The 144,179-nt window shown below is 46.6% G+C and overlaps 6 protein-coding genes and 1 long non-coding RNA gene across 11 annotated transcripts in view; 3 read left to right on the forward strand and 4 right to left on the reverse strand.

Moving 5' to 3' along the window:
* Positions 1-9,278: 9,278 nt before the first annotated feature.
* Positions 9,279-50,484, reverse strand: LOC142250855 (uncharacterized). 4 transcript variants are annotated; one of them, XM_075323125.1, is made up of 9 exons: positions 50,361-50,484; positions 41,534-41,667; positions 40,938-41,030; positions 38,631-38,747; positions 36,678-36,785; positions 19,106-19,204; positions 18,191-18,406; positions 14,084-14,246; positions 9,279-10,188 (listed from the first exon to the last, which is right to left on the reverse strand). In XM_075323125.1, exons 2-9 carry the CDS (start codon positions 41,565-41,567, stop codon positions 9,519-9,521), a joined length of 1,500 nt encoding a protein of 499 aa, XP_075179240.1. In that variant the 5' UTR covers positions 41,568-41,667; positions 50,361-50,484; the 3' UTR covers positions 9,279-9,518. The 4 variants fall into 4 exon arrangements, with proteins under 4 accessions (XP_075179240.1, XP_075179239.1, XP_075179238.1 ...); XM_075323124.1 differs by lacking the exons at positions 9,279-10,188; positions 14,084-14,246; positions 18,191-18,406; positions 19,106-19,204 and adding exons at positions 32,523-34,151; positions 34,253-34,409; positions 35,680-35,931 and having other exon boundaries at positions 38,631-38,744; XM_075323123.1 differs by lacking the exons at positions 9,279-10,188; positions 14,084-14,246; positions 18,191-18,406; positions 19,106-19,204 and adding exons at positions 32,523-34,151; positions 34,253-34,409; positions 35,680-35,931.
* A 244-nt stretch (positions 50,485-50,728) lies between these two features.
* Positions 50,729-71,409, forward strand: LOC142250285 (uncharacterized). The gene is made up of 3 exons (XR_012725167.1): positions 50,729-50,857; positions 69,878-69,936; positions 71,113-71,409. It is a non-coding gene; the product is annotated as an uncharacterized LOC142250285 (long non-coding RNA).
* An 8,198-nt stretch (positions 71,410-79,607) lies between these two features.
* Positions 79,608-81,540, reverse strand: LOC142251716 (uncharacterized). The gene is made up of 5 exons (XM_075324773.1): positions 81,484-81,540; positions 81,326-81,403; positions 81,011-81,224; positions 80,774-80,930; positions 79,608-80,643 (listed from the first exon to the last, which is right to left on the reverse strand). The coding sequence occupies exons 1-5, from the start codon at positions 81,538-81,540 to the stop codon at positions 79,608-79,610; spliced, it is 1,542 nt and encodes a 513-aa protein (XP_075180888.1).
* A 14,377-nt stretch (positions 81,541-95,917) lies between these two features.
* On the forward strand, positions 95,918-96,674 carry LOC142250284 (olfactory receptor 6C1-like). Its single transcript, XM_075322423.1, has one exon. The coding sequence runs from the start codon at positions 95,918-95,920 to the stop codon at positions 96,596-96,598; it is 681 nt and encodes a 226-aa protein (XP_075178538.1). The 3' UTR covers positions 96,599-96,674.
* Positions 96,675-108,199: 11,525 nt separating this feature from the next.
* On the forward strand, positions 108,200-109,138 carry LOC142251717 (olfactory receptor 5V1-like). Its single transcript, XM_075324774.1, has one exon. The coding sequence runs from the start codon at positions 108,200-108,202 to the stop codon at positions 109,136-109,138; it is 939 nt and encodes a 312-aa protein (XP_075180889.1).
* A 3,736-nt stretch (positions 109,139-112,874) lies between these two features.
* On the reverse strand, positions 112,875-115,139 carry LOC142250287 (uncharacterized). Its single transcript, XM_075322425.1, has 6 exons — positions 115,037-115,139; positions 114,884-114,961; positions 114,726-114,803; positions 114,414-114,627; positions 114,177-114,333; positions 112,875-114,047 (listed from the first exon to the last, which is right to left on the reverse strand). The coding sequence occupies exons 1-6, from the start codon at positions 115,076-115,078 to the stop codon at positions 112,922-112,924; spliced, it is 1,695 nt and encodes a 564-aa protein (XP_075178540.1). The 5' UTR covers positions 115,079-115,139; the 3' UTR covers positions 112,875-112,921.
* Positions 115,140-120,143: 5,004 nt separating this feature from the next.
* Positions 120,144-144,179, reverse strand: part of LOC142250857 (class I histocompatibility antigen, F10 alpha chain-like) — a 27,465-nt gene continuing 3,429 nt past the window's right edge. The window contains exons 2-7 of one of the 2 annotated variants that reach the window (XM_075323127.1): positions 135,718-135,981; positions 135,069-135,347; positions 132,543-132,815; positions 124,621-124,716; positions 122,338-122,364; positions 120,144-121,281 (exon numbers count right to left, since the gene is read on the reverse strand). In XM_075323127.1, the coding sequence (XP_075179242.1) occupies positions 121,235-121,281; positions 122,338-122,364; positions 124,621-124,716; positions 132,543-132,815; positions 135,069-135,347; positions 135,718-135,981 (986 nt within the window). In that variant the 3' untranslated portion in view covers positions 120,144-121,234. The remainder of the gene's footprint in view (positions 121,282-122,337; positions 122,365-124,620; positions 124,717-132,542; positions 132,816-135,068; positions 135,348-135,717; positions 135,982-144,179) is intronic. The other variant, XM_075323128.1, reaches the window with a different exon arrangement.

Here is a 144,179-nt window from a genome sequence, read left to right on the forward strand (position 1 = left end):
ACCCCCACCGCGCCACATCAGCCACGTGTCACCTGATACTACCGCAACATCCACCGATCCGGCACCGCAGCCCTAAGGCTACTTTCCCACATCCGGTTTTTGCTCTGCGGCACAATACGGCGTTCTGCAGAAAAATCGCAACCGTTTTTTTTGCCGCCGGTTGCGTTTTTTTTTTGCATAGACTTACATTAGTGCCGTATTGTGCCGCATGGGCTTGCGTTCGGTCCGGTTTTTGCCGCATGCGGCAGATTTAGCCGTTGCCGTGGCTGGATGGAACGTTCCCTGGCACGTTTTTTACACCGGCAAAAAACCCGCATCGCGCCGCATCCGGCCGCTGCGGCGCATTTTTCAATGCATGCCTATGGACACTGGATGCGGCGCGATGCGGAAAAAAAAACGCATCCGGCTGCCGCATGCGGTTTCTTCCACTGCGCATGCTCAGTAGCGTGCCGCAACCGGAAAAAAACGGACGGGCCGCATGTAAAAACGTATGCAAAGGATGCGGTGTTTTCGCCGCATCCGTTGCATAGGTTTCACAGCCGGATTGAGCCGCAGGGCTCAAACCGGATGTGTGAAAGCAGCCTAACCCGATCATCAAATGTTTCTATACACACAGCTCTGCCAAAAATGAACAGACCGCTGCAAAACTGTCAGTTTTTCTGATTTTCTCTTTATATTTTTTATTAAAATGTAAATTGTTCTTTTATTCTATAAATTAATGCCGACGTCTCCAAATTTCCAAGCAATAAGTGTTATATTTATTTTCAGAAAATGAGAAATGGTCAAAATAAACAGAACAATGCACAGAATGCACATACCGCACAGACTGCAAAGAATGCACAGAATGCACAGACTGCAAAGAATGCACGGACTGCACAGACTGCACAGAATGCAAAGAATGCACAGACCGCACAGACTGCAAAGAATGCAAAGAATGCACAGACTGCAAAGAATGCACGGACTGCACAGAATGCAAAGAATGCACAGACCGCACAGACTGCAAAGAATGCACAGACTGCACAGACTGCACAGAATGCACAGACTGCAAAGAATGCACAGACCGCACAGACTGCAAAGAATGCACGGACTGCACAGACTGCAAAGAATGCACAGACTGCAAAGAATGCACAGACTGCACAGAATGCACGGACTGCACAGAATGCACAGACTGCACAGAATGCACGGACTGCACATAATGCACAGACTGCACAGAATGCACAGACTGCACAGAATGCACGGACTGCACATAATGCACAGACTGCACAGAATGCACAGACTGCACAGAATGCACGGACTGCACATAATGCACAGACTGCACAGAATGCACAGACTGCACAGAATGCACGGACTGCACATAATGCACAGACTGCACAGAATGCACAGACTGCACAGAATGCACAGACTGCCCCGAATGCACAGTCTCCACAGACTGCACAGACTACACAGACTGCACAGAATGCACAGACTGCACAGACTGCACAGAATGCACAGACTGCACAGAATGCACGGACTGCACAGAATGCACGGACTGCACAGAATGCACGGACTGCACAGAATGCACGGACTGCACAGAATGCACATAATGCACAGACTGCACAGAATGCACGGACTGCACAGAATGCCCCGAATGCACAGTCTCCACAGACTGCACAGACTACACAGACTCCACAGAATGCACCGAATGCACAGACTGCACCAAATGCACAGACTGCACAGAATGCCCCGAATGCACAGAATGCACAGAATGCACGGACTGCACAGAATGCACAGACTGCACAGAATGCCCCGAATGCACAGTCTCCACAGACTGCACAGACTACACAGACTCCACAGAATGCACCGAATGCACAGACTGCACCAAATGCACAGACTGCACAGAATGCCCCGAATGCACAGAATGCACAGAATGCACGGACTGCACAGAATGCACAGACTGCACAGAATGCCCCGAATGCACAGTCTGCACAGAATGCACAGACTGCACAGAATGCACCGAATGCACAGACTGCACAGAATGCAGACTGCACAGAATGCACAGACTGCACCAAATGCACGGACTGCACCGAATGCACAGTGCTTTCCCACCTCAAATAATGCAAAGAAAACAAGTTCATAATCATGTAGAGACAACAATACTAATAATGTTTTACCTCAGGAAGATTCAGAAATCAATATTTTGTGGAATAACCATGATGTTTAATCCCGGCTTTCATGCGTCTTGGCCGCTTTCCTCCAGTCTTCACACGGCTTTTGGGTGACCTTATGCCACTCCTGGTGCAGAAATGTAAGCAGTTCTTCTTTGTTTGATGGCTTGTGACTACCCATCTTCTTCTTGATTACATTCCAGAGGTTTTCAATGAGGTTCAGGTCTGGAGACTGAGCTGGCCATGACAGGGTTTTGATGTGGTGGTCCTTCATCCACACATTGATTGACCTAGCTGTGTGGCATGGTGCATTGTCCTGCTGGAAAAACCAGTCTTCAGAGTTGGGGAACATTGCCTGAGCAGAAGGAAGCAGCTGTTTTTCCAGTATAACCTTGTATGCAGCTTGATTCATTCGTCCTTCTCAAAGACGTTTGTTGAATTTTCTTTACTTAATTTTCAGCTTTGCTCATCACCTGGTCGTCTAATGGTTAGACGGAGACCTGGAGAGGCGTACAAGCCACAGTGTCCTGCACCCACAGTGAAATGTGGTGGAGGATCGGTAATGATCTGGGGATGCTTCAGCAAGGCTGGAATTGGGGAGGTTAATCTTTGCGAAGGACGTATGAATCAAGCCGCATACAAGGTTATCCTGGAAAAACAGTTGCTTCCTTCTGCTCAGGCAATGTTCCCCAACTCTGAGGACTGGTTTTTCCAGCAGGACAATGCACCATGCCACACAGCTAGGTCAATCAATGTGTGGATGAAGGACCACCACATCAAAACTCTGCCATAGCCAGCCCAATCTCCAGACCTGAACCCCATTGAAAACCTCTGGAATGTAATCATGGGAAGATGGATAGTCACAAGCCACCAAACAAAGAACTGCTTACATTTTTGCACAAGGAGTGGCATAAGGTCACCCAAAAGCCGTGTGTAGACTGGTGGAAAGCGGCCAAGACGCATGAAAGCTGGAATTAATAATCATGGTTATTCCACAAAATATTGATTTCTGAATCTTCCTGAGGTAAAACATTATTAGTGTTGTTGTGTCTAAATGATTATGAACTTGTTTTCTTTGCTGTGCAGTCTGTGCATTCTGTGCATTCTGGGTATTCTGTGCATTCTGTGCAGTCTGTGCATTCTGTGCATTCTGTGCATTCTGTGTATTCTGTGCATTCTGTGCATTCTGTGCATTCTGTGCAGTCTGTGTATTCTGTGTATTCTGTGCAGTCTGTGTATTCTGTGCATTCTGTGCATTCTGTGCATTGTTCTGTTATTTTGACCATTTCATATTTTTCTAAAAATAAACGACAACATTTATTGCTTGGAAATTCAGAGACGTTATCAGTAGTTTATAGAATAAAAGAACAATTTACATTTTACTCAAAAATATAAAGAGAAAAATCAGAAAAACTGAAAACTTCAGAGTGGTCTCTTAATTTTTGCCAGAGCTGTATGTACAGTTAGGTCCAGAAATATTTGGACAGTGACACAAGTTTTGTTATTTTAGCTGTTTACAAAAACATGTTCAGAAATACAATTCTATATATAATATGGGCTGAAAGTGCACACTCCCAGCTGCAATATGAGAGTTTTCACATCCAAATCGGAGAAAGGGTTTAGGAATCATAGCTCTGTAATGCATAGCCTCCTCTTTTTCAAGGGACCAAAAGTAATTGGACAAGGGACTCTAAGGGCTGCAATTAACTCTGAAGGCATCTCCCTCGTTAACCTGTAATCAATGAAGTAGTTAAAAGGTGTGGGGTTGATTACAGGTGTGTGGTTTTGCATTTGGAAGCTGTTGCTGTGACCAGACAACATGCGGTCTAAGGAACTCTCAATTGAGGTGAAGCAGAACATCCTGAGGCTGAAAAAAAAGAAAAAATCCATCAGAGAGATAGCAGACATGCTTGGAGTAGCAAAATCAACAGTCGGGTACATTCTGAGAAAAAAGGAATTGCCTGGTGAGCTTGGGAACTCAAAAAGGCCTGGGCGTCCACGGATGACAACAGTGGTGGATGATCGCCGCATACTTTCTTTGGTGAAGAAGAACCCGTTCACAACATCAACTGAAGTCCAGAACACTCTCAGTGAAGTAGGTGTATCTGTCTCTAAGTCAACAGTAAAGAGAAGACTCAATGAAAGTAAATACAAAGGGTTCACATCTAGATGCAAACCATTCATCAATTCCAAAAATAGACAGGCCACAGTTAAATTTGCTGAAAAACACCTCATGAAGCCAGCTCAGTTCTGGAAAAGTATTCTATGGACAGATGAGACAAAGATCAACCTGTACCAGAATGATGGGAAGAAAAAAGTTTGGAGAAGAAAGAGAACGGCACATGATCCAAGGCACACCACACCCTCTGTAAAACATGGTGGAGGCAACGTGATGGCATGGGCATGCATGGCTTTCAATGGCACTGGGTCATTTGTGTTTATTGATGACATAACAGCAGACAAGAGTAGCCGGATGAATTCTGAAGTGTACCGGGATATACTTTCAGCCCAGATTCAGCCAAATGCCGCAAAGTTGATCGGACGGCGCTTCATAGTACAGATGGACAATGACCCCAAGCATACAGCCAAAGCTACCCAGGAGTTCATGAGTGCAAAAAAGTGGAACATTCTGCAATGGCCAAGTCAATCACCAGATCTTAACCCAATTGAGCATGCATTTCACTTGCTCAAATCCAGACTTAAGACGGAAAGACCCACAAACAAGCAAGACCTGAAGGCTGCGGCTGTAAAGGCCTGGCAAAGCATTAAGAAGGAGGAAACCCAGCGTTTGGTGATGTCCATGGGTTCCAGACTTAAGGCAGTGATTGCCTCCAAAGGATTCGCAACAAAATATTGAAAATAAAAATATTTTGTTTGGGTTTGGTTTATTTGTCCAATTACTTTTGACCTCCTAAAATGTGGAGTGTTTGTAAAGAAATGTGACAATTCCTACAATTTCTATCAGATATTTTTGTTCAAACCTTCAAATTAAACGTTACAATCTGCACTTGAATTCTGTTGTAGAGGTTTCATTTCAAATCCAATGTGGTGGCATGCAGAGCCCAACTCGCCAAAATTGTGTCACTGTCCAAATATTTCTGGACCTAACTGTATGTAGTAATTATGGCTGTCCATGTGCAGTACTGTGTTGAGAAGAACAGCAGTGTAAAGTATGGAGGACAGAGCAGCAGTCTGAGCCTTTAATAAGACTAGTGATGGATTTTAGACTACAGCCGGAGCAGAGGACACCCGGCTCACACTGGGAGCAGAGGACACCCGGCTCACACTGGGAGCAGAGGACACCCGGCTCACACTGGGAGCAGAGGACACCCGGCTCACACTGGGAGCAGAGGACACCCGGCTCACACTGGGAGCAGAGGACACCCTGCTCACACTGGGAGCAGAGGACACCCGGGCTCAGCTCGGAGCAGAGGATACCCAACTCAGCTCGGAGCAGAAGACACCCGGCTCAGCTCGGAGCAGAAGACACGCGGCTCAGCTCGGAGTAGAGGACACCCGGCTCAGCTCGGAGCAGAAGACACGCGGCTCAGCTCGGAGCAGAGGACACCCGGCTCAGCTCGGAGCAGAAGACACCCGGCTCAGCTCCGAGCAGAGGATACCCGACTCAGCTCGGAGCAGAGGACACCCGACTCAGCTCGGAGCAGAGGACACCCGGCTCAGCTCGAAGCAGAAGACACCTGGTTAAGCTCGGAGCAGAAGATAACCCGTCTCAGCTCAGAGCAGAAGACACCCAGCTCAGCTCGGAGCAGAAGACACCCGGGTCAGCTCGAAGCAGAAGACACCCGGCTCAGCTCAGAGCAGAAGACACCCAGCTCAGCTCGGAGCAGAAGACACCCGGGTCAGCTCGGAGCAGAAGATAACCCGGCTCAGCTCGGAGCAGAAGACACCCGGGCTCAGCTTGGAGCAGAGGATACCCGACTCAGCTCGGAGCAGAAAATAACCCGGCTCAGCTCGGAGCAGAAGACACCCGGCTCAGCTCGGAGCAGAAGACACCCGGCTCAGCTCGGAGCAGAAGACACCCGGCTCAGCTCGGAGCAGAAGATGACCCGGCTCAGTTCGGAGCAGAAGACACCCGGCTCAGCTCGGAGCAGAAAATAACCCGGCTCAGCTCGGAGCAGAAGACACCCGGCTCAGCTCGGAGCAGAGGATACCCGACTTAGCTCGGAGCAGAGGGCACCCGGCTCAGCTCGGAGCAGAGGACACCCGGCTCACGCTGGGAGCAGAAGACACCCGGCTCAGCTCGGAGCAGAGGATACCCAACTCAGCTCGAAGCAGAGGGCATCCGACTCAGATTGGAGCAGAGGACACCCGGCTCACACTGGGAGCAGAGGACACCCGGCTCAGCTTGGAGCAGAGGACACTGACTCACGCTCACAGATCCTGAGTCAAGTGTCATAAGCTTATCAGCCTTATTTTCAATGTTTGTCCAACTCATACTGACCCTAGGTGACTACACAATCTCGGGTGTGTCCAATCATGATGTATGGCCTTCTAGTAAGTGTTTTATCTCACCTCAGTGGTAAATTTACAACTTCACTGCATAGTATTGCTATATAAGTTTCTCAATGCTGCATTTTACTATGTGTTTTTTCTCACCACAGCTGGAATCACAGATACTCCAGGGGTATGTGCACATGAGTATTTGGTTGCAGGCAAGAGGGTGAAAGAATTTACATTCTGCAAATTATTTTTTACACCAAATCTGCCAGGAGAAAATACTTGTGAGCACCAAACTTCAGGATTCTCATAGACTTTGCTGGCATCAAGATCTGTGACAAATCTGCACTCAAAACCGCATGAAAAAAGAACAATAAAAATGCACTGTGTGCACACAGCTAGTACTGCGGTATAATGTCCTCCATGCTGCTGCATTTTAGTACAGTCATATGAAAAAGTTTGGGCACCCCTATTAATGTTAACCTTTTTTCTTTATAACAATTTGGGTTTTTGCTATTTCAGTTTCATATATCTAATAACTGATGGACTGAGTAATATTTCTGGATTGAAATGAGGTTTATTGTACTTACAGAAAATGTGCAATCCGCATTTAAACAAAATTTGATCGGTGCAAAAGTATGGGCACCCTTATCAATTTCTTGATTTGAACACTCCTAACTACTTTTTACTGACTTACTAAAGCCCTAAATTGGTTTTGTAACCTCATTGAGCTTTGAACTTCATAGGCAGGTGTATCCAATCATGAGAAAAGGTATTTAAGGTGGCCACTTGCAAGTTGTTCTCCTATTTGAATCTCCTATGAAGAGTGGCATCATGGGCTCCTCAAAACAACTCTCAAATGATCTGAAAACAAAGATTATTCAACATAGTTGTTCAGGGGAAGGTACAAAAAGTTGTCTCAGAGATTTACACTGTCAGTTTCCACTGTGAGGAACATAGTAAGGAAATGGAAGAACACAGGTACAGTTCTTGTTAAGCCCAGAAGTGGCAGGCCAAGAAAAATATCAGAAAGGCAGAGAAGCAGAATGGTGAGAACAGTCAAGGACAATCCACAGACCACCTCCAAAGACCTGCAGCATCATCTTGCTGCAGATGGTGTCAATGTGCATCGGTCAACAATACAGCGCACGTTGCACAAGGAGAAGCTGTATGGGAGAGTGATGCGAAAGAAGCCGTTTCTGCAAGCACGCCACAAACAGAGTCGCCTGAGGTATGCAAAAGCACATTTGGACAAGCCAGTTACATTTTGGACGAAGGTCCTGTGGACTGATGAAACAAAGATTGAGTTGTTTGGTCATACAAAAAGGCGTTATGCATGGAGGCAAAAAAACACGGCATTCCAAGAAAAGCACTTGCTACCCACAGTAACATTGGGTGGAGGTTCCATCATGCTTTGGGGCTGTGTGGCCAATGCCGGCACCGGGAATCTTGTTAAAGTTGAGGGTCGCATGGATTCAACTCAGTATCAGCAGATTCTTGACAATAATGTGCAAGAATCAGTGACGAAGTTGAAGTTACTCAGGGGATGGATATTTCAGCAAGACAATGATCCAAAACACCGCTCCAAATCTACTCAGGCATTCATGCAGAGGAACAATTACAATGTTCTGGAATGGCCATCCCAGTCCCCAGACCTGAATATCATTGAACATCTGTGGGATGATGTGAAGCGGCTGTCCATGCTCGGCGACCATCAAACTTACCTGAACTGGAATTGTTTTGTAAACAGGAATGATCAAATCCACCTTCATCCAGGAACTCATTAACAGCTACAGGAAGCCACTAGAGGCTGTGATTTCTGCAAAAGGAGGATCTACAAAACATTAATGTCACTTTTATGTTGAGGTGCCCATAATTATGCACCTGTCAAATTTAGTTTAAATGCGGATTGCACATTTTCTGTTAGTACAATAAACCTCATTTCAATCCAGAAATATTACTCAGTCCATCAGTTATTACATATATGAAACTGAAATAGCAAAAACCCAAATTGTTATAAAGAAAAAAGGGTAACATTAATAGGGGTGCACAAACTTTTTCATATGACTGTAAATGTATCGTCTTACAACAGTGCTGGAATCACAGATACCCTGCTTAGAACGCCTATATATTCTATATTCTCCTCCATGCTGGTGCATTCTATTATGTGATTTATCTCCCCACAGTACTTTATTCACAGCTACACTGCTCGGTACTGCTGTATAATGTCCTCCATGCTGCTGTATAATGTCCTCCATGCTACTGTTGCTTTCTAGTATGTGTATTATCTCACCACAGTGCTGGAATGACAGCTACCCTGCTTTGTACTGTTGTTAACTGTTTTCCATGTTGCTGATTTGTAGTTTCTCATCCCCGTGCTGGATTCACAGCTCCTCTGCTCAGCACTGCTATAGAACGTCCTCCATTAGTATGTGTAGTATATCACCATGGTGCTGATATCACAGATACCCTGCTGCGTGCTGTTGTATAATGCTACACCTCTGCTATCTAGAGACAGGAGTGCCGGGAGCTCCATAGCTGCATGTTCTGTATAGGAGACATCATGGCGGCTCTTCTCCACCCACCAGCTCAGAGACAACTAAAAATTAACACTAGAGGCTGCAGAAAGTAAACATCAGACAATGGCTTGTCATATTGGGCAGACGTGGTGTGGTTCTTGGTGTACACACGACAGCTTGTTCTGAACAGACAGGTCCCCTGTGTCCCCCCCGGCCGGTCTGATACAATTAAGGAGGCTGAGCAGGAATTCTTTATGGAGGTTCTTTTACTCCCCCCAATTTGCTGTAATTCGGGGGTCCTGCGGACATCGGGAGAAGTGAAGTTTAGCTGGAAGAAACGCTGGTGATATAAATAACATAAAAATAAAAACTATAAAAAATATACTCCGCAGAGCGGCTACAAGTCAAAGTAGTACGGAGAGTCCCTCTGACTTTGGGGCGACGGGTTGATCGAGGAGGAGGATGACGATGGTGAAGAACTTGGCTCCGGACCGTGGATGAAGTCCGGCTCCTGAGATCTATGGGGGGCCGCTGGGTGAGTCTGAAGGACCACAGGCTTATGTGATGGGTCAAGTGCTGGTGTTGAGGGGTGGGGGGACGTGGGGCGCTGGTGTCTCCGGGTGGGCTTTAATGCGGGTTGTGGTGGGATCTGATGACAGTTGTTACTGTGGCGATGTGTTCGGGGCGGCGCCGGCGGCTCCATGAACCGTTTCACCACGTGCATCATGCTCAGCTGCATGTCGATCTTCCTCTCCTCGGGAACTTTTTTGACAAAAGGCAGAAGACTCCTGAGGAAGATGTCGTCAGCGTCGCTCTGCTCCTCGCTCTTCTCTTTCAGGGCGTTCATCACGTCGAGCAGGTGCGTCTCCCACTCGCTTTCTGACGTGTTTGCCGCTTTTTTCCGAATTCTTTTTGGTGGCGGGGGCGTAGGTGCCGGCGGTGGCGGCAGCGGTGGTGGTGGAGGGGGGGGAGGAGTCGCTGGTCCTTCTATGTCTATAGGCTGCAGAATTTCAACAGGATCCCGGTTATTGCAGGTGGACGTGGGCGCAGCGCTGCCAGCGACGGGGCTGCGGAGGGAAGCAAAAACACAATCATACACAGAGAATATACGGACCCTCGTATTTTACAGGTTTAATCTTTCCTCTTTAATCTATTGTATCCATTATTGAGGGCTTCAGTTGTAAGAGGACATAATGGTCCTGACTCCTAATGTAAAGGCCCCGTCACACTAAGCAACATCGCTAGCAACATCGCTGGTAACGAACAACTTTTGTGACGTTGCTAGCGATGTTGCTGTGTGTGACATCCAGCAACAACCTGGCCCCTGCTGTGAGGTCGTTGGTTGTTGCTGAATGTCCTGGGCCATTTTTTAGTTGTTGCTGTCCCGCTGTGAAGCACAGATCGCTGTGTGTGACAGCGAGACAGCAACAACTAATGTGCAGTGAGCAGGGAGCCAGCTTCTGCTGAGGCTGGTAACCAATGTAAACATCGGGTAACCAAGAAGCCCTGTCCTTGGTTACCCGATATTTACCTTTGATACCAGCCTCCGCTGCTCTCACTGCCTGTGCTGCTCCAGCTCTGTGCACATGTAGCTGCAGCACACATCAGGTAATTAACCCGATGTGTGCTGTAACTAGGAGAGCAGGGAGCCAGCACTAAGCATTGTGCGCTGCTCCCTGCTCTGTGCACATTTAGCTGCAGCACACATCAGGCAATTAACCCGATGTGTGCTGTAACTAGGAGAGCAAGGAGCCAGCGCTAAGCATTGTGCGCTGCTCCCTGCTCTGTGCACATTTAGCTGCAGCACACATCGGGTTAATTAACCTGATGTGTGCTGTAACTAGGAGACTGGGGGCTGGTCACTGGTTGCTGGTGAGCTCACCAGCAACTTGTGTAGCCACGCTCCAGCGATCCCTGCCAGGTCAGGTTGCTGGTGGGATCGCTGGAGCGTCACAGTGTGACAGCTCACCAGCAACCTCCTAGCAACTTACCAGCGATCCCTATCGTTGTTGGGATCGCTGGTAAGTTGCTTAGTGTGACTGGACCTTAACAACCAAGCTCAAAGGCACCTCTGATCCCAGCTTCAATACCAATTAATATCTTACATGCTGCTGCTTTCAAGTAAGTGTTTTATCTCACCCCAGATCTGGATGCACATCTACACTGTACTCAATGCTGCTGCTTGTTAGTGTTTATCTCATCCCAGACCTGGATGCACAATTACACTGCTCAGTACTGCTATACACTGTCCTCTATACTGCTGCCTATTAGTGTTTTATCTCACCCCAGACCTGGATCCACATCTACACTGTCCTCAATGCTGCTGCTTATTAGTAAGTGTTTTATCTCACCCCAGACCTGAATGCACCGCTACACTGCTCAGTACTGCTATACACTGTTCTCAATGCTGCAGCTTATTAGTAATGGTGGCGTCACATGAGACGATCTATCGTGTGAGATGTCGTCGGGGTCGCGGTTTTCGTGACGCACATCCGGCATCGTTTGCGACGTCGTTTCGTGTGACACCCACGAGCATCTCAGAACGATCGCAAATCGGTTACAAATCATGTATCATTTACACGTCGTTTATTTTTAAAAAATCGTTTATTTTTCTTTACGCCGGTTGTTCATCGTATCCGGGGTAGCACACATCGCTCCGTGTGACACCCCGGGAACGATGAACTGCAGCTTACCTGCCGCTGCCGGCAATGCGGAAGGAAGGAGGTGGGCGGGATGTTTCTCCCCCCACGCCCCTCCGCTTCTATTGGCCGGCCGCTGTGTGACGTCGCTGTGACGCCGAACGTCCCTCCCCCTTCAGGAAGTGGATGTTCGCCACCCACAGCGACGTCACTCAGCAGGTAAGTGCGTGTGACAGGGGGTTTAACGACTTTGTGCGACACGGGCAGCGATTTGCCCGTGATGCACAAACGACGGGGGCGGATATGATCGCTCGTGCGATCGCACGATAGATCGTATCGTGTGACGCCCGCATAAGTGTTTTATATCACCCCAGACCTGGATGCATAGCTACACTGCCCTGAGTACTGCTGCTTATTAGTGTTCTATCTCACCCCAGACCTGGATCCACACCTACACTGTCCTCAATGCTGCTGCTTATCAGTAAGTGTTTTATATCACCACAGACCTGGATGCACATCTACACTGTCCTGAATGCTGCTGCTTGTTAGTAAGTGTTTTATATCACCACAGACCTGGATGCATAGCTACACTCTTCAGTACTGCTGTACACTGACCTGAATACTGCAGCTTATTAGTAAGTGTTTTATCTCACCCCAGACCTGGATCCACATCTACACTGTCCTCAATACTGCAGCTTATTATTAAGTATGTTATCTCACCCAAGACTTGGATGCACAGCTACACTGCTCAGTGCTGCTGTATACTACCCTCAATGCTACAGTTTATTAGTGTTTTATCTCACCCCAGACATGGATGCACAGCTACACTGCTCAGTGCTGCTGTATACTGCCCTCAATGCTACAGTTTATAAGTGTTTTATCTCACCCCAGACATGGATGCACAGCTACACTGCTCAGTGCTGCTGTATACTGCCCTCAATGCTACAGTTTATTAGTGTTTTATCTCACCCCAGACATGGATGCACAGCTACACTGCTCAGTGCTGCTGTATACTGCCCTCAATGCTACAGTTTATTAGTGTTTTATCTCACCCCAGACATGGCTGCACAGCTACACTGCTCAGTGCTGCTGTATACTACCCTCAATGCTACAGTTTATTAGTGTTTTATCTCACCCCAGACATGGATGCACAGCTACACTGCTCAGTGCTGCTGTATACTGCCCTCAATGCTACAGTTTATTAGTGTTTTATCTCACCCCAGACATGGATGCACAGCTACACTGCTCAGTGCTGCTGTATACTGCCCTCAATGCTACAGTTTATTAGTGTTTTATCTCACCCCAGACATGGATGCACAGCTACACTGCTCAGTGCTGCTGTATACTGCCCTCAATGCTACAGTTTATTAGTGTTTTATCTCACCCCAGACATGGCTGCACAGCTACACTGCTCAGTGCTGCTGTATACTACCCTCAATGCTACAGTTTATTAGTGTTTTATCTCACCCCAGACATGGATGCACAGCTACACTGCTCAGTGCTGCTGTATACTGCCCTCAATGCTACAGTTTATTAGTGTTTTATCTCACCCCAGACATGGATGCACAGCTACACTGCTCAGTGCTGCTGTATACTGCCCTCAATGCTACAGTTTATTAGTGTTTTATCTCACCCCAGACATGGATGCACAGCTACACTGCTCAGTGCTGCTGTATACTGCCCTCAATGCTACAGTTTATTAGTGTTTTATCTCACCCCAGACATGGATGCACAGCTACACTGCTCAGTGCTGCTGTATACTACCCTCAATGCTACAGTTTATTAGTGTTTTATCTCACCCCAGACATGGATGCACAACTGCAATGCTGAGTACTGCTGTAAAATAGCTTAAATTCTTCTGCTCATAAGTGTTGTATTTCACCTCAAATTTCAGGGTGTCAAACGGCTGTTTCTGACTCCAGGATATATTCTTAAGCATCCATTGTATTCTGGTGTCATGTGCTGCCCCATCGCCCACCCAAGGCCTCAACCAGACACGTCACGGCAGCCATATTCCTTGGGGTTCTGTTACGAGGCGCGAGCCTTCATTTCCCCTCCTGCCAAGCTTTTCCTGTGATGATACTGTTGGGTTCAAAGTTCCTCCAGAGCGTGAGCTGCCCTAATAGGACAATCCCTTTAAGTTGAGTAGTAACATTACCAGCTCCATTTCTCCAGTTTCTTATTACAGACGTCCTTCAGGAGGAGAGCAATTAGCAGAGGTATTTTCCCACAGAGCACAGCCTGGCTTGTAGGACTCACTAAACCAGAAGGTCGCCTCCACAACAAGAAATGGCCCCCCGATATCTGAGCTGGTAGCACTCACTCTCTCAGCCTCATGGTGGGCTCCAGGAACAGCAGACCCTCGTAGTGAACGTATTTCCTCCTCCGATGTGTCGGGAGCCCACTGCTCTCCAGCTTCTTCTGCAGGGTAAGCTCCCGCCTGAAGCAATCCTTCAGGGATCTCCACCGGGTCTGGATTTCTTTGGCTGTGGACATCATGTAATAAAGATGAAAAAATTAATAATGGAGGGCCTAGAGTTACACTTTGGCTAACACTGTCTATAGGTGCACTTTCTTCCTGGCATTGTGTAAGGAGACACTTTGGCTAACACTGTCTATAGGTGCACTTTCTTCCTGGCATTGTGTATGGAGACACTTTCGCCAACGCTGTTTATAGTTGCACTTTCTTCCTGGCATTGTGTATGGAGACACTTTGGCTAACACTGTTTATAGGAACACTTTCTTCCTGGCACTGTGTATGGAGACACTATGGCTAACATTGTTTATAGGCACACTTTCTTCTGGCACTGTGTATGGAGACACTATGGCTAACATTGTTTATAGGTGCACTTTCTTCCTGGCATTGTGTATGGAGACACTTTGGCTAACACTGTTTATAGGCACACTTTCTTCTGGCACTGTGTATGGAGACACTATGGCTAACATTGTTTATAGGCACACTTTCTTCTGGCACTGTGTATGGAGACACTTTGGCTAACACTATTTATAGGCACACTTTCTTCCTGGCACTGTGTATGGAGACACTATGGCTAACATTGTTTATAGTTGCACTTTCTTCCTGGCATTGTGTATGGAGACACTTTCGCCAACGCTGTTTATAGTTGCACTTTCTTCCTGGCACAATATGGAGACACTTTGGCTAACACTGTTTATAGGCACACTTTCTTCCTGGCACTGTGTATGGAGACACTATGGCTAACACTATTTATAGGCACACTTTCTTCTGGCACTGTGTATGGAGACACTATGGCTAACACTATTTATAGGCACACTTTCTTCTGGCACTGTGTATGGAGACACTATGGCTAACATTGTTTATAGGAGCTCTTTCTTCTGACACTGTGTATGGAGACACTTTGGCTAACACTATTTATAGGCACACTTTCTTCTGGCACTGTGTATGGAAACACTATGGCTAACATTGTTTATAGGTGCACTTTCTTCTGGCACTGTGTATGGAGACACTTTGGCTAACACTGTTTATAGGAACACTTTCTTCTGGCACTGTGTATGGAGACACTATGGCTAACACTGTTTATAGGTGCACTTTCTTCTGGCACTGTGTATGGAGACACTATGGCTAACACTGTTTATAGGTGCACTTTCTTCTGGCACTGTGTATGGAGACACTATGGCTAACACTGTTTATAGGAGCTCTTTCTTCTGGCACTGTGTATGGAGACACTTTGGCTAACACTGTTTATAGGTGCACTTTCTTCTGGCACTGTGTATGGAGACACTATGGCTAACACTGTTTATAGGTGCACTTTCTTCTGGCACTGTGTATGGAGACACTTTGGCTAACACTGTTTATAGAAACACTTTCTTCTGGCACTGTGTATGGAGACACTATGGCTAACACTGTTTATAGGTGCACTTTCTTCTGGCACTGTGTATGGAGACACTTTGGCTAACACTGTTTATAGGAACACTTTCTTCTGGCACTGTGTATGGAGACACTATGGCTAACACTGTTTATAGGAACACTTTCTTCTGGAACTGTGTGTGGAGACACTTTGGCTAACACTGTTTACAGGAACACTTTCTTCTGGCACTGTGTATGGAGACACTTTGGCTAACACTGTTTATAGGAACACTTTCTTCTGGCACTGTGTATGGAGACACTATGGCTAACACTGTTTATAGGTGCACTTTCTTCTGGCACTGTGTATGGAGACACTATGGCTAACACTGTTTATAGGAACACTTTCTTCTGGCACTGTGTATGGAGACACTATGGCTAACACTGTTTATAGGTGCACTTTCTTCCTGGCATTGTGTATGGAGACACTTTGGCTAACACTGTTTATAGGTGCACTTTCTTCTGGCACTGTGTATGGAGACACTATGGCTAACATTGTTTATAGGTGCACTTTCTTCTGGCACTGTGTATGGAGACACTTTGGCTAACACTGTTTATAGGTGCACTTTCTTCTGGCACTGTGTAAGGAGACACTTTGGCTAACACTGGGTATAGATGCACTCTCTGTCTAAGCCTATGTGCGCACTTTGCAGTTCAATTCTGCAGCGAAAAAGTCACTGCGTGTGCGTCTCAGAACGCAGCTGAAAAAGCTGCGTTCTGAGACGCATTCTGCTGAACGCAAAGTGCGGACATTCCTGGAGAGATTTCATGCGTTCTGGATGCTTTCTCTGCCATAGACAGAATGGGAAAAGCATCCAGAACGCACGTTTTTTCACAGTACACACCCACCCGGCTCTGCAGCATCCCCATAGACTTGCAGCAGAGCCGAGTGGGACCGCACTGTCACTGTCATGGCTGGCTGCGGGACAGTGCCACGCGATCAGAATGAACTCGGATGAACTTCACCCGACTTCATTGTGATCGCGCGTGATCAGCTGTGCTTTCACTCAGGTTACCCGCGGTCACAGCTGCAGTCCTCCACGTGAGAGCGGTGGCCGCGGGTAACCTTAGTGACAGCACAGCTGATCGCGCGACTCACTTCAGTTGCTGCATGGAGCTCACAGGAGCAGCGGTGTTCTAGTGCCGCTCCTGTCAGCTTCCGATGTAGCAGAGCTGGAAGCGTCGTGGGACCTTGCGTGGATTACGTCGGACATGGAGGTGTTTTTGAGGGATTAATAAAGTGGTGAAAGAGGGTGTTTTTTTGTCTTTCATTCCAAATAAAGAATTTTTTGGATGTGTGTGTTTATTTACTTTAACTTACAGGTTCATCATGGAAGGTATCTCGGGGAGACGCCTGCCATGATTAACCTAGGACTTAGTGGCAGCTATGGGCTGCTGCCATTAACTCCTTATTACCCCGTTTGCCACCGCACCAGGGCAAGTCGGGATGAGCCGGTAAAGTCCCGGGACTTTCGCATCTAATGGATGCGGGAATTCCGGGCGGCTGCTGTCTAATATTGTTAGGCTGGTGAGCTCCCCATAACGTGGAGCTCCCCATCCTGAAAATACCAGCCTCCAGCTGTATGGCTTTAACCTGGCTGGTATCCAAATGGGGGGGAACCGCACATCGTTTTTTTCCCATTTATTTATTTATTTTTTAACGGCTTGATATAGACACGCCCACCAGCAGAAGTGATTGGTTGTAGTGAGACAGCTGTCACTCAGCGTGGGGGCGTGTCTGACTGCAACCAATCATAAGCGCCGGTGGGCGGGGAAAGCAGGGAATACGTAATGGATTAATGAGCGGCCGGCTTTTTCAAAAGAGAAGAAGCCGCCACAATGTGAACGCCGTGCAGCGCCGCGCCGGTGATCGTGGATCAGTGAGTATGAGAGAGGGGGGGGAGGGATAGACCGACATGGACAGAGAGAGAGATAGAGACATAGAGAGAGAGACCGACATACCGACCGACAGAGAGAGAGAGACTGAAAGACCTGCCTTTGTTATGTTAAAAAAAACATGTGGATCGCAATAATAATGCAACGCAAGCGCACTGCTTCACATTTTGACAGCGATTTGCTACAACTCATTGATTTCAATGGGTGTACAACGCAGCCAAAATGGCAAACACAATTGACCTCCTGCTCCTTCTTTGAACGCATGTTTTTTGCCACAAAATATGCAATTTAAACGCTGCGTTTGGAAACGCAAAGTGCGGACTAGAAATCCACATTTTCCATAGACTTTGCTGGAAAATCAAAACGCATGCATTTTGGCATGAAAACGCTGCAGTTCAAAACGGACCTGAAAAGCAGCTGAAACGCAGGTGGAAACGGATTGTGCGCACATAGCCTAACACTGTTTACGGGTGTATTCTCTGACACTCTCTGTGGGGATAAATGGGCTGGGACTTTGAACAGAATAAAAATCATATTTCACTTTGAAAATCAAAAACTTCTTCTGCTACTAAAGCAATACTCCTCTGTATTCTTATTATCTTGTTCTCAAGTGTCCAAAATTTCCAAAAATCTCATTAAACCAGGAATCACCTTTGAGGTTTTTCTCTCTTTCGCTGCATAGATCCCAGTCTGGGACGACGATGGCGCAGATCTCATCCCACGCTTTCTTCTTCTTGTAGCGATCTGCGTAGGAAGGCACTTTGGGGTCGTAAAGCTCAGGACGATCGTGCACCATCTGAATCAGCAGATCAATGTCGATCACCATTTTGGAAGACATCCGGGGGCCCCTGCGGGGTTTTTCTCTTCCTGAATTGTCGTACACAGAGTGAGGAGAAAGCTTGTTAGGTAAATGTTACCAAATCATATTTCCAATCAGCAAAAAAAAAAAAAAAAGAAAAGGAGAGATAGTGCTGTATCCCTGTCTCTTCCTGTAGATGATGTAGGCACAGACAGTACCACCCTTCTTGTCTCTTCCTTCGAATGATACAGGCACAGATATTGGTGCCTCCCTGTCTCTACAAATAAATGATGTAGGCTCAGATAGTATCGCCTACTCTCTTCTTATAAATACACACAGGTAGTACTTTATTCCTGCCTCTAAATTATGTTGGTAGAGTATAGCCTGTCTTTATATACCTGTGGTTACACATAGTACCCGCTTCTGCAATCTGTATAAATGATATAAGTACAGATAGTACTGCCGTCTTGCCCCTTCCTACACATTGTGTCGGCACAAACAAAGTTGCCTCCCTGTCACCCCCAATAAATGATGGAGGCTTAGATAGTATCGCCTCCGCTCTTCTTGGAAATAGGCTAAGGTAGCACTTTATCCTTCCCTCTAAATGGTGTTGGTACAGAGTCTTGTTTCTCATTATGTGGGTACAGATAGTGCCCGCTTCCACTATCTGTATAACTGATATAGGCACAGCTAGTACTGCTTTCCCATCTCTCCAGGTAAATGTAGATAGACGGCACTACTCTCTGTAAATAAGATGTGGCACCCACCTGTATTGGTCAGGGGGTGACTGCCTCTGCCCATGGCGGGCTGATAATCCATCCCATAAGGTTCCTCCTCTTCCTCTTTAATCTTCACTACAATATAATCTAATAAAAAGAAGAAATGATGGAATTATCCAGAAGCGCAAAGTCAGAGGTCATCACCATCACCCAGACCCCGCCTCACAAATAGGGGAGCCCCAATATGTCTCCTAAGTGCAGCACAATGTATCATCACACTGAGCCCAAGGATCCCACCCAGTGCTGCGGTCATAAAGATAGTCAGCGCCTCATCTCCTGGTAGGTGTCAGCACTATATATATATATATATATATATACCGTGTATATATATATATATATATATATATATATATATATATATATATATATATATATATATATATATATATACATAGGGTGGTCCAAAAGTAGGTGGACAGAAAATGGTTTGGAGGCTTGAGTACCAAATGTTGCAACCCAATTTGCTCTAACAGTTTCAGCGTTTTGAGATTTCCAATACTCTTTTAAAGAAGGGAATTTTGTTACTTACCGTAAATTCCTTTTCTTCTAGCTCTTATTGGGAGACCCAGACGATTGGGTGTATAGCACTGCCTCCGGAGGCCACACAAAGCAATTACACTAAAAAGTGTAAGGCCCCTCCCCTTCTGGCTATACACCCCCAGTGGGATCACTGGCTCACCAGTTTTAGTGCAAAAGCAAGAAGGAGGAAAGCCAATAACTGGTTTAAACAAATTCTCTCCGAGTAACATCGGAGAACTGAAAACCGTTCAACATGAACAACATGTGTACCCGCAAACAAACCAACAATCCCGAAGGACAACAGGGCGGGTGCTGGGTCTCCCAATAAGAGCTAGAAGAAAAGGAATTTACGGTAAGTAACAAAATTCCCTTCTTCTTCGGCGCTCTATTGGGAGACCCAGACGATTGGGACGTCCAAAAGCTGTCCCTGGGTGGGTAAAGAAATACCTCATGTTAGAGCTGCAAGACAGCCCTCCCCTACGGGGAGGCAACTGCCGCCTGCAGGACTCTTCTACCTAGGCTGGCGTCCGCCGAAGCATAGGTATGCACCTGATAATGTTTGGTGAAAGTGTGCAGACTCGACCAGGTAGCTGCCTGGCACACCTGTTGAGCCGTAGCCTGGTGTCGTAATGCCCAGGACGCACCCACGGCTCTGGTAGAATGGGCCTTCAGCCCTGATGGAACCGGAAGCCCAGCAGAACGGTAGGCTTCAAGAATTGGTTCTTTGATCCATCAAGCCAGGGTGGCCTTAGAAGCCTGCGACCCTTTGCGCTTACCAGCGACAAGGACAAAGAGTGCATCCGAACGGCGCAAGGGCGCCGTGCGGGAAATGTAGATTCTGAGTGCTCTCACCAGATCTAACAAATGTAAATCCTGCTCATACCGATGAACTGCATGAGGACAAAACGAAGGCAAAGAGATATCCTGATTAAGATGAAAAGAGGATACCACCTTCGGGAGAAACTCCTGAATGGGGCGCAGCACTACCTTGTCCTGGTGGAAGACCAGGAAAGGAGCCTTGGATGACAGCGCTGCTAGCTCAGACACTCTCCGAAGAGATGTGATCGCTACCAGAAAAGCCACTTTCTGTGATAGTCTAGAAAGTGAAACCTCCCTCAGAGGCTCGAAGGGCGGCTTCTGGAGGGCAACTAGTACCCTGTTCAGATCCCATGGATCTAACGGCCGCTTGTACGGGGGTACAATATGACAAACCCCCTGCAGGAACGTGCGCACCTTAGGAAGTCGTGCTAGACGCTTTTGAAAAAAAGACGGATAGCGCCGAGACTTGCCCTTTAAGGGAGCCGAGCGACAAACCTTTTTCTAACCCAGATTGCAGGAAAGAAAGAAGGGTAGGCAATGCAAAAGGCCAGGGAGACACTCCCTGAGCAGAGCACCAGGATAAGAATATCCTCCACGTTCTGTGGTAGATCTTAGCGGACGTGGGCTTCCTAGCCTGTCTCATGGTGGCAACGACCCCTTGGGATAATCCTGAAGACCCTAGGATCCAGGACTCAATGGCCACACAGTCAGGTTCAGGGCCGCAGAATTCCGATGGAAAAACGGCCCTTGGGACAGTAAGTCTGGTCGGTCTGGTAGTGCCGACGGTTGGCCGACCGTGAGATGCCACAGATCCGGATACCACGCCCTCCTTGGCCAGTCTGGGGCGACGAGTATGACGCGGCTGCAGTCGGATCTGATCTTGCGTAGCACTCTGGGCAAGAGTGCCAGAGGTGGAAACACATAAGGGAGCCGGAACTGTGACCAATCTTGCACTAAGGCGTCTGCCGCCAGAGTTCTGTGATCGCGAGACCGTGCTATGAAGGTTGGGACCTTGTTGTTGTGCCTGGACGCCATTAGGTCGACGTCCGGCCTTCCCCAGCGGCTACAGATTTCCTGAAACACGTCCGGGCGAAGGGACCATTCCCCTGCGTCCATGCCCTGGCGGCTGAGGAAGTCTGCTTCCCAGTTTTCTACGCCGGGGATGTGAACCGCGGATATGGTGGAGGCTGTGGCTTCCACCCACATCAGAATCCTCCGGACTTCCTGGAAGGCTTGCCGACTGCGTGTCCCCCCTTGGTGGTTGATGTATGCCACCGCCGTGGAGTTGTCCGACTGAATTCGGATCTGCCTTCCTTCCAGCCACTGCTGGAAGGCTAGTAGGGCAAGATACACTGCTCTGATTTCCAGAACATTGATCTGAAGGGTGGACTCCTGCTGAGACCACGTACCCTGAGCCCTGTGGTGGAGAAAGACTGCTCCCCACCCTGACAGACTCGCATCTGTCGTGACCACCGCCCAAGACGGTGGTAGGAAGGATCTTCCCTGTGATAATGAGGTGGGAAGAAGCCACCACTGCAGAGAGTCTTTGGCCGTCTGGGAAAGGGAGACCTTCCTGTCCAGGGATGTTGACTTCCCGTCCCATTGGCGGAGAATGTCCCATTGAAGTGGACGCAGATGAAACTGCGCAAACGGAACCGCCTCTATTGCCGCCACCATCTTCCCGAGGAAGTGCATGAGGCGTCTTAAGGAGTGCGGCTGACTTTGAAGGAGAGCCTGCACCCCTGTCTGTAGTGACCACTGCTTGGCCAGTGGAAGCTTCACTATCGCTGAGAGAGTATGAAACTCCATGCCAAGATACGTTAGTGATTGGGTCGGTGACAGATTCGACTTTGGGAAGTTGATGATCCACCCGAACGCCTGGAGAGTCTCCAGTGCAAAATTCAGGCTGAGTCGGCATGCCTCCTGAGAGGGTGCCTTGACAAGTAGATCGTCCAAGTAAGGGATCACAGAGTGTCCCTGAGAGTGCAAGACTGCTACCACTGCCGCCATGATCTTGGTGAACACCCGAGGGGCTGTCGCCAGACCAAATGGCAGAGCTACGAACTGAAGATGGTCGTCTCCTATCACGAAGCGTAGAAAGCATTGGTGCTCTGTAGCAATCGGCACGTGGAGATAAGCATCTTTGATGTCTATTGATGCTAGGAAATCTCCTTGAGACATAGAGGCAATGACTGAGCGGAGGGATTCCATCCGGAACCGCCTGGCGTTCACATGCTTGTTGAGCAGTTTTAGGTCCAGAACAGGACGGAAGGAGCCGTCCTTTTTTGGAACCACAAAGAGATTGGAGTAAAATCCTCGCCCCCGTTCGAGAGGGGGGACAGGGATCACGACTCCTTCTGCTCTTAGAGAGTCCACCGCCTGCAGCAGGGCATCTGCTCGGTTGGGGTGTGGGGAGGTTCTGAAGAACCGAAGTGGAGGCCGAGAACTGAACTCGATTCTGTACCCGCGAGACAGAATGTCTGTTACCCACCGGTCTTTGACCTGTGACAGCCAAATGTCGCAAAAGCGGGAGAGCCTGCCACCGACCGAGGATGCGGAGGGAGGAGGCCGAAAGTCATGAGGTAGCCGCTTTGGAAGCGGTTCCTCCATTTGCTTTCCTGGGGCGTGAGTGAGCCCGCCAGGAATCTGAGTTCCCTTGTTCTTTCTGAGTCCTTTTGGATGAGGAGAATTGGGCCTTGCCCGAGCCTCGAAAGGACCGAAACCTCGACTGCCACTTTTTCTGTTGAGGTTTACTTGCTCTGGGCTGTGGTAAGGAAGAGTCCTTACCCTTGGACTGTTTTATGATTTCAGCCAATGGCTCACCAAACAGTCTGTCTCTAGATAATGGCAAGCTGGTTAAGCATTTTTTGGAACCAGCATCTGCTTTCCAGTCCTTTAACCACAAGGCTCTGCGCAAAACCACAGAATTGGCGGACGCCATAGCGGTACGGCTCGTAGATTCTAGGACAGCATTGATAGCATAGGTCGCAAACGCAGACATTTGCAAAGTTAGGGACGCCACTTGCGGCACTTGTGGATGTATGAAAGCATCCACCTGTGCTAAACCAGCTGAGATAGCTTGGAGTGCCCACACGGCCGCGAATGCTGGAGCAAACGACGCGCCGATAGATTCATAGACAGATTTCAACCAAAGGTCCATCTGTCTGTCGTTGGCATCCTTAAGTGAAGCGCCATCCTCTACTGCGACAATGGATCTAGCCGCAAGCTTGGAAATTGGGGGATCCACCTTTGGACACTGGGTCCAGCGTTTGGCCACCTCAGAGGGAAAAGGATAACGGGTATCCTTAGAACGTTTAGAGAAACGCTTGTCTGGATGAGCGTCGTGTTTCTGGATCGATTCTCTGAAATCAGAGTGGTCCAAAAAAGCACTTAATTTACGCTTGGGATATAGGAAATGAAACTTCTCCTGCTGTGCAGCTGCCTCCTCTGCAGAAGGGGCTGGGGGAGAAATATCCAACAGCCTATTAATTGCCGATATAAGGTCATTAACCATGGCGTCACCATCAGGGGCATCCAGATTGAGAGGGGCCTCAGGATTAGAATCCTGGTCACCGTCCTCAGTCTCATCACAGAGAGACTCTTGTCGCTGAGACCCTGAACAGTGTGAAGACGTGGAGGGTCTTTCCCAGCGAGCTCGCTTAGGCTGCCTGGGACTGTCATCTGAGTCAGAGACTTCAGCCTGTGATGCATGAGACCCCCCTGAAGTACGGATTAGTTCCAACTGAGGGGGACCGGAGAGCATAGACACAGCAGTGTCCATGGCCTGAGCAACTGGCCTGGACTGCAAGGTCTCCAGGATTTTTGCCATAGTCACAGACATTTTATCAGCAAAAACTGCAAAGTCTGTCCCCGTCACCGGGGCAGGGTTCACAGGCGTCTCAGCCTGGGCTACCACCACATTAGCTCTGGCTGACGAAGTGCCACTGGAAGTGAACATTGCATACAATGTGAGTCTTTGGAGCCTGCCGGTAGATCAGCCCCACATGCAGTACAAGCAGTGTACACAGCCTGTGCCTTGGCACCCTTGCGTTTTGCGGATGACATGTTGCTGCCTCCTCAGAGCAGTACAGGGTGTCCAGCCAAGAAGCGACCTTACAGTGCAAATATATATATATATGGTACCAGAAAAAAGTACACTAATATATCACTGAGGCACAAGTGGGGCCAGCACTAAAGTGCAGCTTACCGCCCGCTTAGGAGCGGGTTCGAAATCCCTGTAGTCTGGGTCTCCCAGAGCCTGCTGCCTTTCCCCAGCCAGACCGCATGTGTAATGGCTGCCGGCGTCCTGTGGAGAGGGGGGGCGGGCCCTGGGCTTATACAGACGAAAAGCGGGAAGCCTGCTTCCCACTGTGCCTAGTGAGAGGGCTGGAGCATGTAAATAAAGCTCCAGCCCTCGGCGCTGCCTATTGAGCAGTGTCTCTCCCCTACCCTGATTGACAGGGTGGGGGCGGGAACGAAGCGGCGCTAGGCCGCAGAAGCCGGGGGCTAAAGTTAGAAGCGCCGCCGCCGTAAAAGCGCGGTCGGCGCAAAGTCCCCGGCGCACCACAAGTCGCAGCTGCGCCGCCGCTCCAGTAGCGGTCGGCGCAGTAGTTCCCAACATGTAACGTCACTCAGCAAAGCTGCAGTGACCTAACCCCAGTGCACAGCGCTACTGTCCCCGGCGCACTATAACGCTCAGCAAGCCTTGAGAGTGTCCGTGCCTGCCGGGGACACAGAGTACCTGAAAGTTGCAGGGCCTTGTCCCTGAACGGCACTCCCGCTCCAAATCCAGCAGGTTCTCTGGGTCTGTGGATGGAGCCCGGCCCCAGGGCTTGGGGGCCGGCAAGATCCCACTTCCACAGAGCCCTCCAGGGGATGTGGAAGGAAAACAGCATGTGGGCTCCAGCCTCTGTACCAGCAATAGGTACCTCAACCTTACAAGCACCACCGCGGGTGAGAAGGGAGCATGCTGGGGGCCCCATATGGGCCCTCTTTTCTTCCATCCGATATAGCCAGCAGCTACTGCTGACTACAAACAGTGGAGCTATGCGTGGATGTCTGACCTCCTTCGCACAAAGCAGAAAACTGGTGAGCCAGTGATCCCACTGGGGGTGTATAGCCAGAAGGGGAGGGGCCTTACACTTTTTAGTGTAATTGCTTTGTGTGGCCTCCGGAGGCAGTGCTATACACCCAATCGTCTGGGTCTCCCAATAGAGCGCCGAAGAAATCCATTTTCTTTGATCTGTATTTAAATTATTTGCCATTATGGGTTATCTGAATTATCTGACAAGAAAACAGATTTGGGGGAGATTTATCTGTGAAAACTGGATCTGAGAAACTGACTCAGTCGCCCTTAGCAACCAATCAGATTCCACCTTTCATTTTCCAAAGAGTCTGTGAAGAATGAAAAGTGGAATCTGATTGGTTGCTAAGGGCAACTGAGTCAGTTTCACTTTACACCATGTTTAATAAATCTCCCCCTTCATAACCCTATTACACATACTGTCCGCCGTGTGTGTGTGTATATATATATATATATATATATATATATATATACACACACACACACACATACAGTACAGACCAAAAGTTTGGACACACCTTCTCACCTCTAGAACATCTGCTAAGAGGAGACTTTGTGCAGCAGCCTTCATGGTAAAATAGCTGCTAGGAAACCACTGCTAGGGACAGGCAACAAGCAGAAGAGACTTGTTTGGGGTAAAGAACACAAGGAATGGACATTAGACCAGTGGAAATCTGAGCTTTGGTCTGATGAGTCCAAATTTGAGATCTTTGGATCCATCCACCGTGTCTTTGTAGAAAAGGTGAATGGATGGACTCTACATGGCTGGTTCCCACCGTGAAGCATGGAGGAGGAGGTGTGATGGGGGGGGGGCTTTGCTGGTGACACTATTGGGGATTTATTCACAATTGAAGGCATACAGAACCAGCATGGCTACCACAGCATCTTGCAGCGGCGTGCTATTCCATCCAGTTTGCATTTAGTTGGACCATCATTTATTTTTCAACAGGACAATGACCCCCAACACACCTCCAGGCTGTGTAAGGGCTATGTGACTAAGAAGGAGAGTGATGGGGTGCTACGCCAGATGACCTGGTCTCCACAGTCACCAGACCTGAACCCAATCGAGATGGTTTGGGGTGAGCTGGACCGCAGAGTGAAGGCAAAAGGGCCAACAAGTGCTAAGCATCTCTGGGAACTCCTTCAAGACTATTGAAAGACCATTTCCAGTGACTACCTCTTGAAGCTCATCAAGAGAATGCCAAGAGTGTGCAAAGCAGTAATCAAAGCAAAAGGTGGCTACTGTGAAGAACCTAGAATATAAGACATATTTTAAGCTGTTTCACACTTTTTTAAGTATTTAATTCCACGTTTTCATTCATAGTTTTGATGCCTTCAATGTGAATCTACAATTTTTAGAGCCATGAAAATAAAGAAAACTCTTTGAATGAGAAGGTGTGTCCAAACTTTTCGTCTGTACTGTGTATATATATATATATATATATATATATATATATATACAGTGCCTACAAGTAGTATTCAACCCCCTGCAGATTTAGCAGGTTTGATAAGATGCAAATAATTTAGATCCTGCAAACTTCAAACAAGAGCAGGATTTATTAACAGATGCATAAATCTTACAAACCAACAAGTTATGTTGCTCAGTTAAATTTTAATAAATTTTCAACATAAAAGTGTGGGTCAATTATTATTCAACCCCTAGGTTTAATATTTTGTGGAATAACCCTTGTTTGCAATTACAGCTAATAATCGTCTTTTATAAGACCTGATCAGGCTGGCACAGGTCTCTGGAGTTATCTTGGCCCACTCCTCCATGCAGATCTTCTCCAAGTTATCTAGGTTCTTTGGGTGTCTCATGTGGACTTTAATCTTGAGCTCCTTCCACAAGTTTTCAATTGGGTTAAGGTCAGGAGACTGACTAGGCCACTGCAACACCTTGATTTTTTCCCTCTTGTACCAGGCCTTGGTTTTCTTGGCTGTGTGCTTTGGGTCGTTGTCTTGTTGGAAGATGAAATGACGACCCATCTTAAGATCCTTGATGGAGGAGCAGAGGTTCTTGGCCAAAATCTCCAGGTAGGCCGTGCTATCCATCTTCCCATGGATGCGGACCAGATGGCCAGGCCCCTTGGCTGAGAAACAGCCCCACAGCATGATGCTGCCACCACCATGCTTGACTGTAGGGATGGTATTCTTGGGGTCGTATGCAGTGCCATCCAGTCTCCAAACGTCACGTGTGTGGTTGGCACCAAAGATCTCGATCTTGGTCTCATCAGACCAGAGAACCTTGAACCAGTCTGTCTCAGAGTCCTCCAAGTGATCATGAGCAAACTGTAGACGAGCCTTGACATGACGCTTTGAAAGTAAAGGTACCTTACGGGCTCGTCTGGAACGGAGACCATTGCGGTGGAGTACGTTACTTATGGTATTGACTGAAACCAATGTCCCCACTGCCATGAGATCTTCCCGGACCTCCTTCCTTGTTGTCCTTGGGTTAGCCTTGACTCTTCGGACAAGCCTGGCCTCGGCACGGGTGGAAACTTTCAAAGGCTGTCCAGGCCGTGGAAGGCTAACAGTAGTTCCATAAGCCTTCCACTTCCGGATGATGCTCCCAACAGTGGAGACAGGTAGGCCCAACTCCTTGGAAAGGGTTTTGTACCCCTTGCCAGCCTTGTGACCCTCCACGATCTTGTCTCTGATGGCCTTGGAATGCTCCTTTGTCTTTCCCATGTTGACCAAGTATGAGTGCTGTTCACAAGTTTGGGGAGGGTCTTAATTAGTCAGAAAAGGCTGGAAAAAGAGATAATTAATCCAAACATGTGAAGCTCATTGTTCTTTGTGCCTGAAATACTTCTTAATACTTTAGGGGAACCAAACAGAATTCTGGTGGTTTGAGGGGTTGAATAATAAATGACCCTCTGAATAAACTTTTCACAATTTAAAAAAAAACAAAAAAAAAAAAACATTATTTTTTGCTGCAGTGCATTTCACACTTCCAGGCTGATCTACAGTCCAAATGTCACAATGCCAAGTTAATTCCGAACTTGTAAACCTGCTAAATCTGCAGGGGGTTGAATACTACTTGTAGGCACTGTATATATATATATATATATATATATATATATACAGTTAGGTCCAGAAATCTTTGGACAGTGACACAATTTTGGCGAGTTGGGCTCTGCATGCCACCACATTGGATTTGAAATGAAACCTCTACAACAGAATTCAAGTGCAGATTGTAACGTTTAATTTGAAGGTTTGAACAAAAATATCTGATAGAAATTGTAGGAATTGTCACATTTCTTTACAAACACTCCACATTTTAGGAGGTCAAAAGTAATTGGACAAATAAACCAAACGCAAACAAAATATTTTTATTTTCAATATTTTGTTGCGAATCCTTTGGCGGCAATCACTGCCTTAAGTCTGGAACCCATGGACATCACCAAACGCTGAGTTTCCTCCTTCTTAATGCTTTGCCAGGCCTTTACAGCCGCAGCCTTCAGGTCTTGCTTGTTTGTGGGTCTTTCCGTCTTAAGTCTGGATTTGAGCAAGTGAAATGCATGCTCAATTGGATTAAGATCTGGTGATTGACTTGGCCATTGCAGAATGTTCCACTTTTTTGCACTCATGAACTCCTGGGTAGCTTTGGCTGTATGCTTGGGGTCATTGTCCATCTGTACTATGAAGCGCCGTCCGATCAACTTTACGGCATTTGGCTGAATCTGGGCTGAAAGTATATCATCGGTACACTTCAGAATTCATCCGGCTACTCTTGTCTGCTGTTATGTCATCAATAAACACAAGTGACCCAGTGCCATTGAAAGCCATGCATGCCCATGCCATCACGTTGCCTCCACCATGTTTTACAGAGGATGTGGTGTGCCTTGGATCATGTGCCGTTCCCTTTCTTCTCCAAACTTTTTTCTTCCCATCATTCTGGTACAGGTTGATCTTTGTCTCATCTGTCCATAGAATACTTTTCCAGAACTGAGCTGGCTTCATGAGGTGTTTTTCAGCAAATGTAACTCTGGCCTGTCTATTTTTGGAATTGATGAATGGTTTGCATCTAGATGTGAACCCTTTGTATTTACTTTCATGGAGTCTTCTCTTTACTGTTGACTTAGAGACAGATACACCTACTTCACTGAGAGTGTTCTGGACTTCAGTTGATGTTGTGAACGGGTTCTTCTTCACCAAAGAAAGTATGCGGCGATCATCCACCACTGTTGTCATCCGTGGACGCCCAGGCCTTTTTGAGTTCCCAAGCTCACCAGTCAATTCCTTTTTTCTCAGAATGTACCCGACTGTTGATTTTGCTACTCCAAGCATGTCTGCTATCTCTCTGATGGATTTTTTCTTTTTTTTCAGCCTCAGGATGTTCTGCTTCACCTCAATTGAGAGTTCCTTAGACCGCATGTTGTCTGGTCACAGCAACAGCTTCCAAATGCAAAACCATACACCTGTAATCAACCCCAGACCTTTTAACTACTTCATTGATTACAGGTTAACGAGGGAGACGCCTTCAGAGTTAATTGCAGCCCTTAGAGTCCCTTGTCCAAATACTTTTGGTCCCTTGAAAAAGAGGAGGCTATGCATTACAGAGCTATGATTCCTAAACCCTTTCTCCGATTTGGATGTGAAAACTCTCATATTGCAGCTGGGAGTGTGCACTTTCAGCCCATATTATATATATAATTGTATTTCTGAACATGTTTTTGTAAACAGCTAAAATAACAAAACTTGTGTCACTGTCCAAATATTTCTGGCCCTGACATATATATATATATATATATATATATATTTTTTTTTTTTACAAATTGTGAGAAGTAGAGCTTCTAGTCGCTGTGTATGGTAGGGCCCCACCCATATGCACGGTGCTGCCACACAGCTTCACTCACATTTCTGTTGTGCAGAACTTTTATTTTGCTCAGGACGCTGCTTGTCTCATTACTGAGTGCCCCTGTAAGAACTGGTAGTCATCAGAATTGTGAATGCAGCTCTGAAGGTGAATGAATTGTAATGTAGATTTACAATGGGGATCTATTTTTTTGGTATTAATGAGGTGTTCTGCTCTTCTGGGTCTAATCCCCGAGAAAGGGAGGACCTGCCGAGTGTTACTGGTGCGGAAACGGAGGAGGTCAGCGACTCGTTCCGGCCATCAGTGATCGGCTCAAAAGATATCTGCATTAATGTGATTGTTACATATTGGGGGTGGGACATTGTCGGGGTGTCCGGGTGCTTGTGCTCAGCGCTTGTTCATGGTTCTGTTGTTGTCGGGCTTTTGTTACATCAGAATTGTGTTTTTTAATGTTGTTGTGATTATGTTTATTACTAATCCAATTTGCTAAAATATTTTTGAGTAGGAACCAAAGTCAGTTGATGTTTTTGCCATCGTTGTGCAAATAATTACAAAATATTTTATATTTTTCAAATCACGTAATGTGGTTTAGATGCAGATTTTTGAGCATGGAGGAATATAGAGACGCGATCACTGCAGAGTCCGTAGTGCATCACGCCACTACAAGTATCATTGTTTACCTCCAGACTGTAACCCAAAACCACAGAAAACCTCCACCGGATCATCAAAATCTGGGGCCTCGGCTTCAAAAACCAATGTGTTTAGGTTCTATGTGCAGAAATGAACATGGAGCCTTTAGGAATAATCAGTGTATTGGTACGCTTCCACTTGCGTACAGCTTCTAATGCGAGAGCATCGGAAGCGATATGCCAATGGCCCTCTGTTGCGAGCATCAGCCAAGGGTCAGGTGACTGTGATGTGATCGGATCACAGCTGCAGAGAAAAGGGAGGGAGCACTTTCTCCCCATCTCCTTCGCTGCCTGTCTGTGTACATCGCACTGCAGTTGGATTACATGCGAGTGCAGTGCGATGTTTCACATGCTCCCATAGACTTGTATGGGGGCGTGTGAGCCGAGACTCGCTGTGAAACGCAGCATGCCGCTATGGCAGGAGAAATCAATCGCAGATGGGCACTGCCCCATAGTTTTGCACTAGAGTGAGAGTAATCCGATGTTTTATTGCACTCGTCCATGCAAAACGCAAGTGGAGCCGAGGCCTAAAAATGTGAGCAATCATCCAAAGAACGAACAAAGCTCTTGTTCGTTAGGTGCGATGATTTTTATCGTTCCCATTATGTGACCTGAGGTTTCCTCCGCAGCCAAGGAAATAGCGTCTCTCTAGTGGCACCAAGGAACAAAGTTTATCCACCCAAGACTCACCACAGCCGTGTAATATTCACGCATACGGCCCCTTTATTATACGGTTGTATCGGAGCGCCGTACAGCCCCTTTATTATACGGTTGTATTGGAACGCTGTACAGCTTCTTTAATATACGGTTGTATCGGAGCGCTCTACGGCCCCTTTATTATACGGTTGTATCGGAGCGCTGTACGGCCCCTTTATTATACGGTTGTATCGGAGCGCTGTACAGCCCATTTATTATACGGTTATATCAGAGCGCTGTACGGCCCCTTTATTATACGGTTGTTTCGGAGTGCTGTATGGTCTCTTTATTATACGGTTGTTTCGGAGTGCTGTATGGTCTCTTTATTATACGGCTGTATGAGAGCGCTGTACGGCCTCTTTATTATACGGTTGTATCAGAGTGCTGTACGGCCCCTTTATTATACGGTTGTATCAGAGTGCTGTATGGCCCCTTTATTATACGGTTGTTATCAGAGCGCTGTACAGCCCCTTTATTATATGGTTATATCGGAGTGCTGTACAGCCCCTTTATTATACGCTTGTATCGGAGCGCTGTATGGCCCCTTTATTATACGGTTGTATCGGAGCGCTGTACGGCCCCTTTATTATACGGTTGTATCGGAGCGCTGTACGATCCCTTTATTATACGGTTATATCGGAGCGCTGTATGGTCTCTTTATTATACGGTTGTATCGGAGCGCTATACGGTCCCTTTATTATATGGTTGTATCGGAGCGCTGTATGGCCCCCTCCATCCCTGCCGAGCCTTCCACAGAACTCACACACACGGAGAGTGGTAACGTAATACTTTTACTGGATAAAACGTGTACAAACGTCATTAAATAACAGAAAATCACAGATTGGCGACATAAAAGTGACAAGATATAAAGTAGCCCACTCGCTCACATTTTTGCCCCCATGTTGGGGAAAACTTTATATCACTGGAAAAGTTGAAAAGTGACGCAAAAAGAAATTGGGAACAGTAGTACCCAGAGCAACCAGACTTCAATTTTCTTTTTCCAACGACGTGGCATCTGGTTGCTCTGGACTACTGCCCCTATTCTCCTTGCACTTTCGGTAAACGTTCCGCATTGTATGTATACGTTGTGCGGTATCTGAAAGCTTCAGAGTCTAAAAAAGTAAAAACTTGAGTTGTCCGATTATTGCAGGGTCCGGCCAGATTATCCGGGGGCCGCTTTTCCGGCTCTGGGGTCCGATGACATGATGGATCCCTATGAAGATGTCAGTCCGGCCCAGAATTGCACTCATCATTTCCCCTCCTCTCCTTATGTCAATTGTGACCTTCGTTGGACTTTATCCATTCCCTGCAGTAAAGGTCGGGAGGGAGACATTTTCTTCGCCCGCCTCGGTGCCGCACATGTAACTTCATCCCCCACTTTGTTAGTACTAACCGTCCTTCTCACCCTACATGACCCAAATATCTATATAAATATTTCTATACATAAAAATACAAAAGCCCCAAATGTGCCCCTGTATATAAAAAAAAAAGCATTAATTTAAGTCTAAAAACCTGGGAGGGGAGGACGGGGAGGAAGAAACATTCATAGGAGAGGACTGATGTGATTCGGGAGAGCAGGAGTCGGAGTAGGGGGCGTGGGTGCGGGCGGTGGGCCCATAGTATGAGGTAGGGCAGGATGAAACAGGCAGATGGTGGGAATGACTGGGGGACAGAGAGGAAGGTGGGACGTGAGAGGGGGGAGAAACCGAATTAGAGGAGACACCAGAGTTGAGAGGGACGGGAGGGCTGGACTCGTGATGGAAGGGATACCCAGGCTGGGAATGGTGCGCGTAGCTGGAGGAGAGTCTGGTCTGCGGCAGATGATGACGGGGGGAGGACTGTGGATAAGACGCACATGTCCTGTTGGAAGCGGAGCGGCCATTGTTGAGCTGAGTTGGTGACTGGTAGGCGGCCATTGGCGCTGACGTGGCCTCTACGTGCATTGCTTGAGCCACAGAAGCAGGACGGGCCAGCTTCACCTGGCTGAGTAAGCCAAGGACCTGTTCTGGGTTATTGGGGGGCATAAATCCCTCGATGAGGGTCTGGATGGCGGTACGCAGCCGCAATCTCCATCCCTGAGGGACTTGTCTTATGTAATGTCCGAGGCTGCGGCAGAACGCATCCTCCGAGTCCTCCTCAATGTTTCTCTGAACAAAGTCTAACACTTGGCCGTCAAAGGTTTCCACAGTTGTGAAGCTCGGGGGGACGACCGCCTTCTTGTTTTTCCTCCCTGGAAGTCGATATGGTGGAGCTTGCTGGAAGGTGACGGAGGTGTTGGGGGGGATCTCGATGCAGCTCTCAGGCACCAAAACTGCTGGTCTGGCTGCAGGCAGCTCGGGCTCCGACTCCACCGGCAGGTGCTCCCGGGACGCCTTGGGGTCTCCCTCTGCCCCAGTCTTTGAGTTTGCGCTATAGTAAAACATAGCAGAAAAAAAAAACAACTTAACAGATTTGCAGCAAGAAAACAAAAAATGAGAAGAAAAAAAGAATGGAAAAAAAAATACACTTACGGCCGCAGGTCCAGGACGGGCTTCAGGAACATCAGCTGCTGCAGGTACATGTACGGCTTCTTGGTGAGTGGGGCCGACCCACTCCGACCTTCATAATTAACTATTTCCCTCCTAAACTGATCGCGAGCGCTCCGCCATCTCTTCTGGATAAGATTCTCTACAAGAAAACACAAATGAATAAGTTAGAAAAATATGTAAATCCCTGAAAATAAACACGACTGCAGAAATGGGATGAGCTCACAGCGACCGACTGACATAATGGGGTGGGGGCCACGTATGCTCAGGCAGAGGGGCCACGTATGCTCAGGCAGAGGGGCCACGTATGCTCGGGGAGGTACATATGGCACATACAGCAGACATTCAAGAACGAAGCATAAAGAACAATGATGGAATATAAACATGGAAACACTGAAAATAAAACTAATGCAGATTTACGACTTCCTTCTGTTCAATTTCCAGTCAAAACAGCCGACGTGGCAACTCTTCATTCTTCAGCGTCAGAAAAAGAAGAAATGGAAAATGTGGCAGAATTTTGTTACCATATTTTGTGCGTCGACTAGTTGTCTATTATTACTCCTTTCTGTAGAGCTCTTTTATAAATAAATGTGCAGAAATGTTTGAGAGTTTTGGGCATTTTCTTTTCTCCGGTGGATTACGATGTCCCTATAGGCCGCTTTCACACAAGTTTTTTGCCATCAGGCACAATCCGGCAAAAACCTGAAAACAACGATCCGGCGGCAAGAGACGATTTTTTTTTCCCCCATAGACTTCTATTAGCGCCGGATTGTGCCAAATGGCCTTGCGTTCCATCCAGCTTTGCTTGTCCAGTGGCTGGATGGAACGCTAAGGGGAAAGTTTTTTGTCTCCGGCGAAAAACCGTATCCCGCTGGATCCATCGCCGTACGGCGTGTTTTATAATGGAAGCCTATGGACGCCGGATCCGGCACAAAAACGGATATGTCCGCCGTATACGTTTTTTGAACTGAGCATGCTCAGTATCACAACGGATCCGTCACAAAAACGAAGGAACTGATGGAAAAAACTGATGCAACTGATCCGTTTTTCTGCCAGATCCGTTGCATCAGTTTTTTTGCCGGATCGTGCCTGATGCAAAAAAACTGATGTGTGAAAGCAGCCTTCATGTTAGTCTCGGTGGATTACGATGCCCCTGTAACGTCACTCTCCATCAGTCCATTTCAGTTCCATTTTTGGGAGGAATTTCCAGTGCAGAAAAGTTAAACTGAGCTTAAATATATTAAAGATTTGTCTATTTTTGGAATATATAAACGTTTCCCGATTTTTCTGGAAATTAATAGATTTTGACAGGACATTAAACAGAAGAGCCGGAGGTCCTTGGAACAACATTGTCGGGTCACCTAACACACATGATGGGTAATAGTCTGATATGGATGGTACCGTGGGCTTACCTAGGATCCCTTTATCCCCTTCATCCAGCTCGTCCCAGTCCGGGTACAGGCTCTGGCACACGGCGAGCCATGCCGTTGCTTTCCTATAGCGGTCGCTGTACCCTGGGTCTGATGGCCTCCAGAGCGCCGGGTGATGCTGGACCTGGCGGATCAGCTCCTCCACCCGGATGGCCATCCTCCTGTTGCGCACCTTGTAGGCCGTCTGGCTCTCTACAGGAAAAACAGGCCGGCCGCGGGACATCTCCTGTTCCTCTGGGGCCGCCCAGCCGGAAATTTGGATGTTAAAGGCAGATCAAATTCAGATGTCGAGACAGAGAGAAAAATAAGCAGCGGCTTCTGGGAGCGGAGCCGGGGCCTGATGGCGGCGAAAACAGCAAAAGCCGCTTAATTGTAACAGAGGATAAAAAGAAAAGAGGAACCTAATCTGGGTATTGTAGATTACAAAACACCGGAGACCTTGGCAGGCAGAGGCGCTGTGAGGAGCAGCTTCCCCTTCTGCACCGGCCATCGTCATCTCCTCGCGTGACGGTGCGAAAGTGAAAATTGCTCATGTGTCACACGTGACCATTTACTACAGGGAACATTACTCAGTCATTTTTTTATTCATCCAATGTAAAAAAAATAAATCTGCAAATTCTAGGTGAAAAATGTCCGTTTTGTGTACGCAGCTCACGTGCAGCGCTGTGTGTCTCTGTGGTTACTGATCGTGAATAATCTGGTTTTCGGGAACAGGAGGACAATAATATATAACTTTAACGTAAAGACACAAAGGCTTGCATGGGAGCTGCGTACACAGAACCGTAGAGGATATTCAATCAGGGACACTGCCCAAGTGCCAAAGTGGCAGATTGTGCAATGTGTCCTTAACCCATCGATTGCACCCCCCCTCCAACAATCCCCCCCCCCCCTACCGTGACCCTGAACAACCATTATGAAATAATCAATAATCAATCTGCAAACAAACAAGAACCCCCCAATAGGCTGCAATGAAGAGTTACCTGGACTGGGCTCGGGGGAGCTGATCCTGTCCTCAAACTGCTGCTCGGCGATTCCATAGGCGCCTTCATCTTGTTCGTGCTTCACCACAATGTGCTTTACATAATGACCTGAGGGGAGAGAAGAATTTGCATCAGCGGCCGGCTGTTACTTTGCAAATCAAGAGCAGAACTGCGGAGAAATAAAATGCAGAGAAAAAAAAAACAAATCTGAAGTCCGGCCTGTAAAACGGGACCGTCCGGGACCCCACAATCCGCCTGCACTGTCAGGGGACATTAAATCCATGGGAGAAGGTTTAGCAGATTAGAATAGTGGCTGTTGTTGTCATTTTTGCATGTATTTATTTTTCTGTCCGCATCGTCTTGGGTTTTGCTTTTGTAGGACGAGTTGTAGTTTTGAATGACAACATTCAGTTTACTATTTAATGTAGTCAGAAATGGGGGAAAATGTAAAAATGAAGTGAAATAGTGAAAAAAATGAATTGAGGAAAAAAAAAAAAACACCAATAAAATTATTAATAAGATTATATACACACATATATATATATATACACATTATATATATATATATATATATATATATATATATATATATATATATGTATATATATAAAAAAAATTGTGTGTGTGTATATATATATTATATATATTATATATATTACCAGTTACAGAAAATCACCACACAACCAAATATTTTTTTTCTTTTGGCCATATTTATTTATAATTATTTCTTTTACGGAGTTCCTTATGTTAATTGTTTAAATAAAAAAAATTATAGCAGCTAAAATTACCAAATACTTCCAGTTAACTTATACTTCATAATGGAGTGTAGAACTGGGCTCGGGTTGTGGTGTTTTTTTTTTCCCCTATACAGTGGAACCTTGGATTAAGAGTAACTTGGTTTAAGAGCGTTCTGCAAGACAAGCAAAGCTTTTTACAAATTTGTAACTTGGTTTAAGAGCAATGCTTTGCAATAAGAGCAAATACTCACCGAGCACACGTCCGGTTCTGTCCTTTCACCGCGCTCTGACCCGCTCTGGAGGTAACTTTCTGTACATATGTACTGTATACAGTATACCATTGTACAGTACAGTATATACTATATAGTATGTCTATCAAATTGCATTTGTGGATACAGTATTGTACTCTCTTTCTGCTGACCAGTGCAGCACATCGCTTATACTGTATCTCTCCCACAACAATTCTATTGTAAGCTAAAGTGCAGTTTAATTTTCTTTATATGCTTTTTACTGTACTGTACAGTATTTTGTATTAGTGTAATGTAATAATTTTATATGAATACAGTATATTTCATTGTATTACTGTAATAACTTTGTATAAATACAGTGAATATTTTTGGGTTGTGGAACGAATTGTCTGCATTTCAATTATTTCCTATGGGAAAATTTGCTTTGATATAAGAGTAACTTGGTTTAAGAGCAGACTCCCGGAACCAATTAAACTCGTAATCCAAGGTTCCACTGTATAATATATATATATATATATATTATATATATATATAGTGTGTGTATGTATATATATATATATTTATTTCCCTTTGTTGGTTGCTGGAGATTTGTGAGGGATCGGTTAATGTGCTGATATATTTTTATTGAAAGCATTTTGAGATATAAGATTCAATCTTATTTTTTGTAGGTAGGCGCTGAAAAAAAAAAAAAATAGCAATCCTGGTGTTTCAGGGTTTTTTTTATATGCCATTTACGTTATGTGTTAAAAATGTTATATGTGAGGTGATATTGAATATGTTGAATTTCTTATTTTTTAATAGGAAAAGGGGTGTTAGTCCAGATTATATATATTCACATTTTACTCTTTACATTTCACTTTATTTTTGGGGAATTTGAATCTGTGATTATTTGACTATTTGTACTATACACAATGGCAGAAGAGCGACAATCCCGGGTCGGCTTATTTCGGAGCGGCTCTCGCTATTACCTGAGCTGCTCTCCGGACTTTCCTCCTCCTCGTACATTTCTTCGTTCCTGGTGGAGGAATCGTCCTCGTTTCTTTCCTCCTTTATCACCATTTCTGGATTCATCACTGAATACCCTGCTAAAGATAAAAGAGCACAGGACGTATCAGCAACAAGTAATGTCATCAAATAAGCCAATTACGGTCCTCGGTGCACCCTGTGTGTGGCAGAGGACATCAGTCCGTCTGATGGTTTTGCATCCTGTCTTCCTCAGTGGTGACTCACAGCTTTCTCTGCAGACCGTGCTCATCTAGGCAAGTCAGCGCTGTCAATCACCAGCGAGGGAGGTGGGGGAATATGCAAAATCAGCAGCGGAACAGTGCACCCATCCCCTTAGCCGCACCCAGGGTGCCCGAGCCCACTAATAGGCATGTTTGATTAACCCTCAGTTTCTGCAGAACAGAGGAGCGATTAGATCACTAGGAGCCCAGATTCATTACTGCCGTTTTGACTATTTATTGTTTAGGTTTTTCCAGTTTCCAAATTGTTTTTTTTTTTTTTTAGTTCCCTTATAACTCTGCAAAAAAAAAAAAAAATGAGCCCAGAATCATTCACTTTATGAATCTCCATAAACTGATCTATATTTATAGCTGACGGATTGATGCAGATAAAAGCAGATGACCTCTTTGCTTGCTGTGGGTTGGGGATATTTTTTTCTCTCTTTTCCCTGCCTTTTTTGCTTGCGGTGCCATATCTTTTGGCTCTTTTAGGAAGTGGTTGGGGAAACGGCTGGAAAGAAGCAAAATCTACATCCGAGCAGAAGTCTTCACGCCTTGAGCAGCCTTGTCATGTGCTAGAAGCAGCAGGCAACTGTCAGGAGGATGGGGTGGATATTACTGTGCGAGCGTGGATGGACAGAGGCCGCCCGGGGCCTTATGGAGTCGCGCTCCACTCCACACACTTTATATACGGGTGTGAGGGAAATCCTGAGATATGAGAATTATGACGTTTAGTCATGTCAGCCAGCTGGCCCCACACCTACACCCCCCTCCCTGCACACACAGAGATTCCCCTCAGATCACTCAGCATCTGGGAAGGTGTCAAATTCAATTACACTGCCAAGCCAGAGGAAGACCCCCTGGGGGGATATGTCCATTCATCATGGGAGTGGGTGGGAAACTGGAAAACCTTCAGAAGCTCCAAATGGGTCCAAGACCCTCATTCCCAGCAGGAGTTCATATTCCCGACTCCATAACGTCATACACAGTTATGATATTACCGTGCGTCTGAGCCACACCCCCCTACATCGTTAAAATTGGGACTCCGAGCCGCATCTCTGCATACCCTCGAATTCTTTGTTGCGCCCTGGGGCGGCGAGATACAGAGAACTGCAAGTAGGAGTCCGGTAGAGGAGTCGTGCTTGGACTCGGTAGGCAGAGGGGACACAGGTGGATTCGATGACACCAGAACCGTCCCGATCGGCCCTCCCAGTCCGGAGTTGTGGATAATATTCACTTTGGGATATTATTTTAGGCTCAGGATAGGGATGGGGCAGTACACCCCTGCGAGGTCACCAGGGGGAGGGGACATGGATTGTAGCCAGTTTGATAAAGACAATGTGGACATTTTTGTCTCCAGTCTTTACTCGGGGGTCGTGTATACTAAACACGTGAGAAAGTCCATAGAACTCTGGTCGAACGGCACCCCCCCTGTAGCCAGACGCATAAGGTAACTGCTTGATCTGACTGTAACCACGTCTTATCTGTAAATGTACTCTGACATATATATATATATATATATATATATATATATATATTCTGTAAATTCCATATTGTATATATTGTAGTTTCTAGTGTGCCCTTACGGCGATTAAAAATATATAATTTAATCTTGGGCTGTTCTGTTGTCTCGATCCTGAATTCCACGTCTGTGGGTTCGGCGTAATAGTTATCATAATCGATTGGTGGCAGCGAGTTTATGCCAAGGATCATTGTGGGGCAACCAGTGAGATCAGGGGAGGATTAGATATATTCCGCCGCAGGAGTCGGGGGAATATATACCTTACTCTCACCGGGAACCCTTCAATCATCGGCATAGTAGAATAGCGGCCTCCTGGCTTATTGTCAGGCAATTCCATAATTGACCTGGCTATAAGAGGGGCGCTAGAGAGCGAGTCACGTGCTTGCTCTGTCGGGTAGGTGGAAAGGGGGGCTGTAACTTCCTCTTCCTCCCCTCTTTTCATGATAACGGGCACGACTGAAAATGAACACAGCTGATCAGTGCCGGGGACGAGACCCCCACTAGTGTGATAACCCATCCTGATTGGTCACCTGCGCTGGTCTCCGAGCATCCGTCACACTGAGGGTCATACAGGTCTTCCTCCTCGATCTTCACCATGATCCCCGGCTTCACCATGTTACATTCTGCAAGAAGGAAACAAAATAAAATGTAAATCAATGGGACAAACGGACCTCGGCTACAAAAGAAACTCTCCACAGACGTCAGGACCTGAAGAGACGTCCGATGTGCTGCCGAGGAAGAATTTATCCACACACTGCAGAACACACACTAAAAACCGACCCCTGGTGCAGATTATAAAGCCGCAGCTCATTAATACATTATACTGCAGATTTAAGCCTTTGCAATACGAGGGGTGAAGCCTGCAAGAAGTCGAGGACAACTAAATCCTCGAAAAGAACAGGGGAGATATTACATTGAGGGAATTCCACAGCGCCTTGGTGCCCCGGCCCTCGCAGTTGGACACCGGCATGACACCCCAGCCCCCCCGCAGTCGGACACCGGCACGACACCCCGGCCACCCGCATTCGGACGCCGGTACAACGCCACGGCCCCCTGTGGATGTTCGCCATCGCGGAGCCAGGATACATTCCTGTGACTGACAATACATACTGATCTGGGAACCTACCAAGAGACTTGAATGAACGGCAGCGCTCCATCATCTCTCGAGGACCAAGTCCCTCTTTTCTTAAAGCAGAAAGCTACTCAGGGGGTAGAGGATAAAAGCTCCAATCTGTCATCAATGATGATATACCGGTAACCCTAAAAATAAAAATAAAAAAAATAAAATTTAAAAAAAAAAAAAAATAAAAAAAAAAAAAATCACATCTGGTAAATTTTCTAACAATTAACTTTAGAAAGAGTAATAGAACTTTGAATGACTTTATATATTTGGGAGGCACTTTACATGTGGAGCAGGTCCTAAGACCCCCAACCATATTACTCAGTACCCCAAGCAATGCACAGCTCAACAGACAGGAGTGCACCGCTATAGGCTCAGGATCAGTAATGTAATGTATGTACACAGTGACCGCACCAGCAGAATAGTGAGTGCAGCTCTGGAGTATAATACAGGAGGTAACTCAGGATCAGTAATGTAATGTATGTACACAGTGACTGCACCAGCAGAATAGTGAGTGCAGCTCTGGAGTATAATACAGGAGGTAACTCAGGATCAGTAATGTATGTACACAGTGACTGCACCAGCAGAATAGTGAGTGCAGCTCTGGAGTATAATGCAGGAGGTAATATAGTAATAATATATATAAGCTGTAATATTACATCTAAAGTGTGGATTTCCAGCGATGAGTTTGAAGATTATCTGCCTCTTAGGACACGTCAGTAGTAAATCAGGCACCTTAGTAGCCCCTGTGTCTCCTTCTCTATATACAGATCTGTATACAGGGGAAATGCTGACAAGGGCAGATCATCATTTTGCCAAATAAATAGAATTACAGATCCCGTCCTCTCCGCAGCTCTCTGTCTGATCCTCTCCTCCGGCCTCTCTGCAGCTCGCGGTCTGATCCTCTCCTCCGGCCTTCTCTGCACCTCGCGGTCTGATCCTCTCCTCTGGCCTTTCTGCAGCTCGCGGTCTGATCCTCTCCTCCGGCCTCTCTGCAGCTCGCGGTCTGATCCTCTCCTCCGGCCTCTCTGCAGCTCGCGGTCTGATCCTCTCCTTCGGCCTCTCTGCAGCTCTGTCGGATCCTCTCCTCCGGCCTCTCTGCAGCTCTGTCTGATCCTCTCCTCTGGCCTCTCTGCACCTCGCGGTCTGATCCTCTCCTCTGGCCTCTCTGCACCTCGCGGTCTGATCCTCTCCTCCGGCCTCTCTGCAGCTCTCTGTCTGATCCTCCGGCCTCTCCGCAGCTCGCGGTCTGATCCTCTCCTCCGGCCTTTCTGCAGCTCTCTGTCTGATCCTCTCCTCCGGCCTCTCCGCAGCTCTCTGTCTGCTACTCTCCTCCGGCCTCTCCGCAGCTCTCTGTCTGCTCCTCTCCTCCGGCCTCTCCGCAGGTCTCTGTCTGCTCCTCTCCTCCGGCCTTTCTGCAGCTCTCTGTCTGCTCCTCTCCTCCGGCCTCTCCACAGCTCTCTGTCTGATGCTCTCCTCCGGCCTCTCTGCAGCTCGCGGTCTGATGCTCTCCTCCGGCCTCTCTGCAGCTCGCGGTCTGATCCTCTCCTCCGGCCTCTCTGCAGCTCGCGGTCTGATCCTCTCCTCCGGCCTCTCTGCAGCTCGCGGTCTGATCCTCTCCTCCGGCCTCTCCGCAGCTCGCGGTCTGATCCTCTCCTCCGGCCTCTCTGCAGCTCGCGGTCTGATCCTCTCCTCCGGCCTCTCTGCAGCTCGCGGTCTGATCCTCTCCTCCGGCGTCTCTGCAGCTTGCGGTCTGATTCTCTCCTCCGGCCTCTCTGCAGCTCGCGGTCTGATCCTCTCCTCCGGCCTCTCTGCAGCTCGCGGTCTGATCCTCTCCTCCGGCGTCTCTGCAGCTTGCGGTCTGATTCTCTCCTCCGGCCTCTCTGCAGTTCGCGATCTGATCCTCTCCTCCGGCCTTCTCTGCAGCTCGCGGTCTGATCCTCTCCTCCGGCCTTCTCTGCAGCTCGCGGTCTGATCCTCTCCTTTGGCCGTGGACATCACACTCTGCTGTGACATTATCTATTTTTCACCCCATTCCTGACACCATGATGTGATTTTTCTCACTGCCAGCAGCGATCAAACAACAGCAGAAAAAAGAAAGGCTGCGGGGTATTTGCTGCAAGTGAGACATAAAATACACAAAGAGCTGTGGGTACAAAATATCTATGGATGACTGCGCGGATCCACAATAGAAAACATTCTCAAATATCCCCTTAGGGAATTCAGAATTAAAAGGGGCGTCTGGGACGTAGATAAAGATGGCCTAACAGTAGGGTCATTGGTATCAAATCTGTGAAGTACGGCATCAGCTCCCATGGAGGCCAAATATATTATATACACACAAATACATACGAGGGGCTGCTGATAAGTCTTTGGCTTTGCACAGAAAGAAACTAAATGGGATGATGAAGCTTTCCATTTCCTCTACTGATAACACCACACTTCTTACATCGGTATTCCAGGTTCTGTAAGCCTAGCAAAAAGAAGGATTTCGGTTGTGGCTCAAACCAGGCATCCGTAGCAGCCATGGCATCAGAAATGGTGTGAAATTTGGTCCCTTGAGTGTTTCTTCAGGTTTGGAAACAGATAATAGTCGGAGGGAGCTAGATCTGGTGAATAAGGTGGGTGGTCATCAGCCGGAAGCCCAGCTCTGCCAGTTTTGCCGTGGTCGCTTGTGCGGTGTGAGCGGAGGCGTTGTCTTGCAGGACAAGCACCTTTTGGCCTTCAGAGCTGCCTTCAATTGGTCCAAAAGTTCAATGTAATGGCTTGCATTGATGGTGGAACCCTTTTGAAGGTAGTCCACTAGCAGCACACCCTCCTTATCCCAGAACACAGACGCCATCACCTTAGTGGCTGATTTTCGCACCCTAAACTTCTTTGGATGAGGAGAACCACTGCGCCTCCACTCTTTTGACTGCTCCTTGTTTTCAGGCTCATACAAATAAATCCAGGGCTCATCCACAGTGACCGGTCGCTCCAGGAAGATCTTATCAGTCCAAAAACGCTGACAAATGGAGCGGGAAGTTGTCACTCGCTGCTTCTCTGATCTGTTGTCAAACATTTGGGGACCCACTTTGCAGATCGCTTCCTCATGTCCAAATGTTCATGGATAATGACACAAACACGTTCACGGGATATCCCCATGATGTCTGCTATTGCTTTAGCTGAAATTCGTGTATTCTCCAATATGAGGTTGTGCACAGCATCAACGATCTCCAGAACAACGACCACTCTCGGGCGTCCAGGACGTTCCTCATCATTGGGGCTGAAGTGGCCCGTTTTAAATTTGGCAACCCAGTTCTTACCTGTGGAATATGAAGGGCATTGATCCTCCAATGCCTGCGACATATCACCATGAATATCCTTCATGGCCTTTCCTTGCAAAAACAAGAATTTTATCCCTCCTCTGCTCTCAGTTGTTGTGAATATCGCATTAGACTCCGGCAATTTATTTTCCCGCGTGCGGAGAACACTGTTGCCATAAGCAACAAACACAAAATTTTGAAAACATATATTAGACACATAAGGCTTTATGTGATGTAACATTCATTACCATAGAAACAAAATAAGATCACCAAGCCAAAGACTTATCAGCAGCCCGTCATGCTGCTCTGACTCTGGACATCCGGATGCTGCAGGAGCTGCTAACAAGCTGTCCGGTGGGGGGTGCGGGACATTGGACTGGTGTAGGGGGGGGGTGCGGGGTATCGGACCACCACTGATCTGATACTTATAATCGCTCATCTAAGTGCTGGACAACCCGTTTAATTAAAAAATGGCCCCCTCACAAAGGACAGGCGGTGGTCAGCTGACAGTCAGGAGATCCCTGCTCAGCACGGTCCCCGTTTTTGGCCATCTGTAAGAAGTCCTCATGTTCTGCATTCCTCAGATTTGCTCGCTGCCTCCTTGTTTTACTATGTCGGTTTGTGTGGCCATCTGCCATTGATAAATTGCCTTCAGGAAGAGCAGCGATCCCTGAGCAGAGACGTCTGCGCACACACAGAGCCATATGTCATCGCAACGGCCGTATTACATCCAGAACCCGAACAGAAAAAACGCATTTCACAGAATTCTGCCAAACAACCAAGTTACACGGCTGACTGCAGAGCGGCGCGCTGACCGCCCTCCCCCATAGCCACAGGCACATATGGAGGGAAGCGCGGCCCTCTGCAGATCATTACTCCTCCGCCCGGTGATGCATCCCCGTGTGTGTCTGTGTATGTATGTACTATATACTGTATATATATGCCCTCGTCCAATGTGACCCATCAGAGGTGGATAATAATAATAATAATTAATAATAATTTTATTCATTTATATAGCGCTATTAATTCCACAGCGCTTTACATACATCAGGAACACTGTCCCCATTGGGGCTCACAATCTAAAGTCCCTATCTGTATGTCTTTGGAGTGTGGGAGGAAACCGGAGTACCCGGAGGAAACCCACGCAAACACGGGGAGAACATACAAACTCCTTGCAGATAGTGTCCTTGGTGGGATTTGAACCCAGGACCCCAGCGCTGCAAGACTGCAGTGCTAACCACTGAGCCACCGTGCCGCCGTGGATTAACCACTCTTCATTGAGTCTCCCGGCCTTCCATCTTTTCGCCTCCTTCACACCCGCGTATTTCCACCAGCAATTTGCATCAGTATTTGTAAGTCAAAGCCATGAGCGGATCCAGCGTGCGACACGTGCAAATCTCTTCATTCCATTTCATCTTTTTTTTTTCTGCTGCGTCTAGTTTTGGCTTACAAATACTGATGCAAAATACCAATATACGCCCCCCGTCAGTGACCTCAGGCCCCAGAAGTACCCGGCGAGGCTCCGTGTGCAGCCCCAATCACTAGTAATTAACAATACGTTTTACTTCTACAGCAACTACATATTCAGCAGCACTAAAATTCTGCAGATACAGGAGGAGTGCGAGATACAGGAGGAGTGCGAGATACAGGAGGAGCGCGAGATACAGGAGGAGCGCGAGATACAGGAGGAGCGCGAGATACAGGAGGAGTGCGAGATACAGGAGGAGTGCGAGATACAGGAGGAGTGCGAGATACAGGAGGAGTGCGGGTCCTGACCACAAGCTACAATCCAAGGAAATATAACGGGGACAAAAAGGTAACAAGCGCTCTCTGTACAGTCCGGCCCTCAGCATAGTAAATAACGCAGCATCTACCGGACTCTACAGGTACAAAGTGCTTCTGAGGTCACATTACATCAGATGTGCCGCTGAGCGCTGGTACCGTCCGCTGAGCAATGGTACCGTCCGCTGAGCACTGGTACCGTCCGCTGAGCACTGGTACCGTCCGCTGAGCACTGGTACCGTCCGCTGAGCACTGGTACCGTCCGCTGAGCACTGGTACCGTCCGCTGAGCACTGGTACCGTCCGCTGAGCACTGGTACCGTCCGCTGAGCACTGGTACCGTCCGCTGACCACTGGTACCGTCCGCTGACCACTGGTCATGTCACCAGGGTCCTCCTGACTTCACAGGACAGACCCTGCTGGACACAGACATGAGCAGATCTCTAGTGGGAGATACACCGCACACTGCCCCATCACACAGTGCCCAGTATAGTAACACCTCATCACATGCTGGTGCGCGGCCGCTGACTGCTCGATGCTCCCTACAATAATAACTACTCCTGATAACATCGATCCTCATAATAAAGGACAAACTGATGCTGGAGAGCGCGACTACTGTAATACTGCACCGGGCAACCAAAATAATCACTAAGGCTGCTTTCACACTACGTTTTTTAGCATGCGTCATGAATTTTTTTTGCTGTAAAAGCGGATCCTGTTTTTACAAAGAAAAACGCATGTCTTATTTTGCAGGATCCTGTCACTGGATGTTTAGGGGCGGGCATTGGAGTCATGTGATCGGGAGTGAGGGGAACTGAACATGACAGACTGGGAGCCGGTATCTGACAGCTGCGGAGGCTCGTAACCAAGGTAAACATCGGGTAACTTGCTTGGATACCCGATATTTACCTTGGTTACGAGCGTCTGCAGCTGCTAGGACCCGGGGTCCCTGCACACGTAACCAAGGTAAACATCGGGTAACTTGCTTGGATACCCGATATTTACCTTTGTTACGAGCGTCTGCAGCTGCTAGGAGCCGGGCTCCCTGCACATGTAACCAAGGTAAACATCGGGTATCCAAGCAAGTTACCCGATGTTTACCTTGGTTACGAGCCTCCGCAGCTCTCAGGTAGGAAGGGGGGGAGAAAGAGGGAGGGGGAGAGAAGAGGGAGGGGGAGAGAAGAGGGAGGGGGAGAGAAGAGGGAGGGGGAGAGAAGAGGGAGGGGGAGAGAAGAGGGAGGGGGAGAGAAGAGGGAGGGGGAGAGAAGAGGGAGGGGGAGAGAAGAGGGAGGGGGAGAGAAGAGGGAGGGGGAGAGAAGAGGGAGGGGGAGAGAAGAGGGAGGGGGAGAGAAGAGGGAGGGGGAGAGAAGAGGGAGGGGGAGAGAAGAGGGAGGGGGAGAGAAGAGGGAGGGGGAGAGAAGAGGGAGGGGGAGAGAAGAGGGAGGGGGAGAGAAGAGGGAGGGGGAGAGAAGAGGGAGGGGGAGAGAAGAGGGAGGGGGAGAGAAGAGGGAGGGGGAGAGAAGAGGGAGGGGGAGAGAAGAGGGAGGGGGAGAGAAGAGGGAGGGGGAGAGAAGAGGGAGGGGGAGAGAAGAGGGAGGGGGAGAGAGGGACTGATCACACCAGGCTGGTTTCTGGGCATGCTCAGTAGAGCAAGCAGGATCCTGCCTATCAGCATGCCAGCGTTCACATACGTTTGCATGTAGTATAGTCAGGATCCAGCAATTTGCAGTATTTGGACGCAGCTCAAAAACGCTACAAGGAGCGTTTTTGAAAAAAAGTTAAAAAACTGCAACTTGCTGGATCCTCACTATAACGCACGCAAACGCATGTGAACGCATGTGGACGCGAGTCCATTGCAAATGCATTGAAATGAAAACGCATTTACACTGGATCCGTTTTTGCGTTAAAAAAAACATTCATGACGCATGTTAAAAAAAAACGTAGTGTGAAAGCCGCCTAACACTGACAATATACACTGCACCGGGAACACTCTACACCACACACACTGCACCGAATGCTGCTCTACACCACACACAATACACCGGGCGCCACCCTACATAGCAAGCTCATGCATCCCATCAGGCACTGCCCTACACGGTGCACCACTCTCCAACCCGCATACTTACACACTACACCAAGCGCTGCTCTACACCACAAGCTACTTCGGGCGCACACACTACATCCAGCAGCGCTCTACACCGCACACAGTACACCCGCCACCGCTGTACACTGCATACATTACACCGGGCGCAATGCACCACTCTACTCCGGGCACACCACATCACACCGCTCTACACCGGGCACACCACATCAAACCGCTCTACACCGGGCACACCACGAGCGACTCTACACCGGCACACCGCGCATCGCTCTACATTGGGCACACCACATCACACCGCGCATCGCTTTACACCGGGCACACCACATCACGCATCGATCTACACCGGGCACACCACATCACGCATCGATCTACACCGGGCACACCACATCGATCTACACCGGGCACACCACATCGCGCTACAGCAGGGCACTGCTCAACACTACATCACACTGTGCATCGCTCTACACCGGGTACACCACATCGCGCCACTGCTCTACACCGGGCACACCACATCATACCGCTCTACACCAGGCACACCACATCATACCGCTCTACACCAGGCACACCACATCGCGCCACTGCTCTACACCGGACACACCACATCATACCGCTCTACACCAGGCACACCACATCGCGCCACTGCTCTACACCGGGTACACCACATCACGCATCGCTCTACACCAGGCACACCACATCGCGCCACTGCTCTACACCGGGTACACCACATCACGCATCGCTCTACACCGGGTACACCACATCACGCATCGCTCTACACCGGGTACACCACATCACGCATCGCTCTACACCGGGTACACATCACACCACGCATTGCTCTACACCGGGCACACCACGCACCGCTCTACACCGGGCACACCACACCACGCACCGCTCTACACCGGGCACACCACACCACGCACCGCTCTACACCGGGCACACCACATCGCACTACACCGGGCACATCACATCGCACTACACCGGGCACACCACATCACACCACGCACCGCTCTACACCGGGTACACCACATCACGCATTGCTCTACACCGGGTACACCACATCGCACTACACTGGGCACATCACATTACACCGCGCATCGCTTTACACCGGGCACTGTACACCGGGCACTGCTCTACTCCGGGCACAGTACACCGGGGCACTGCTCTACTCCGGGCACAGTACACCGGGGCACTGCTCTACTCCGGGCACAGTACACCGGGGCACTGCTCTACTCCGGGCACAGTACACCGGGGCACTGCTCTACACCGGGCACAGTACACCGGGGCACTGCTCTACACCGGGCACAGTACACCGGGGCACTGCTCTACTCCGGGCACAGTACACCGGGGCACTGCTCTACTCCGGGCACAGTACACCGGGGCACTGCTCTACACCGGGCACAGTACACCGGGGCACTGCTCTACACCGGGCACAGTACACCGGGGCACCGCTCTACACCGGGCACAGTACACCGGGGCACTGCTCTACACCGGGCACAGTACACCGGGGCACCGCTCTCCACCGGGCACTACATATCGGTTCTGCAGCCACTTCTCCTGCGCCTTATTACACAGTGCCGGTAACGGGTCACTACGTCGCCGGGTGTCGGTCCGGTTTGACCACGCCCCCCACATAAGTGATGACATCTGACCTGCGCACGTCCTGGTCCGCGCCCGCCTCCTCCCGGCAGCGGAGCCGCAGTCTCAGGTAAACGCTAGAGCGCGGAGCAGCCGGCAGTCACCCGCGGCAGCCATTACTTCTCAGCGTTACGTGGGGTTGTGGCAAACACATCTGGAAAGCGATAGGCTGTAGGAGTGACACCGAGGCCGGGAGGATTGTGGGAATGGGAGTTCAGGCTTACTTCTTTCTAACTGAGCACCTTCCAGCGAGGAACTGCATTTACCAGAAGGCAGCGCGGGGAGGTCAGCTGACGCGAGGCAGCCAATGAGAATGCCAGGACGATGATTCGCGTCAGCGCCTCAGAGTGTGGTAAATCCGGAGTTGTGAGGTGATGACGGGAGGGCGCGCGGGGAGAACGAGAGGAACCGACAGAAACGAGAGGAACCGACAGAAACGAGCAGCGTCACAAAATAATCCTAATGTGAAAGAGATTAAACTTTGCTTCATAACTTATTACAATTTTATGAGGTAACCGGCCGCCAAATCGGCTTCATTGTGCGAAAAAGATAACGCAGCGTCGTGATTGTCCGGGTCGAAGAAATGTGTTGAAAAAAATGAAAGTTTTTTTTTTCGTGTATGTCGCACCTGGGACCGGTGACGTTTCGTTTTCCGGTCGCCCCCCCCCCCCCCACAAGTCAACGTTTTATCGATGACGTTTTCGGAGCAAATACAATATTTTTCTCGCTTTTTATTGCATTTTTTTAGTGGAGTTGCCGCGGCCAAGAACCTGCAACTTTGGTGTTTATAGTTTTTTTTCCTATTTATGACTTTTACCGTACAAGTTAATTAATTTTATATTTTGTTAGATTTTTCCGGCATCGACATTACCAAGTATGTCTGTCTTTTTTTACATATTTATTTTTAATGGGGGAAAAGGTTGTAAATTCCACAGTTTTACCTCATTTTTTTAGTCCCCTCGGGGGCGCTACACCCTGCGATCGTCTGATCACTTCTTCTATATTCCAGAGAAAATCCAGGCCTGTTATTAGAGCCGGATACAGGTTGAGGTTTCACAGAAATATCGTTATAGAGGCATCGGGACTTTCAGTAGGACCCTGACTGCCACGTTACCTTGACAAAGGCATTTAAAGGGTTAACCGCAGAGAGGCAGGTAATGGCTGTGTAAGGCTACTTTCACACATCCGGTTTGAGCACTGCGGCTCAATCCGGCTGTGAAACCTATGCAACGGATGTGGCGAAAACACCGCATCCTTTGCATACGTTTTTACATGCGGCCGGTCCGTTTTTTTCCGGTTGCGGCACGCTACTGAGCATGCGCAGTGGAAGAAACCGCATGCGGCGTCCGGATGCGTTTTTTTCCGCATCCGGCGTCCATAGGCATGCATTGAAAAATGCGCCGCAGCGGCAGGATGCGGTATTTTTTGCCGGAGCAAAAAACGTGTCAGGGAACGTTCGATCCGGCCGCGGCATCGGCTAAATCTGCCGCATGCGGCAAAAACCGGACCGAACGCAAGCCCATGCGGCACAATACGGCACTAATGTAAGTCTATACAAAAAAAACCGCAACCGGCGGCAAAAAAAACTGTTGCGTTTTTTCTGCAGAGTGCCGTATTGTGCCGCAGAGCAAAAACCGGATGTGTGAAAGTAGCTTAACACAGCCAGCATCTGCGGGGTGTGGTGCAGGCTTGGCTCCTGAGCCTGCCTCATGCACAAGGTCAGGATTGATAGCGGATCTACCAGAACCTCCAGTGTCAGGATGCAGTTAAAGATAATAATGTGAACTGTGTTACTACATGTACCATTTGGCTGATAAGGCACTCACTTCTGTGACTGGGCAGATCTACAAATGGCCCTTTTTGCATTCTAAATATCTCATTTTTTCTTAGGTTTCCTTTAGCAGTAATGCATATTTACTTACATTTATGGTTTTCATGCTTTAGCATTGCAGAGTGCAAACTGGTTTTTTTTTTTTTTTATTTTATGTCATGTTCAGTTATGCACCCGTTCACATTGCAGTTTTGGGAGTGCCGTCAGGTTTTTTATCTATACACTTCTGTATCTGACAACTAGCGGTGCCAATTTGACTTTATTTTTTCTGGACAGCTTATCAAAAATTCACAGCCAATATCTTTTACAAAAAAATTAGAACACTATAATCATTATGATTAAAAGATAAGTGTGGGATATTTGGCTTTCGAATGAAATTTCAGGATGACCTTAAAATAAGCTAATCTTTTCAGGTGATCTTAATGTGATCTCAGCAGGCAATAACCTCCAAGCTAACACTGCTCGCTATATGACAGGGGTGCAGCTACAACTCAGTGTCATGATGGCAGGTTATCTTCAGATAACTGATTTTAGGTAAGGGGTACTTCTCACATAGAGAGATCGCTAGCGAGTTCGCTGCTGAGTCACTGTTTTTGTGACGCACCAGTAACCTCATTAGCGATCTCGCTGTGTGTGACACTGAGCAGCGATCTGGCCCCTGCTGTGAAATCGCTGGTCGTTACACACTGCTCTGGTTCATTTTTTGGACGTTGCTCTCGTGCTGTGAAGCACACATCGCTGTGTTTGACAGCGAGAGAGCAACGATCTGAATGTGCAGGAAGACGGATTCTGGCAGCCTGCGGTAAGCTGTAACCAAGGTAAATATCGGGTAACCAAGCGAAGTGCTTTGCTTTGTTACCTGATATTTACCTTGGTTACTAGCGTCCGCCGCTCTCAGGCTGCCAGTGCTGGCTTCCTGCTCCCTGCACACGTAGCCGGAGTACACATCGGGTAAATAAGCAAAGCGGTTTGCTTATTAACCCGATGTGTACTCTGGCTAGGAGTGCAGGGAGCCAGCGCTAAGCCGTGTGCTCTGGTAACCAAGGTAAATATCGGGTAACCAAGCGCTTGGTTACCCGATATTTACCTTAGTTACCAAGGGCAGCATCGCTTCCACGTGTCGCTGGGGGCTGGTCACTGGTCGCTGGGGAGATCTGCCTGATTGACAGCTCACCAGCGACCATGTAGCGACGCACCAGCGATCCTGACCAGGTCAGATCGCTGGTGGGATCGCTGGAGCATCGCTTAAGTGTGACGGTACCCTAAGCCAGGGCTGTCAATATAGAAGGAGGCAAAGTGCGAAGTACAACTAAACTGTATGATTACGGTTCCTATCGTATTTCCCGAAAATAAGACATCTCCCGAAAATAAGACCTAGTAGGAGTTTTCTGCAAGGCCTAAATATAAGACATCCCCCGAAAAAAGGACCTAGTCGCGGTTCAATAATTAAGTGTCCATGCAGCTAAGAAAGTTAAAGGGAACCTGTCATCAGAAATTTAGCTATAAAGCTAAAAGTTCCCCCCTCTGCAGCTCCTGGGCTGCATTCTAGGAAGCTTCCTATAGATTTTGTGTCACCTTTTATCCCAAAATAAACACTTTATAAACTGGTACCTTTTCGTATGTAAATTTCTTAATTTTCCATGTGGGCGGGCTGTCTGATGTACGTTGCTGTTCCTCCATCATATTTATGCCGTCCCCGAACGCTGAATTTGAAAGTTCAGGACACCGCCCCTGGGTGCCCGTGGTCCAGCGCATGCGCTGTTCCACTGTAGCGGTGCCGTGCACTGTGTGCACGTGCGACCGCTGTGACGCTTTGCGCGGGCACGAGGTTATGGGCGGCGCTGTTAGTGTCATCAGTAAGTGCCGCCCATAACCTCGTGACCGCACTTTCCCCTATTCCTCCAGCGTTATGCGCAAGCGCTGGAGGAATGATGCCCGGACGTCCCCTCCTTCCCATCATGCTCAGCACGAGGTCACGAGGTTATGGGCGGCACTTACTGATGACACTAACAGCGCCGCCCATAACCTCGTGACCGCGCAAAGCGTCACAGCGGTCGCACGTGCACACAGTGCACGGCACCGCTACAGTGGAACAGCGCATGCGCTGGACCACGGGCACCCAGGGGCGGTGTCCTGAACTTTCAAATTCAGCGTTCGGGGGCGGCATAAATATGATGGAGGAACAGCAACGTACATCAGGCAGCCCGCCCACATGGAAAATTAAGAAATTTACATACGAAAAGGTGCCAGTTTATAAAGTGTTTATTTTGGGATAAAAGGTGACACAAAATCTATAGGAAGCTTCCTAGAATGCAGCCCAGGAGCTGCAGAGGGGGGAACTTTTAGCTTTATAGCTAAATTTCTGATGACAGGTTCCCTTTAAAGATACTGCAGGAGACTTCATTATAGAAGCAGATACCCCCAGAAGAGAGAAGACCCCATGATCATTCTCACGAGACGCCGACTGGGAGCAGAACCTGTGGTGGAACACACACATCAAATCACACACACACACACACACACAATCAGATTTCACACACACAATCACACATCAGATTTCACACACACATACTCAACACATCCAGCAAAATCAATTGCTTTTCAGCCACTTAAGGACCTGTGATGTTGTGCACTGGAGCTTCCAGGACCTTCAGGTGGGAACATCATGTGACACTATGCAGTGGCGCTTTCAGGACCTGCGGATGGAACGTATCAATAGAAACAAGAGATTCCCCTGCTGCCTGGAAGTGGTGAGTTTGCGCGCGCGATTGTATATGCGATATGTGGTGTGTATGCAATCTGATGTGTGAGCGTATGCAATCTGATGTGTGAGTGTGCGTGTCTGTGATCTGATGTATGTGTCGGCTAAAAGCAGGGGAGGACGGCGTGGAGCATACCTGCTGTGAGCACCCGCCGGAGATCACAGGAGGACCTGGGAGCCACACAGGGTTTGGTAAGTTTGACGATCATGAGAATGGGGATCTGGATTTTTGGGGGGTAAAATTAAATAAGACCCAGTGCCTTTTTTAGGGCAAAAAATATATAAGATACTGTCTTATTTTCAGGGAAACAGGGCAAATTCACATCTTGGTAGTAATGAAGTAGTATCAGTAGGTGTAGATTTTAAAGTTAATGCTTCAAATGGGGGAGAAAAGAAAACTTGTCTGTGAATCATACCCTGTCTGTGAAAGTGAGGGAGCTGAATCCTAGCTATTAGACCACCAGAGAGATGTTTCTCCAGGAAACTGCAGAGGAAAAGTAAAAAGAGTGTCTGAATGACATCTGAAAATAAGCAGCGACTAGATAAAAAAATATTTATGCTTAAAATATAAGCCAAAATGAGTATTGGGCAGGAAAGTGCTACACAGCAACAGAGGAATCTACAGAAGTAGATTTAGTTTGCTAGGGTAGGATATAGAAAAATTGTAGCATGACAAAAAGCTTATTAGAATGACAGCTGATGCCCTGGAATTCGGCTTTTATTGATATATAAACTAATTACACAAGTGCAATATTGGGTGTATCGGTGCACTTACAGTTTATGTCTCCTCTTTGTTCTGCCCGCTGGTGCCTTCCCTTCTTGATTGCCAAGAGAGATAACAGAGAGTGATAGAAGAAGGGTCTTAATTCCGCGCCAAGGACTCAAAGGATCCAGGAAGAGATTAATGCTTCTTTAATAACATGCACAAGTCTACGCGTTTCTGGAGACACAGCTCCCTTCATCAGGACATTGACAAGAGAACATCAAAAGAGATTTGATGTTCTCTTGCCAATGTCCTGATGAAGGGAGCTGTGTCTCCAGAAACGCGTAGACTTGTGCATGTTATTAAAGAAGCATTAATCTCTTCCTGGATCCTTTGAGTCCTTGGCGCGGAATTAAGACCCTTTTTCTATCACTCTCTGTTATCATCCAACTTTGGGACTGCTGCCTGGACCTGGATCTTATATATGCCTGTATAGTGGTTGTGACTGGCACAGCCATTATAGGTGAGTGTGTTTTTATTACATATCTTCCTCCCCTTTTTTGGGGTAAGACCCTATTGAGCTTTTCTTTTCACAGTTTCTCATCTGATTGCCAAGAGAGAGCAGAGGTGACATTATGCTCTAGATCCCCTGTCAATCTCCACTGTCAGTCAAGTAACGGGGAGAAGCGAAGAAGAGCTGATGACTGCAAGTGCACTTTTACACCTGTTGCAGGCGGGGGCCGCTGCCGCTTCTCTCTCGGGAAACCTGCTCGGATCCGGGTGCGCTGCTGCGGCTCGAGTGGTGACCGGACCCAGGCTTGCACGGCAGCCCGTCCTCACAACCGTCGGGGATATTTACAGGGGAGTTGTTGTGTCTGTGACGCCACCCGTGGGTTGCGGTGAGGGATGGTGACACAGCCGCTGCCTGGTGATGGGTCGCCCGGGGCTGGTGGAATCCCCTCCACGGGTAGGGGAGGTGTAGTCCCGGGGCCCTGTGTCGGTACACAGAAGTGATGGCTGCTGGAGGTGGCGCGCCGGGCTGGATCGGGGGACAATGGTGTACTCCAGTTCAGTAATTTCACACAAGTCCAGTAGTAAACAAAGTTGCCAGTGGCCGGCTGCCTTAGGAGGGTGCATTCTGGTCCCGCACCCAGGTTAATGAACAGGTATCCCTTCCTCCTGCACTTTGTGTTTGTCTTTCCTTTTGGACGACTTCGCATGGAACGGAGAAGTCAACTCCCAGTTCTGTGTGTGTTGGGAGCTGTGGCCCGCGAAAGCTGACCCTTGGGATCTCACTGGGTTCTGACGGACACCCTATCCCCCGCGTTGGGATTCCGTATCGCTCTATCTGGGCAGTTAATGGGACAAAGTCTGGAACTTTGTCCCCGGCTGGTTAATTGGAGAGGGGCTTGCAACCTTCCTCGCCCTAGGGTCCAGGCACCCCGACTGTGCACGGCCTACAGACCGGATTGCCGCTGTCGGCACCGGCGGGCTACAACCCTGCCCTGGTCCACTTTAGGTCTCCCGAGACCGGATCTCTGTCGCCTGTGGCCCTGTTCACTGTCTGCCACCTAGCCGGGTAGTCTAAGGGCTACTACCCCTGACTACACTGCACACTTCGCTCCTCTCCCTTCAACTGTCAACACTCAACTCTTGTGTTCCCTCCTCAGACACCTCAGGGCCCCTAGGTGGGCGTTTTCATCCGCCTGATCCCACCCACTGGTGTGTCCTTATTATCATGAGGGGGTGACTAGGTTTTAATGGCTGTTTGTTATGCCTAAGTGTGGGTTTCTGGTGGTAACAAGGAGGATGTACAACTTTTGTGACTACCTGGTTTTGCCAGGGCGTCACACACCGACCACTGCACTTTTGGACCTAATTTACATATTAGTAAAAGCTGAATTTCTGTGCCTTGGATTTTGCTCTAATAGGCATCTTTCTTTGCCGCTCCTAATTGGGAGACCCAGACAATTGGGTGTATAGCTACTGCCTCCGGAGGCCACACAAAGTATTACACTTAAAAGTGTAAAGCCCCTCCCCTTCTGCCTATACACCCCCCGTGGGATCACGGGCTCCTCAGTTTTCATGCTTTGTGCGAAGGAGGTCAGACATCCACGCATAGCTCCACTGTTTAGTCAGCAGCAGCTGCTGACTATGTCGGATGGAAGAAAAGAGGGCCCATACTAGGGCCCCCAGCATGCTCCCTTCTCACCCCACTTTTGTCGGCGGTGTTTGTTAAGGTTGAGGTACCCATTGCGGGTACGGAGGCTGGAGCCCACATGCTGCTTCCTTCCCCATCCCCCTTAGGGCTCTGGGTGAAGTGGGATTTTACCGGTCTCCAGGCACTGAGACCGTGCTCCATCCACAGCCCCTGGAGAATCTGCTGGATATGGAGCTCAGTATCGTCAGGGACAGGCCCTGCTACGTCAAGGTACTCTGTGTCCCCGTACAGACCGCGCGCACACTGCAGCATTGCTGGGTGTGTTAGTGCGCCGGGGACACCAGCGCTGCGCGCTTGTGCCATTACTAACTACAGCTCTGCTGAGTGAGTAAATGTATTGGGAACTGCCGCGCCGGCCGCTGCTGTTAGTTTTACACTGCGGCGCGGCTGGAACTTGTGGTGCGCCGGGGACTTCCGCGCTGGCCGTGCATATATGACGGCCGCGCTTATTACTCGAGTCCCCGGCTTTTGCGGCCTAGTTTCGTTTCGTTCCCGCGGGACGCGGTACAGAACGTCAGCGCCGAGGGCTGGAGTCTACTTTACATACTCCAGCCCTCACACTGGGCACAGTGGGACGCCAGTTTCCCGCACTTTGTCTGAGGCACGCCCACGGTCCGCCCCTCTTCACAGAACGCCGGCTGCCATTCCTGTGTGCAGTCTGAGCTGGAGAAGGGAGACAAGTTCGGGGAGACCCAGACACGGGATTCTGGCGACCACATACCCGCTTTTGTGCGGGCGGTAAGCAGCCCTCGAGGGCTGACCCCACTAGTGCCGAAGTGTACATTGTATTTTTATGCTTGCATGCTATACATTGCCCTGTACGGTCGCTGGTGATTCTTGGCTATATACTCCTAGATTGCTCAGAGGAGACAACAGCATGTCGTCCGCAAAAAGCAAGGGTGCCAAGGCACAGGCTTTCTAGGCTGCTTGTACCGCATGTGAGGCTGCTCTACCGGCAGGTTCCACTGATCCCCATTGTGTGCAGTGCTCGGCCCCTGTGGCACTTGCTCGGCCGGGGCCTCTGCTGGAGGTGACCCAGGGAGAACCACCTGTGAATACTGTCCAGGTGACGGGGACGGAGTTTGCAGTTTTTGCTGATAGATTGTCTGTGACTATGACTAAAATTCTAGAAACTTTGCAGTCTAGACCAGTAACTCAGACCATGGGCACTGTTGAATCATTGATCCCTGGTCCCCCTCAGTTGGAACAGCTACGAGCTCCGGGGGTGTCACATGCATCCCAGGGTGACGGCTCTGACACGGACGACAGTCCCAGACAGCCTAAGCGAGCTCGCTATGAGCGGCCCTCGACTTCATCACACTGGTCAGGGTCCCAGCAGGAGAACTCTCTGTATGATGAGGCGGAGGTAGCTGATCAGGATTCTGATCCTGAGACCGCTCTCAATCTGGATACACCTGACGGTGACGCCATAGTGAATGATCTTATAGCGTCCATCAATAGAATGTTGGATATTTCTCCCCCAGCTCCTCCTGTGGAGGAGTCAGCTTCACAGCAGGAGAAATTCCATTTCAGGTATCCCAAGCGTAAATTAAGTACTTTTCTGGACCACTCTGACTTTAGAGAGGCAATCCAGAAACACCACGCTTATCCGGATAAGCGTTTCTCCAAACGGCTTAAGGATACACGTTATCCCTTTCCCCCTGACGTGGTCAAGGGCTGGACCCAGTGTCCCAAGGTGGATCCTCCAATCTCCAGGCTTGCGGCTAGATCCATAGTTGCAGTGGAAGATGGGGCTGCACTTAAAGATGCCACTGACAGACAGATGGAGCTCTGGTTGAAATCCATCTATGAAGTAATCGGCGCGTCGTTGGCTCCAGCATTCGCAGCCGTATGGGCACTCCAAGCTATTTCAGCTGGTCTTACACAGATTGACACGGTCACACGTACATCTGTTCCGCAGGTGGCATCCTTAACCTCTCAAATGTCTGCATTTGCGTCTTACGCGATTAATGCTGTCCTGGACTCTACGAGCCGTACGGCAGTGGCGTCCGCCAACTCTGTGGTTTTACGCAGAGCCTTGTGGTTAAGGGAATGGAAGGCAGATTCTGCTTCCAAAAAGTGCTTAACCAGTTTGCCATTTTCTAGGGACCGACTGTTTGGTGAGCGTTTGGATGAAATCATTAAACAGTCCAAGGGTAAGGATTCATCCTTACCTCAGCCCAGACAAAACAAACCCCAACAGAGGAGGGGACAGTCCGGGTTTCGGTCCTTTCGAGGCTCGGGCAGGTCCCAATTCTCCTCGTCCAAAAGGACTCAAAAGGATCAGAGGAGCTCAGATTCTTGGCGGGCTCAGTCACGCCCAAAAAAGACAGCCGGAAGACCCGCTACCAAGGCGGCTTCCTCATGACTTTCGGCCTCCTCTCTCCGCATCCTCGGTCGGTGGCAGGCTCTCCCGCTTTGGCGACATTTGGCTGCCACAGGTCAAAGACCGTTGGGTGAGAGACATTCTGTCTCACGGGTACAGGATAGAGTTCAGTTCTCGTCCTCCAACTCGATTCTTCAGAACTTCTCCACCTCCCGACCGAGCCGATGCTCTTCTGCAAGCGGTGTGCACTCTAAGGGCAGAAGGAGTGGTGACCCCCGTTCCTCTTCAGGAGCAAGGTCACGGTTTTTACTCCAATTTGTTTGTGGTGCCAAAAAAGGACGGGTCGTTCCGTCCCGTTCTGGATCTAAAACTGCTCAACAAGCACGTGAAAACCAGGCGGTTCCGGATGGAATCCCTCCGCTCCGTCATCGCCTCAATGTCTCAAGGAGATTTCCTAGCATCAATAGACATCAAGGATGCTTATCTCCACGTGCCGATTGCTCCAGAGCACCAGCGTTTTCTACGCTTCGTCATAGGAAGCGAACACCTTCAGTTCGTAGCTCTGCCTTTCGGGCTGGCGACAGCCCCACGGGTCTTCACCAAGGTCATGGCAGCAGTAGTAGCAGTCCTGCACTCTCATGGTCACTCTGTGATCCCGTATTTGGACGATCTACTTCTCAAGGCACCCTCTCAAGAGGCATGCCAACACAGCCTGAACGTTGCGCTGGAGACTCTCCAGAGTTTCGGGTGGATCATCAACTTTTCAAACTCAAATCTAACCCCGACCCAATCGCTAACATATCTTGGCATGGAGTTTCATACTCTCTCAGCGATAGTGAAGCTTCCGCTGGACAAACAGCGTTCACTACAGACAGGGGTGCAATCTCTCCTTCAAGGCCAGTCGCACCCCTTGAGACGCCTCATGCACTTCCTAGGGAAGATGGTAGCAACAATGGAGGCAGTCCCTTTCGCGCAGTTTCATCTGCGTCCACTACAATGGGACATTCTCCGCCAATGGGACGGGAAGTCGACGTCCCTCGACAGAGACGTCTCCCTTTCTCAGGCGGCCAAGGAATCTCTTCGGTGGTGGCTTCTTCCCACCTCATTGTCAAAAGGAAGGTCCTTCCTACCCCCATCCTGGGCGGTAGTCACGACAGACGCGAGTCTATCAGGGTGGGGAGCAGTTTTTCTCCACCACAGGGCTCAAGGTACGTGGACTCAGGAAGAGTCCACCCTTCAGATCAATGTTCTGGAAATCAGAGCAGTGTATCTTGCCCTACAAGCCTTCCAGCAGTGGCTGGAAGGCAAGCAGATCCGAATTCAGTCGGACAACTCCACAGCGGTGGCATACATCAACCACCAAGGAGGAACACGCAGTCGGCAAGCCTTCCAGGAAGTCCGGCGGATTCTGACGTGGGTGGAAGACACGGCATCCACCATATCCGCAGTTCACATCCCAGGCGTGGAAAACTGGGAAGCAGACTTCCTCAGTCGCCAGGGTATGGACGCAGGGGAATGGTCTCTTCACCCGGACGTGTTTCAGGAGATCTGTCGCCGCTGGGGGATGCCGGACGTCGACCTAATGGCGTCACGGCACAACAACAAGGTCCCGGCTTTCATGGCACGGTCTCACGATCACCGAGCTCTGGCGGCGGACGCCTTAGTTCAAGATTGGTCGCAGTTCCGGCTACCTTATGTGTTCCCACCTCTGGCATTGTTGCCCAGAGTGTTACGCAAGATCAGGTCCGACTGCCGCCGCGCCATTCTCGTCGCTCCAGACTGGCCGAGGAGGTCGTGGTACCCGGATCTGTGGCACCTCACGGTAGGCCAACCGTGGACACTACCAGACCGACCAGACTTGCTGTCTCAAGGGCCGTTTTTCCATCTGAATTCTGCGGCCCTGAACCTGACTGTGTGGCCATTGAGTCCTGGATCCTAGCGTCTTCAGGATTATCTCAAGAAGTCATTGCCACCATGAGACAGGCTAGAAAACCTTCCTCCGCCAAGATCTACCACAGGACGTGGAAGATATTCTTATCTTGGTGCTCTGCTCAGGGAGTTTCTCCCTGGCCGTTTGCATTGCCTACTTTTCTTTCCTTCCTGCAATCCGGTTTGGAAAAAGGTTTGTCGCTCAGCTCCCTTAAAGGACAAGTCTCAGCGCTATCTGTATTTTTTCAGAAACGCCTAGCACGACTTCCTCAGGTACGCACGTTCCTGCAAGCGGTTTGTCATATCGTCCCTCCTTACAAGCGACCGTTAGAGCCCTGGGATCTGAACAGGGTTCTAATTGCTCTCCAGAAGCCGCCTTTCGAGCCTATGAGGGATGTTTCCCTTTCTCGTCTTTCACAGAAAGTGGCCTTTCTAGTAGCGGTCACGTCTCTTCGGAGAGTGTCCGAGCTAGCAGCGCTGTCATGCAAATCTCCCTTCCTGGTGTTTCACCAGGATAAGGTGGTTCTGCGTCCGATTCCGGAGTTTCTCCCTAAGGTGGTATCTCCCTTTCATCTCAATCAGGATATCACCTTACCTTCTTTGTGTCCTCATCCAGTTCATCGGTATGAAAAGGGTTTGCATTTGTTGGATCTGGTGAGAGCACTCAGAATCTACATTTCCCGCACGGCGCCCCTGCGCCGCTCGGATGCATTCTTTGTCCTTGTCGCTGGTCAGCGTAAAGGGTCGCAAGCTTCCAAATCCACCCTGGCTCGGTGGATCAAGGAACCAATTCTTGAAACCTACCGTTCTGCTGGGCTTCCGGTTCCCTCAGGGCTGAAGGCCCATTCTACCAGAGCCGTGGGTGCGTCCTGGGCATTACGGCACCAGGCTACGGCTCAGCAGGTGTGCCAGGCGGCTACCTGGTCGAGTCTGCACACTTTTACCAAACATTATCAGGTGCATACCTATGCTTCGGCGGACGCCAGCCTAGGTAGACAAGTCCTTCAGGCGGCGGTTGCCCACCTGTAGGAAAGGGCTGTTTTACGGCCCTATCACGAGGTATTATTTTACCCACCCAGGGACTGCTTTTGGACGTCCCAATTGTCTGGGTCTCCCAATTAGGAGCGACAAAGAAGAAGGGAATTTTGTTTACTTACCGTAAATTCCTTTTCTTCTAGCTCCAATTGGGAGACCCAGCACCCGCCCTGTTTTCTTAGGGATTTTTGTTTTTTTCGGGTACACATGTTGTTCATGTTGAATGGTTTCAGTTCTCCGATGTTTCTTCGGATTGAATTTGTCTTTAAACCAGTTATTGGCTTTCCTCCTTCTTGCTTTTGCACTAAAACTGAGGAGCCCGTGATCCCACGGGGGGTGTATAGCCAGAAGGGGAGGGGCTTTACACTTTTAAGTGTAATACTTTGTGTGGCCTCCGGAGGCAGTAGCTATACACCCAATTGTCTGGGTCTCCCAATTGGAGCTAGAAGAAAAGGAATTTACGGTAAGTAAACAAAATTCCCTTCTTTTCAATGTTTTATGCCTCATTATGCTGCACTAAATCTGCTTGTGCAAGATTTCTTAAATTATTAAAATCTAGTGCAGGTGATTGTAGTTAGCTAAGTAGAAGGGCAGAGTCTGATGTAAAGATTGGCATACTTCACGTGATAACGAAATGTTTCATGCAATAGTTTAGACAAGAAACAGCAAATCCACATAATAGGTGCAATGTACTGGGGGGTAGAGGCCACAGGAGGGCAGCAGAGACAAATAGACATGCATAGTCAAAAGGAAGACGCTGGAACAAGAACTCTGGATCCTCTTCCCAAAGAGGGACTTACTTACAGGACAATGTCAGCCCATATTTTCAGTAGGTAAGGCGGGAGGGTGCTGCCATCACTTAGCTTGACTGCATATATGAGTTTGAAATCCTCTAGCACGTCATGTCACCAAAAATTTGTCATTGGCTGTGTGAACGTGTAAGTAAATCTTGGTTTCACCTCTAATCCGTACAGCCATGGACCATTAACCTACAAATAATATGGGCATTGACAATCAATTTGAAAAGTACCAATTTGTTGTAAAGCGTTATCAGCACAATTTTTTTTTATACCCATATTTATGACAAGCCCGTAAACAAAATTGTAGTACAATTGCAAATGTTTGGGGTTTTCAGACACATGCCAGCTCTATCTTGGCTTCTGAATGTCACATTAACTTTAAGATGCCAACGTCAATATTTTTTATGTTTTTCTGGGGACTTTAAGTAAAAATATATTCATATTTATTCAAATTAAAATTGTTTTGTAACCTTCAGGTGTATTTATAGGTTTTTTTACACAAAGTGAAATGATTTTATTTTTTTTCCATTCATCTTCTGCTTTAGATTCAAGTGTTTCATTTTCAAATGTATTTTGACACCAAAAGTGTTTCACAGAATTTTATATCATTGGGCACTAAAATAAAAAAAAATAGTTACTCTAAAATGTTGTTTTAGCTCAGAAGCTTTTTCATTTTCACAAGAGAGGAAGATAATGGTCCTAACAATCTGTTAGGCCCCTTCACACCTTCCTTTCCCTGGAAGTGTGGTGTCCGTTATCACACATACTAGAGGCAAGTTCAAGAGCATACTAATAAAAATTGATAGGGGGTCTTCACGCCTTTGTGTTTTCACATGGACCTTGTCTCACACAGAACAGTCAGGTTTTTTTTCTAGCAGCATGGATCAAATACAGACATCCCATGGATAGCAAAACAGATGATACTGAAACAAATGAAGAGTCAGATGGAAGAGTGATCAGGATCCATACATTTTCAAAATTGTGATACTAGTACCACCTGATGAAGGGTAAGGTCTAAGCCACACGGCGAGAAAAACGGTGCTAGTGGAGTGCGATAAAAAAAATCGCATTCCACTCGGACCAATATTAGCCTGTGTGTCAGCACACATGACCGATTATTTTCTCAGCCCTACTCGGACCGAGAAAACAATCGCAGCATGCTGCGATTTTAATGCAAGACTCTTTCTCTCGCACCCATTCAAATGAGTGGGGCGAGAGAAAAATCGCACTGCACTCGCGGTACACCGGTGTAATGTGAGTGCAGTGCGAGAATGGCAATAGCCAGCTACGGAGGAGAGCGGGAGAGAAATCCCTCCCACCCCTCCTGAGTGCCGACCCGCCCCCCGCAGCTGAGGTCTGGTCGCACGAACGGACCTCAGTAGCAAGGACACACGCATGACACTCGGCTCTGCTGTACTGCCAGTGTGAGCCGAGTGTCATGCAAGGGGATCGCAGTAATCCCCGTGTGGCCCCAGCCTAATTGTACCAATACGCTACCTTGGAAAAGTTGGGAAAAAACGATCATGGTCCAATTTTATTTTATGGTTGCAAATATGTAGTCAGATTTTTATATCAATCAGAGTTCAGGTAGAAAGAACAAAGCAAACAGCTTTTTTTTACCTTGATCGTTTTTCTATCTGACTTCAAATGGTTTATTCTGTCTAAAAGATTGCAAAGATAGATAAATTAGAGATAGATCGCTTGTACAGCTATTTAGCAGATTTAATAAGTAATTTAAGAAAAAAATTATATGGGGTTTCACCTGATTTTCATAACCAGCACAGGTAAAGCAAAATTTGCAGGCTGAAACCGTCAGCTATCATCTGTAACTTGGCTGGTTATGAAAAATAGAGGGGATCTCACACAGTTTTTTAAATTATTTAAATAAAAATTGAAAAAAAGGAGTAAGTTCATCCCCTATTTTTCATATCCAGCCAAGGTACAGCTGGTGGTATCAGGCTGAGAAGGTCCATGGTTATTTGGCTCTTCCACACTACTGTGTGACCTACTTGCAGTGATCTGCAGTGACCTCATGACTTCACCACAGTTCACTGCCTGCGGCGATTCTCACACAACACAGCTGTACTTTGACTGGATCTGAAAAATGGGCTTGACCCCACCTAATTTGTATTCTATCTGCCCATCTTGTGTTTCTGGAGACATGCACCTTGTACATTTTTTTTCGTGAGCTTCTCCAGCTGCAGTAGTTTAAACGTGTATGGTAACTCTGGCTTTGGCACACTTCAGAACTTCGAGGTGTGGAGAGTTAAAGGGGTTGTCCGACAAAACAAAAATTTTTGAGTTTAAGCTAATCTGTGCTGTATTGTCATATAAATCACCCCTACATTGTTATTTTTTGTTTTCTAACTTTTGTTCCTCTTGAATTATCCCTTTATTCTCTGCAGCTCCTTGTTTACATTCAGCTCCAGCAAACTGACCACTTCCTGTGCTGAACCTCCCAGTCACAGCTGGCACCGCCCGGCCTCACTGTCTAGCCCCACCCCAGTGTCCAGCCTTGCCCTCTGCCTGCCCCCTGCACACACATTCCCTGTCAGTATATTCTGTCCCAGCACCTGACCTGTTATCACTACAGCATTGCAAATAACAGCCCCACATCAGGCTCTGCACCGCATATGTCGCGGGCGGAGGAGGGGACGCTGCGCTCTCCCACTGCTCGGGTCCGGCTGCCGCTGCTGCTGCGGCCTGCTGCTGCTCTGTGGCTTGAGCGATGGGCCGGATCCCGGGGACTCGAGCGGCGCTCCTCGCCCGTGAGTGAAAGGGGTTTGGTTTTTGGGATAGTTTATTGTCCGTGACGCCACCCACGGTTGTGGTGATTGTAGGGACACCACCGCTGCTCTGTATGGGAATCCCGGGAGCGGTGACAGGGAGCAGCAAAGTTGTTAGTTCTCCCCTCCGTGGGTAGGGGGTGGTTGTCCTGGGGCCCAGTGATGAGTTGGGGGATGAAGGATGGCGGGGCCGGTGCAGGGCTTGGTGGGGTGCAGGGACGCGGGGGCAGCGCTGTGCCTCACGGCACTGTGGTACTCACTCAGCCTGAGACGGTGACACAGTTCTCAGTAAAACACACGGCTGGAAAGACGGTTCCCACGGACGGCTGCTGTTGCTTTTCCCGTAGTTGACGGTGTCGGTCCCTTTTCCTGCACCTAAGTCTATGTTGGTAGCGATGGGTTCCCACCGGTAACCCGCTCCCCGGCTTGGATATGTGCCGGAGGAGCCCCTCTTTGCCCGCAGGCACTGGCCCTGAGAAACTGGTGCCTTGGCGGTGGCGGTGTCTCTCTCTAACGGTCGGACTGTTGCCTTCAATCGGGACTTGGTTGTTGGGAGACCCAGAGGTCCCCTTCACTGACGTATTTGGCAAATTTACGGCGACTCCTAGCCTTGGCGGGATCCGAAAGGCCCCTGCCAATGGTGCTGGCTTCTCTTCGTATACCGCTCCGGTACCGCCGGGTCACCACCCGTCCACGGTCCTTTCGGCAACCTCCAAGTAGCCTCTCCTGCAGACAGTCACCGCCGTCTGCTGACCTTGCTGTTTCAGTCCGGGGCACACACCCGGACCAACTTCAGGCTTTCTCAACTGTCACTTTCTCTGTCACTACTCTCACTGTCCTCCTTCTCCTTCCTCTCTTGCTCCTCTCACTTTGAACTCCAAACTCTATCTTCACTGTTTACTCCTTCACCTCCCTAACTGATCTGCCTGGTTTTCCCGCCTCCAGGGCTGTGAACTCCTCGGTGGGCGGAGCCAACCGCCTGGCCCACCCCCTGGTGTGGACATCAGCCCCTGGAGGAAGGCAACAAGGATTTTTGTGTAGCTTTGGTGTACCTATCCGGGGTGTAGGGTGTGGTGGTGTTATGACCTGTGACCCCTGGCTTGCCCAGGGCGTCACACATACACACATCGGGCTCTGCACCGCATACACACATCGGGCTCTGCACCGCATACACACATCGGGCTCTGCACCGCATACACACATCGGGCTCTGCACCGCATACACACATCGGGCTCTGCACCGCATACACACACGGCGCTCTGCACCGACCCCCCCCCCCATAGGGAACACATGTAGGGAATACATACTCACCCGTCCTCAGTCCCCGCCGCTCCTGCACGTTCGCGCGCTGTCTGTGCTCTGGCCATATCAGCACAGTAGTGACGTCACCGCTGTGCTGAAGAGAGCACAGACAGCGGGACAGTGATGAGAAGCAGCGCTCCTTCTCATCAGCACTTTCAAATATACCGGCATCTGTGATCTGTGATGTCGCTACATTTGAATGTGTGATCCTGAGCAGGGGGTCCGGTGCTGGCGCTGACACCACGGCAGCTGCCGCCAGGCCCCGCCCCCAGGTCACGGGTCCCACAGAAGTGCGGGGGAATGTGTGGGAGGGTGCAGGGTAGGGGGCGGGGACTCCACGCACTGTACAGCCCAGCAGGGAGGCGACATGCTGTTTCCAGATTTGCATGTCAACATGGCCCTGCCCATGTTGACATGAAATGACCGGAAGCAGCAAAATCACAGCAGGAGTGGTCACATGACCACTCTGACCCGGGGGAGTGGGGCTTACAGCAGGGCAGGTAAGTGGTCACTATCTACTTACCTGCCCCAATGTAGGCCAATAGGGTAATAATGAAAAAAGCTCAAAATAAGCCGGATAACCCCTTTAAGTTTGCTGGAAATTTTGGAGGATCCATATACATTTTCCAGTGCCTTTGTACATGTTACCTCTATTTTTTCTATTGACAGATGATGAACCTGACTGAGGACTTCTTTTTTGCAGGATGAGTTGAGGTTTTTATTTCTAGTACATAACAGTATATTTTTTATTTTTAAGGCTTACTTCACTTTTATGTGTTGCTTTATGCTGAGCATGTAGGTTTCCATCTAAATTCACAAAAAACATGGTTCGTTCATTCACTCTAATGCTAATGAGGCAGATGGTCACTTTGGACTCCATATGGCCTCTGTTCAAGTGGATTCTGTATTGTCAGATGCGCAGAAAAGCGTGATCACCCCCAATGCACAGAGCTGTGCGCTTCCGCCAACTAATCTGATATTGATGACGTATCCCGAGGACGCGTAGACAACCCCTTTAATAAAACAGAATCTTTCATTATAACAAGTCCTATTATTTCATCTTCTGATCAGATAATGGTTAATTCCATATAATGATTTTACTTTACTAAAACACTTAATTGCAGGTGGTTCTCCTGAGCTTTGAAATATTCTCTGAAGAAGTTTCATACTAATTAACCTGCAGATTTAGGCCGGGGCCACACGGGGATTACTGCAATCCCCTCGCATGACAGTCGACTCACGCTGGCAGTACAGCAGAGCCGAGTGTTATGCGGGTGTCCCTGCGACTGAGGTCCGATCATGCGAGCGGACCTCAGCTGTGGGGAGAGGGCCGGCGCTGAGGACGGGAGGGAGGGGTTTCTCGCTCTCCTCCGTAGCCGGCTATTGCCATTCTCGCCCTGCACTTGCGGTAAACCGGTGTCCTTGAGTGCAGTACGATTTTTCTCTCGCCCCATAGACTTGAATGGGTGCGGGAGAAACAAGGATCACATTACAATCGCAGCATGCTGCTATTGTTTTCTCGGCTCGATTAAGGCTGAGAAAATAATTGCTCTTATGCGCTGACACACAGGCTAGAATTGGTCCGAGTGGAATGTGATTTTTTTTTTTTTTTTTTTATCGCTCTCAAGTCACACCGATTTTCATACCATGTGTCTTAGGCGTTACTTATAATATAGTCATAAGAAGTGAGGTGCACAAGGAAGAACAATGACCGGCAGTCATTACCGTGCATTATTTTTGCTAAAGTATTTCATTTTTTATTCATTTCTCTATTTTAGCTGATCACATTCAAGTAATACATAGTGTATTTTCAGGGATCTATTTTTTTTTCCCACAGAACAAGCTATGTGCGAGTTCACTGAATAGATATTTGGAGGAATGCAGCTGTTAATAAAGGTAAGAATGCAACTTTAAGGGAATCTGACCTTGATAGTTCAATAAGAGTAAGATGTCGATATGGTCAGATACTTGGCAAATGGGATTTAATGTTGATAAATATAATTGATAATGCACCTACAACAGAGTAATCCTATTGCTGCATATACATTAAATGGAAGTAAACTCAGGACTACAGAACCAGAGAAGGACTTTGGTATTTTGGGTACAAGTAACCTGAGCAGCAGCACTCAATGTCAAGTAGCAGCTGCAAAAGCAAAAAGATTTTAGGGTGTATAAAAAGAGAGATTAGATCCCGTGATCCCAACGTATTGTTACCCCTCTATAAATCACTTGTAAGGTCACATCTAGAATATGGGATCCTGTTTTGGGCTCCACATTTTAAAAAGAATAGTCAGAACGTTAGGATCAGTTCAAAGGCGGGCCACTAGATTATTACAAGGAATGGAGGCCGCCTGTATGATGAGAAGTTGAAAAAGTTGGGCTTGTTTAGCTTAGAAAAAAAACATCTCAGAGGAGATCTCATTTATATGTATAAATACATGTTGAGTCAATACAAATGACTGGCTCATGACTTATTCCTTCCAAAGACAATACTAAGGACCAGGGGGCACTCACTGTGGGTGGAAGAAAGGCGATTCCGGCAGCTAAATAGGAAAGGGTTCTTTACAGTTAGAGCAATCAGATTGTGGAATGCCCTATTTCAAGAGGTAGTAATGTTAGACAGTATAACAGCTTTTATATTAGGGCTGGATGATTTAGTGACAAAAATGTATAATTGGTGGATGAAGGTTGTACTAGATGAACCTAGGTCTTTTTTCAACCTATATAAGGCTGAGTCTACATGTCCTGTAGTCATCCGTTAGAATGGATCCATTGGGAAACTGATTTCTGACCCCTTTTTTTTAACATGGGAGTCTATAGACAACAGATCCTTTAACGGATTGCTATTTAGCCTTCTGTTGAACTTGCATTTTGAAACATTGCATTTGTTGTTTTCTTAACAGATCTGTAACAAATGGATGATAAATAATCCGTTAACAGATCCATAGTCCATAGACTCCACATGTTAAAAATGGATCCGGCTGACGTCCATTTTTTAAGAACAGACAAAAAGTAGTGTTTGCTGCTCGAACCACAGGTTTTGTGAATCAGACATGGACTGTATTATTGCAGGTGTGCATGTTTTACTTACTGCAGCATTTCAGAGAAAAGGAACATGAAAAACCCAGCCGGGAAATGTATATCTGGGATGACTAATACGAGGCGAGTGCCCAGCAGCTTCTCCCCGCCCCAATCCCATAACTGACAGGTCTCTCCCTATGAGTATGTTTATAGTGAATCAATCAAGGTAAGCAGGGTGGAAAGAGAGTGCAAGATACTGGTCATACAAGATACATAATCCCTGAATTGCTTTTCATAGCATGTTTTTTCTGAAAAGTAGCAGTGTTTGAGTGAAAAACATCCAGTCATGATGACTTAATGTCAGGTTTCCTGTAAAGGGTTTGACAACTTCAAAATGATACTGTATGTTTAAAATGTTTTTCTAATATATACTCTGCAGATCAAAATGAGAGAACAATGTATGATCACTTGCTTTTTTTCAGAAATATTGTAATCTACATTGATCAACATTGGAAGGTGTTTTGTAACGGGTGCACCATGCCACTAAAACAATGTTTTACAAAAGTTCCAAAGTTTGGCAACATAAAACCTTTTATTTTGCCCAAAACGTGATGATAATAATAATATTCTTTATTTCTATAGCGCCAACATATTCCGCAGCGCTTTACAATTCAGGAGGTTCATATACAAACAAGTAACAGTTATAGAAAATACAATATCTAGAGGGAAAAAAGACAACCCTGCTCGTGAGAGCTTATAATCTACAATGCGATGGGGGGCGACAAGGTACAAGTGCTTATTTACAATGACAATCCAGCTATCTCAAGGAAATGGGGGATAGATAATGGCTGCCTGGACCAATTGGCCAGAACTTTGAGATGCATTTGGGTGCCATGGAGTTTAACATGGGGTTATGTTGTGAGACGTTGTAGAAGGACTATGTGAATTGAATTTGATTAGGGAGTGTGAATAGGCCGCCCTAAAAAGATGCGTTTTTAGGGTGCGTCTGAAGCTGAGTAAGTTGGGATTCGTCCTAACTTCTTGGGGTAAAGCGTTCCAGAGGATTGGTGCAGCTCGGAAGAAGTCTTGGATCCGGGAGTGGGAGGTTTGAATTAGATGATAATTAGAGAACAGCAATGACCGTAGCACAGAGAAACAAGATCAGTCACCGCATGTCCCCAAAGACCAGCGAGGTTGTTCTACAGAACAGAAACAAAGGACGCTTTAAGTTGCCTTCTATTCAGTCAAAGCCACCAATCAGAAACGCTACAGCGACCACCAATCGGAGGTAAGGGGGCGGGAAAGGGAACGCTATAGCACGCCTACGGGCTGGGTTCGAAGTTGCTAGTGATGTCGTTGTAAAGGTTTCAAACACACGGATGCATGCTGCACAGCGGGAAAAAAAGGACCTAGGAATGGTCCTGAACGATTTGTAGCGACCAGCAACTTCACAGCAGGGGCCAGGTCGCTGATGTGTTTCACACACTGCAACATCGCAAACGACATCGCTATTGCGTCACAAAACCGGTGACGTTACAGCGATGTCCTTTGCGATGTTGCAGTGTGTAAACCCAGCTTAAATGTTCTGGCGGTCACAACAGTCACAATCAGTAGGTTGTGTACAAGCCTTTGCTTTGAATGACTTTAACACATCTGTGGTCACAGGACATCACTAGTCTCTCACACTGCTCTGGTGGGATTTTGGTCCACTCTTCTTCCAGTCTCTTCCACAGTTCTTTGACTGTTGTGGGGTTTTTGGCCATAACTTTATCACCAAGGATTTTCTAAAAGTTTTCTATTGAGTTTAGATCAGGACTCTGGGCGGCTGTTTCTGTTTCAAGGAACTGCTTTACCCATTTTGCTGTCTGACATTGTCCTGCATGTAAATTGCCGGCTGAGTGATGAACACAAGTAAGAAACCATGTTTTGTTGAAGAAAGTTCTGATTCACACTTGCATTTACTCTGCTTTGTAGCTGTATGAGAGGTTCAACTCCTGTTACAGAAAACATTCCCAAAATCATGATACTTCCTTCACCACCTTTCACTGACACATATTTGGTATCACAACACTCGGTGACCTGATTTATACAATTATCATGGAAGTTATACTGCCTGTTGATAGTTGAAATAAAAGCTAAAAAATAATGCCAGAACTGCTACTTTTTGTCTATTCCATTTCTCAAAAATAAATAAAGGGATACGAAATTAGTAACAATGAAAACTACAACTCAAAAACTAGCTGTGCCATAAAGCTTCTGAGATGTAAAAATTGTTACTCACCTTGGAATGTGACAACACCGAAGCATATGACTATTTTGTAAAATCTTTTTTATTGTGCAAAGGTAGTGAAACAATTATAAATTTGTATGTGTATGTATGTATGTAATATATATACTGTGTGTGTGTGTGTGTGTGTGTGTGTGTGTGTATGTATATATGACAGAATCCTCGATGGAAGCTTTGGACTTTTTTAATTTTTGGGGTTATACACCATACAGGTACGGTGGAGGTAATGCAGATTAGAAGAAGACATAAACACCGTCCGGTCTACGCGTTTCGAACAAAAAATGTTCTTAGTGTCAACATTTTTTGTTCGAAACGCGTAGACCGGACAGTGCCTATGTTTTAACTTTTGGAAGAATAAAGCAAAGGTTTTAATATACCATCTGCGGATGCTGGTCTTCTCCTAATCTGGATTGCTTCTGTTCAGGAACCGGCCTGATATTTTTCCGTGCATCGCACCTTCTGAGATATCCTATCTACTCTGGTGAGCTGAACTGGTCTCTTGTTTCTACTGTGGAGGTATACACAATGTTCATCCCCCTCCCCTTCCCCTTTCCCCTTTCCCCCTCCCTTCCCCTCCCTCCCTTCCCCCCCCCTTTCCCTCCACACTCCTATTATTATTTAGTATCATGACTGTTCATAAATTTACATCTATGATAAAATCATGGCCTCATGTGTTTTCTATATATATATATTTATATGTATTTTCTTCCAAATGGTATGGTGGCTGTATGCCTTGAATCTTGTTCCCAGCCCTTGCATTGAAATCTAAGTTGTGACACATAGTGTATGGTATAATGCCATTTAACTGTATATACTGTGATCCTATGAGTGTCTTCCATTAGTATCTAATGCGAGTCCCAGTTGCATTATCACCCATCTCTATGTGGATCACTTGTACGCGTGCGTGCCTCTCTGCACGCGGCGTCTTCCGGATTACTGTGTCTATAGGGGCGGGTTTCGTCGGATCACATGATGTGATCTGACGTCACCGGCTCTTGACGCGGTGTCCGGCTGGCGTCGCGGGTTGCCGCGGCAACGCACGCGTCACATAAGTGATGTCAGATCGTGATTGGTGCATGCCCCTTTATTAGAACTTGCCTGGCAGCATAGCTCCACCCCCCCTGACGAAGGCGGTAGCCGAAACGGCGTCGGGTAGGCGGAGCTTCCGGCCAGATCCCATCCTATCCTGCTGCACATGTGGTAAGGTTCATCGCCGCTTATCATCTAATGCTATGCCCGAATCTCTTACGGGTCTAATTGCCTTTTGGGGCTCATTACCCTCACTTAGTGGTGAACCTCTGCCTTCCTCCACAGCGGATTGTATGTGTGGGTAGACACATCCCCACGTGATCCATGCCTTTTTTGACTACATCGATGTCCACAATACAGCCCTATAGTGCAACATTATATCCATGACATATGTGATTATGTATATTATGCAATGTTTTATGACAGCATTGATAATTTTGACATGGGTATATATTGCAGTACCATATTAGTAACATATGTGGCCATGCATGAATTTATACTTATAATTATGCACTTATTATCATTATGACATTCTGATGTTTGTTCAAGTCTGGCATTTACCAAATCCTGTGAATATTCTCCTTGCCGGTTGCTCCTTTCTTGGTGTTTTAATGGTATTTTTATCTGTGTGTTCACCTCCTGCACTGGTCAATAAAAAATCTTTTTTCACCTTATGGATGCCTGATCGTTTTTTCTCTTCTCCCTCTTCCACAATGGTTATGGAGCAGGCTCCTGAGCTTCGACAGTATGATACATTGTGTTGTGTCTGCTGTGTTATACAGCCATCAGCTGATTGTAGCTGACAGTGGTATTTTAAAGGGAGCTCTTTTACAGGGTGCTGATGTGATTAGCCCTCGTGAAGGCCTCCTTATTATTGTCCATGTGGTCACCAGATATAGAAAGAATGCGGGAATGGAGCAATAGAGGCTGGAGTGGAGGTCTGTTCTCTTTAGTGATGAGTTTCACTTTTGTGTTGAACACATAGCTGGAGATTATGTCGGCAACGCCATGAGAAGGCCTTTACAAGGGAACCTCACATCCTACTCCCTGGATTATATGGGGTGGCATAGTGTACGGTAGACTGACTCCTCTAGTCTTTATTCCAAGTGCACTAAGAGCTCAGTGTTACATTGATTTGGTGGGGGAACCAGTGATGCAGACATTTCTCAGTGTCCCATTAACCGTGTTTCAAAACAACAATGTCAGGCCGTATTTTTCTCATACTACTATAAGCCGACTGCGAGGCCTAAACGTGCTCCCATGGCTGCGGTGTCTCCCGACTTGTCTTCCATCGAGCACATCTAGACATTATTGGTTGGTGACTACACAGAATCTGCCAGCAGCGGATCTTGATGATTTGCCCAAGTGCATTCAACAGCAGAACCTTTCTCACACGACCATCCTTCACCAAATTTGGGGGTGCGTCTTATAAAGCGAAAAATACGGTAATTTTGCGACATCAGTTAAAAGTAGAAAAGACTGAATTTTTGTGAATTTATAGTAATTTTAAAATATCAGGAATTACCGTATTTTTCGCTTTATAAGACGCACCCCAAACTTAGACATAAAAAAAGGTAAAAAAAAGAAAAATGGGGTCCGTCTTATAATCCGGTGTTCTCTTACCGGAGGGGGGCAGCAGTGGTGGTGAAGCAGGGTCACAGGAGGCAGAGGTTGTGCTGGCAGGCACGGCGGGTCGGTGGCAGCGGGGTCCGTGGTGGCAAGTGGCGTCCAGGGTGGCAGGAGCCGGGGGACCCGTGGTGTCAGGAGCCGCGGGGCCCGTGGTGGTGGCGGCAGCAGAGGTGTCGGCGTCGGCGGGTGAGTCATGCAGCAGGCCGGTGCAGAGTGTCCCAGTGTCCGCGGTCCCGGTTCAAATAATGGCGCCTGTGCAGATGGAGCTCTCATCCAAGGGCTCCATCTGCGCACGCACCTGCTGCCATCATTTGAAACTGGAACCGCGGACAAGCTGGGTAACTTGCTGCCCAGCCGCCCGCCCCGCAAGCACAGAGTGGCAGCCAGCAGGCTGCCCGCCCACCCTGCGTGCAAGCGGCCGGGTACCTGTGCTTGCGTGCGGGCGGCAGCCATCTGCCGCCCGCACACAGCACCCGGCCGCTGCCCGCACCCAGCCGCTGCCCGCACACAGCACCCGGCCGCCGGCCACTGCCCGCTCACAGCATCCAGCCGCCGACCGCCGCCCACACAGCACCCGGCCGCTGCCCGCACACAGCACCCGGCCGCCGCCCGCACACAGCACCCGCCCGCCGGCCGCAGCCCACACACAGCACCCGACTGCCGCCCGCACGCAGCCATGGGTACCCGGCTGCCACCACACGCAAGCACAGGTACCCGGCTTGCACGCAGCCACAGGCACCCGGCCGCCCGATCACCGCACAGACAGGACCCCCAGGTACCGCTATATTCGCTTTATAAGACGCACCCCCCATTTTCCTCTCAAATTTTTGGGAGGAAAAGTGCGTCTTATAAAGCGAAAAATAAAGGAAAAAAAAAAGTATAACCTATTGGAAAAAATCATCTCAAGAACTTGGATATTGTCATATCACCATGAAAGCTTTATTCATCAATCTGGCTTCTAGCCTATTACATTTCCAAAAGTAAATTAATTATGAAGTAATGTAGTGAGGATTTGTTATTGTCCACGCAGGGACTAATTAATACATGATACATGTATAGTCTTATTAGCAGTTCTGAATAATGGTCCCTGTGGATCCTCTCACTAACAAGCCTTATTAGCCTGATCATAACTATGTATGGAATCATCTGAGACCTGCTAATAATTGTTCTTACCGATTTGCAGAAATATATTGTATCTTAATTAGATATTAAAAAATAAATGTTATATTTGTTGCTGTAAAATCACTGATCTGACCAATCAAAGTTAACTAAAGGAGTGAAACTGAATACAGGAGACAATTTGTAATTGCCGTAAAATTGCTGTAAGAGATATTTTAGGTTTAGTAGAGTTTAGTATTTTGATAGTAGTTAATCCAATGGGATATTGGGAATGGCCAGGTCAGGTTTCCATCACTAGTTCTATTAAAGGGAGTTTGTCAGGATGATTTGAGTGGTGAAAGTAGAGACATGATGGGATAGATGCCAGATTGTTGTAGCAATCCGATGTGCTAGCACTGAGCAATCAGGATTTGACGATGCAAATGTTTGAACTTTGAAGTGCATTCAAGGTGTGTAGAGTGAATCAAAGTGGACCTATTGCATCTTTTGGCTATTCTTGCATACCTCTACAAAGCTTGATTTTTCAGCAATGGCACATTGTATTACTATGGGATAGGTAGATTTTTTTTTTTTCTTATAGGCTACTTTCACACATCAGTTTTCTGTATTCAGGTACAGTCCTTTTTTTTGCCGTATCCAACGTTTCCGGTTTTGTTGTGCAAACCGGATCAAACCGGACCCACCGGATCCGGTTTTCAGCGGATCCGTTGTGAACGGATCCGTTGTGTCCGGTTTGCATCCGTTTTGCATCCGTTACGTCCGTTTTTTGACGGATCCGTTTTTTAAACACTAAACAAACAATTAACGAGTTCCGTATTCTGATTGGCTATTGGGAAAATATAGTATATATACAGTATTTTGAAGCATATTTTACAGAATGAAGACAGAGACAAGCAGAAACCATGGATGCTATTCTTGCAAATTACACAAAGATCACTGCAGATTTTATATTTGAGGCAAATCGCTTGGCTATCATCGTCAGAGAAAAGGAGCGACAGCGACTGAGGCGTCAGCGACATCGACGCTTTTGGATCCATCCCCTGACTGCCCAGAGACTGACACGTGGGGTGTTTTCAACCCTATACCTGGAGCTCCGTGGAAACCATGAAAAATTCACAAGCTATGTCCGGATGGCAGTGAATAATTTTGACGTCCTCCTTGGCCTTGTTGCGGACAACATCCGTAAAACGGACACCTACAGCCGGTTCTCTATAACACCCGAGGAGCGTTTGCTGGTTACGCTTAGGTAAGTTGTTTTTTTTTCGAACTGTATCCTCCTGTAAATTGACTTTTAACTGTAATGTGTTTGCTATTATTTTTTTATAATTATTGTCTTTCCTTTACAGATTCCTTGCAACTGGAAAGTCGCTTTCGTCCCTCCACTACCAGTTTCGACTAGGAATTTCCACCATCTCGGGAATCATTAGAGACACTTGCCAAGCCTTGTGGGATTGCCTCCATGAGGATTTCATCCCCCAGCCCACCAGGGACAGATGGCTTGCAATTGCTGAACAATACTATAACATTTGTCAGTTTCCAAATTGCCTTGGCTCAGTGGACGGCAAACATATAAGAATTGTGAAACCTGCTGCTTCGGGGTCAGAATACTACAATTATAAAAAGTATTTCTCAATTGTCCTAATGGCAATAACGGATGCGGACTACAAATTTATCTCAGTGGACATTGGCGCATATGGGAGATCCAATGACTCGCAGGTCTTTAAAATGTCCCCAATGGGGCGGCGAATCTATGGGAATACTTTTGATTTCCCTCCTGCAAGACCTCTTCCTGGCACATGTGAGCCCCCAATGCCCTTTGTTTTTGTGGCCGACGAAGCCTTTCAACTCTCCCAACATCTGTTGAAGCCATATGCAAGCCGTGGATTGACGCAAACCCAAAAAATATATAATTACAGATTATCCAGAGCTAGAAGAATGGTGGAATGCTCCTTTGGGATACTAACCAGCAAATGGCGAGTGTTGTTAACAGCCATTAATTTAAACATTGAAACTGTTGATGAAATAGTGAAAGCATGTGTGGTACTGCACAATTTTGTTTTAACAAAGGAACCTTTGTCCTTGGATGACCAGAGTTTGGAATCCACCTCTTTGACTGACTACACCAGTCCTGGATTTAGGAGTAGTGTTGCCTGTTCAACAATCCGTGACAAATATGCTGACTATTTTGTGTCCCCAGAAGGTAGAGTAGATTGGCAAGATCAAATGGTATAAGATTTTTGTTTAGTTTTATAACAAATAAACATAGTTAAAAATAAATTAAAAAATATCTTGTTAACCTTGTTAATTTTAATCTTTCACTCGCTTTAAAAATTTGTAATTTTTACACCGTCAAATTACAACATGTTATGTTTTTGTATTACCTTTATTATTAACTTAATTTGCAAAATAATATTACCCCCCAAAAAAAACAAGAACAAATAAATACTTTTCAACAAAAAAACTTTTATTTTTATTACATAAATTATAAATTGGTATATCTTGGGCTTGGGGTGGAGATAGTACTGGAGGGGCTGACAGGTGGGAACACACGCACAGTTGGAGTATTGAGGGTGGAAAGTGGTGTTGGTGGTGGTGGTGGGGAAGTAACAGAAGGTGAAGGTGTGGTTGAGAAACCAAGAGGGAAACCAGGAGATGGGATGGGATTTGGTAAGGATTGAGGGGTGGAGTGGAGGGATTGGGAGACAGAAGAGGTGGCGGGTGAATTAGTGGCTTGAGTTGGGGTCATGATGGGTGTGGAAGGCGAGATGTGGTAGTGGGAAGGAAGTGTAGGGGCAGATGTGGTTGGGAGCTGGTACTGGGCTGCAGGCTGGTACTGGTCAGCAGGCTGGTACTGGGCAGCAGGCTGGTACTGGGCAGCAGGCTGGTACTGGGCAGCAGGGGGAGTAGGGACAATGGCTGGAGGGGGGGCAGGTGCTGGAGGAGGGGTGGGTGGAGGTGGTTGGGAGGAAACCTGCGCCAGAGCCTGCCGTGTGGCTTGCATTACATGCATCTGCTGGTCAGGAGATAGCTTTTCCATGCGCTCTAGTACAGCTTGAAAAAAACAATGATTGGGTGATGTACTTGCATCTAAATGCAGCCTGTCCAGACGCGTGCACAATTCGTGTGTATTTTTTTCCATATTGGCATTTATGAAGCTAAAAGATGAACGATTTTGTTCGGCTAATAATTGAATGGCGTTCTGGAAGGCTGCATTTAGATGCAAGAACTCGGGCGCATAGCTCTTTTCCTGACCCCTATGACGCTGACGCCCAGAACCCAAAGGTGTTCTACTGAGGGCAGCAGTGTCAGAGGGGTGGGGTAGGGGAAAAGCTATCTCATCACCAGCAGCTTCAGGTAATGAAGTCTCACGTGAAGCTCCAGCGCAGGTGGATGGGACAGATGTCGATGGAAGGGAAGGTTCAGATGGGTGGGGTCTGTGCCTGTGTTCCCCAGTGGCGGACTGTTCAGGGATCGCTCCTGTCGGGTTCGATGCAGGCTCCTGAGTGCTGCAGACGGTGCTGGTAAAAAGAGGAAAAACAAAACAATAATTAATTTAATTGCTATACAGTGCCACTGAATAAAAAAAAAAAAGGCAAAAAAACCAGACATAAAATATTATACTTTGTACATATTGTGTGGAATATTTACCTTCTGCACACCATAGTTGTCCGGAGGAACGACAACGCTCTAAAGTAACGGTACTTCGATCTGCGTCCTCCGGATCCACTCGGGGCCTGCATCTCTTGATTCAACTCCTTTTTGAAGCGATCCCTGATAGACCGCCACCGCTTCTGAAGTTTGTCACCTGAAAGTGGAAAGCACAAAGTGGTTAGTATACAACACATTACATCCTGCAGCATAACCTACTGAACTGTGAATACTTACGCTGTTTCTTCTGGCCACGAGAATTGAGCTCCCCCCAACCTTCTACCGCTGCGTGGCATACCTCGTCCCAGAGTCGACGGGTTACGATCGAATCAGCGTGGCGGCGGTCAGCCATGTTCCACAGCGGCTCCCTCTCTCTAACTTCATCGATGAGGAGGTCGATGTTGATAAATCCGGCCTCCTCACCGTCAGAATCGGGAGCACGCTGTGATGCCTGTTCAAAGAAACAAAAAAGAAATTTAAAAAAAAAAAAAAATTATACCTAAATTCACACAGATATGAAAAAAAAAAAAAAAATAAAAAAAAAAAACTTACACTAAGACCACCGCCACCTCGACGACGACCCTGGGACGGTCTTGGGGGAGCTCTATCGTGAGCCCTAGAAGTTGAAGCCTTTAGTGAAGGAAAAAAAAACCCATTATTTACTTATGTGTTTGGTGTGCTGTGGTAAACAATTCCTGTATGAAACTTACACTCTGACCGCCCGCTCCTTGTATTTCTCCACCCCTTCCGTCATCTTCTGGCAGCATCTCTTGTGATGTTTCGGCCACCTATGTAAATGTCGTTTATTTAAAAAAATTTTTTTTTTTTTTAAAAAAACCCAAAAAAAAAATATATACCTCAGTTTGTGAACCGGAGGGCGGGCTACCAGAAGACGACATATCTTTTTCTATAACAGGCCTCGCACTGCAAATGGCTTGAACAAACTTTGCCCGCAACACTGCACCTGTAAAAAAAGCAAAAACAATGTCTAAGTACATGTACGCAGCTCACATCAGTGATCTGTGGACAGTACTGTGGACATTACCTCAGGGACACTCTCCGCCACAACAATTCAAGACTGGCACCGAAACAAACTGGCACTGCAAATGGCTTGAACAAACTTTGCCCGCAACACTGCACCTGTAAAAAAAGCAAAAACAATGTCTAAGTACATGTACGCAGCTCACATCAGTGATCTGTGGACAGTACTGTGGACATTACCTCAGGGACACTCTCCGCCACAACAATTCAAGACTGGCACCGAAACAAACTGGCACTGCAAATGGCTTGAACAAACTTTGCCCGCAACACTGCACCTGTAAAAAAAGCAAAAACAATGTCTAAGTACATGTACGCAGCTCACATCAGTGATCTGTGGACAGTACTGTGGACATTACCTCAGGGACACTCTCCGCCACAACAATTCAAGACTGGCACCGAAACAAACTGGCACTGCAAATGGCTTGAACAAACTTTGCCCGCAACACTGCACCTGTAAAAAAAGCAAAAACAATGTCTAAGTACATGTACGCAGCTCACATCAGTGATCTGTGGACAGTACTGTGGACATTACCTCAGGGACACTCTCCGCCACAACAATTCAAGACTGGCACCGAAACAAACTGGCACTGCAAATGGCTTGAACAAAACTGTGCCCGCAACACTGCACCTGTAAAAAAAGAAAAAACAATGTCTAAGTACATGTACGCAGCTCACAACAGTGATCTGTGGACAGTACTGTGGACATTACCTCTTCCCTGGAGCACTGGACTGGAGGACAGCAGAAGTTGAAGTCAGGAACCAACGGCAGGAGGTGTGTAGAATGTGCTGGATCCTTTTATAAGTTTTGTCAGGATGAAAAAAAAAAATTTGCGCATGCTCTGTTTACCAAACCGGATGCGGTCACCGCATCCGGTTTTAAACCGCATTGCGCCGGATCCGGCATGCATAGACACCCATTGTATACAATGCCGCATTGCGCCGGATCCGGCAGAATGCGGTTTTTTTAAGGGCCAAAAAAACGTTACATGATACGTTGTATCCGGCCGCCGGATTTAATTTTTTTGCCGCATCCGGAAAAAAACGGATGCACCGCAAAGCCATCAGGTACAATCCGGTTACAATGCAAGTCTATGGGGATAAACCGGATGCGATACCGGATCCGTTTTATCCTTTTTTTTCCGGATTGTACCTGATGGCAAAAAACTGATGTGTGAAAGTAGCCATACTATGACATATTCATCCATGCTGTTAAGCGGGCTTTACACGCTGCGACATCGCTAATGCGGAGTCGTTGGGGTCACGGAATTCGTGACGCACATCCGGCCGCATTAGCGATGCCGTTGCGTGTGACACCGATAAGCGATTTTGCATCGTTGCAAAAACGTGCAAAATCGCTAATCGGCGACACGGGGGTCCATTCTCAAATCTCGTTACTGCAGCAGTAACGAGGTTGTTCCTCGTTCCTGCGGCAGCACACATCGCTGCGTGTGACGCCGCAGGAACGAGGAAGCTCCCCTTACCTGCCTTCCGGCCGCTATGCGGAAGGAAGGAGGTGGGCGGGATGTTACGTCCCGCTCAGCTCCGCCCCTCCGCTGCTATTGGGCGGCGGTTCAGTGACGTCGCTGTGACGCCGCACGGACCGCCCCCTTAGAAAGGAGGCGGTTCGCCCGTCACAGCGACGTCGCCGGACAGGTATGTATGTGTAACGGGTCTGGGCGATGTTGTGCGGCACGGGCAGCGATTTGCCCGTGTCGCGCAACAGATGGGGGCGGGTACCCACACTAGCGATATCGGGACCGATATCGCAGTGTGTAAAGTAGCCTTAAGTTACAGTAGTCAAATTGACAACTTGCATACATGGTTAACAGTCTGCATGCAATACTGGTTTATGGTAGGACCATTCTGTAGGCTGGCCATTATGTCAAGGGAGGCGTGATTGAAAGATTTGAGGCATGATTACAATAGGGCAAGAGACACTCTTCTAGACTAGTCCTACTTCATTTACATGTGCAATGCTGATTTTTAAAATTCTGCAGCCTTAGGGTACCTTCACACTTTAGCGATGCAGCAGCGATCCGACCAGCGATCTGACCTGGTCAGGATCGCTGATGCATCGCTACATGGTCGCTGGTGAGCTGTCAAACAGGCAGATCTCACCAGCGACCAGTGATCAGCCCCCAGCCAGCAGCGACGTGCAAGCGACGCTGCGCTTGCACGGAGCCGGCGTCTGGAAGCTGCGGACACTGGTAACTAAGGTAAACATCGGGTATGGTTACCCAATGTTTACATTAGTTACCAGCGCACACCGCTTAGCTTGTGTGCAGGGAGCAGGAGCCGGCACTGGCAGCGTGAGAGCTGCGGAGGCTGGTAACGAAGGTAAATATCGGGTAACCACCTTGGTTACCCGATGTTTACCTTGGTTACAGCTTACCGCAGGCTGTCAGACGCCGGCTCCTGCTCCCTGCACATTCAGGATTGTTGCTCTCTCGCTGTCACACAAAGCGATGTGTGCTTATCAGCGGGAGAGCAGCAATAAAAAAACGAACCAGCACTGTGTGTAACGAGCAGCGATCTCACAGCAGGGGCCAGATCGCTGCTCAGTGTCACACACAGCGAGATCGCTAATGAGGTCACAAAAAACGTGACTCAGCAGCGATCTCAGTAGCGATCTCGCTGTGTGTGAAGCACCCCTTAGTAAATTAGATGAAAGGCGTGCTCAGATTAACAAAACTGTCACCCACACAGACAGGAGAATGGGAAGCAAGTAGTAGAGGCACTGGAGGCGACAGGTGACTGGGAAGTAGTAGAAACACTGGAGGCCACCGGCAAACTCATAAGCATGTAGTAGAAGCACTGCAGGCCACAGGCAGACAGGTGACTGGGAAGCAGGTAGTAGAAGCACTGGAGGCTGCAGACAGGAGACTGGGAAGCAGGTAGTAGACGCACTGGAGGCTGCAGACAGGAGACTGGGAAGCATGTAGAAGCACTGGGGTACCCAGGTAGATAGGGAAGCAGATAGTAGAAACACTGGAGGCCATAGGCAGACAGGAAACTGGGAAGCAGGTAGTAGAAGCACTGAGGCCTCAGGCAGACAGGAGACTGGGGAGAAAGTAGTAGAAGCACTGGAGTCCACCGGAAGACAGGAGACTCATAAGCAGGTAATAGAACCACTGGACGCTGCAGGCAGACAGGAGACTGGGAAGCAGGTAGTAGAAGCACTGATGCCGCAGTCAAACAGGTGACTAGGAAGCAGGTCGTAGAAGCACTGGAGCCTGCAGGAAGACAGGAGACTGGGAAGCAGGTAGTAAAAGCCCTGAAGACCGTAGTCAGACAGAAGACTGGGAAGCAGTAGTAGTAACACTGAAGGCTGCAGACAGGAGACTGGGAAGCATGTAGTAAAAGCACTGGAGGCCACAGGCATACAGGTGACTGGGAAGCAGGTAGTAGAAGTACTGAAGGCCAAAGGCAGACAGGAGGCTGGGAAGCAGGCAGCAGAGGTATTGGAAGCTGAAGGCATACAGGACTCATGAACACTTAAAAGTCTTAGGCAGGCAATCACATTGGAGCATGCTGGGCCACCTGCAAAGCTCAACGTGTAGCACAACAGAGTTCAGCAGAGTGACGCTAATCCCGGACTTCGGACAAGTGTGTAACATTAAGTGTAGCCACAATACTTGTGTGTGTTGTGCATTGATAATATTTTTAGATTTTATGAGTAATTTACAAACAACAAAACCTTCTGACTGGCTAAAATTTTATGTCCCTCCAATTTCCCCACATGCTATATTTTATCATCGAAGAAAGATGAATGGCATAAACAAAACATAACAAGCAGGACACAGACAACATTAGTAAAAGACTAAAGAGAGCAATGCCAGCAATGATCTTTATTACCAAAAGATATGTACAGATAGAAAACATACATCTGAGGGGCAGACTAGGAAGGCATACCAAAAGATCAAAGAGATACAAAAGTTTCAACCAAGAGTGGGAGTGTTGAAAGATGAGAACAAACTAACTGAGCCAGAACAGATGAAGGAAAGATGGAAAGAGTACATGGAGCACCTTGATAAAAATGTCTCAGTGATACAGGAAGAACTGAGACTGGGAATGATTGCAAAGCGAGCATCTTGAAGGAGGAAGTGGAAGGAGGAAGTATTGAAAGCATATAATCAGGTTTCCCATTGCTAAACTGTTGTCATCGTATTCTGTGCCATTTAATGCATCCTAACAATTTCTCCCTTACACCCCCAGCCCTATATACAGTGCCTACAAGTAGTATTCAACCCCCTGCAGATTTAGCAGGTTTACACATTCGGAATTAACTTGGCATTGTGACATTTGGACTGTAGATCAGCCTGGAAGTGTGAAATGCACTGCAGCAAAAAAGAATGTTATTTCTTTTTTTTTTTTTTTTTTTTTAAATTGTGAAAACTTTATTCAGAGTGTCATTTATTATTCAACCCCTCAATCCACCAGAATTCTGTTTGGTTCCCCTAAAGTATTAAGAAGTATTTCAGGCACAAAGAACAATGAGCTTCACATGTTTGGATTAATGATCTCTTTTTCCAGCCTTTTCTGACTAATTAAGACCCTCCCCAAACTTGTGAACAGCACTCATACTTGGTCAACATGGGAAAGACAAAGGAGCATTCCAAGGCCTTCAGAGACAAGATCGTGGAGGGTCACAAGGGGTACAAAACCCTTTCCAAGGAGTTGGGCCTACCTGTCTCCACTGTTGGGAGCATCATCCGGAAGTGGAAGGCTTATGGAACTACTGTTAGCCTTCCACGGCCTGGACAGCCTTTGAAAGTTTCCACCCGTGCCGAGGCCAGGCTTGTCCGAAGAGTCAAGGCTAACCCAAGGACAACAAGGAAGGAGCTCCGGGAAGATCTCATGGCAGTGGGGACATTGGTTTCAGTCAATACCATAAGTAGCGTACTCCACCGCAATGGTCTCCGTTCCAGACGAGCCCGTAAGGTACCTTTACTTTCAAAGCGTCATGTCAAGGCTCGTCTACAGTTTGCTCATGATCACTTGGAGGACTCTGAGACAGACTGGTTCAAGGTTCTCTGGTCTGATGAGACCAAGATCGAGATCTTTGGTGCCAACCACACACGTGACGTTTAGAGACTGGATGGCACTGCATACGACCCCAAGAATACCATCCCTACAGTCAAGCATGGTGGTGGCAGCATCATGCTGTGGGGCTGTTTCTCAGCCAAGGGGCCTGGCCATCTGGTCCGCATCCATGGGAAGATGGATAGCACAGCCTACCTGGAGATTTTGGCCAAGAACCTCCGCTCCTCCATCAAGGATCTTAAGATGGGTCGTCATTTCATCTTCCAACAAGACAACGACCCAAAGCACACAGCCAAGAAAACCAAGGCCTGGTTCAAGAGGGAAAAAATCAAGGTGTTGCAGTGGCCTAGTCAGTCTCCTGACCTTAACCCAATTGAAAACTTGTGGAAGGAGCTCAAGATTAAAGTCCACATGAGACACCCAAAGAACCTAGATAACTTGGAGAAGATCTGCATGGAGGAGTGGGCCTAGATAACTCCAGAGACCTGTGCCGGCCTGATCAGGTCTTATAAAAGACGATTATTAGCTGTAATTGCAAACAAGGGTTATTCCACAAAATATTAAACCTAGGGGTTGAATAATAATTGACCCACACTTCTATGTTGAAAATGTATTAAAATTTAACTGAGCAACATAACTTGTTGGTTTGTAAGATTTATGCATCTGTTAATAAATCCTGCTCTTGTTTGAAGTTTGCAGGCTCTAACTTATTTGCATCTTATCAAACCTGCTAAATCTGCAGGGGGTTGAATACTACTTGTAGGCACTGTACCTCCATACAACATTGTCCTTTCTATAAACTAATGAACATTGAGCAGTCCAATGTCTGAATCATCGTAGTCGCCTGCTGTGAATCTGCTATTCCAATCCTTCCATCTTTGATTGATGCGCACAACTTCACTATCTATTGCATAAGAAAATATTTATAACAATTAAAACTGGGCCACGCACAAACAGAAGGTGTCTGGCCTGCATGTGCTTCACTTAGCTGGAGAAAATATGGCATCAGGATGCAATATAAGAAGGGAAGGCGGCCGGCTGGTGGAGGCAGCATGAGAGGGTAAAGTTCTGCTGGAAAATCTTGGGTCCTGGCACTTATGTGGATGTAGTATGAAATGCTGTTGCACTCATTTACATTTTTTTCGTAGGTCAGCATATGAAAATAGCCCCTTCAACACTGGACAATTTTGCGTTTTTGCATTTTTGTTTTTTCCTTCCCTTCTTCCAAGAGCCATAACGGTTTTATTTTTCCATCAATATAGTCGTATGATGGCTTGTTTTTTACAGGACAAGTTGTACTTTTGAACAACTCCATTCATTTTACCATATGTGTAGTGTACTGGCAAATGGGAACAAAAAGCCAAGCTCTTGAAATTGCAAAAAAGAGGGCAATTACAATATTGTTTTATTTTTATTTATCATGTTCACTACATGGTAAAACTGATCTGGTATTGTGATTTTCCAGGTCAGTACGAGTACGTAGATACCAAACATATATTGGTTTTTTTTTGTTTGTTTGTTTTTAAATGTTGAACTTTTTTTATACATTTGTAAATAAAAATAAATTTGCTTTTTGTTTACATTTTCTAAGACCCGTAATGTTTTTATTTTTCAGTATATCAGGCTTGTATTTTGCGCCCTGAGCTGAGATTTGTATTGATACCATTTTTGGGTAGATACGATGTTTTGATCGCTTCTTATTGCATTTTATTACAATGTTGTGGAGACAAGACATTTTGGCGTTTTGATTTTGTTCTTGTTATACCAACAGATTGGATTAATTTTTATTTTTTTTTTACAGATTGGACATATTTGAACTCAGCAGTACCAAATGTGTTTTGTTTTTTGTTTGTTTTTTATTTTATTTTTAATGGGACAAAAGGGGGGGTTATTTGATCATTTGTGGGGGGGGGGTTTGTTTCCAAATTTGTAAATACATTTTTTAAAAAGTTTTTACTGTATTATTATTATTATTATTATTATTATTGTTTATTTATAGAGCACCATTGATTCCATGGTGCTGTACATGAGAAGGGGGTTACATACAGAATACATATACACGTTACAATAGACAGACTATCACAGAGGGAAGAGGGCCCTGCCCTTGCGGGCTTACATCCTAAAGGATTTTGGGGAGGAGACAGTAGGTGGGGTGTAGGTTGGGCGGCAGCTCCGCACGGTGGTGTACTGTATTTATTGAAGCTGTGATCATTCGATCACCTGTGCTGTACACAGCAATGCGTCAGCGTCAGCACTGCTGTGTACTGAAGGAATGATGATCTGTGAATTATGGCTCACAGTCGGCGTTCACAGGACATTATTAATAGCAGCCACAGAGATCATAAGCTGACCCCTAATGTCATGAAAACCCATCGACACCCTGCCATCACATCACGGGGCCACTGAAGGGAGCGAGGAATGACGTGGTCCCCACCGGTGTGTGGTGGTTAACAACCGTGGGCAGATCTCTCATCCACCCACTGCTGTTACAGGTACATGTTGGCTGATTCAATCAGCTGTCATGGATCATTGTTGTGGGACATTGCAGTAAGTAAATAAATAGCAAAACCATAGGTTACTTGGTTTATATTTTTTTTTTTTTTTTTTATCAAAAAAGCATAAATGTCATCCCACCATGACAATGTGTATCTGATCACGATGGTCTCTAACCCTAGTAACTCAACTATGTGTAACAGGCCTCAAAACAGACAAGGACAGAGCTGGACTTGGGCCTGATGGTGGTCCTACCTGTGGGAAGCTGAGTAGATAGAGGTGCACAGAACAAGGAGGTGGTCACATAACACCCCCAAATGTGCTTAGTACAAGAAACTGAAGAAAAAAACAATAATTAGGATTATTATAGGAGGATGTGTTTGCTTATATGTGGTGTCAGATATCGAAAAATTATGCAAGGACCCTTTTTTTTTTTTCCTCATCAGCTTTCATTAGTATTTGTGTTTTTAAAGGGAACCTGTCATCAGAAATTTCGCCCAAAAGCTAAAAGATTCCCCCTCTGCAGCTCCTGGGCTGCATTCTAGGAAGGTCCCTGTTATTATTGTGCCCCATGTGAGACCAAAATAAAGACTTTATAAAGTTCTACCTTTTTGTATGCAGCTTCTGTAAATCTGTCACGGGGGCGGGCTCTCTGCCGTCCGTTATTCTGCCCCCTGGTCCTATATGCCGCCCCCATCGCTCCTTTCCATATCTGATGCACCGCCCACTGCTCCAGCCATCCCCGCGCATGCCCAGTGCCAGTCTCACAGGACTGAGCAGTGTGACCGCTGGTGACGTGTGCGCAGGCAAGTGATTATGGGCGGGACTGTGACTGTTATCAGCAAGTACCCGCCCATAATCTCGTGAGCGCGCAAACCTCTCCAGCGGTCACACTGAGCTCAGTGTAGATGCTAGACTGTATGGGCTGCTTCCAGGGATGACGTCCCTTTGTCATGTGATAGGGGCGTGTTCAAAATACTATCACATGACAAAGGGACGTCATCCCTGGAAGCAGCCCATACAGTCTAGCATCTACTCTGAGCACAGTGTGACCGCTGGAGAGGTTTGCGCGCTCACGAGATTATGGGCGGGTACTTGCTGATATCAGTCACAGTCCCGCCCATAATCACTTGTCTGCGCACACGTCACCAGCGGTCACACTGCTCAGTCCCGTGAGACTGGCACTGGGCATGCGCGGGGATGGCTGGAGCAGTGGGCGGTGCATCAGATATGGAAAGGAGCGATGGGGGCGGCATACAGGACCAGGGGGCAAAATAACGGACGGCAGAGAGCCCGCCCCCGTGACAGATTTAGAGAAGCTGCATACAAAAAGGTAGAACTTTATAAAGGCTTTATTTTGGTCTCACATGGGGCACAATAATAACAGGGACCTTCCTAGAATGCAGCCCAGGAGCTGCAGAGGGGGAATCTTTTAGCTTTTGGGCGAAATTTCTGATGACAGGTTCCCTTTAATGTGCCACCAAGATAACTCTTCTTGCAATGTGGCCCAGAGACACCAAAAGGATGGATACCCTTGATAATAGAGCATCTCTGGGTCAAGGCAGAAGTTGCTGTTCGCAGCATGGCCGTACTGTACCTCCTGTTATTCCTATAGAAGAACATTATCATTGCCATGTGAATCTGTGCCAGCAGGTGTCGCTGCAGTTGTGAAAGCCAAAGTGTGAGATGGTGAGGAATACATTTGGAATGTCGGTCTCCTGCCACAGGAGGTCTCTGTCATCTCTTGCATAGGCTATGTTGTAGACTTCATGGTATAGAGCAGTGATTCTAGTGAGCAGAAAGAATGAAGACATGTGGGAGCAACATCCTTTGAAATTGGTGTCTTTGGTATCCTGGAGAAATGTGTTTCTATTCCAGTAATGTTTGAAGGTTAGAAATAAAGCTATGTTGGGGATGAATACGGTTGGATGCAAAGTCATATTCCTCAGAATACATCTGCTGTGACTCAAGTGAAAGGCCCTCTTACCAGCTGACGTCTGATCCATGCCTCGAATGACAAGCCCATCTTCCCCTTTCTCGGCCATTCAGCTATTGGCTTACGGGACAGCCAGGCAATCTTATCCGCAGCCAGGTTTTGGTTGGTAAGTCCTGAGCTTAGGCCCCACCACACTTCACGGTGGGTGCATGCCGGCAGACGTGGAGTTTGTCGCCAAACACAGTCAGTCAGGCATAAACCTCATCGCTAACAGAACTATACAAATTTAAGCTAGCTAAAAAGACTTCTTAAAACCCTCTTTTTGGAGAGCTATGTTTGGGTGTGAGGAAAATGGATAGATTAGAGAATTGGTAAGTTTGTAAACTGCTGTGCTGCATCACTTCTGGGTCGGTCACTTGCATAAATTTTATTACATAGTTTTCCTCAGATTAAATTCCTGCTATCACATTAGGTGGAAGCATTGGTTAGGTAAATTAGAGTATATTTGGTAGAACACTTTGGCCTACAAGGTTGTGCGGCGCAGTGGTCCTAGTCGACTAGATGTGTGTGAAATATTCTGGGGTTTTCCTTTCTCTTGTGGTTTGAGGAACATAGACCCAGTTGTCAGTAAAGAAAGTTTGCTTAATAATTGTGTTCTGGTCATGTTCCTTGTCCACTTATCCACGGTCTGCTGTAGTCTGGAGAGACCACCTCAACGGTCTACAAAAGAAGGCCGATCAGCAACTTGTTCGATGTCTCCAATAAAGTGTGTTTCTCTCATTGTTTCTTGTGTGTTTCTCATTGTTTCTAAAAAAAATCTGGAAACTTGTCCAGCAAAAAAACAAAAATAGAACATCCATGACTAAACAGAAGAAAAGAAACAAAAAAGGATTGTCTAAAGGAGATACTTTAATGCTTTTTAAAGCCAAGTTATTGATATTAAATATGCACTAAATGGATGTGGATTATGTTTACGTGAGCCATAAATTCAACGTCTAAACTAAAAAGTTCAAACGTCGCTTAAAATAATGTATATTCTTAGTATTAGCGCTTACCCCTATGGCCATCCTTAGGTCCATGCTTCCTGGCCTTCATTTACTGCTTATGATCTGAATACTTTTAGCTCCAGAAGAAAAACACACAAAAACTTTCCAATTCTTTGCACCTTGGAGACTTTGTTCTTGTGGGACCTTTCTCTGTTGTAGAAGATTATAAAATCAAAGTATCCTGTGAGACTGTATAGAATGGATTTACTCATTCAGGTATGTGAGATCGGGGTGCGGCTGCTCACTGGTCTGTGACGGTAGACTGATTCTCAGTCAACTTGTGCGGTGATACATTTTATCTGTGCTGCAATTTAGTGGTCTATATTTCTGGTGATGAGGAGATTCATATCAGACTCTCTACAGCTCCTGCTGATCTGAGTGTCTCTGCACGTTATCAGTGCAGCAGCCGTCAGGTCTGTATATGGCCCCAACTCACTGACTATGTATGCACATCCATACAATGCACAATGAAAAGACGGCGTCTCTGTGCTGCGTCCATGTAACACTATCAGGAGGTTACAAAAAGCATGTTCCAATCTGTAGCCCTCAATACTTGATACCACATACCGCTTTATATTCTTTGCTTCTGAGGTCCTTTTACACCAGTGATAGATTTAATTTTTGTATCTAATGCCAACTTCAGGCTTTAGAGGAATTTTATATATGCAGCCATTTAACTTATTTTGTCTTTTCTTTCTGCATTTCTTTGCGTTTTTAGCCAACTCACAGGGTCCCTCTGTAAAGTATAGAAACCACATGCACAATAGTAATAAAAATAATTAATATGTTGTTGACTTGTTTTATTCAACCAATAGTTTTGGATGCAAATTATATTACCTTACTACTGTAATGTTCGAGTTGACCACATTAGTGGGCAGAATGGTGGCTCCGTGAGATGCTGGGGTCCTGGGTTCTAATCCTATGAAGGATAACTTCTGCAAGGAGTCTGTATGTTCTTCCCATGTTTGCGGGGGTTTTCTCCGGGTTTCCAGTTTACATCCACACTCCAAAGACATAATGATAGGGAATTTATATTGTGAGGGGACAGTGATGATGTCTGTAAAGCGCTGTGGAAGTAATAGTGCTACATAAGTGAGTAAAATAAATAGATATCTAGTGCTTATGTGTCGCCCGGGGACAAGGGGTACTCAGATCTGGGCCACGGGGCTACTTCTGTGGGTATCACGGTGGCGTGACCCGGTCTGTGATCCCAGGCTCCACAGTAAGAAGGGGATTAGGTAAGGGAGATTGTCCGTGACGCCACCCGTGGTGTGCGGTGAGGTAACGGAGCACCGCCGCTGCCGGTTAATGGATCCCGGGGATGGTGGTGGGCAGCAAGGTGGTGATTTCCCTCCACGGGTAGGGTGTTGGTGTTCCGGGACCCTGGTGAGGTGGTGCAGGGAGGAGATGGAGACGGTCTGAGAGCTGTGCGTCCGGTTGGACCGGGGGATGTTGTTACTCACAGTTCGCTTTGCAAGAAAATTCACACAGAGTCAGGAATTAACCAGAAACTACCGGAGTCCACAGCCTTCGGTACGGAGGGTGTTAGTGTCTCACACACGGTGCAGCAGCCCCTGTTCTTTCCCTGCAGCCAGGTGCCTCTTTCTCCTCTCTTTCTCCTCAGCCGGGAACGGGGAGTCCACTCCCCTGCAGTGATCCGGGTCACCCTTGGTAGCAGCGGGCCACTACCCTGCCCGGCTACCTCTGGCCCCCTTCCTCACTAACAGCCTGTCCCGGCCCTTTTGGAGCACACTTCTGTAGCAGCCCGGGAGCTACAACTCCGGGCTCTTCTCCTCCTCTCTCCCTCTCCACACACTCTGCTCCAGCCCCTCCCCTCCTGCTCTGTTTTGCTCTTACACTGGGGGAGGTGGTTTGTCCTGCTGCACTGGTGTGGGATCAGGTTACCAAGGAGGATTAACTCTTTCTGTGACAACCTGGCTTTGCCAGGGCGTCACACTTACATCACCTCCTGTAAGATTGGTGACACGGTGACTGGAAGGATCACCTCTGGCGCCATATTGCCAAAGGCTTTTCTCTTTGTCCCGCTGTAATATGGGGTTATTTAGCAGACACTAGTATCACAGTGTGTAGTGTGAAATAAATGGGGGTATTGTGGCGCAATTTTGTACTGTTAACATTGCGTTTTAGCCATACGTAAGTGGCTTCCGACTGAAGCCATTAAAAATAGTGTCCAGGCATATCCACTATTGGGACCAGTTACTTTAATGAAACAGATGGAGCCACTTTATGCTCTGTGTGACCTTAGTTTCTTCTGTTTCTGCCTTTTTGAAGCAGGCACAAAAAGTGAGGCCTACTGTGTTTTCGTGCCCATTTCAAAAAGGCAGAAGCAGACGAAAATAAGGTCACAAAGTGGCTCCCATCTGCTTCATTAAATTCAATGGCGCTGTCGGCTGAATCCTGTTTTTCATGTCTTCAGATGGATCCTCATTGGAACCACTAACGCGAGTTAAAGACCTGAGGTGAACTTGTAAAGATTATTACAATGGATTGAAGTATAACCATCTGAAAATCGTTATGGACTTAAAAAGGAAGTTACTAGTGTGGATCTGACCTATGCTAAAAACTAAATAATGTGCTTCTCCGTGAGTACAGCCGTGCTTATGTACCTGTCAAGCTACTGCTAGGGGGCGCTGGGACTCCGATAGAAAGAGAACTCCTGAGTGCAGTAAGACAGAAGCCCACTAGAGATCGCTAACACAAGAGCAGAGATAGTTGATCAGTCAGGGTCTATGCTGGGATGTCGCATCTGACCCGAGGAGAAAACAAGCCAAAGTCAAAGAACAAAGCTGAGGTTGGATACCAGGAGAGCAAGTAAGCACAGGGGAGGGAGTGGAGGACACAGAACAGGACCAGAGTCCAGAGGACAGGGAGGAGCAGAGGTAAGGTCAGAAAGGAGAGATGGAGGTCAGGACCAACAGTATCAGGTAGGAGAACAAGAAACAGAGAACTTCTCTGAGGAATAGTGCATGCAGCAGAGCCAGAAATAATACGGGTGGCGTCCCAAAAGTAGCAGCACCAAGATATGGCGTCACGACCGCCGGAACAAGGCCAGAACAAACAGGCCCCTCTCAAGAGACCTAAACCCCGGAGGCAGGGTACATGCACTACTTCAGAAATGGCAGAGCCAAGTGTGAATCATGACAGTACCTCCCGAGCGTGTAGCCTAAGTGCCTCTTCGGAGATCAGTGAAGGTTGAGTTACGACTTGTCTTAGAGACTTTGTTAATCTTCCTTGATAAATCTTTTGTAGAATCCAGGTTGTATTAAAATGTCATCTTATCCTTTCCAGAATTCAAACAGCCTTGAAAATGTGGTTTTGCAAAACCGAACCCCCATTACATATTTTATTATTATGGGGATTTCACAGGTACCCTAGCTGCAGGCCTTGGTGTTCCTCCTCGTCCTGATCTTATATCTCATAACGGTAACTGGAAATATGACCCTTCTCCTGCTTGTCTGCCTGGAGACTCATCTTCACACCCCCATGTACTTCTTTTTGGGAAACTTATCCTTTCTAGATGTGTTTTGCTTGACAATAACCCTACATAAAATACTCTTATCCTACATGTCTGGAGATAAAACTGTGTCCTTCACCAACTGTATGTCACAAATGTACATCTTTTCCTCCTTGACCTGCAATGAGCTGTTGATACTGACCGCCATGAGTTATGACCGGTATGTGGCCATATGTAATCCCCTGCACTACCACATGATTATGAACCGTAGAATCTGTGTTCTTTTATCCACAGTCTGTTGGGCGTTGGGTTTTGTAGAGGTCATACCTCACATGTTAGCCATATCTCGCTTTTCCTGCTACAAGTCCAATGAGATTAACCACTACTTCTGTGACATTTTGCCGATCATGAAGCTGTCTTGTAGTGACACTACTCTTCTGAGGCTCATTATATTTATTGAAGGGTTGTTCCTTGTGAGTTTTACCCCTTTCCTTCTCACCTTTATCTCCTATGTCTTCATTATTGCCACCATCCTCAGGATACGTTCCAGGACGGGGAGACGTAAAGCCTTCTACACATGTTCTTCACACCTCACAGTGGTCATTATCCTCTACGTGAGTCTTGTCTGCCAATATCTACGACCAAGCTCTACAGACACTTTGGACTCCAACAAGCTTTTTTCCTTATTTAACACAGCGGCTGTTCCCGTCTTAAACCCATTTATTTATAGTCTGAAAAATAAAGATGTAAAGTCGGCGGCGAGAAAGCAGCTGAAATGGCTAACAATATAAGCAAAGTGTTAAATTCATCCTCAAGGACGCTGCTATTCAGCCTCATATTACCGAGGTGGACTCTTGTGTGATTTTTGTGGGGGCCATTGATCCATTTATCACATATTTCACATTTTTTATTGGTCATTGATAAGTTGTATTACTGACAAATAAATTCACATGTTAAAATACATATTGTTCTGATTTTCTATTTTTCCGTTTGATGGAGAGCTCTGATAGCAAGATCTTGACTTTCTTGCTAATTTCCGAGTGTGATGGAGGGTAAAGTTTGTGATAAATGATGTCCTATTGAAATAAATTTACTGTGTCATATGAGTATAAGTCTTCATCTACGCACATTGTTCACAGTTAGCTCAGATAACCATATTTTTGGTTGGTGTGGTGTCCATGTTCATGAAGGAATGCACACTTACCATTGTAAGCCAACCGGCCAAGTTACAGAAGCAACATGTGCTCTCTCTTTTACAGGCAAGAAAAGATAGTTTCAATTGTGTACGTATGCTCATGGGATACAGATAAGCAGTGGCGTAACTACCGCGGTCGCGACCGGGCCCGGGAGGTTAGGGGCCAGGCGGCCGCCAGGCAGATCAGCCGCCAGCTCCTGTCAGTGTAAGAGGAGCTGCGCTGATCTGTCACAGACCACGCGGCCGCTATTTGACCCGCTGCCGCCGCCGACACCGGGCCCCCCTGCCTTGTGTCAGCAGCGGCACCGGGGTTCCCTGCCTGGTGTCAGCGGCTGTGGCGTCTCCCCCGTCACCGCGCACAGTAATGATGAAGCGTGCCGCGCTATGGATCACCATTCTCCCCCTGTGCGGTGACGTCACTCCCAAGCGACTGCTGTGCTGAGTGCACAGAGTGCAGGACGGGAGGACGCTGTCCGCAGCACCGGGAGAACGAGCAGCGGGGAGGACAGCAGTGGTGGAAGGAAGAGAGAAGGTGAGTACTTGTTGTTGTTTTTTTTTTTTTTGTTTTTAATATAAGTGAGTAAACGGTGGCCAGAAGCTTGGGAAGGCAGTTCTGGGGAAGCTGCATTATTATACATGGAGGCCTGGAGAGGCTGTTTTATACATGGAGGTCTGAGGAGGCTGCATTATATATGGAGGTCTGGGGAAGCTGCATTATTATACATGGAGGCCTGGAGAGGCTGCTTTATACATGGAGGTCTGAGGAGGCTACATTATATATGGAGGCCTGGAGAGGCTGCTTTATACATGGAGATCTGAGGAGGTTGCTTTATACATGGAGGTCTGGAGAGGCTGCATTATTATACATGGAGGCCTGGAGAGGCTGCATTATTATACATGGAGGCCTGGAGAGGCTGCATTATTATACATGGAGGCCTGGAGAGGCTGCATTATTATACATGGAGGCCTGGAGAGGCTGCATTATTATACATGGAGGCCTGGAGAGGCTGCATTATACATGGAGGCCTGGAGAGGCTTCTTTATACATGAGGCCTGGAGAGGCTGCTTTATACATGGAGGTCTGAGGAGGCTGCATTATATATGGAGGTCTGGGGAAGCTGCATTATTATACATGGAGGCCTGGAGAGGCTGCTTTATACATGGAGGTCTGAGGAGGCTACATTATATATGGAGGCCTGGAGAGGCTGCTTTATACATGGAGATCTGAGGAGGTTGCTTTATACATGGAGGTCTGGAGAGGCTGCATTATTATACATGGAGGCCTGGAGAGGCTGCATTATTATACATGGAGGCCTGGAGAGGCTGCATTATTATACATGGAGGCCTGGAGAGGCTGCTTTATACATGGAGGCCTGGAGAGGCTGCTTTATACATGGAGGCCTGGAGAGGCTGCATTATTATACATGGAGGCCTGGAGAGGCTGCATTATTATACATGGAGGTCTGGAGAGGCTGCATTATTATACATGGAGGCCTGGAGAGGCTGCATTATTATACATGGAGGCCTGGAGAGGCTGCATTATTATACATGGAGGCCTGGAGAGGCTGCTTTATACATGGAGGCCTGGAGAGGCTGCATTATTATACATGCAGGCCTGGAGAGGCTGCTTTATACATGGAGGTCTGAGGAGGCTGAATTATATATAGAGGTCTGGGGAAGCTGCATTATTATACATGGAGGCCTGGAGAGGCTGCTTTATACATGGAGGTCTGAGAAGGTTGCTTTATACATGAAGGCCTGGAGAGGCTGCATTATTATACATGGAGGCCTGGAGAGGCTGCTTTATACATGGAGGCCTGGAGAGGCTGCATTATTATACATGGAGGCCTGGAGAGGCTGCATTATTATACATGGAGGCCTGGAGAGGCTGCATTATTATACATGGAGGCCTGGAGAGGCTGCTTTATACATGGATGCCTGGAGAGGTTGCTTTATACATGAGGCCTGGAGAGGCTGCTTTATACATGGAGGTCTGGGGAGGCTGCATTATATATGGAGGTCTGGGGAGGCTGCATTATTATACATGGAGGCCTGGAGAGGCTGCTTTATACATGGAGGTCTGGGGAAGCTGCATTATTATACATGGAGGCCTGGAGAGGCTGCTTTATACATGGAGGTCTGAGGAGGCTACATTATATATGGAGGCCTGGAGAGGCTGCTTTATACATGGAGATCTGAGGAGGTTGCTTTATACATGGAGGTCTGGAGAGGCTGCATTATTATACATGGAGGCCTGGAGAGGCTGCATTATTATACATGGAGGCCTGGAGAGGCTGCATTATTATACATGGAGGCCTGGAGAGGCTGCTTTATACATGGAGGCCTGGAGAGGCTGAATTATTATACATGCAGGCCTGGAGAGGCTGCTTTATACATGGAGGTCTGAGAAGGTTGCTTTATACATGAAGGCCTGGAGAGGCTGCATTATTATACATGGAGGCCTGGAGAGGCTGCTTTATACATGGAGGCCTGGAGAGGCTGCATTATTATACATGGAGGCCTGGAGAGGCTGCATTATTATACATGGAGGCCTGGAGAGGCTGCTTTATACATGGAGGCCTGGAGAGGTTGCTTTATACATGAGGCCTGGAGAGGCTGCTTTATACATGGAGGTCTGGGGAGGCTGCATTATATATGGAGGTCTGGGGAGGCTGCATTATTATACATGGAGGCCTGGAGAGGTTGCTTTATACATGGAGGCCTGGAGAGGCTTCTTTATACATGAGGCCTGGAGAGGCTGCTTTATACATGGAGGTCTGGGGAGGCTGCATTATTATACATGGAGGCCTGGAGAGGCTGCTTTATACATGGAGGTCTGGGGAAGCTGCATTATTATACATGGAGGCCTGGAGAGGCTGCATTATACATGGAGGTCTGGGGAGGCTGCATTATTATACATGGAGGTCTGTACCCTGAGTGTCATTATCCCGTACCCCAAGTGTCGGTGTATGTAGAGGGGGGGCCCAGGTCTGAACTTTGCACCGGGGCCCATCAAACTCTAGTTACGCCACTGCAGATAAGCATACGCAGTTGTTCACAGACATAACTGGCCCGACAATTACTTGTCTTTAGGCTACAAATATTAAGATTCAATGAGATTATGAGGCTGGAGAACATGATCATAACAACCTAAACAACCTGGTCCTTAGTCACTTGCTTCAGTGGCTAAGGACGAGTGTAGGTCACAAATGCATTGCCAGTTTCTTCCTTTTATACACTATATGCTCTGTACCATGTACATATTTTGGATGCTTTTAACTACTGTATTTGAATAAAGTGTATTTTATCCTTTTCTTGGATACATTGTGCTGGTCACATCACTTTACTTTTCTGGATTCTCTTGGAATTTATGATCCTGCACTAAGAACAGGTGAGCCGACATTTGCTACTATCATGCCTGCAAACAGTTGTGTGTGCTGCTGACACTATTAAAAATGAATGCAGTATCCCCTCCATTGGTAAAAAGGAAATCCTCCATATGATCACAGTATCCATGCAAAAGGACAATGGTGGAGCTAGCTGGAGCTGTGATCCTTTTCCATAGACCTCAAAACAGATTCTGCTTCTGTGATGGGTCCCAAACACCATGCCACTCACACACTGCATGTTACACACACACACACGCACACTGCATCTTACACACACACTGCATGTTATACACACACTGCATGCTACACACACTGCATGACACGCACACACTGCATGACACACACGCATGTTACACACACACACTGTTTGTTACACTGCATGTTACATACACTGCATGCTACACACACACACAAACTCACACACTTTTTGTTTCACACACGCTACAAGCTAGAATACTAACTTAAGAGGGAAGAGCTACTTCTACAATTCCTGTCTCAACCTAAAGGTCATACCCGACTCTCTGCTCCTCTTCAGTTCATCAGGACTCCCATAATGTGAAGGACCTTCGGTTATGGGACCATGATGTGACCTAAGGTCCTTCTACCCTCAGAAACTGCACCTGTAATGCAGGACCTGCATTATCAGTACAAATTAGGGTTTGTACAGACAGGTGGCTCACGGGCTGAACAGTCTACCAAACCTGAAGCAGTATAGGATCTTGCAGGAGGCCCCTGTGAAGATGGGGGGAATCTAAGCAATTACCCAGTATTGCAAATAAGTTAGAGCCTGCAAACTTCAAACAAGAGCAGGATTTATTAACAGATGCATACATCTTACAAACCAACAAGTTATGTTGCTCAGTTAAATTTTAATAAATTTTCAACATAAAAGTGTGGGTCAATTATTATTCAACCCCTAGGTTTTAATATTTTGTGGAATAACCCTTGTTTGCAATTACAGCTAATAATCGTCTTTTATAAGACCTGATCAGGCCGGCACAGGTCTCTGGAGTTATCTTGACCCACTCCTCCATGCAGATCTTCTCCAAGTTATCTAGGTTCTTTGGGTGTCTCATGTGGACTTTAATCTTGAGCTCCTTCCACAAGTTTTCAATTGGGTTAAGGTCAGGAGACTGACTAGGCCACTGCAACACCTTGATTTTTTCCCTCTTGAACCAGGCCTTGGTTTTCTTGGCTGTGTGCTTTGGGTCGTTGTCTTGTTGGAAGATGAAATGACGACCCATCTTAAGATCCTTGATGGAGGAGCGGAGGTTCTTGGCCAAAATCTCCAGGTAGGCCGTGCTATCCATCTTCCCATGGATGCGGACCAGATGGCCAGGCCCTTTGGCTGAGAAACAGCCCCACAGCATGATGCTGCCACCACCATGCTTGACTGTAGGGATGGTATTCTTGGGGTCGTATGCAGTGCCATCCAGTCTCTAAACGTCACGTGTGTGGTTGGCACCAAAGATCTCGATCTTGGTCTCATCAGACCAGAGAACCTTGAACCAGTCTGTCTCAGAGTCCGCCAAGTGATCATGAGCAAACTGTAGACGAGCCTTGACATGACGCTTTCAAAGTAAAGGTACCTTACGGGCTCGTCTGGAATGGAGACCATTGCGGTGGAGTACGTTACTTATGGTATTGACTGAAACCAATGTCCCCACTGCCATGAGATCTTCCCAGAGCTCCTTCCTTGTTGTCCTTGGGTTAGCCTTGACTCTTCGGACAAGCCTGGCCTCGCCACGGGTGGAAACTTTCAAAGGCTGTCCAGGCCGTGGAAGGCTAACAGTAGTTCCATAAGCCTTCCACTTCCGGATGATGCTCCCAACAGTGGAGACAGGTAGGCCCAACTCCTTGGAAAGGGTTTTGTACCCCTTGCCAGCCTTGTGACCCTCCACGATCTTGTCTCTGATGGCCTTGGAATGCTCCTTTGTCTTTCCCATGTTGACCAAGTATGAGTGCTGTTCACAAGTTTAGGGAGGGTCTTAATTAGTCAGAAAAGGCTGGAAAAAGAGATAATTAATCCAAACATGTGAAGCTCATTGTTCTTTGTGCCTGAAATACTTCTTAATACTTTAGGGGAACCAAACAGAATTCTTGTGGTTTGAGGGGTTGAATAATAAATGACCCTCTGAATAAACTTTTCACAATTTAAAAAAAAAAAAAAAAATAAAAAAAGAAATAACATTCTTTTTTGCTGCATTTCACACTTCCAGGCTGATCTACAGTCCAAATGTCACAATGCCAAGTTAATTCCGAATGTGTAAACCTGCTAAATCTGCAGGGGGTTGAATACTACTTGTAGGCACTGTATATATTAAGTGCCGCACAATACATAAGGTATCTAAAAGTCTATCCAAATCTACTATGATTGTAAACAGTAGAAAAATACATTATTACTTTAGGAGATAGGATAGTAGTTGTGCCTGGCGTCCCTGTAATACAGTAATGGTAATCATGTCCTTTTCTACCATTTACAATCACACTGGATTTGGATAGACTTAGATATCTTATGTATTGTATTGTACTTTAATATATATTAATTACTATTGGAATGCTCAGGCATAATTTATTTCCTATGTTTTGGGACTTGTGGGGCAAAGCCATCTTGCCTGGTGGTGAAGCGGTGGAGCACCAGGTCACATAAAGAAACTTTGCCGTATGTCTCAGATGACTTTCCATTTTGTATGCTCGTTGGTGATGAGGATGAAGAAGTGTTCCCTGAAGTCAATGTCCCTGAGCTGGAGATGTCCATGGGAAACTTTGGAACTGCCCAACTCTGAAAGGTGACAATGTTTAATGGTGTTCCTCAGGAGCCAGGACCGATACCAATACTTTGACATGAATGGGGATTTCATGTGTTGGATGGTGTCACAGGTGACAAGGGAACACAGGGAAACCAATACTTGCCCTATACATGGGACCCCTGGGCTCACCCTAACACCCGGAGGTACCCTTGAAGGTAGGGAGATCCGGGCCCCCCAACCTAGGCCCTATCTCTTGTCCTTGTCTTTGATGGTAAGACCCCCCCTCCACAACCCACCACCCAGGGGGAAGGGATAAGAACAGAAGTCTACAACCCCACCGACAAATAAAGACAAAACAGGTGTAATAAAGACAACAACTCGAATACACAGCAACCACACACAAATGAGCCACTAAAAGTGCACAAGGGTAAACAACACAAAAGGGGAGAAAGAAAACAAACTACTGGGGAACATCCATACCGTACAACCAGCGCACCACAAACTGCTGCAGCCCACAACACAAGTTTCAGAGCAGGTTTCACCAGTTCCTTCCTCCTCCTGGCGAACCTACTAAATGATGAAAATAACCCACACCCTCTGGTGGACATAGAGGGAGTATACAGGACCTAGGCGTGGACTGCTGGAAGGTAAACTGACATCAACCCTCTCCTCCCCAAAGGAAAGGGAATCCATTTAATCAGCAGAGTCTCAGAAGGTAAAGTGAGACTCAGGCTCAGAACCTGTCACAAAACTCTGCAACAGAGAAATGTCCGTGACAGGTGGTCATCTGGAGGTTGAAAAAACCCAGGAGCAAATCCTCCAGAGATTCTACTGGCCCAGGTGCTACAAAAAAGTCCTGAGCTGCTGTCGGTTCTGTCCAGCATGTCCGCTGACCTCCTCAGTGGCCCATTTTCGCAGTCCCCTAGTCCCGCTACCCATCATTGAGGTCCCGTTCTAGAAAACTACAAAAATGGCAGAGTTACTTGTTTTCATCATTTGGCTGCCCTTGAATTTTTTTTCCATTGTCAGTACATTGTATGATAAGGGGTATATATCAAATCTACAATTCATGCTGCAAAAGTAACAACAGCAATCACAAAAAAATATCATGGGAAGAAAGCGAAAAAATGAAAATAATTCCCGTGAGGAAGAGATTAAATGTCTCAATTATGGGGGAACAATCAATGTATCACATAACGTTCATTATCTTTTTATGGGGTGGGAGGTGTGAAGCAATTAAAACATTTCCAGTTGCGTTGTGTTGGGGCTTTTATTTATTGTGGCTTTCACGTTATAATATTAATAACATAACTTTATTCTCGATGTGGATGTGATACCAAATTTTATACTTGATTTTTTTATTTTACCTTTGCTCAATGACTTTACAATATTAGTATAGGTAGTGTATTGCAGGAGACAGGGGAAGCGCGAGACGTTCCATTATTAGATAAATTACTATTTTTACGTGGTCATAATTAGTCTTATGGGATTATTGCCTCTTCGGAGACCTGGTCCCAGACTTACTGGAAGATTAATAAATCCTCTGCTCAGATTGGAGATATTATTGCATTATGTATGATCTGAGCGGCAGGTGAGTGATGGTTTTGCTCAGTGTGTGATCTGGGAGAACTCGTGGCACATGTGTCAAACGTATCTGTGAGCAGCCACATGTATCAACAGAGTGTTGTGGGATATAGTGGACTGATTTGTCTGTGTACCTTTAATTCATAGGTGAGCCTATAGTCATATGCTTTCCTATATAGAGAGTCACAGTAAAAAGTAGCCAGTGAACACCTTAGGCACATCTCTAAACGAATGAGCCATATTACAGAGATATTCTCTCATGTAGGCAATACTTGTAGAGAAAAAATACTTCATTATATGATGATGTCCAATGGACCATTTCAGAAGTTGTTTACCCTCACGCTCTTTATGACGCTGTCGTTGTGCGTCTCCATACAAAGTTGGGATTTTCATTATCCCTTTGTTTTCAGTTAATTCATCATTTTAGTTTTTTCAACTTTTTTTTTTTCAGAAGAACAGAATCTGCCGCTTTTTTTCCCCACATTTTCAGGTAGAAAAAGTATGTATATAAATACATACAGTCATGGCCAAAAATGTTGGCACTCTTTAAATTGTTCCAGAAAATGACATATTTCTCCCAGAAAATTATTGCAATTACACTTTTGTTATACACATGTTTACTGTATTTCCTCTGTGTGTATTGGAAAAAGACCAAAAAAATACAAAACACAGGAACAAAGGCAAATTGGACATAATTTCACACAAACCCCCCAAAATGGGTTGCACAAAACTGTTGGCACCTGCAACTTGATATTGGGTTGCACGTCCTTTGGAATAAATAACTGCAATCTATCGCCTCCTATAACCGTCCACAAGCTTCTTCCTCCTCTCACCTGGAATCTCGGACTCTTCTGTATAAACTGCTCCAGGTCTCTCATATTTGAAGGCGCCTTCTTCAAATAGGGAGATCTCTCCACAGGTATCAATGGGATTTAGATCCGGACTCATTGCTGCCACTTCAGAACTCTCCATTTCTGGGGCTTCTTGATGTGTTTTGGAGTCATTGTCCTAGTGGAAGACCCATGACCTAGGACACCCAGCTTTTTGACACTGGGCACTACATTGCCACCCAAAATTCTTTGGCAATCTTCAGATTTCATGATACATTGCACACAGCGAAGACCCCTAGTGCCAGAGGTAGCAAAACAAGCCCAAAGCATCCCTGACCCTCCACCATATTTGACTGTAGGTCCTGTGCGCTTTCTTTGTATGCCTCATTTAGTTTTCGATAAACAGTAGGATGATGTTCTTTGTCAAACAGCTCTATCGTGGTCTCATCTGTCCAAAAGATGCTTTCTCAGAAGGATTTTGGTTAGTCAGGTACATTTTGGAAAACTGCAGTCTTGCTTTTTATGTCTGTGTCAGCAATGGGGTCCTCCGGGTCTCCACCATAGTGTTTCATTTCATTGAGATGGGGACGGATAGTTTGCGCTGACACTAATCCCCCCCCCTGATATTGCAGGACAGCTTGAATTTCTTTGGAACTTGATTGGGGCTTATCCACCATTCGGACTATCCTGCATTACAACCTTTCATCAATTTTTCTCTGCGGTCCACATCCAGGGAGATTAGCTACAGTGCTATGGGTTGTAATCTTCTTGATTATATTGCACACCATGGACAAAGGAATATCAAGATCTCTGGAGATGAACTTGTAATCTTGAGATTATTGATGTTTTTAAACAATTTTGGTTCACAAGTCCTCAGGCAGTTCTCTCCTCCTCTTTCTGTTCTCCATGCTTAGTGTGGCACACAGTCACAATGCAAAGATTGAGGCAACTTCTCTTTTTATCTGGTTTCAGGTGTGATTTTCATATTGCCCACACCTGTTACTTCCCACAGGTGAGTTTGAACGAGCATCTCATGCGTGAAACCAAGTTGTTTACCTATAATTTTAGAAAGGTGCCAACAATTTTGTTCAACCTATTTTTGGTGCTTTGTTTGACATTATGTCCAAGTTGCCTATTTTTCTGTTGTCCCAATTCACACAAAGGAAATAAATGTGTAATTGCAATACATTTCTGGGAGAAATAGCTTTCTGGAACAATTTCTACTGTAGAACACTTTTGACCATGGCTATATATATACAGTATGTATTATATAAAGATTTGCAGCCAATCAGTGCAGCTCAGTCCATAAATGGATATCTGAATTCAACCTTAAGGTTCATCGTATTCAGCCTAGAACGTAAATGTTTTGCAACAAAAAGGCACAAATAAAGCAAAAGAGCAAATAAACCAACGTAACCTATTCATAACTGAGTGATTTCTTTCCTCTTCTTCCAAGAACCCTAACTTTATTTATTTTTCCATCCTTGTAGTCATCTGAGGACTTATTTTTTTGTTCGACAAGATATGGTTTTGTATGACTCATTCACTATATTCTATAATTTACTGTGAAATTGAAACAAAAATTCCAAGTGGGGTGTAATGGTGAAAAACGGGGCAATTTTGAAATTTTTTTTTTCTTGGTGTTTGCTTTTACATAATTCCTTGTATGATTAAAAATAAGCTGGTTTAATAATTCTTCAGTTGAGTACAATTACTATAATACCATACCTCCCTATTTTTTTTATATATATATATGTATATGTGTATATATATATATATATATATATATATATAAGTAGTTAAAAAAAGCAGAACATAAGAAAACTGGTTTGTGTCTTCACGTTCTGAGAAGCGTAGGTTTTTTTTATTGTTCCTTCAGTGGAGATGTGTGAGGGCTTGTTTCTTGTGGAAGGACTGGCTGTATAATACAGCCGGCACCCAGTCATATGCCGTGAAAAGGATAAATTTGCACCATATTGATAAATTAGACTAAAAATCAGCGTTCTTCAAAATAAAGACAAGTAAAAAAATGAGTTATGCAGGCGTCACACGATACGATCATACCCGCCCCCGTCGTTTGTGCGTCATGGGCAATTAGTTGCCCGTGGCGCACAAAGTCGTTAAACCGCCGTCACACGTACTTACCTGCTGGGTGACGTCGCTGTTGGCGGCGAACATCCACTTCCTCCGCTTCTATTGGCGACGTCACACAGCGCCCGGCCAAAAGAAGCGGAGGGGCGGAGATGAGCGGGACATAAACATCCCGCTCACCTCCTTCCTTCCACATAGCTGGCGGGAGCCGCGGGACGCAGGTAATCTGTGTTCATCGTTCCTGGGGTGTCACACGGAGTGATGTGTGCTGCCCCGGGTACAATGAACAACCGGCGTAAAGAAAAAAAAAAACGACTTTTTAAAAATGAGCGACGTGTCAAAGATACACGATTTGCGGACGTTCTGCGTCTCTCGTAGGTGTCACACGGGACGACATCGTAAACGATGCCGGATGTGCGTCACGAAAACCATGACCCCGACGACATATCGCACGATAGTTTGTCTCGTGTGATGCTCGCATTAGCCATAGGTCTTTCTTCAACTTCTCACTGAGTTGTTCTTTGTTTCAGCTTTTCCATAATCAGCATCATCCATGGAACACAATAACCAGACTAAGGTGACCTTCTTCATCATTATGGGAATCTCAAGTCTTCCCGAGTTACAGGCTCTTATATTTTTCTTGGTTCTTCTCATTTATCTCTTTACTCTTGGTGGAAATGTGACCATTCTTCTGCTGGTCTGCCTAGACCATCATCTTCACACTCCTATGTACTTTTTCTTGGGCAACTTGTCCATCTTGGACATTTCGTCCAGCACCATCAGTCTACATAAGATCCTGGTGGCCTATTTAATAGGAGATAACAATGTTTCCTTCCTTTCTTGCATACTACAGTTCTACATATTTTCTTCCTTGGCTTGCAATGAGCTGCTGATATTGGTGGCCATGAGTTATGACCGGTATGTTGCCATCTGTCAACCTTTACGATATTCCGTCATCATGAACTCTAAAGTGTGTGCTCTGTTAGCCGTAGTCTGTTGGGTCACATCTTTCCTAGAGGTTGTACCATACGTAACATTGTTATCTGGGTTCTCTTGTTATAAATCCAACATCATCAACCACTTCTTCTGTGATCTTGTGCCTCTTCTGAGTCTGACCTGCAGTGACACTTCCACCTTAAAGCTCCTCAGTCTTATTGAAGGACTGTTACTTTTAAGCATTACACCTTCTGTCCTTACCTTCACTCCATATGTGTTCATCATCTCCTCCATACTGAGGATCCGGTCTAACACCGGGAGGCGTAAAGCCTTCTACACATGTTCCTCCCACATTGCAGTGGTTGTCCTTCTCTATGTGACCTTGGTTTGTCAGTACCTGAAACCAACCACGGCGGACTCTCTGGAATCCAATAAGTTGTTCTCGCTCTTTAATACAGCTGCCGTCCCCATGCTGAACCCGCTGATCTACAGCTTGAAAAACAGGGACGTGAAATCATCATTGAGAAGGAAACTAAAACTAACCAAATATCTGTAACGGCATGCACGCCTGCGGTCTTGGGGTCACGTACAACTTACACTATTTCCAATCACTTGCATCCTCATGACACATGTAAATCACAAATATCTTCAGAATCCACAATTTTCTTACTGTGAAAAGTGCAGATGCTGAAGATTCACGCTTGTCTTGATTGATGTGACTTACTACTGTTCAGTTATCCTGTCACTAAACTCTACAATCTATTATGAATGAGGCATATTTCTGTCCAGTCACATTCCTAATCCCTCCACCCTGTGCCAGTCATTACACCGGTTGTCCATGCACCCTTCTAAAAACCCTTCACCTCTGTCTACAACCCTACCTGTCCTCTCCACAATGCTGCAGACACTAACATTTTCACCTTATCTTTGTCTACCACACTACTCACTTTCTCCACAGTGCTGCACCGCCCTACATCTCCTCATCTCTATCTACCACCATACCAGTTCTCTCTATAGTGCTATACTGTCCTACATTTCCTCCTCATCTGTCTACCAACCTATATGTAAACTCCACAAAGCTGCACCACCCTATATCCTCCTCATCTGTCTACCACCCTACCTACCCTCACACCTTAGTGCTGCCCTGCCCTACATCTCCTCTTCAGTTCCATTTACAACCCTACCCCTTTTCTCCACAGTACTGCACCGCCCTTCATCTCCTTTTGATCTCCATCTACCACCCTATCCCTTCTCTCCACAGTGCTGCAGCGTCCTACATCTCCTCATCTTTGTGTAGCACCCTACCCCTTTCTACACAGTTCTGCACCATACTACATCTCCTCCTCATTTCTGGCTATCACCCTACCATTCCTCTCCACAGTGCTGCACCATTTTACATTTCCTCCTCATTTTTGTCTATTAACCCACCACCCTACGTATCCTCACCACAGTGCTTCACCATCCTACATCTCCTCTTCATCTTTGTGTACCACCGACCCCTTTTCTCCACAGTGCTGCACCAACCTACATCTACTCTTCATCACTACCACCCTAACAATCCTCTCCACAGTTCTGCACTGCCTAACATTTCATTTCTGTCTGCCACTGTACACCTTTTATCTATACCGCTGCACTGAGATGTAGTCTTTTTTTACTTAGAGGTTTATTTAACTCCTTCCCACCACAGTTTCAAAATTTCAATTTTTGTGCTTTTGTCCCTTTTTTCTAAGTGTCGATCCCTTTGTTTACTAACAATGTCACCATATGATGGCTTCTTTTTGCTGAACGAGTGGTAGTTTTGAATGACCCCATTCGTTTTAACTTTTGATGTACTTGAAAATGGGGACAAAAAAAAAATCCAAATTTGAAATTGTGAATTTTTTTTTCAATTCCGCTATGGGATTTTTTTAAGCTTTGTTTTTACGGTGTACATTCTGTGCTAAAAATTACACTGAATATGATTTGTCAGGTCAATACGACTACGGTGATACCAAACCTGGTTTGTTTTTTCCCATTTACTGGGAAATGGTCTCCTTTAAAGCTCAGCATTTAGCGCAGAGTCAGAAGAGGATCAAGATGATGGACCCTCTTGTCACATTATGCACCGATGTGAAGTTGACGCTCTTCTGTGAAGCCCATCCACGTGCGGGGGGGCTGCCATCTTGCTCATCAGCAGTCCTCATCCCGCCTCTTCGGCTTGGGACCCGGAAGCAGTTCTTCTTGCTCACATATGGAAGGCAGAGGTGGGAAGAAACCTAACGTTTTGCACTTTTTCCTTGTCAAGGTCTCCGCTGTCAGTGAATGGGAACATTCTCGTCTATATTCAGAGACTCAGACCCTGTAGAAATTCAGAACCACTTGCACACAGCTGCAGTTTCACACAATGTATCCGTGAAGGCAATTAATTTGAGTTAGGCTACTTTCACACATCAGTTTTCTGTATTCAGGCACATTCCTTTTTTTTGCCGTATCCAACGTTTCCGTTTTTGTTGTGCAAACCGGAGCCAACCGGACCTACCGGATCCGTTTTTTAGCGGATCCGTTTAGGACGGATCCGTTAAAAAACGGATCCGGTGTGTCCGGTTTGCATCCGTTTTGCATCCGTTATGTCCGTTTTTTGACGGATCCGTTTTTTTAACACTAAACAAACAATTAACGAGTTCCGTATTCTGATTGGCTATTGGGAACATATAGTATATATACAGTATTTTGAAGCACATATGACAGAATGAAGACAGAGACAAGCAGAAACCATGGATGCTATTCTTGCAAATTACACAAAGATCGCTGCAGATTTTATATTTGAGGCAAATCGCTTGGCTATCATCGTCAGAGAAAAGGAGCGACAGCGACTGAGGCGTCAGCGACATCGACGCTTTTGGATCCATCCCCTGACTGCCCAGAGACTGACACGTGGGGTGTTTTCAACCCTATACCTGGAGCTCCGTGGAAACCATGAAAAATTCACAAGCTATGTCCGGATGGCAGTGAATAATTTTGACGTCCTCCTTGGCCTTGTTGCGGACAACATCCGTAAAACGGACACCTACAGCCGGTTCTCTATAACACCCGAGGAGCGTTTGCTGGTTACGCTTAGGTAAGTTTTTTTTTTTTTAAATTGTATCCTCCTGTAAATTGACTTTTAACTGGAATGTGTTTGCTATTATTTTTTTATAATTATTGTCTTTCCTTTACAGATTCCTTGCAACTGGAGAGTCGCTTTCATCCCTCCACTACCAGTTTCGACTAGGAATTTCCACCATCTCGGGAATCATTAGAGACACTTGCCAAGCCTTGTGGGATTGCCTCCATGAGGATTTCATCCCCCAGCCCACCAGGGAAAGATGGCTTGCAATTGCTGAACAATACTATAACATTTGTCAGTTTCCAAATTGCCTTGGCTCAGTGGACGGCAAACATATCAGAATTGTGAAACCTGCTGCTTCGGGGTCAGAATACTACAATTATAAAAAGTATTTCTCAATTGTCCTAATGGCAATAACGGATGCGGACTACAAATTCATCTCAGTGGACATTGGCGCATATGGGAGATCCAATGACTCGCAGGTCTTTAAAATGTCCCCAATGGGGCGGCGAATCTATGGGAATACTTTTGATTTCCCTCCTGCAAGACCTCTTCCTGGCACATGTGAGCCCCCAATGCCCTTTGTTTTTGTGGCCGACGAAGCCTTTCAACTATCCCAACATCTATTGAAGCCATATGCAAGCCGTGGATTGACGCAAACACAAAAAATATATAATTACAGATTATCCAGAGCCAGAAGAATGGTGGAATGCTCCTTTGGGATACTAACCAGCAAATGGCGAGTCTTGTTAACAGCCATTAATTTAAACATTGAAACTGTTGATGAAATAGTGAAAGCATGTGTGGTACTGCACAATTTTGTTTTAACAAAGGAACCTTTGTCGTTGGATGACCAGAGTTTGGAATCCACCTCTTTGTCAGACTACACCAGTCCTGGATTTAGGAGTAGTGTTGCCTGTTCAACAATCCGTGACATATATGCTAACTATTTTGTGTCCCCAGAAGGTAGAGTAGATTGGCAAGATCAAATGGTGTAAGATTTTTCTTCATTTTTATAACAAATAAAAATAATTATAAATAAATTAAATAATATCTTGTTAACCTTGTTAATTTTAATCTTTCACTCGCTTTAAAAATTTGTAATTTTTACCCCGTCAAATAACAACATGTTATGTTTTTGTATTACCTTATTATTAACTTAACTTGCTAAATAATATTCACACCAAAAAAATCAAGAACAAATAAATACTTTTCAACCAAAAACGTTTATTTTTTATTACATAGATAAATAAATTATAAATTTGTAAATCTTGGGCTTGGGGTGGAGATAGTACTGGAGGGGCTGACAGGTGGGAACACACGCACAGTTGGAGTATTGAGGGTGGAAAGTGGTGTTGGTGGTGGTGGTGGGGAAGTAACAGAAGATGAAGGTGTGGTAGAGAAACCAAGAGGGAAACCAGGAGATGGGATGGGATTTGGTAAGGATTGAGGGGTGGAGTGGAGGGATTGGGAGACAGAAGAGGTGGCGGGTGAATTAGTGGTTTGAGTTGGGGTCATGATGGTTGTGGAAGGCGAGATGTGGTAGTGGGTAGGAAGTGTAGGGGCAGATGTGGTTGGGAGCTGGTACTGGCCCGCAGGCTGGTACTGGGCCGCAGGCTGGTACTGGGCCGCAGGCTGGTACTGGGCATCAGGCTGGTACTGGGCAGCAGGCTGGTACTGGGCAGCAGGCTGGTACTGGGCAGCAGGCTGGTACTGGGCTGCAGGCTGGTACTGGGCAGCAGGCTGGTAATGGGCAGCAGGGGGAGTAGGGACAATGGCTGGAGGGGGGGCAGGTGGTCTTGTAGGGGTGGGTGGAGGTGGTTGGGAGTCAACCTGCCCCAGAGCCTTCCGTGTGGCTTGCATTACATGCATCTGATGGTCAAGAGATAGCTTTTCCATGCGCTCTAGTACGGCTTGAAAAAAACAATGATTGGGAGATTTACTTGCATCTAAATGCAGCCTGTCCAGACGCGTGCACAATTCGTGTGTATTTTTTTCCATATTTGCATTTAGGAAGCTAAAAGATGCACGATTTTGTTCTGATAATAATTGAATGGCGTTCTGGAAGGCTGCATTTAGATGCAAGAACTCTGGCGCATAGCTCTTTTCCTGACCCCTATGACGCTGACGCCCAGAACCCAAAGGTGTTCTACTGAGGGCAGCAGTGTCAGAGGGGTGGGGTAGGGGAAAAGCTATCTCATCACCAGCAGCTTCAGGTAATGAAGTCTCACGGGAAGCTCCAGCGCAGGTGGATGGGACAGATGTAGATGGAAGGGAAGGTTCAGATGGGTGGGGTCTGTGCGTGTGTTCACCAGTGGCGGACTGTTCAGGGATCGCTCCTGTCGGGTTCGATGCAGGCTCCTGAGTGCTGCAGACGGTGCTGTTAAAAAGAGGAAAAACAAAACAATAATTAATTTAATTGCTATACATTGGCCCTGACTAAAAAAAAAAAGCAAAAAAAAACAGACATAAAATATTATACTTTGTACATATTGTGTGGAATATTTACCTTCTGCACACCATAGTTGTCCGGAGGAACGACAACGCTCTAAAGTAACGGTACTTCGATCTGCGTCCTCCGGATCCACTCGGGGCCTGCATCTCTTGATTTAACTCCTTTTTGAAGCGATCCCTGATAGACCGCCACCGCTTCTGAAGTTTGTCACCTGAAAGTGGAAAGCATAAAGTGGTTATTATACAACACATTACATCAGGCAGCATAACCTACTGAACTGTGAATACTTACGCTGTTTCTTCTGGCCACGAGAATTGAGCTCCCCCCAACCTTCTACCGCTGCGTGGCATACCTCGTCCCAGAGTCGACGGGTTACGATCGAATCAGCGTGGCGGCGGTCAGCCATGTTCCACAGCGGCTCCCTCTCTCTAACTTCATCGATGAGGAGGTCGATGTTGATAAATCCGGCCTCCTCACCGTCAGAATCGGGAGCACGCTGGGATGCCTGTTCAAAGAAAGAAAAAAGAAATTTAAAAAAAAAAATAGACAAAAATTCACACTGACATGAAAAAAAAAAAACAAAAAAAAAAAAAAAAACCTTACACTATGACCACCGCCACCTCGACGACGACCCTGGGACGGTCTTGGGGGAGCTCTATCATGAGCCCTAGAAGTTGAAGCCTTTAGTGAAGAAAACAAAAAAAAATTATTTACTTATATGTTTGGTGTGCTGTGGTAAACAATTCCTGTATGAAACTTACACTATGATCGCCCGCTCCGTGTCTTTCTCCACCCCTTCCGTCCTCTTCTGGCAGCATCTCCTGTGATGTTTCGGCCACCTGTGTAAATGTCGTTGATTTAAAAAAATGTTTTTTTTTGTATTTTTTAAAAAAAAAACAAAAAAAAAAAAATACCTCAGTTTGTGAACCGAAGGGCGGGCTACCAGAAGACGACATATTTTTGATTACAGGCCACGCACAACAGGACCTCAACCTCAGGAACACTCTTGCACTGCCACGGAAGCTAAAAGGACCCAGCAACAGGATGCCCAGAAATGTACCGCAACACTGCACCTGCAAAAAAAGAAAAAAAAATGTCTAAGTACATGTACGCAGCTCACAGCAGTGATCTGTGGACAGTACTGTGGACATTACCTCAGGAACACTCTTGCACTGCCACGGAAGCTAAAAGGACCCAGCAACAGGATGCCCAGAAATGTACCGCAACACTGCACCTGCAAAAAAAGAAAAAAAAATGTCTAAGTACATGTACGCAGCTCACAGCAGTGATCTGTGGACAGTACTGTGGACATTACCTCAGGAACACTCTTGCACTGCCACGGAAGCTAAAAGGACCCAGCAACAGGATGCCCAGAAATGTACCGCAACACTGCACCTGCAAAAAAAGAAAAAAAAATGTCTAAGTACATGTACGCAGCTCACAGCAGTGATCTGTGGACAGTACTGTGGACATTACCTCAGGAACACTCTTGCACTGCCACGGAAGCTAAAAGGACCCAGCAACAGGATGCCCAGAAATGTACCGCAACACTGCACCTGCAAAAAAAGAAAAAAAAATGTCTAAGTACATGTACGCAGCTCACAGCAGTGATCTGTGGACAGTACTGTGGACATTACCTCAGGAACACTCTTGCACTGCCACGGAAGCTAAAAGGACCCAGCAACAGGATGCCCAGAAATGTACCGCAACACTGCACCTGCAAAAAAAGAAAAAAAAATGTCTAAGTACATGTACGCAGCTCACAGCAGTGATCTGTGGACAGTACTGTGGACATTACCTCAGGAACACTCTTGCACTGCCACGGAAGCTAAAAGGACCCAGCAACAGGATGCCCAGAAATGTACCGCAACACTGCACCTGCAAAAAAAGAAAAAAAAATGTCTAAGTACATGTACGCAGCTCACAGCAGTGATCTGTGGACAGTACTGTGGACATTACCTCAGGAACACTCTTGCACTGCCACGGAAGCTAAAAGGACCCAGCAACAGGATGCCCAGAAATGTACCGCAACACTGCACCTGCAAAAAAAGAAAAAAAAATGTCTAAGTACATGTACGCAGCTCACAGCAGTGATCTGTGGACAGTACTGTGGACATTACCTCAGGAACACTCTTGCACTGCCACGGAAGCTAAAAGGACCCAGCAACAGGATGCCCAGAAATGTACCGCAACACTGCACCTGCAAAAAAAGAAAAAAAAATGTCTAAGTACATGTACGCAGCTCACAGCAGTGATCTGTGGACAGTACTGTGGACATTACCTCAGGAACACTCTTGCACTGCCACGGAAGCTAAAAGGACCCAGCAACAGGATGCCCAGAAATGTACCGCAACACTGCACCTGCAAAAAAAGAAAAAAAAATGTCTAAGTACATGTACGCAGCTCACAGCAGTGATCTGTGGACAGTACTGTGGACATTACCTCAGGAACACTCTTGCACTGCCACGGAAGCTAAAAGGACCCAGCAACAGGATGCCCAGAAATGTACCGCAACACTGCACCTGCAAAAAAAGAAAAAAAAATGTCTAAGTACATGTACGCAGCTCACAGCAGTGATCTGTGGACAGTACTGTGGACATTACCTCAGGAACACTCTTGCACTGCCACGGAAGCTAAAAGGACCCAGCAACAGGATGCCCAGAAATGTACCGCAACACTGCACCTGCAAAAAAAGAAAAAAAAATGTCTAAGTACATGTACGCAGCTCACAGCAGTGATCTGTGGACAGTACTGTGGACATTACCTCAGGAACACTCTTGCACTGCCACGGAAGCTAAAAGGACCCAGCAACAGGATGCCCAGAAATGTACCGCAACACTGCACCTGCAAAAAAAGAAAAAAAAATGTCTAAGTACATGTACGCAGCTCACAGCAGTGATCTGTGGACAGTACTGTGGACATTACCTCAGGAACACTCTTGCACTGCCACGGAAGCTAAAAGGACCCAGCAACAGGATGCCCAGAAATGTACCGCAACACTGCACCTGCAAAAAAAGAAAAAAAAATGTCTAAGTACATGTACGCAGCTCACAGCAGTGATCTGTGGACAGTACTGTGGACATTACCTCAGGAACACTCTTGCACTGCCACGGAAGCTAAAAGGACCCAGCAACAGGATGCCCAGAAATGTACCGCAACACTGCACCTGCAAAAAAAGAAAAAAAAATGTCTAAGTACATGTACGCAGCTCACAGCAGTGATCTGTGGACAGTACTGTGGACATTACCTCAGGAACACTCTTGCACTGCCACGGAAGCTAAAAGGACCCAGCAACAGGATGCCCAGAAATGTACCGCAACACTGCACCTGCAAAAAAAGAAAAAAAAATGTCTAAGTACATGTACGCAGCTCACAGCAGTGATCTGTGGACAGTACTGTGGACATTACCTCAGGAACACTCTTGCACTGCCACGGAAGCTAAAAGGACCCAGCAACAGGATGCCCAGAAATGTACCGCAACACTGCACCTGCAAAAAAAGAAAAAAAAATGTCTAAGTACATGTACGCAGCTCACAGCAGTGATCTGTGGACAGTACTGTGGACATTACCTCAGGAACACTCTTGCACTGCCACGGAAGCTAAAAGGACCCAGCAACAGGATGCCCAGAAATGTACCGCAACACTGCACCTGCAAAAAAAGAAAAAAAAATGTCTAAGTACATGTACGCAGCTCACAGCAGTGATCTGTGGACAGTACTGTGGACATTACCTCAGGAACACTCTTGCACTGCCACGGAAGCTAAAAGGACCCAGCAACAGGATGCCCAGAAATGTACCGCAACACTGCACCTGCAAAAAAAGAAAAAAAAATGTCTAAGTACATGTACGCAGCTCACAGCAGTGATCTGTGGACAGTACTGTGGACATTACCTCAGGAACACTCTTGCACTGCCACGGAAGCTAAAAGGACCCAGCAACAGGATGCCCAGAAATGTACCGCAACACTGCACCTGCAAAAAAAGAAAAAAAAATGTCTAAGTACATGTACGCAGCTCACAGCAGTGATCTGTGGACAGTACTGTGGACATACCTCTTCCCTGGAGCACTGGACTGGAGGACAGCAGAAGTTGAAGTCAGGAGCCGGCAGGAAGTGTGTAGAATGTGCTGGATCCTTTTATAAGTTTTGTGATGAGGAAAAAAAAAAATTTGCGCATGCTCTGTTTAACAAACCGGATGCGGTCACCGCATCCGGTTTAAACCGCATTGCGCCGGATCCGGCATGCATAGACACCCATTGTATACAATGCCGTATTGCGCCGGATCCGGCAGAATGCGGTTTTTTTAAGGGGACAAAAAACGTTACATGATACGTTCTATCCGGCCGCCGCATTCAATTATTTTGCCGCATCCGGAAAAAAACGGATGCAACGCAAAGCCATCAGGTACAATCCGGCAACAATGCAAGTCTATGGGGGATAAACGGATGCGGTACCGGATCCGTTTTACCCGTTTTTTTCCGGATTGAACCTGATGGCAAAAAACTGATGTGTGAAAGTAGCCTTAAACACAACAGTGGAACAAATATCTGGTCCAGAACTCTGGCTTTTACCTGTGCTGTTACACTGTACCAAGCCCATCAGGTGTGTGAGCGGTAGAAGGAGGGCAGAAAAGGGTTTTTAGGCTCTGGAGGGTCCTGAGAAAAAAAAGGGCTGAGATTTTCAGGCTTTCAGAAAGAGTTGAAAAAAATCTGTCCAAATCTCTGAAAACTCCATCACTTCCAGATGGCTTCTTGTGCACGAAGCCGGGTCGCTCCCGTAGTGGATGGAGGCAATCACACTTCAGGGGGGCAGTGAATGGGGCGTGAAGAGTTATGGAGGGGGCATGGCCTTGGGGAAAATTTATGTGCTCCACAAGAAGAGAAGCGGCTGGAAAAGTTGTCAAATATCAGTAAAAAAACGAATTTAAACACAATTCTGTTGATAAATTTTGGAACTGGTTTCCAAATCTCCAGCCTTCACCTAAAATTCAAGTATTAAATCCTGGCTGCCAGCAGCCTCTATACGAGGATAGAAAACATAGATACACCAAAGGTTTACATGGAATAACTTATTCACAAAGCAGCGATCAGTCACCAAATAATATACAGGTACAGCAGGAATAATAATGACTCTCATCCCGTGTATATTTGGTTTCTCCAAATTCAACACACAATAGCACTTTTACTGACTCCTGAAGTCCCAGGATTATTCACCCATGATGAAGTACCAAGAGAACGGCGAAAGGGAATGGAAACCCTGTGTCTAGGGAAGGGGGAAATGGTGACCCCTGACTAAACCTACGGCTGGTCCCTGCGGTCCCTCACTACCCTAGATAGGTTCCGCACCTATGCATCGAGCCAAATCCCTAGTGCTGGACCATAAATAGGGAACGGGTTGGATGAGCTCTTCGTCAACCCCACTAAACACTAGAGAAGACACAAGGAGGACACACAGGGGAAAATGCACGAACTACATATCCACAGATGACACAGGTAGAAGTTGAACAAAGCTTTCAGCAACGACACCACAGAGGAGAATAAACCACCTGCTTGCATCCGGAGCTTGAATGAACTGAATAATATCACCAGCACAAATCCAGGGAAGATGGGAGTAGTTAAACACAAGTGGAAATACCGATAATCATCAGCAGGATGGGAGGAGAGCGCCGCTGGGTCCTAAAGGGAAAGAGATGAATACCCAGCAGGAAAGCTGCCTAATGCAATGAATACTGACAGCAGGAACAATAGAAAGTCAGGGAGCATTTTGCTCAGCCAAACACTGTGACCTTCTATTGCCAGAAACCACATGACTATCACCAGTGACACACCTGTGACACATGACCAGCGTCTTTAGTCCTTGGTAGAGCCCCTCTGGCTGTTATGACCTGCTGCAGACATGATGCATCACCAGATACCGGCTTCTGTCATCCAAAAAGGGCCAGAAATATATAAAAATCAGGAGTTTTATACAAAAGTAAAAAAAACATGTATACACAAAAAAAACTTTATAGAAAGGTGGCAGAAAAATCTGTATATTTATTAGTACATTCAGAAATAAACTAGAAATCCATGAAAAAAAAAACAATAGAAAAGATTGACCTATGGTATTATATATACTGCATCAATAGTAAACTTAGATAAAATTACTAAGTGCCAATTCTATACATACAAATACATATATAAAGTTCAGGTACCATAACTTTATGAGAACTGCAATGTAATGGATGACACAATGTACAGCTCTCGAGAGTCAATTTAGACATCTAAGCAGTAGTTGGCAGCAAATCCGCGTGACTATCTAGGTAAAATAACCTAATGGTGACGAAGAGTTAATAAATAAGTGGTAGCCATTCACAACCCCCGCACAAAGTTACCAATGCAGAGCAATCACATATGAAGTAGTGATTAGAGGTAATTGCCGTAGAGACCCCTTGACTTACGTTTCGCTGTCTTCCTCAGAAGGAAGTGAGACGGCGAAACGCGCGTCTCGTTTCCTTCTGAGGAAAAATAAAAGTTATGGTTAATAGAATACCAAAGGGCCCCCCCAAAAAAATGTTTTAGAATACAGTGCGGATTAATTCATGAATTTTTAGATCACCTTTATAGAGGTCGGCGATCTTTCTTTCTGCAGATTTTTTGCAGGACGTGGAATCTTTAGTAAATTTCCAACAAAATCTGCAGTTTTGACAATATTTATGGTGAAAAATTTCTTTTGCATGTGGACTGTGTCTATTGTAAATGAAATCTAAATGATCCCACAGCCCTGAGGAAGGAGAGTATCACCGGCTGTTGTGCCAGATGGTACAAATGTCCCTTTTTGGTGCTGGAAACCCGGATGTGCGAGAGTCCGGGTGTGAAGCAGAGATTGTAAAAAAAAAACTAATAAAACATTGTGTCCTGACTGAGGCTCCAAGGAGATCTTAATGGGTTAATTCCTTGGATCCCTGGAGAACAATTATACGTCTAGTTAATGTTATAACATTATTATTTATAGAAATCAGGTAGAAGCCGAGTAGATTGATCCGTTCATTCAGTCCGGGGTCAGAAACTACAAATGGGCAAATCATAGTTTACCCAAAACCGCCCAAATATATATCAGTCTGTCCCAGGGTCATCAGGAGTCTTCAGAGACTTCACAGCTGCTCTCCGGAGAGTCCGAAGCTGCGAAAAGATGAAAACAAGGGTCAGAAAATAATAACTATGTCCTATACAGATTCTTAATATATATATAGTATACAGCATAAACAGAGTAACTGCCTCACACACTGTACAGTCATTACACATATATACAGCACACATAGCCTCCTGCCCTGTACCTGTACTATATGTTCTGTACTGCCCTCTACCTGTACTACAAGTACTGTACTGCCCTCTACCTGTACTACCTGTACTGTGGTGCCCTCTACCTGTACTTTAAGTACTGTGGTGCCCTCTCCTGTAATGCCCTCTTTCGCTACCAAAAGTACTGTACTGCCCTCCACCTGTACTACTAGTACTGTACTGCCCTCTCCCTGCAGTAGAAGTAATGTATTACCCTCTACCTGTACTACATGTCCTGTGCTGCCATTTTCCTGTACTACATGTCCTGTGCTGCCATTTTCCTGTACTACATGTCCTGTGCTGCCATTTTCCTGTACTACATGGACTGTACTGCCCTTTACCTGTACTGCATGAAATATACTTCTCTGAACCTGTACTACTTGTATAATACTGTCCTTTACTTTACCTGTACTACAAGTACTGTACTGCTCTTCACCTGTACTACATGTTTTGTACCGCCCTCTACCTGTACTACTTACACTGTACTAGTATCCACCTGTACTATATGTACTCACCTGTTGTCTTTTATACTGTATACAATGTCTATAAGTGATTGAATAGAGGGGAGGGTACGCTCACTGAGTATTTATGTGAAATGCTTCCTCAGATATCCCTACCTCCATCTACAGTATATAATCTCCTCTGGACACATATTTTACTTTTTAATGACCGATCCATTGTTTGCATTATTTTACTATACTGATTCTTGCTGCATTATTTTGTCTCTGGCAGGTTAGTGAGGTTGAGGGTTTTCCCTTAGAGAGCTGCACCCTGACTGTGATTTGATTATTGGAGAAACATAAAGATATGTTCAGGTTATAGAATAAATGCAGCTTAAATATAAGTACACCCTGTGCACGCAGTATAGCGGTACGGAGCATCCAGCACAATACTCACTGTCGGCCGCCCTGTACTTCTCCTTTTCTGAAATAAACAGAAGAGATGGAATTAGGAAAGGCCGAAAAATTCATCAGAGATCTTTAGTAAAGACATCAGTCATCACAAGCCGCTGACTAATCGTGTGTCCTAGTCCCACCAGATTACCTCTGACTAAAACTGATTTATCACTGTCCTTCTACATCGCTCCATGATACAGTCATGCTGCAAATGTCCTGACACCTTTCTATGATCATACAGTCAGGACCATAAACGTTGATCCCTTTAAAATTGTTCCAGAATATGAAGTATTTCTCCCAGAAAATTATATTGCAATTATACTTCTTTTCTTATACACATATGTATTTCCTTTGTGTGTATTGGAACAACACAAAAATGGCAAATTGGACGTAATTTCACACAAAACTCCAAAAATGGGCAGGACAAAATAGTTGAAGACATTTTCTCTTCTCTTCTCCCAACAGCAATTTTCAGACTTCTCCACAGGTGACAATGGGATTTAGATCCGGACTCATTGCTGCCACTTCAGAACTCTCCAGCACTTTACTTCCATCCATTTATGGGGCTTCTTGAAGTGTTTGGGGTCATTGTCCTGCTGGAAGACCCCTGGCCTAGGATGCAGACGTAGCTTTCTGACACTGGGCTCTACATTGCCACACACAATCATTTGGTAATCTTCAGATTTCATGTCTTGCACACAGTCAAAGCCCCCAGTGCCAGAGGCAGCAAAACATCTGTGACGTCCACCATGTGTGACTGTAGATACTGTGATCTTTTCTTTGTAGGCCTCATTCTGTTTTTGGTAAACAGTAGAATGATGTGCTTTACCAATAAGCTCTATATTGTCTCATTTGTCCAAAAGACGCTTTCCCAGGATTTTGGTTACTCGTGTACATTTTGCCAAACTGCAGTCTAGCTTTTTATGTCTCTGTGTCAGCAGTGGGGTCCTTCTGGGTCTCCTCCATAGTGTTTCATTTAATTCAGATGTGGACGGATAGTTCGCGCTGACACTGATGCCCCTGATCGTGCAAGACAGCTTGAATTTTTTGGGTCTTGATTGAGGCGGCCTATCAACAATCTGGACTATCCTGCATTGCAATCTTTCATCAATTTTTCTCTACTGTCCACATCCAGGGAGATTATCTGCAGTGCCATGGGTTTGTAAACTTTTTGATTATGTTCCACATCATGGACAAAGGAACATCAAGATCTCTGAAGATGGACTTGTAACCTTGAGATTGTTGATACTTTTCAGGAATTTTGGTTCTCAAACCAAACCACAGACCGCTCTTTTCTCCTCTTTCTGTTCTCCATGCTTAGTGTGGCACACACAGACACAATGCAAAGATTGAGTCAACTTCTCCCCTTTTATCCCGTTTCAGGTGTGATTTTCATTTTGCCCACATGTTACTTGCCTCATGCTTGAAACAAGATTGTTTATCCAAAATTTTGAAAAGGTACCAACAATTTTGTCGGACCCATTTTTGGGCTGTTGTATGAAATTATGTCCAGTTAGCCTTTTTTTCCCTCAGTTTTTTTATGTTGTTGTAGTACACACAAAGGAAATAAAGAAATAAACATCAGTATATCAAAATATGTGTACTTGCAATCATTTTCTGGGAGAAATACTTTATTTTTTGGAACAATTTCAAAGGTGCCAATACTTTTGGCCATCCGTGTATATATATATATATATATATATATATATATAATATACACTGTATTTTACTATTGTTACGGTAATAGGGAATTACTTGGTCACTGTATGTCGGTATTATTTGGGTATTCTTTTTTTTCTTTTTTTTTCTATAAAAAGCGTAAAAGCCATCCCACCGTGACAAGGTGTACCCATCGGGACAATCCTAATCTAGTGTTAAAACCTCACCTTGCGTCAGTGACATCAATGTGTATGAGGGCCGAGAAGGCCGCGGCTCCCTCTGAGCTCAGCATGACATCTATGTAGCTTCCCATGGCGGGCGCTGTAGATGAAGCGCTGCACTTCTCTGCCATTATTCCCATTGATATCACTGACACAGGGGACATTTTAATACTAGAATATAGTTTGCATTACATACTTCATCAGAAGAGTATTGCCGTACATAGTCAAATTAACAATCTCCTATGAAGCTCTCTGTGTCCTTCAAAAGACGAGGACACATTTTTAGCTTCTGAGACTAAGCTATAAAGATTCCCATGCAATGACAGTAAGCAAAGATCTTACATAATGGCCATAAAGTATTGGTGATCCCCTGAAATATGGTCACCGGCTTCACTAAAACTTACTTTTGTATATAATGAGTCCAGCAATAAGAGATGAGAGAATAATGATGGTGATCACAAGACCGATGATCCAGAGCCGGAGGGAGCGATGTGGTGGCTCTAAGGGGAAAAGCAGAAAATGATGAGATGATGATATGGAAATAATATGGGGACATATAACTACTAATATTTGTCTTCTCCACCATATTGGATCGCATTTACTGATGTAGTTGAAATTGCTGCAGTTTTTTGGTAGAAATCTTATTACTTCTTATTAGACAGTCTTCCATTATGTCTAAAACTAGGTGAAATGTGATGACTCTCAGACAGACTGAGGTCATAAACCAGGAAGGAACGACAGCACACGGGGGGGCAGACAGAAACAAGGTCAAAATACAAGCCGAAGGTCAAGGTTCCAGGAGAGTACATACAAAATACAGTGGGCAGGCTGGGACGTAGTCAGGAGGAAGTCCGAGGTCAGAACCCGGGAAGTCACAACAGAAACAGGGAAGCACAGGCAGAGACAGGTCAACAGCAGTCCAGAGTCGAGAGGCCAAGCTCTGAACACTGAGCACCACGGGACTAAACAGCACTACTGTAACCAGGAAGTACGACTGACAGCGTCCTGAGCTAACAAATGAAGCAGAACAATCACCGGGAATGAGAAGCATCTGCGTGAGCACCACCCAGAATTATTGTGAAACCCAATGCTATGAAACAACCAGCAGAGCATTCATCCTGCAAAACGCTCTGCACCATAAGCAACATATACCGGCTCTGCAGTAGATTACAGTAGAGCAATACAGAATGTTCTGCACATAGGAATTGTGACAGTAGTGATTTGGAGAGTCTAAACATATGCCATATTAATTATTAAAATACGACAGTTTTTAGGCAAAAATAAAGGGTTATTTCCCCACAAAATAAAAAGGGTCTATCCATTTCCTACGGGATAACAGATAATGTGCTGATCTATACTGGTCCAATTGTTGGGACCCCAGCGATCTTAATATTGAGGCTTTGTAGCCCTCTCTTGAATAGAGCTTGTCCTCTACTCCATTCAATGTCTATGGCACTGACAGAAATAACTGAGTGCTGTGCTTGGTTTTCTCCATCACTCCCACGGTCAATGAATGGACACTATGTAGTAGGCGGGCAGTGCCCCATAATATAAATATGCTGTGTCTTGTATATACACACTGTTGAGTAATATAAATGCGTGTGTTAGTATTTAAATGGTTCTTAGAGAAGAGAATGCTCCGTATGTAGTAAAGATAGGACTGTACTAGCTTACCAAATGCTGCCATCCAAGGGTCAGGTTAGGTCAGAGGTAGAGTGAGATTTAGATAACATAGGGTTAAGGTAGTAAAAGGGAGGAGGGACAGTTGGCATGGCAGAGGGAGCTACAGAGGAACGGGAGTCAAGAAGTGGGTTGAAGAGTGAGAGGACATGGCCTCGGTGCTAGGGCCAGTCAGAGAACACTGTGATAACCTCTGGAGATCCGGAACCTATAGCTCACTGCAACGGGCTTAGAGAGTCATCTGGCTAGAGAAGCCGCCGGTGCCTAGAAACAGTTGAAGGTGCAAGGAATAAGGAGGAAAGAGATGCAGACCCTGGTGTTTTGGCGAGGGACAGGCCATGTCTGTCATAATGGTGTGAAGACCAAACTAAACCAAACTGTTTGGCTAAGTGAACACTGGTGTTGCGTGTCTCATTACCCATCTATGTTGACATCTGGCAGCAGGCGTGATGGACAGCGGTCCAAAGCTATAAGTAAGTGTCATGTACCCTGCACCCAAAGAGGCCTGGAGCCGCCCCCCCTTCAACTGTGCACCCCAACTCAATTCAAGATGGGACTGCAGAGCTTCATTCTCAGAATCGCAGGAGGTCCCAGCAGCTGGATGACTTGTTTTTGGGGGGAGAGTCGATAATGCTTCAGTTGTTTAAAATAGGATCACTAAGCAAACCAAGTTGTTGCGGAATGCAAACTGGAATTTGCCCAATTCAGAGCGGAACTCTCATCTCTAACAGATAGAGTGGATACGGTTTCCACGATACAAGAAAATAACTCTACCTCTATCCATGCCTTACAAGCTACAGTGGCAGAACACGCCAAACAATTGTTCTCCCTGCAGCAAAATATGGACGACCTAGAGAACCGCAATAGGAGAAACAATCTCCGTGTCAGAGGATTGCCAGAATCTATTGCTTCCGTGGATGTACCGTCGGTGCTCACCACAATTTTCAACAGGCTGCTCGGGCGCCCGCCAGGGGTCAGAATAGAGTTGGACAGAGCTCATAGAGCACTTCGTCCTTTCAATCCGGAGGACCCCCACCCAAGGGATGTTATCTGCCGGGTCCATTTCTACGCTCTCAAGGAGGCGATCCTACTGGCAAGCAGGAAAAAAGCTGACCTCTCCTATAATGGGACCCCTATTAGAATCTTACCGGACCTTTCTCGCCACACACTAGCTCAAAGAGCGGCCCTCAAACCTCTATTAGATGTTTTAAAGGATAAAGAGATCCAGTTCCGGTGGGGATTCCCTTTCTCCCTCTCGGTCCGCCAGGGCTCGAAGTACTTCACCCTCCGTACACCCGAGGACTTGCCCTCTTTTACGTCGGGCCTTGGCTTGCCGCCGATTCTCCTCCCCCAGTGGCCTAACATGCTGCTCCGCCCATGGGGTTTGGGGCTGCGCACGGGTCCTCTTGAGAACCCCTCCACAAATCGGCAATCTATGGGACTTCCGCGGAGAGAGGAGAGATTCCGGGGCAAGAGACGCCCACATCTGAGCCGCGGTAGTCCGGACCGCGCCTGAAGGAACCTCTCTAAGATATCTATAGTACATGATATTGATTTATATGGGATGCCGATGGTTTCGTACCATGCTAATGTTTTTTTGCCTCACTATATTCATGCTCAATTGGAAAGGAGTTGTCTTTTGGTGATGTCTGACCAGATTCTCCCCCCAATAGGTTGGAAGCCCCTGCCCCGCCGGTGTGCGGCGGACATGCTCCTGTTGTTTGTATTAACTTGCTTAGTGTTAAGTGTGGAGGCTCTCCCTCTGCTTTTGTTTTGTTCCTCTGAATTGTCTTCCTTCCTCTTTTCTCTCCTTTTCCTAATCTTTTTTCTCTGTACTAGACCTCGCCATGGGGACCGTCCACCAAAACTGCAAACCTGCCACCCTTCCATTGCAGCACCCGGATTCCCTTCTAAATGGCAGACCTGAATATTGCATCCTTCAACGTGAAGGGTTTCAACACCCCAGAGAAACGGGCCCAGATCCTTTATCACCTGCACAAGCGTAAGGTACACCTGATCTGCCTCCAGGAGACGCACTTTAAAACTAACCACACCCCAAAGATTAAAAACAAATACTACACCACATGGTTTCTTGCCAACAATCCAGAGACACGCTCAAAGGGGGTGGCGATAGGGATACACAAATCACTCCCTCACCAAGTATTGGACGTTAAAATAGATGAGGCAGCACGTTATATTGTCTTATCATTATCTCTTAGTGGACAGGAATTTACTATAATTAATACGTACGCACCTAATCAGAACCAAGACTGCTTTGTCGCCGGATTGGTACGTTCGGCCCTCCCTTTGGTTAGGGGCTCAGTGGTTCTCTGTGGGGACCTAAACATCACGCTCGATCCGGCTATGGATAACTCCAAGGGTCGGTCAAGCCTCTCCTATGCACTAATTAAACGAGTTAAAAAATCTTTATTACAGCTCCAACTGTATGATGCGTGGCGCATACAGCACCCCTCGGACAGGGATTACAGCTTTTACTCGCACCCGCAGGACTCGTACAGCCGCTTGGATTATATCCTGGTGCAGCACAATGTATTATCTTGGCTGTCCCATACCGGGATTGGAAACATCCTATGGTCGGATCACGCTCCAGTGTTCTGTTCCATGCATGTTCCTTCCATGGCAAAGACGGCAGGATCCTGGCGGCTTAACGAGTCACTGCTTTTGGATGAAGGCTGCACCTCAGACATTTGCACCTCTATCACAAATTTTGTGGGGGACCACGCATCAGACACCACTGCGCCTGTGTTTAAGTGGGAGGCCCTAAAATGTGTCCTTCGTGGGACTTTCATTAAACACGGCTCTCGAATTAAAAAAAGTAGGGCACAAGCCATTAAAGACGCTCTTCAAAAAGTCACAACACTTGAACTCCTCCATAAACGTGCTCTGGCGGCCTCGACACTCCAAGCACTTCTAAGAGCGAGGTTGGAGGTTAGGAAATTACTGGACTCCTCATATAGTCACATTATTCAATTGGGTAGGAGCAAATTCTACGAGTTCGGCGACAAACCAGGCAAAATGCTTGCCAACGCGTTACGTACCAAAAGGGCAACAAACCTGATTCCACATATTCAGGACTCATCGGGTGGCCTGGTTCATACTACCCCTGAGATTTCAAATGCCTTTCATAACTATTATTCTAGGTTGTACAATCTACCCCCTCCTAGGGTATCCCCCAACGCCTCAACAGATGCCCCCCTTCCCCCTTTAAAAAACTGAATAGTGCCGTATTAGAAAATCTTGAGGCCCCGTTCACGATAGAAGAATTATTGCAGGTTATCCAGAGTGCTCCTGGCAATAAAAGTCCAGGTCTGGACGGGCTAACAGCAAAATTCTATAAATCCTTTTCGACCCTACTTGCGCCTCTGATGTTGGAGTCTTTTAATTCAATTTCAGACACCGCCCTCTTTCCAACAGACTCTACAGCGGCGCACATCACAGTCATTCCCAAAGTAGGCAAGGACCCGGGGGTTTGCGGTAGCTATAGACCGATTTCCCTGCTCAATGTAGATATTAAGTGCTATGCTAAACTTATTGCCAACAGGCTCGATCCTCTCCTTCCGGATCTGATCCACCTAGACCAGGTTGGGTTTGTCCCGGGACGAGAGGCTAGAGACAATACCCTTAAAACTCTAGATATTATTCAATTTGCTCGCAACCGAGGGATACCATTGATGATCCTGTCCTTAGATGCCGAGAAGGCCTTCGACAGGATTTCATGGGAGTCACTCGCCCAAACATTAAATCACCTGCAGCTAGGCCCAAACCTAACGGCTAAAATACTTGCACTGTACCACACCCCGTCGGCGCGTATAAAAATCAATGGCACCTTATCGGACACTGTCACCATCCATAACGGGACGAGACAGGGATGCCCCTTATCCCCTCTTCTATACATCCTAGTGATGGAGCATCTCATGGCGGCCCTGCGAGCCAACCCAGACATCCAAGGGATCAAGATAGCGAACAATGAATATAAATGCTCGGCTTTCGCCGACGACCTCTTAGTTTATCTCACTAACCCGCTTGAGGCTCTCCCATCCCTGATGTCAGAGTTGGATAATTTTGGAAGATGGTCCAATTTCCGGATAAACCTCGACAAATCAGAGGCTTTGAATGTCTCCCTTCCTCCAAATCTAGTTTCTTGCCTACAATCCAAACACCCTTTTAAGTGGCCACAAAACAATAGTATCCGATATCTGGGTATCACCATTCCATCCGACCTGTCCAAACTGTTTTCACTTAACTTCCAACAATTTCTTATCAAATCAGAGAGGGATCTAGCCACCTGGCATCAGGGGGTGGTGTCCTGGTTTGGTAGGGTTGGCGCCCTCAAAATGACAGTACTGCCTCGCTTATTATACCTTCTGCAGACGGTACCCGTCCACATCCCCGCGTCATATTGGTACAAAATTCAACAACTATTTATCCAGTTTGTCTGGGCCAAGGGCCGACCCAGAATACGAGGTAGTGTTCTGACCAGACCAAAGGACGCGGGAGGGCTGGGACTGCCGGACTGCCGAAAGTATCACCTAGCAGTGGCCCATGCCCGTGTCCTGGACCTGTTGCATAATGAGGGGTCTAAACTATGGGTGCGTCTGGCCCATGATCTATGCTCTCTGTCGGCGCCAACTCTGCCTTGGACATGGCCACGGCTGAACCGTCGCAAACTGGTGGTGGGGTACAGTATCGAGCAGACTCTGCGCACCATACACGCCCCTGGTAGGAAATGCGATCTGATTCGTGCATATGGACCGCTGATGCCGGTGACCGATAGTCCGGATTTTCTTCCGGGTGCCTCTGTCACTCGCTTCCTGGAAGGAACTAAACGGACGCCTCTTCGGCTCATCCATATTGCCCCACAGGGTCGGACACTTCCACTCTCTACGATTTTGGGGGAGAAACCCCAAAAACTACGCCACAATTTCGAATACGCCCAACTCCAGCATTTTATTACATCACTCACACAGACGCACGAGCTTGCACTCTCTCCATCCCCTTATGAGGCCATGTGTACAACAACGACTGCCCCGAATCACAACATTTCAGTTATATACAAATTGCTGGTCTCCGGGGGCTTGGATGATCTCCCCCCCTTTTGCGGAGCATGGGAGGGGGAGCTCAACCAAACATTCTCTAGAGAACAATGGGGGCGATGCTTCCACTTGTCACACAAGTCGGTGACTGCTACTAAGTCCCAGGAGACCAGTTATAAAGTTATATCACGATGGTATCGGGTCCCTTCCCTCCTGCATCGGTGGTGGCCTGAGACCCCAGACAATTGTTGGAGGTGCGGAAGCCAGGGGGGCACCATGACGCATATATGGTGGTCGTGCTTAGCCTTGCAGTCCTTTTGGGAGGGGGTGCTAGAGGCGATCAAAGAGGTTTCAGGAGTGACCGTGCCTAGACACCCTGAGGCAGTTCTGCTTTACATGTTCCCTATGCCGCAGGCTGCGTACAAAAAATCTGTTCTGCGACACCTCCTACAGGCGGCCAAGTCGGTTATACCCCGTCACTGGAAGAAGGCAGACTCTCCAACCCTGGAAGAGTGGACTGACGAGGTGAATGCAATATACCGGATGGAGAGGGTTCTGGCCCAGTCGCGGGGGGATGCAGAGTCTGTGGTCACAAAATGGTCCCACTGGGAGTCTTATTTGGCAGGATCTGGCTCAAACCCATGACATGACCCAAATCCCCTTTTTGATCGGAACCTTTTACCTCCTTACATAAACATGGCGGGCAGGTGAAGGCCCCATGGCACCCTCTTTCGATACTCTTTCTCCCTTTCTGTCTTCTTCCCTTTCTCTTTCCACTTTCTGACCTTTCTTTTTAGGAGTTTCTTTTATGGTAAGTTTCCTTTAGGAGAGTGAGAGACGGGTGGAAGGGGGACTCTGTGCGCCAGGAGCTTCTCTAGGTGTTGTAGTGGATAATTGTCACAATAGCGCCTATGTGCAATGCCCTCCAGCCCCCTCTCTCCCCTTCTTTCCTTTACCTGTTGGACCTCATGGTCCTGGTTCTCATAGTTGTTATGCAATATGTATCTGTATGACATGACCCGTTTTGTTGTCCTTTTTTTCATGAAAACCAATAAAACACTTAAATTGTAAAATAGGATCACTAAGGTTTGTCGGCAGTTAAAAAAGGTCTCACATCATGTAAGATGCGCCAAATCTAATACACGGCGTGATAAACTAAGCGCACCCTGTAACTGCGAGGTCCTAAGTGGTGAAGCCTAGATGTTTCTCTTTCTTTTTTTGGATTTTCAGGGTTGAATATACTGTCTGGGAATATTGTGTATATATTGTGCTGTGTGGATAAAGATGCTTTTACAAGAACCATTGATCACCCAATCGATCCTATGAATGTTTGATCCCGATCTTTCCTAGGGTCCTAGTGTCCAATGATCCAACAATAAATGGCAATTCACTTTTTGGCTCCGATCACATCAGCACTATTCTCCGGCAGCATATCCCCTCATGTAAACGGTGGATGTGCTGGAGTTGATAATGGAAACAATATGGAGGCTGGAGACAAATGATCAAATAAATTGTTGTCCGCTCCAAACACAATAACTGCAGTATGATCTGTCCTTGTTACAGGCAAATTATCTAACCCCCATTAGCCGTACCCCATTGTACGAGGAGTGGCTCCACCAGGCTGCTGTGATCCACATAACAGGAGTAGCTGTCGCCCTCTTTAGGGGTCACCTCCGCGCTGACCCTGATCTGATAGGTGCCGTCAGGATTGAGGAGGACGTTTGTGGTCTCCTCTAAGGGAATCTCGTCCTTTTCATTCTTCATAATCTTCACATCCACAGCTCGGGGGTGAAATCCATACACATGGCAGTGAAGCTTTGTGACCCCTCCTGATCCCCGATGTGTGACCTTCACCCCCGGCCGAACTAAGAGGGAAAAAGAAAACCATTTCAATTTTTTTTTTGTCAACAAAATTTACAAAACCTATTTTTTTAGGGACCTCTTCAAGTGACTTTGAGGGGTCTTCAAAACTGCATTATCAAGTGCTTCACAGAAATCAGTGCAAAGTGTAATGAAAAAAGTGAAAAATTATATTTTTTTCACCAAACTTTTCGTTTAGCCTCAATTTTTTCATTTCCATTGGAGAAAATGAACATCACACTATATTACACAACTTCTCCCAAATGTTGCAATACTCGATATGTTGTCAGAAACTACTATTTAGACGCACACAGGACTTGGAAAGGAAGGAGCGCCATTTGACTTTGTGAGTGAAAATTTCATTGGAATAGGTTGAGGACACAATGTTGCATTTGTTGAGGCCCCAAGATGCCAAAACATCAGAGACCCCCCCATAAGTGACCCTATTTTGGAAACTACATCCTTCAAATAATTCATCTAGGCATGAAGGAAACACTTTTATTCTGCAGGTGTTTCTCAGAATTTTATGACATTGTAAAATTTTATTTAATAACACTGGGCCAAGAAAAAAAATACATATTTTCCAGTAAAAACTTGTTTTAGCCCCAATTTTTGTAGATTTATATGGGGTAAAAGGACAAAAGGAATGCCACAATTTTTCACACTATTTCTATTGAAAGTGACATTCTTATATGTTGTTGAAAACTACTGTTTGGCCACACGGCAGGGCTCGGAAGGGAGGGGGCACTCTTTGGCTTTTTTGAGTGACAAATTTGGTTGGAAAAGTGTGCAGGCGCCACTTGCAGATCCCCTAAGTGGCAGAACCTTGCCGCTGACAGGATCGTTGGATCTGGCCATCCTTAGCTTCCCTGCACATCTCCCATAATGCAGATGCTCCCTACTTCCAAAATCAGCATGGGAGGACACACAATTGGGTCAACAGTGAGACCATGTCTCTGGTCACAGCTATCAATATTCAGGAGCACCTTGCCCTTGGCAACCAAGAAGCAGCGGAGCACTGTGCTCCTGAAAAGAGATCATAAAAACACCTATAATTGCTTTATACGTTGTTTCTTGAAGGTGCTAATGGCTCTTATATGCAGTGAAAATATATAATGCGCGTTACAGTAGTAAACTTGTGAATAAAATATATTATGAAATGTAATTCAAGTGCTGATGAGAAAATCTACTGTTAAATATGATGAGCAAACCACCACATGTAAATCGATGCTGTGAATTTCATGGTGGTGGACATGTTCTGGATTCAGGCTGCATTGGTACATCATCACTGTAACGCTTGTGGCCTGTGTAGGGGCAGCGAGCGGGATTAGTGGACCCACTGGACCACAGGGGGGACCTGGGCTTACTCTTTAGTTGGAGGCGGAGATCAGCTACCATTCTCAGGGCAGTGACCAGAACTGTGGCAGCTGACCCCCAGGATAGGTGACAAACTCCGGTTACAGGTGGGATGACTGAGGCAGGCTGGACAGACAAGTACAGACAGATATGGTGAGCACGGCAGGGAAAGTTAGGTATGGTAAGGCAGACTCAGGTATATGTAACGGACACAGGGATAATGGGACCTGACAACTAGCCAGACCGATAGGACACTAACTAAAACAAGGTGTTGCGCAGGCACCTCCCCTAATGAGAGGGTGCCTTAAATACACAGTGCCTCTCAGCCATAGGCAGCCGGGGCAGTGTTTAAATCGGCATCTATGCAGAGATGCCAGAGCTACAATCATCTACACAGTCCATGATCAAAAATCCACTATGAATTATTTATTGTACCATAGCTGTCAGATTTTGACTTGGACATTAAATCACCCGCTCGTTTGAGACACTTTTTCTTCTGTTACTGGTAATTTGACCTTGTCATGGTCTTAGGTCTACTTTTCAGTGAGCACCAATCTTTCACAGATGGCTCTTTTTATTTTCTGATCATACCAATGAATGTCAGAAAATTCAGGGGATTATGATCCAAGTCAAAACCTGAAACTTAATCTAATGTCATGCGTTATCTGTTGGAGGTGAAACAACGTGCAAAACCCCCCTTTGAACACACCAAAAAGAATAAAAGTGTAATGGAAAGGTAAATCGGAGAAGTTGTTCACTGCAACCCAACAGTCTCCAGCACTCAGTTTCCATACGTTCATGTGAAAATACAATATGGAATGGGATTTTTGGCAATGATTAACCCCTCCTGGTTTGTTTTTTTTACCAGATTTGACAATATTTGCCCTATCAGACATTATTACCTCTCCGCTCCAGATCTTCTCTCCCATACGTAATGAATCTCTTCAGATTCTTGACACATATTCTTTCCAGGTAATTTTTGGCTATTTCTCCCATTTTTACATTCTCACTATTCCATCTCTGTGTGGTGATCTGAGCCTCGGCCATTGTAGGGAAATATGTCGCCGTCTCTAAATCCAGGTACATGTACTCTCTCCTGTCATATCTGTAGTTCTGATAACCAATGACGCTGCCGTCATCCCACAGCTCACAGTGGTGCATTACCTGCACGAGGTGGAAACCTGAAACACAAGATAGTAAGAAATTACACAGAACAAAGGCAAAACTTGTATATCCCTTACCAGTATTTCCTGGTTTTGGACATTTCGGGCCATGTTTTGTGCACCTTTTTGCAATCTGAGTGAAGGGCGATTTTGAAATTGAGTTGTGGACTAGTGTTTATAGTCGCGCCAACATATGGCGGTGGAGAGGGTCTTCCCTGATACTATGACTTTTTTCTACACATTACATTTCAAGAATGAACTAGTGGACGACCCATATACTCTGAAGGTCTAGGACTAATCCCTAAGCAAACAATTGGTCTGGCATAGCTTATTTTACTGGATATCACAGAGCTACAGTATAATAATGATAGGGTGTTATGTGTCTCACCGTCGGTGTGGTTGAATCTCTTCATCCCGATCTTCACTTCATCTCTGAACAAACCCTCATGTTCCTTAGCGATATTTGTTATAGTCTCCCAGTGCTCGGGTCTCTCATTCCTCTTCAACCACGGAGCCACAGGAATAGTTCTCTGATTATCGCTGCTGTACACATCAATCTGCTGGTCATCCACGTATCCAACTTTGTAAAATTCGGGCAATCCATATCCTGAAGCTGAGACCCCCGTGTAATAATAGCGCAAAGAGTGACTGTCTATGGGAGACATACAGAAGATTGATCAGATTATCATCCACAACTGGTCAGTACTCATTAATGATGAGTGGACCGATCCACGGAGGATCGAGTATCAGTCGAATTTCCTGAAATTTATGATTCCACAATAATTCGAACACTTTCATATATCTCATCCCTGCCTGTGACACACAAGCCTAGGTTTTTGGATTTTTGTTTATTATCTTTCCTGCCTGTGACACACAAGCTTAGGCTTTTGGATTTTTGTTTAGTATCTTCCCTGCCTGCGACAGACAAGCCTAGGCTTTTGGATTTCTGTTTAGTAGCAAAATTAAGAAAGACGGGAATTAAAATGCCCTCCTTGTTGTAGTGTGTGAAGAATAATAGCAATGCTGTCATTATGGTGCTGTGATTGCAGTATATCTCAGATAAATCAATTCACAGTCACACTGAGTGACGATACAGCTACAGAACTTCCCTATGTATCATATGAATTTTTTGTATGTGAATTTAAGGATTCAACCCAAAGTTGTTCCTTTGCAATTTCAGAGGCTCATCTTTAATCGTATCTTATATAAAGTGAGAATTTCTTAAAAATATACTTCTGTTTTTCACTTTGTTGTCTGCCTGATGCAACTTATAACGACGAGATAGTCCAGTGCTGTCCGGACTGTGACTTTTTTGAAGTCTATCACATGCCTTAATTTGTGAACCACAAAATTAGTGATGTATATACAGCATGTGATTCCCCTTTTCTCAAATAAAGCAAGTCTGGTATTTATCAAATTGCATTAAGCTTCAAATCATGTATTATTATTTTATTTTTCGAGTTTAGCTTCTCCCTGTCTATTTATTTGGGGATTTATCACTCCAGTCCCGGCACCCTCCTGAGATGAGGGTGAGGGGGTGTAAGACCAGGGCTTCTTAGGAGTTAGGGTTACGCTGGAGGTCCAGACCTCACCACCATCATGCCTACCTCTGGAATAAGGGACAGTTAGGGGCTCCCCTAGCCTGAGGGCCAGTTTAGGAGTCATTACTTCATAACTATTGTGACAGTTATAGATATGTATTTTTTTAATTTATGTTACACAATAATCTGATTTTGACAATAGGTCATTTTTGATTAAGGTTTCCCTTTAAGTTTAGCGTAATTTAGTTGGGCATCCAATTTTTTTCCTCCCTCCACTACTGTATTAGAAACCACCATCATTTCCATCTTGTTATATTGTCACATATGGTATGCAAATTTTTTTACTTGAACATAATAAGGATGTAATAAGTTTAAAATTGACTATAATTGATTTGGTTCCTGAGAACGCATCCAATCGATTCCGCCGATGAGGTAATAGAGTCGATTAAAGTTTTAAAATATGCAATTGTTGATCACACCCTTTAAATATATTAAGTCAATTTTCATTGTGTTACTTCTTTTTATATGACTATTTTTCCTATATGGATATTCGGACAGGTTTTTTTAATGGTTTACGAGCATTTCAGCCTCTTGTAGTCATGTGTTCATTACTTAGGCTGATGTCATGAATTGTGACCACTAGTGTCAGGTTTCCGGGTTTTCCAGTCCTCTTTTGAAAGAGCTTGCCCTCGGTTAACATGGAGTTTTATGTTCTGTTGCCCTACTTCCTGTCCAGCTGCTTAAAAGGCCGCCTCTAAGCCTAGTCCAGTGCCTGAGTATACTGCTTGCTGTGTGCTCCTGCTTTGCTGCTGCTGCTACTTGATTACCTTTGGATCCTCCTGAAAATCTACCGACCGACTCTGGACCATACCCGGTTTCTTCAAACTGTGCCCGGACTCCGTCTGCCGTCTTTGGTCAGCACGTCTGCCCGGTTTCTTCCGGTTCATAACCATTCTGGACTTTCATCCCGTACGGACACTTCTGGACTTTACCGCTTGCCCCTTGTGTCCCGGCTGCGGCGCATTTAGGCCTTCCGGGGTTGATTGCCGGACAGTCCCTGTATAGGGGTTCGCTCTGGTGGTCTCCCTGGGGGAGTCCGGTGCGTGGCCCCGGGAATCCCCTTCGCTCCGTTTCGGGAAAGTATTTCGTGTGTTTGTTATACTGTGTATTTCCGTTGTGTATCTACCGTGGTTACATATCATAAACATCTTGTACCACAAACTCGTCTCTGGCTGTCATTGCCCTAACGCTATCGAAATCCTCAAAACATACAATAGTATTACATTATACTCAGGCCTCTAAGAGGATTTCGCTGGGGCAATGACTGAGACACGAGTAGATCAGCTCTTTTCTATGATTAACTCCTTGCAGCAGGAGATGGAGGTGGTGCAGACTAAACTTAGAGATGTGGAGACACAGCTGGGCCATGATCACCAGGTACTGGGTCCGGCTATACAGGATTTGCAAGTCAGAGTGGAGGCTCAGGAAGCCGTCCCCACTACGTCCGTATCAGCTGCCGGTATGCCTAGGTTACCCCCATTCCGTTTCAATGGTGACCGTAGTCAGTTTTGTGGATTTGTGAACCAATGTATACTGTTTTTTGATGTACATGCTGATTATTACCGTTCTGACCGGTCCAAGGTGTTATGTATAATTATGTTATTAACCTCACGAGCACTGGCTTGGGCTAATCCTATGATAGAGAACCGGGACATCCGTTTAAATCACCTGGAGGACTTTCTGACCGCAATGGCGCAGATGTTTGATGATCCGAATCGCCGTGCTACCGCTGAATCGGCTCTCCTTTCCTTACGTCAGGGAAAGCGTTCTGTCGTTGAATACGCCACTGAATTTAAGAGGTTAGTGGTAGACACCGACTGGGGAAACAATGCATTATTGTCTGTTTTCAGAAAGGGTTTGTCCGGTACCATCAAAGACGAGTTAGCCCGTTCCGAATCTCCAGGGGATTTTGAACTGTTTCTCCAGCACTGTGTGCGTATTGATACCCGCTTGACGGAACGTAGACAGGAAAAATGGGCAGCTGTAAACCGTGTGAACAACTTTGCATTTCCTTCCAGAGAACCCGCTCTCAGGACGCCACGGGAGGCCGAGGACGTTCCTATGCAAGTGGACTCTCTGCAAAAGCGAGAGACCAATGAACGTCGCGAACACCGGCTCCGTGAGCGTTTGTGTTTCTATTGCGGTCAATCAGACCATTTCTTGATCGACTGCCCGAAACGTCCGAATCGCCCAAATAAGGTATTGGCAGCCATGGCAGAGTGTGACAACACGGACGCAGAGTCCGATATCTCTGAGGCAAGCGGACACTTGGATGCGGTATTTCCCTTGACTGTAATGTCAACCTCACCGAAGGACTCGGAAGGGAAATATACCCATTGCTCGCTCCCCATTCAGATCCGGTGGGAGGGACAGCTAATACCTACCTCTGCAATGATAGATTCTGGGGCAGGGGGAAATTTCATGGACTCCTCTTTTGCCAGGAAACACGGTATCCGGACTCAGCAAAGATCCTCACCGGTTACCATGGAGACGGTTGACGGATCTCCGTTAATCTCTGGACCAGTTGATCGGGAAACCGTACCGCTAGAATGCGTCATGAAGCCAGGTCAGCAGGAGACCCTTGTTTTCATGTTAATTTCTTCTCCTCATTTTCCGATTATTCTAGGTATTCCGTGGCTACGGTCTACAAATCCGGTCATCGATTGGGAAACTAAGGAAATATCCTTCCCACCGCAGAGTATTCCGACCATTAGTCCAACTGTTCCGGTTCCAGTAACACCGAATGCGGAAGGCACTGTACAGGTACCTGTTCTACCCCCGGTGTATAACGACTTTGCGGATATATGCGACAAAAGAAAAGCCGATCGGCTTCCCCCGCATAGACCGTATGATTGCCCCATAGACTTACTCCCAGGGGCGGAGATCCCGTTTGGTCATGTCTACCCGTTGGCGGCACCTGAGCTAGAAGCACTAAAAGAATACATTGATGAAAGTCTAGCTAAGGGATTTATTCGTCCGTCTACCTCACCAGCAGGGGCACCCATCTTTTTCGTGAAAAAGAAAGAGGGGACTCTGAGACCCTGTATTGACTACCGGGAACTGAATAAAATAACTATACGGAACCGGTATCCGTTACCGTTGATTCCTGAGCTATTGGAGAGGGTCCAACAGGCAAAAATATTCACCAAATTGGATCTCCGTGGGGCATACAATCTACTCCGTATACGTCCCGGAGACGAGTGGAAGACCGCGTTCCGATGTCGGTATGGACATTTTGAGTACCTAGTGATGCCTTTTGGACTTTGTAACGCTCCCGCGACTTTCCAACATCTAGTTAATGATATTTTTAGGGATATCATGGACCAATTCATGGTGATTTATCTGGACGATATCCTAATCTTTTCTGATTCCCTACAGGAACACCAGGAACACGTCAAGACCGTACTTACCCGGCTGAGGGAAAACCACCTGTACATCAAACTGGAGAAATGCGAATTCCATTGCTCACAAATACAATTCTTAGGTTATGTCATCTCTCCTCAGGGACTGAACATGGAGTCTGGCAAGATACAAGCAATTCTAGACTGGCCGGAACCGGGGAACATCAAAGAGGTACAACGCTTTGTCGGTTTTGCCAACTTTTACCGACGTTTTATCCGTAATTTTTCAGAGATCGTTCGTCCCATCACTCTGTTAACCAAGAAAGGACAGAAGTTTGTGTGGTCCGCCCAGGCCCAGGAAGCTTTCCATCGTCTCAAGGTTTGTTTTACCTCAGCGCCTATATTAGTACATCCGAATCCCGCACTTCCCTTTATCGTGGAAGTCGACGCTTCCGACTACGCATTAGGGGCCATCCTTTCTCAAAGGACTGGGGACAAGAGTCTCTTACATCCGTGTGCTTTCTTTTCCCGCCGGTTGTCCCCTGCAGAAAGGAACTATGACATTGCGGACAAGGAATTGTTAGCGATTATTTCCGCTTTCAAGGAATGGAGACACCACTTACAGGGAGCCGCGCAGCAAGTGATAGTACTCACAGATCATCGTAATCTGGAATTTCTTAAGTCTGCCAGGTGCCTGTCTCCACGGCAAGCCCGTTGGAGCCTATTCCTTAACCAGTTCAATTTTGTCGTTACATACCGTCCAGGTTCACGTAATGGGAAAGCCGATGCCTTGTCCCGAATCCACGCCGTGGACTCCGTGCCTGGAACCCCGTCTCAGACTGTGTTATCGGATGCCAATTTCGTTGGAGTAATCCAGGACCAGGACTTGTGGAAGGACATCAAGCTGGCCTATGATGGTGACGTATTTCTTGCTGCCCCCCCGAATGATGTAACTCTTGTTCTTCGGAATGGTGTGTGGTTGAGAGAGCGACGCATTTATGTCCCGGAGGCCGTAAGACTTCGGGTTCTCAAGTTGGTCCATGACTCCGTGTTGGCTGGTCATAGGGGGGTACAGAAGACGCAGGAATTTCTGAACCGTTTTTTCTGGTGGCCTACCTGTTTAAAGGATGTAAAGGACTATGTCCACTCAAGTGTGGTTTGTGCCCGGTGCAAGGTCCCTCGTGTGGCTCCTACAGGACTCCTCCAACCGTTACCCGTGCCATCTGGCCCTTGGGGGTCTATCTCAATGGATTTTATTGTGGAGTTGCCCGTCTCAGACGGTCACAATACCATTTTAGTGGTGGTGGATCGGTTGACTAAAGCTGCTCACTTTATTCCGTGTGCCGGTCTTCCCTCAGCCGCAGAGACAGTGGATCTGGTTATCCAGAACGTATTCCGATTGCATGGGGTACCAGACGAGATCATCTCTGACCGGGGCGTGCAGTTCACGTCTAGGTTCTGGAAGGGGTTTTGTACGGCACTCCAGATTGATGTCTGTTTGTCTTCTGCATACCATCCTCAGACAAATGGGCAAACCGAACGGACCAATCAAACCCTGGAACAATACCTTCGCTGTTATGTCAGCCATCTGCAGGACGATTGGTTGAAGATGCTTCCGTTGGCGGAGTTCTCGTATAACAACACTCAGAGCAGCTCCACTAAGGTAACGCCCTTCTTTGCTAACTTGGGTTACCATCCGACTATTTTGCCTAGGTCACCGGTTGCGGTCTCAGTGCCTGCGGTGGAGGACCGATTGACAGAGCTACGACAAAATCTGGAGGTTCTGAAGGACACTGTGGCTACAGCTCAGGAGCGTTACAAGAGGTCGGCAGACGCTCACCGGAAACCGGCACCCATGTATAAGGTAGGGGACTCTGTATGGTTGTCCACCAAGAACCTGAGATTGGGTGTCCCTTCGCAGAAGCTGGGACAAAAATTCATCGGTCCGTTCAAGATCACCGGGATCGTGAGCCCTGTGGCCTGTCGGCTGCGGTTACCGCACCATCTAAAGGTACACCCGGTCTTTCATGTTTCTCTCCTCAAATCCGTCTCTCCCAATACGTTTCATGGTCGTGTCGTGCCTCCTCCTCCGCCTGTGATGGTCGACGGCGAGGAGCAGTTCGTGGTTGAGGACATTATTGACTCCCGGCTCCATCGTCGTCGGCTTCAGTATCTGGTACGTTGGCAGGGGTACGCCCCCGAGGACGATTCCTGGGAACCGGTGGGTAACATTCGAGCACCCCGGAAGATCGCTCAGTTTCATCGACGGTACCCGGACAAGCCGGGCCCTGACCCGTCCTGAGGCCGTTTCTGGGGTGGGGAGTAATGTCAGGTTTCCGGGTTTTCCAGTCCTCTTTTGAAAGAGCTTGCCCTCGGTTAACATGGAGTTTTATGTTCTGTTGCCCTACTTCCTGTCCAGCTGCTTAAAAGGCCGCCTCTAAGCCTAGTCCAGTGCCTGAGTATACTGCTTGCTGTGTGCTCCTGCTTTGCTGCTGCTGCTACTTGATTACCTTTGGATCCTCCTGAAAATCTACCGACCGACTCTGGACCATACCCGGTTTCTTCAAACTGTGCCCGGACTCCGTCTGCCGTCTTTGGTCAGCACGTCTGCCCGGTTTCTTCCGGTTCATAACCATTCTGGACTTTCATCCCGTACGGACACTTCTGGACTTTACCGCTTGCCCCTTGTGTCCCGGCTGCGGCGCATTTAGGCCTTCCGGGGTTGATTGCCGGACAGTCCCTGTATAGGGGTTCGCTCTGGTGGTCTCCCTGGGGGAGTCCGGTGCGTGGCCCCGGGAATCCCCTTCGCTCCGTTTCGGGAAAGTATTTCGTGTGTTTGTTATACTGTGTATTTCCGTTGTGTATCTACCGTGGTTACATATCATAAACATCTTGTACCACAAACTCGTCTCTGGCTGTCATTGCCCTAACGCTATCGAAATCCTCAAAACATACAATAGTATTACAACTAGTATATGTGGCCATTTACTATACAACTGACTGCATGGATTCATATTTGCACCTGAGGAAGGAACTTTATGTCATAAATGTATTGAAGGAGGTGGGGGGGTTTGGAGAAGGGCAGTCAGTATGTACAGTCATATGAAAAAGTTTGGACACCCCTATTAATGTTAACCTTTTTTCTTTATAACAATTTGGGTTTTTGCAACAGATATTTCAGTTTCATATATCTAATAACTGATGGACTCAGTAATATTTCTGGATTGAAATGAGGTTTATTGTACTAACAGAAAATGTGCAATCCGCATTTAAAAAAAATTTGACCGGTGAAAAAGTATGGGCACCCTTATCAATTTCTTGTTTTGAACACTCCTAACTACTTTTTACTGACTTACTAAAGCCCTAAATTGGTTTTGTAACCTCATTGAGCTTTGAACTTCATAGGCAGGTGTATCCAATCATGAGAAAAGGTATTTAAGGTGGCCACTTGCAAGTTGTTCTCCTATGTGAATCTCCTATGAAGAGTGGCATCATGGGCTCATCAAAACAACTCTCAAATGATCTGAAAACAAAGATTATTCAGCATAGTTGTTTAGGGGAAGGTACAAAAAGTTGCCTCAGAGATTTAAACTGTCAGTTTCCACTGTGAGGAACATAATAAGGAAATGGAAGAACACAGGTACAGTTCTTGTTAAGCCCAGAAGTGGCAGGCCAAGAAAAATATCAGAAAGGCAGAGAAGAAGAATGGTGAGAACAGTCAAGGACAATCCACCGATCACCTCCAAAGACCTGCAGCTTCATCTTGCTGCAGATAGTGTCAAGGTGCATCGGTCAACAATACAGCGCACGTTGCACAAGGTGCAGCTGTATGGGAGAGTGATGTGAAAGAAGCCGTTTCTGCAAGCACACCACAAACAGAGTTGCCTGAGCTATGCAAAAGCACATTT

This window comes from Anomaloglossus baeobatrachus, chromosome 9 (genome assembly GCF_048569485.1).
Source record: "Anomaloglossus baeobatrachus isolate aAnoBae1 chromosome 9, aAnoBae1.hap1, whole genome shotgun sequence".
Lineage (NCBI taxonomy): Eukaryota > Metazoa > Chordata > Amphibia > Anura > Aromobatidae > Anomaloglossus > Anomaloglossus baeobatrachus.

What these genes read in the sequence shown, in the direction of transcription:
- LOC142250855 (XM_075323123.1), bottom strand. Translation starts at nt 41,567, where the DNA reads ATGATGGAGCGCTGCCGTTCATTCAAGTCTCTTG. An exon ending in CTCCCCCGAGCCCAGTCCAG is followed by an intron (nt 35,932 to 36,677) that starts GTAACTCTTCAT and finishes GGGCGGCCCCAG; the next exon opens with AGGAACAGGAGATGTCCCGC. An exon ending in CCCGTCCTGGACCTGCGGCC is followed by an intron (nt 34,152 to 34,252) that starts GTAAGTGTATTT and finishes GTTTTACTATAG; the next exon opens with CGCAAACTCAAAGACTGGGG.
- LOC142250287 (XM_075322425.1), bottom strand. Translation starts at nt 115,078, where the DNA reads ATGTCGTCTTCTGGTAGCCCGCCCTTCGGTTCACAAACTGAG. An exon ending in ACGGAGCGGGCGATCATAGT is followed by an intron (nt 114,804 to 114,883) that starts GTAAGTTTCATA and finishes TCTTCACTAAAG; the next exon opens with GCTTCAACTTCTAGGGCTCA. An exon ending in ACAACTATGGTGTGCAGAAG is followed by an intron (nt 114,048 to 114,176) that starts GTAAATATTCCA and finishes TCTTTTTAACAG; the next exon opens with CACCGTCTGCAGCACTCAGG.
- LOC142251717 (XM_075324774.1), top strand. Translation starts at nt 108,200, where the DNA reads ATGGAACACAATAACCAGACTAAGGTGACCTTCTTCATCATTATGGGA.
- LOC142251716 (XM_075324773.1), bottom strand. Translation starts at nt 81,540, where the DNA reads ATGCTGCCAGAAGATGACGGAAGGGGTGGAGAAATACAAGGAGCGGGC. An exon ending in AAGGAGCGGGCGGTCAGAGT is followed by an intron (nt 81,404 to 81,483) that starts GTAAGTTTCATA and finishes CCTTCACTAAAG; the next exon opens with GCTTCAACTTCTAGGGCTCA. An exon ending in GAGGTGGCGGTGGTCTTAGT is followed by an intron (nt 81,225 to 81,325) that starts GTAAGTTTTTTT and finishes TTCTTTGAACAG; the next exon opens with GCATCACAGCGTGCTCCCGA.
- LOC142250284 (XM_075322423.1), top strand. Translation starts at nt 95,918, where the DNA reads ATGTCTGGAGATAAAACTGTGTCCTTCACCAACTGTATGTCACAAATG.